Here is a 132751-nt window from a genome sequence, read left to right as displayed (position 1 = left end):
GTTTTTTAGTCTGTAAACAATTCGTGGGCCAAAAATTTCATAATCCCTAATACTTGGTAGACGAAAATATTCGCTATTCACGATGTTGCAAATATGTTTTGTCACAACGTAAAATTTTCCTTTCGGGATTCAATTTTACTTTATCGTCCGTCTAATTATGCTTCACTAACACTTAGTAGGCAAATCAGCGTCTTTATAAGAAAATTCCTTTTTTGGAATGGCAGCCAAATCCAAAGCAGCTCCTCGGTTAACTAGGGTTAAAATATGCCTCCCTAACTCAGTCCATTTGTACACCATTAGATAATAACTCTTGCTAATTCTAATAGCCACGTCAATCTATTCTAGATTCAAACGTTATCTTTTACTCAATCCATATCACTTATAATAAACATTATATTTACTTACATGTGCCCCTGTTTAAAAATATCGTTGATTACTGAACATAGACGTAGGTGGACACAGGTGTGCTCAGGTCGAAAGCTAAAACCAGAAGAATGACAAAATGGAAATCGGATTTTGACAATACTTAGCGTCGAATCGGGAACGTTGGCAGCATTTACATGATCTCATTGTTTTGACTTTCGAATGGAATCAAATATCTCCCTCCTGTCCGTCAGAGTCATACTTTAGCGTACTTATCCTGCTCTTAACCTACAGTGCGGAACCAAAACCAAACCCGACTTTGGTTGTCATCGTTTTTTTTTTGAGAATGGTACAAGTTTGTCTCATTCACTTGAAATTCACTTGATCTATGCTAAATTCTCCTTTTATTTAGCTGCCTTAGCCTAAGCTGTAGTTGGATATGACTATATAAGCGGAATAGGCATGTATGGAATGAAAGCTTCCACAATTTGCAAAATAATCAAATAATAGGTATATTTAGGATGAAGCTATAGCATAGAGACGATAACAGGTAGTAGCGTCTTGTTGTTAAATGCACTTAAAGGATATAACAAGCCAGAAGCGACTTGCAGTTTATCATGATGATCATGGACTGGCCAAACTGGGGACATAAAGTTGGGCTTTATGTAAATGAAAATTATTTAATCCAATGATAATCGTGTACATACAATGCATCGAATACATACGCATGTTGTCGCGACATTCATTCTTACCAAGATGTCTGCGGTGCGGTTGCAATATCCGGGTGGTGGAAATAACAACCGTGTAAAAGTGCTCCGATCTGAGCCATTTTCAATATCGTTCCTCCTTGGATCAAAACATGCCGTGCTACCAAATTTCATCAAAATATCTCAAAAGTTCTAACCAATTGGTTGAACGCAAGGAAACAAGACAGACAGATGAAGATATGGAGAGGCGGACAGGCGGACAGGCGAGCTTAGGTCGGAAAATGGTATAATAAAAGATGGGTTTATCCCAAGTCCTTGTTGGTACATCCATACAAACTTAATACACATATATGGTGTAGGACATAATAGTCCTTTTTAATTAAAAGTAAGGCAACTCCATCGATGTATAAAAAAATCCGCATTCTTTTCAGCCAACACTATAAACACTATCGGATAATAAACTTAAGTTATCTAATATTCTTAAAATTATGCTTTCAAATAGCTCGCAATAACAAAATGGGCTTTCCTTTCCTTTCATTTGGCGAACTCTAATCATTGCGAGCGCACAAAACCAACTTTCTATGCACAGAAATTTTAAACAGCAATTGTAAGTACGTTTATGCCCTTAATAATGGAGCAAAAAATTGCATTTTTATAGAGGAAAACAAACTATTAAGCAAGCAAACCGTAACAAAAAAGTGGAAAATAACATTAAGACAATTTAGTAGACAAGAAGGAAGTGAACTTTAACGCATAGAAATAAAGTAGGAAAGGAAGTAATAGAAATCAACTGAGCCATATCTTTACTTGCACTTTAAGTAAGCAGGGTAAGCTTTAGTAGCTCCCTCTTTCTCTCTCTCTCTCTCTTTCTCTCTACATCTTTCCCTCGCCCTTTCTAGCTTATCTTCAGTGCCTCGTGCTTGGAATTCGATTTAAAGTAAATTATTGGGTAGAAGCGTGTATTGCATGTTGAGATTTCTTGTGCTTTTATAAGTTGTTAAGTCTGCCTTTATTGCCCTTAATAAAATGTACTTGTTTATTTATGATTATGAAAGATAATGAATGCAATCAGTTGTGTTTATTACATAAGCAAAAGTAATGATGGTGATGATCGCAATAATGGTGTGATAAATATATTGCATCATGCCGTTTTTTCTGCGGGATATTGTTAACGCCTATATAACGGATAACACTCACCTGGCTATCTTAAGCGAACATATGCTTATAACGAACATTTCAGCTTACATTTTTCGTGAAGATAGTTTTCTAATTCTTTGCTCGTATAAAAAGTTGATTTCAAAATGGGTGAAATATCCGAAGATATAGGCTATGTGATGCTTTTTTATTATAAGAAAGGTACAACTTGTCGAAAAATTTGTGATGCGTACAGTGAGAATTCTGTGAGTGACCGAAGGACCTGGGAGTGGTTTGCTCGATTCCGTTCCGAAAATTTCAATCCTATTTCGCAACGTTACAGAACCGCTGATCTGGTGCGATCAAAGATCTGTGCCAGTGGCAATCAAAAACAAACATGTCGGGAAAGTAAGCCGAGAGACGTTCTCAGTCCAAATTGAAGATCACTTCCTGGATTGTTCTTACTAGAGGCGTGCAAAGGTATGCCTAGCGGGTGAAAGTAAGCTTAACCAACCCTTTTCTAATTGTTTCATAGTATTTTTAGTTCCAGCCAAACTAATCATTTCCGCCGTTTCAGCTGCATTTTTATTCAGTTTAAAATTTCGAAAAACTTGGACGCCTCATGTGCGTTTTATGAAGCCAGCAATTTCAATTTACAGAATTTAGTTCTGTATCTAATAAATAGATATAAACAACTTTTTGAGGAGACTATCATGACTCAGGTTGTTATCTTTGCTAAGGCATACATGAATTGAAAAGAATGCAAATATAAAAATCGGACGAAAATAGAAAATATAAACATACATCATCCGCCTAAGTAGCCGAGTATCCAAGCCTTAGATGCGGTTCTTTAGGACTTTGTTCTTAGGATTTATTCTCTGACTGGATTTATAATAATAACAATAATAATAAACATACATCAACTTATCCGTGCTGTTTACACAAAGAGAAAAAATATATATCATTACGATTGTTTTGAATCCATTTTTAGACAATATTTTTTTATATCAAAACGGGGACAGGTGGCAGGCAATTGCGTGGTTTTTTGTTTTTACTTTGCAAGTGACGCGAGCGGGAATATTTGCTAGCCTTAGCGACAGAAAGTTGTAGTGGTTGAAAAACGAATGATGAAGGTGCATGTGTGTCAACAGCATATACTACAGCATGCCCAGGTACGTACGAGGTATCTTGTGATTACCTTAAACTAACTTAAAAGCATATGTACATTATCAATGAATTGTGGTGTCTGCATAAGCCAAACGGAACTGGGAGTTCGTATAGGCACCCGTGACACGAATCATTTGAGGTGCCTATATATAATAGTTGAACAAAAAGTTTCTTATAAAAAATTTCTTGTAATTAATATAACGCGAAATTTTAACGTTTTAAAAGGACTGAATAGGATTCAAACTCTTTATATTTAAACTTGTAAACATTAAGATTGTAGAAAAAACAAAAACCCACCAAAGAGAGGATAAGGTATGTATAATTTTGTGTCGATCTAGCTGTCAACTCCTGTGTACTGCTCTTCTTTCCAACTACCTGTTTGCCCCGCTTCATTGTCACGTTTACTGTATCAAAAACTGAAATGAAAAGCTAAAATCGGTACAATCGCACTTCTAGCAGACAGATGAGTGTAACTTGCAATTCACTGTAAAGACATTGATCTGAAATTGGATGCAAATATTGAGCAGGATTGGTTAACCTTCATCGTCTAAGTAGACGGAATCATCCCACAATCAAGGTCTCCTTTAAGCAAATAAAAAAGAAAATGAATTTAGAATTTAGTTAAGATCTTTACAATTCTTTTTAGTTAACAACATGTAAGAACACGGTAGTCGGGCAACGACAACCATTACGTGCTCTATACAGCTCCGCCTAGTACAGTTATTCACTCGTTCTGGTAATAGTACATCAAAAAGTACACATTATTTTCATGCAAAGCCAACATTTTTATGAAAGCCCGCATATTGGAAGATTGGACTTTCTCTCCATAAAAGAGCTTAGGTTCGTCTATATATGTCAGAATCCAAAAAAATAAACCTACTTAATCCAAATTCTCTTCTGCTAATTATTTCGCTGAAACGCTACTATTAACGGTCATCATAAAATATTAAAAATTAACTCTCATTCCGAAGGACTTAGAACACGTGGAACTTCTTATATGGAGTGGGGTTAAGTTTTTTCTTGGTCAATTTCCTATTATGAGCCAATTTTCGCCATGAAAGATTGAAAATTCGAACTTTTTATAAAAATCCAGTTTTCATAGGAAAGGTTATAAGAGAATGGGTTCAAAGAATTAGCCTAGTCTGTCCAGAGTTTTCGCAACAATTTACAATTGCGAAATATTGTTACTTTGTCAGAGAAATTTTCAAAAAATAAAAATTTTTTCATTTAAGAATAAGCCTTATATAGGAAGGGGCCAATAAAGTGCACCGATCCAAACCATTTTCAATAGCGTTTATCCTTGGGTCAAAACTCGTCAGTGTACCAAGTTTCATCACAACATCCCACAACTTGAGACCTATAGGTCGAACACAAATTTGCTTGAATTTAGACGGACAGACAGACTTAGATAGCTATTTGAGAAAGTGGTTCTGAATCGATCGGTATAATAAAAAACGAGTCTACCTAAAACCTTTCCACATCTTAGATACGTCCGCAATAACTTAATATACCTTGTACCACAAGTTATGTAGGCTGTGTAATTAGGGGAGCCGGAAAAATAATAAAAGAATTTTATAAAAATGTTCCCTAGTTTTGCTAAAAAATACGTGTAAAAAGTTCGACGACGGCGTATCAATACATCTACGTTAATGGGTACTCTTTAGAATGTGTTTGATTGACAAAGCGTCGAAACTGTTCATCGAAAACTGTCAAGACAAATTGAAAGCGAGAACCATAGACGAACTTATTCATGCCAGGCCTCAACGTGGGAACTTCGAAGAACAGTTCATGCGCATGAAAGGCCGCTAGTAACTGTCGATACAACATTAGATAACACAAGCGTTCTTGTTTCCTGTTTTACAAGGGTTTATATGTATTCTTATTTTAACTGGAAGAAGAAGCAATAGACATTGAAAGTTTTCTTTTCTTTGTTTATAATTGAAAAGTTGCCTTATAATCGGCTTTCCACTTAAAAATTGTTACACTTTATGTTTTTAGTACAAACAAACAAATCGATTTTTTGATAAGTACATACGCCCCATTAAACCCTTTAAACTACTCATATAAGCCATAGGTTTCCTTTCTGGAAGAGGAGCAGTAATACATACTACATTAATATTAACTAAAGAAGGTTTAGTGCGCATTTAGGCATCAATATCGCAAAGTACACATATTTCCAGTGCAGCTTCTTCTGTTGTTTATAATACTCTATAAGGTCAAAAATAAATTTCAATCATCCTCAATTGTCATATATTTTCGAAATCTCGAAACACATCTGCTAATGTTCTCTCCGATTTGTCCATACAACACAAATTTATTGCAACAGTATTCGTTACTCACTTTTACCAAGTGGTTATTTAGTATATATATTTCATTCCCATGCTAAAACGAATATTAAGCTAAAGAGGAGAAAAAGAAAATTAAAATTGTATTAAATTTTAGAAAAGCCAAAAAAAAGAGCAGTCACCCCAATCAATATTCTTAACAGAAAACAATTTTTATGCCATACTTATTGAATCTCTATGATTTTGATGGAGAGCATTTAACTGCCTATAAAAATTAATTCTCGGTTTATGAAAGATATTTTATTTGTTATTTGTTTGCAATTATTTACACTTCAGTAATAAAATCCATAAATTTCATTGCCCAGAGCAAACAATCTTATGAACTCTCCTCTACCTCTCCTAAGCAACAAAAACATTATTGCTTTTAGCTAGAAATATTAAATACTAACAAATAAAAACATTATTGTCGACTTGGTTGACTATTAAATACCTTACACCATATTGTCTAACGCAATTCCTATTTTTGCCATAGAACATAAAGATTAAGCGCTGTCCTCGTGGGTCTGTGTATTAAAAATTAGGCCTCTTTGAAAATAAAGGGATAGCGTAAGAATGGTTGGCTTTTCCTTCGAACTCATAATATAAAAGCAAGTGAGAACATTATAGTCGAACAAAGCCGGCCAATAGGTGCGCTACACTACTTCAACTATTACAGTTATTCCTTCGTTTTTATAATACGAATTAATATATATATATATATATATATATGTGAATATGTTGTGTATATATTAATATAATACGAATAAAATAAAACGCCAAAAATTACACATTGTTTCCATACAAAGTTATTATTTAATGAAAGACCGCATATTGGAGAAACGTTTATGTGCAGTAGTATTCATATAATAGAGCTATATGGTCCAGATTTGGTATGGTTTACTTTTTTGTCAACTTACTAATACGGACTGAATTTCCCCGTGAAATATTAATAATTATACCTTTTTCTAGGTAAAGATTCAATTTTCCCAGAAACGGTTGTACGAGAGAGAGTTCATAAAATTGGCACACCCGAAACAAATTCTTCGGACCAATTTACAATTATGACAGAGGAAGTGTTGTTGAGAAATATTTTAAAATTGCACTTTTTTTTCATATAACAATTTTTCAAAATGGGGCGTTATGTGTGGGGAGTGCCCAAACCATTTACAATAGCGCTTATCGTTGGGTCAAAAGCAGTCACTCTACCAAATTTCATCAAAACATTTCAAGTATTGCAGTTTGAATACAAATTTAGGTGAACAGACCGCGGACGAATAGGCGGAGAGACAGGCTTAGAGAGATTTAGAAAATGATTCTGAAACGATCGGCATAATAAAAGGTGAGTCTATCTTAATATGCCTTGTACCACAAGCGGTGTAGGCTATAAAAAGTACAACTTAACATTCTATTTGTGTAGATTTCATATCCTTATGAAGGATATTAGTTTTCCTTTACACTTGTACTGCAATGAATTACTCATCGAAGTGTCTCTATTTTTAATCAGGATAAGCAGATGAATCAAGTTAGGTAGGTATGCGTAACTGTTCGTCCACTTAAGTCACAAATTAAATACAACGCCTATTCGATCTGAGACTTTTCACGCCCTTAGCAAGCCTCCACTTGGAAATTCGCAAAAACGGTTCGTATGTCCATGAATATACTAAAATAATCGTATCTTCTGCCCTACGCTACTTGTGCCTACTTGTGGTGCAAAGCCATATTAAGTTCGTGCGAATGAATAAAATAGAAGAACTTGAGAGAGATCCATCTTTCATTTTATCGATCGATTCATTATGGCTTTCTAAATCGATTTAAGCTTGTCCGTCTGCCCGTCTATGTTTTTATGTTTAAAGCACAGGACACAATTTTAAAGATTTTTTGATGAAATTTAATAGGCTGACGTGTTTGCGTTTGCCCAGAGCAGAATGCCATTGAAGATTGTTCCGATCTAGCTAGCGTTTCCACCACTTTCTATATAAGGCTTTATATTCAAAAGTTGTTATATGAACAGCTACGTTCTTCGAAGAGATGTAGGGTATTTGACGCTGGATCATTTGGACTTGTTTTTCAAAGTGAAATTGTTAAAGTTCTCCATGTTTTATTTCAGCCGATAGCCTCATATGCCATTGTTTTGATTTTTTCCATAAAAAATGTTAGTTTTTCCAAAATTTGGTAAGATGGATGGACCAAGAGTTTGCGCTCTATTGCCAGAAAAGCTGTGATAAGAAAAACTTCCATAACATAATACATAATCTATTCTAAAGGGGCATAGAGTGCAGTTGTTCAGAGTTAGTGCACTAAGTCTTCAATCGCGATGTAAGATCCCGACTTTTTGCGGTAAAATAAAATGCGCGCTATCACATGGAAGTCTCATATACGTAATGATGCTCTTTTTTTAAAAAAGCTTTGATTTCTGTACTATTTTGTGTTCCCTAATTGTGTACTTAAAGTTGTCACATTTTCTCTGATTATGCTTGCGATAGTAAAAGTTATTGATTATTGAATGCAAGTTGATTATTTCTGTTTATAATTTACTTAGGATGTTAAAGAATATGACACTTTGGACCTTCCCATTTATAGTTGATTACGTTGCTTATTATGCAGTAAAAGAATTTGAGTCTCTTTGAATCTGAGCCATTAGTCTTTGCATGTTGTGCTTTGCACATGTTTGTGTACAATTAATTTGTGCCCCACTGCTGTTAGCTTATCGAGTTGCCTACGCAATGCTGGTTGCTATATTAAATTAATATGAATATGACTTATTTAGTCTGTAAAAATTTCATTAAGTGCTCTTTGCTTGTCTGTCCCCCTAATTACATTACATTTTCAACAAATAGGAAAATTATGTTCGGTCGTGATCGAATTTTTTACTCCCATTCTATAAAAATCCTATAAAAAAGAAAAATATAAATTTGCCTACGCCAATCGCATAACAATGGGTGGGTGTGGTTGATTTTTTCTATTTTTCTAGAATGGTTTTTTTGGCAATGTATGTCATGTATCTGTTGCAATTTATGAGCAACGAACAAAAGAAACGGAGAGCGAAGGTGTTCACAGTTTTGGTGGGGCATTGTCGGCATGTTTTTTGACCTTTTAGGGTCATTTGCAAATTCTTTAGCAAATTTGTAGCCGGTATCTTCATTTTTCCAAACGGGTTAATGCTTACCACAGGCACTACACAGTTGCGCAGAGGCAAGTGGACAGATGAATGCATGTACATACTTCCGAATCTCTCACTGGCTAAAAATTTATATACTATATGGGGATTTTTGAAATTTGCTTGTATGCGTTTTAAAAGTGTTGAAAACAAGTTACTATTGGTACACATTTTTGGTAGACCTTAGGTAGACCTGGTCAAATTTTGCCGTGGTCAGCATCATTGGCACAACATGCGTTCAAATTTTTGTAAATTTATCTAATGGGTAAAGAATCAATTTTTTCTTTCTTTTGGAAAGCGTAGGTATTCCTCGCGTGTCCTTCAGCCGATTTGTCTCATTTTCAACACCAACAAGCGCGAAGAACATTCAATATTTCACCCAAACTTGAAGACAATATGAAGTCTTTTTGACGGCCCAGAACACACAGACGTTCACAACAGACGTTACACAGACGAACGGACAACTAGACGAACGGACGGACATGCTTATATCGATTCAAAATTTCGAATATATACTTTGTATGACTCCCGAAAGGTTCTTCGTATAAAAATGTGTGCACTTCAAGCATCAATTTAAATTTTCTTTTATTAGGTTGCCACAAAACGTAGCTCAGATTTGGCAAAAATTATTAGCTCATAAATCGAAATATCTTCCCTTTTTTTTTGAAATTTTTCGATATATCTTTTCGAAGGGTTTCAAAAAATTTATGAAGCTAAGGATTTTGTATTAAATTCCACTCAAAAATATTAAATTGCTAGTACAGATCCATTGAAAATGTTGCAAAAGTGTTATGTTAATGGCAAAATCAAAAGTTTACATGTATTAGAAGAATTTTAGAGAACCTTATCGAGGATAGTCTAGAACATCAACTAAGTAAGCAAGAACAAAAACAAAGCAATAATCGTCAATTTAGTTTGAAGCTGCCTTTCGTTTGAAGAATACCAATTTTAAAGAACAGGTTGAAATTGTCTTGCTTGTGTCTACGTCATGGTCAAAAGTCAAACAGTTTCAAGATGCATAATTAGCGATGACGACAATTCAGGCATCAATGGTTATGATCCAGAAGCAGTTCAGCAAAGAAACCAACAGCGTGTTATAGGTAAGCCGAAAACTAACGTCGACAATATTTTCCCAACATTTCCAAACAATGTTTAAATTTATAAAGTAACAAACTAAACGACATAAATCTTCTATTAGATGTTAAGAAGGGCCGTACTAACCCACAAAACAAAATGTTACAATAACATTCGAAGTAACTGCGTTTTAGAAACAAAGATTGCCTTAGTTCTTGTGCGCAGCGTTAAGATCACGACATCTCAAAAGATTAGCGTTACAAATTTTTCGACATTTTAATATAATTCAAGTTAGTTTTTCATTTTCAATTTATTATTTTTTCATAATATGTCCCCTTTTTGCGTTCGTGCAGTTAAAGCATCTCTCTTACTTGCTTTTCAGAGTGATTTCAAATAACTGTTTTGTTTTATACATTCTCTTTCTCGTTGTTTGAATATAATGCAGTATCTCACAATGTGTGACATTAACCAAAAACTGAAATAAGCTCGCGGCTATGAACTCGTAAACATAACAACCATTGATAATGCGGTAAAAGTTCAAGAGTTCATCCTTTAAGGTCGCATTGCTATATAAGTTTTTTTTGTTTTTTTTTTTTTTTGTTTTATATATATACACATACATATATGTATTTATTATATACGTACATATACAAATGTTTACATTTCTCTTGTGTCGCATTATTCGTCAAAAAACATTCGCTTTATCTAAATGAAGGTTTTCCACTGCTTATTGTTGCAATTTTTATTTTAATGCTATACATTGTCTTATTCTACTTGCAACTTGTTACTGGTTTAGCTTGCAATAGAAGGAGAAAAGAAAAAAACGAGCTGTCATGTATTTTAAAAATCAAGACAATCTATTTTTAAGTTCAAATAACTTCTCGTATATACAATAGGAAAGGAACAAAACACTTTTCATATGACATTAGCACATATGAACTTAACAAATATTTTCACATCGCTTTTATGAATGTCAGTATAACTTTTCGAAATACTGTGAATACCTTCATTATCAGTGATGGACGTGTAAATAAGCAAATTTATGGGTCGGGATGTGAGAGGATGGGAGTGATAGAATGAATGGGCTAAGTTGACATAGAAGATCACCTTCGAAACGTTTACGGCTATCGTAAGCTATTAATATTTATGAATTGTAAGATTGAAATTCTCAAATTCGCTTAGATCTAATTCTTATTCTTATGTGTCCGGCCTTGTTAACTTCTCCAATTAGCTAAATGCAGTAGGCTCGGGATTGCTTGTTAAATATTTACTTACTATAAAGGCCTAGACTATAGACTATATACGAAGTCATATAAGCTGATTAGTAAAGCCAATTAAGTTTGAACAGAGAACAGAGAATAGAGAAAAAGAAGGACGCACTTCCATCTCCTTCTGGGTCGAGTTGCCGCACGAGTAACATCGTGCATTAATTAGAATTAAATCCGTAGCAATTTGAAGAGGAGAGTCCGTAACGGTTTGATTGGTGGACGACCGATCAACATAGAATTTCCGTATTAATTACTAACATATAGAAAACTGATAGATTATAGAAGAAAAGATGCTCCATTTTGCATGGTCGCTTTTATTGAATAGCCTTCGAGAGATTTGCAACTTCGATCGATAGAAATTTAAGAAAACTGTGCGTATAAAACAAGCAGAATTTACTGATAAGATAGCAAAAATGTATCACCTTTTGAATGTTATGATAGGGACATCAAAGGCAAGGTTAGAACCACTTTGCGGTACAAAAGGCCTGATCGCCTCCAATAGACTGGACAAGTACGCCCAGGTAACAGTTATGTACAATTTTCCAAAGAGGCAAACTTTAAACTAAAAAGTGTTTAAGATGTAGGTGCTGTCACTCATTGCAGGTAGTGATGCCCTGAAAGTAGTTTTAATGGGGGAAACTAATGGCTTCTCTAGAGAAGAACAGTTCTGAATCAGAACAGTTCAGAATGACAATCGATCAAAATTGAAAGTAATAAATGCATCAGTTTTCTAATTGAGGCGTTGTGTCGAGAGATACCGAAACGTAGAGAGTGTAGTTCTTGGAAAGAAAAAGAATTGTATCTCTCAATGAAATGCCGACGGTAAGTCGCTTCTGTTTGATTGGTTTAGAATAAGGAAGCCATTAAAAGCGTTTGTATCCAGCCCATCGTGGTCATCCCTATCGCCTCCCAGCAAACCCATGTAGCGAAGAAGGTTCCACATTTACTTACACTTAGAATTCTCAAAAAACGTAGGGCCAGCTTGATTGCTTTCTTATTAGAGACTTCGCAAGATTGTGTAACTTTCAATAAATTCTCAAACCAACAGCCTCAACAGATCGAAGTTACTGCTTATAGCCTCCATCCCTAAATATACGGAAGAAGGAATGAAATCTGATATATGGCAAAGAGTTTCGTTCACGAACTCAAGTTGGTAGCCAACTACATAGAACTGAAGACAAACTCATGTAGGTACCTGATAATTACGCCCACACTAAAAGCAATAAGAAGATTAGCGAGTGGTGTGAAATACTAGATATTACCGCCTGACCATAATGGGCAAACGTAAGAATCCCACTTAAGGGAAGTAGTTTTATGCTGAACAATGAAATGGGTCGGGCCAGTTCATCAAGTTCAGATTTATTAAAAGGATAAATACTTAGACAGTTCAAGTGAGAAATTTTCAGGTTAAAGCTTCACTGCTTAAAGCAGGTACGAAAAAAAGCATTGTTGGCTTCGCTTCCCACAATATAATAAAATTAGTTCACAATAAAGCAAGATGATCCAAAGTGTAAAATCAAATTAAATCTTGTAAAATTACGTCACGATACTGCAATACCAAAATAACATAGTATAAACTTATATAAGTATATACATATATATGTTATAAAGCGCCACAGTGCACGTTTAGTGCCGAACAGCTACAATAAATTCAAGAAAGAGCAAATTGTTCAAACAAAGGTAAAAATGAATGAGTAAATGATTAAAAGTCGTTGTACTTGTCCATGAGGTTGCAATAATCGCAAATATCTTGGAGAGCCGCAGTAACCGTCAGGGTCATTTTGAGCAGGTCCTTATTGAGGATTTTTAAATCCCGCTCTTCTTCAACTATCTAAATAGAAAATTTAGTTTTCGGCACAGAAGCAGCAAATGTTCATTCTTGTTGACCCATGAAGGTACATCAACTCCAATGAGGTCCAATAATTTAATGGACCATGACGACAGATTCTTGTTCCATAATGCGTCTCTGACAGCAACTTTGTTAAATTAGACCAAGATGTCTTTCGTGTTGCGCAGCCTGATGTCCGTTTGGGATAAGCACACATCGAAGAAGGCGCCTCTTGCTGTAAAAATATACTATCCACGCCAGTTACATACTCAGATATGGCGTCGGTTTCAAGATTCGAAAAAATGCAAAGAAATTTAAATAAGTAGATCACTCAGTCAGTCGAACGACACGCCTATACTATCACGTAAACTGAGAACATGTCCGTTTTCCAAAAGGAATAAAAAATATTCTTTTGCTCATTTCTCAGAAAATACAGCAGATAAATATGCGAATGTATATGCTATGGAGGTTGCTGTAGTACCTATACAAAAATGGACAAATTGACCCTACCTGCCCGACATTACAGTGTATCAAAATTAAATTTTTTTTCAATCAGCTTTAAAAGGCACAGAAGTAAAATTTAAAAACCCGCTAAACAATCTAAATTTGTGGCCAGTTTCAAATTCAGGAACCATCTAAGCACGTCTGTCTGTCTGTCTGCTCACAAAAGAGCAAAAAAGGTTGCAAAGGAGTTCAAAAAGAAAATAACTTAATTGGCCAAAGAACGCGCGTATAACGCCCACACTCCTATGCTCCCAAAAACTGTGAACATGTTTGGGCATAAAAGATTCGATCACAGCTGAATGTCATTTTCTTATATGTCGTTCTTTTTTTCTGTTTCATTTCTCACGATTAAGGCTATTTCCATAAAGCTTTCATCTACGCTTGTTCTGCGCGAAATGTTCATTTCATGTTTACATTTTAAAGAGAGTACGTGTTTTAGTTACGAGGTGACTTTATCGCTACAAAGCGTTGATATGTATACGTTCAGGTAGATGTAATAAAATCAGTGCATTTCCGTTGGCCAATGATGTGTACGTACTTGCAACATAAATTGTGATGCAGTCACTTTACTCGCCTTATTGACATGAAATTGGCAGCAACATCCGCTTTACTATGTGAAAATTTACCTGAATGGGAAAAACTTTAAGTGGAAATGTTCACCATGATAGAATTGCTATAGACGAAGTGCTGTACCTTTCTATAAATTTTATGGAAATTGATCTTAAATAACAGCAAAGCAATACACATTTTTAAAGTTAAAAAAATGAATGAAATTTTTTCGTAACATTTTTCATAATTTTTGTACTTTCATTATTCTATCTCTCGGTCTTCCTTCCTACCACGGTTAGAATTTGGCTTAAACTACCTCGCAATATTTCCAAGGGACTACTGCCAGGCGCATTATCGCATAATTAAATCCATTGTTCGTTATATGAGCACAAACTGTACAAACGTATGTGAGTGTGTGTGGCAATGAGGTCATATGCATGTGGCTATATAAAATGTTTGGTTAAATGTACGCTCGTAATTAAAGATATTCTTCAAGCTAATAATGGTTAATGTCGACCGTTCGCCTCTATTTCGTGTATATATAGATACCGAAGAGACAAATTGTAGAATGTAAAAACAACCAAGAAAGTTATATTCGGCGGTGGCCGAATCTTTTATACCTAGCTTTTATTGAAGCAGAACATAAACATATTTATTATTGCAATTTGCAAACAAAAGTGTTCTTCACTATATTATACTATGGGCGTTCCTTTTGACCGATTTACCTCATTTTCAATATCAATCTGGATCCAACCGTTTCTAATATTTTTACCGAATTAGAAGCCATTATATTTATTTTTGGCTTCAAGCAACTAAAGAGTTTGAAAGGAAGATGGGCACGCGGACGGACAAACATACTTGGATGGAATCATACTGATTAATAATACGTGTAGTCTATAGGCTCCCTTAACTTCCTTTCAGGGTATCGCAAGCGTTTGGATAAACCATTTATAATATTGACTGGGCATGCTCTATTTATTTTATTCAAAACGTCCGTCCATTCGTCTGTGCAATGTCTGTTATAAACATCCATATGCATATACATACAACTGGCCGCAGGAAAGTCTTCATATGGGCTATAATTTTGGCTGAACAATTGAAAGCTCTTGCAGGTGTATTCGTATTGATAGTGATTTTAATCGGTTGAAGGGCACCGCTTGGTTCTTTACCCATTACTCAGCAACTACAGCGCATAACTGTACAAAAATTTGACTTATATTCTATGGGCAATAGAGTAAAAGAGAAACGTGCACAAAAATATAAAAAATTATCATCTACGCCTATCCAATATTATAGTGATTCCAAATCTTATAATTCCTTCAAAACCTTTGTAACCTCCATAAACTATATAAACTATATACATTCATGACTAGTGTTAAACTCGGAGTGCACATAAGCAGGTAAATGTGGTTCGTCTGTCTGTCTCTCCATCTACTCGTCTATGTAGTATATTTGATAAATATAATATCGTTCGCAAAAATGAAGATGTCGCCTATAGATCTGCAAAAGAATTTAAAAATAGCTGAAACTGATAAAAGAATATACCTACAATTAACGGACACAATCAAAACTGAGAACACCTCTGCCTTCCTTGGTTTTGCTAGTTACTCCTAAACCACAATTGGTACATGATCTATATTTTCCTGTTTTTCTAAAAAATAAAAAAAAATCAGCTCCGCTCACCCAATATTAAAGAGTATAGAAGTTAAATTTTTTCCCCTTCTTAGGATAACGATTGTAGGAATCTAAGATTCTATTATCCCAGTCGAAAGTAATTTTCTTACTTATTAGTATGAAGTGTAATAATTAAACAGTGTTATGCTCATGACCGAAGGACGAGTGGTATAATCATTTCGTCAAAACATTTGCAACACCCAGAAGGAAACTACAGACACCCAACAGAGTGTATACATTCTTCATCAAATTCTGAACACTCCCCTGGCCGTGTGGTCACTTCTATTGGACCACTTATATGGGCAACAAAAAACAACTAATTTACTTTTTGTAATGTACAGTCAGTTTTTGAGACAATGGTTTGTATGGTGCCAAATTTGTTTTTGTGTCCAGGGTTACGTAAGTGTTTCCAAACTTTTCATTCATCAATCCCACTGCTACCAACTTAAAAAAAATATATTTATGATATTCAATGTACCCTCGCAATTTAACTTTCTCGTTGAATATATTAGTTTGGGGAAAAAGAAATCCATAATTTTTTTGGTAGATGGCTGCACTGATAGATTTCTCGTAAAGTATCGATCAAACAATTTCCGATACTGTACATTTACATACTGTACATTTCGCAGTAAAAAAAATTCTTTTGCTGTTTTTTGTTTGGTGCATTCAGTTGTGAGAACAAAGAGAAAATTCGGTACATTTTACAGTTTTTCTTTGACAAAGGCGAAAATGCAAGCCAGGCGGCTAAAATTGTGAATGGTGTTTATGGTTCCGATACTGTGACAGCCAATTATGTGCAATTTTGGTTTCGTAAATTCCGTTCAGGAATTTTTGATGTTAAAGATGCACCTCGCACAGGTAGGCCGGTCGTCGAAAATGTCGATAAAATCGGAGAAATGATCGAAGTTGACCGGCATGTTAGCAGTCGTAACATCGCCCAGGAGCTAAAAATCGACCATAAAACAGTTTTAAACCATTTACACAAAGCTGGATTCAAAAAGAAGCTCGATGTTTGGGTGCCACACCAATTAACAGAAAAAAACATGATGGATCGAATTTCCATCTGCGAAGCCTTGGCCAAACGGAATGAGATGATGACTGGAGATGAGAAATGGATCACATACGATAACCCTGTGTGAAAACTATCGTGGTCAAAGAGCGGTGAAGCACCTCAAACGGCCAGGAAGGTTTTGCTATGCATTTAGTGGGACGGGAAGGGGATTATTAATTATGAGTTGCTTCCATATGGCCAAACGCTAACTTCTGATCTCTACTGTCAACAACTGGACCGTTTGAAGATAGCGATTGACCAGAAACGGCCAGAATTGGCCAACAGGAGAGGTGTCGTGTTCCATCAGGACAACGCTAGGCCACACACATCTACAGTGACTCGCCAGAAACTTCGGGTGCTTGGTTGGGAAGTTTTAATGCATCCGCCATACAGTCCGGACGTAGCACCAAGCGATTATCATCTTTTTCTTGCATTGCAAAATTTCTTTAATGATAAAAGATTGGAATCTAGGGAGGATTGCGAAAATAGACTACTAGAGTTTTTTGCAAATAGAGACTAGGACTTCTACGAGAGAGGCATTTTGAAGTTACCTTTAAAATGGCAACAAATCGTACAACAAAACGGTGCATATTTGACCCAAATCGGGCAATCCGAAGCATGTTAAATAAAGTCCTGAAGTTCATATAAAAATAATGGATTTCTTTTTCCCCAAACTAATACTATTACATCACCTTCATCAGCGGCTGTGCGATCAAAAGACGCCCCGTTGCTAATATTGAAATGTACAAAGCAGAAACCAAAAAACAAGAAGTATAATAGTTCGTGATGCTTATAAAGTATATTGCATTGCAACCCAACGTTATATTAATATAATCCGTTTGAGCGGCCGAGCAGACAAAGGATCTCGGTTAACAACTCGATAGTCATGGGTTGAAGTCTCAAGTACAGCAGAGTTTTCAACAAAGCCGATAATCTGACACGCTAGTGCTTTAATACTTTAGTAGTAGAAGCTAAAAATGTGTCTGTAAATGTGTGTTTCCTATGAAAATGTTGCCAATTTTTTGTAACGCGCGTTTTTTTGGAAGTTACTGATTTTTTTTCGCTTTTGATAAAAAATATTTATTCAGTGAAAACTCTTGCCTACTCTCACGCCATATTTCTACCAAAAGTTATATGCGAGGTATTTCTCCCATGCAAGTTTTTCCCGCTTGTTTTCTTTTAAGGTGATTTTTTTTTTGCACGATATTTTTCTTGGAAGTGCTAAAAGTAAACTGTTTAGGGAAATATTATGAGCAATTTTCTCGCGATATATCTCTCATGACAATTTTTACAACTTTATTTTCCCCGACTTTTTCGCGCATAAGATTATTTTAACCAATTGATGTGTTCTCCCCTACAGCATTTTTCCCTCTTGTAATTTATTTATTTATTTATTTATTCTACTTATACAAGAAACTCAACTAAAACAAATTGACTGTCGAGTTCATTTGACTCTTAAAAAAATTTTACATTAATTAATATTAAAACTTAGTGTAAGTATAATAAAACAAATAAGAAGGAAAAAAAAAGAAAAAAAAAGAAAAAAGGCATGTACACAACTAGCATAGAGCCACAGCCACGACCGGTACACGACCAAAATGCAAATGAACCCCTAAGCCATCGCAAACATGCATAAGCTTGGCAACCGATAATAGTTAACAACAATTCATTTTCGGATCATAATGACTTTTTAAGATTAAGAGCTAGTTTAAGTACGACTTAGGTAAATTACGTGTATTAAGCAATGTTCCTTTAATGGACTTTAAATAGCCCGACAATGAGAATAAGTGATAGACATCCTTTACAAACTCTTCATGACAACCCTGAGCGGGTTAAACCGCTCATAATTGTATTTACATTGACGAAGCTTAACCAAGATAAAGTGCCAAGAGAAGCGATTAGCGACATAAAACGTTATTTCACCCAGTAATGCAGGCGAGTCAATAGCACCATTTATTACTTTGATTGCGAAGGAAACGCCAAGAACAAATCTACGTTTCTCGAGAGATGGTAAGGCCAACAGAAGCCACCTATTTCCATAGGGGGGAAGAGAGGCAATCGGATCCCAACCCAAATTCCTAAGGGTAAACAGCATGAATTGCTTTTGAACAGATTCAATTGAATCTACATAGCATCTATATGAAGGACACCACACAACAGTAGCATACGTGAGTATATATCATAAAAGTCAATTATTAGTTACTAGTTTTTCTCTACGTACGTTACATGTTTAAAACGACAAATATAATGTCTAGAGAATTGCCTATCCTGCACCTATATCTTAGCGACGTGAGAGAAAGGAAAAAACCATACGAATCCCTAAAAATTCGAATTATTATCTATCCCACTTGTCGAATGTCCTATAAAACACATAGGATGCATAGCATATATGTAGAAAATACCACGCACCCTCGGCGACTCTCTACTCATTCCCTACGCATTATCGTATATAATAGAAAGGCAGAAATTTGAGAATATTATCTATGTAGAGAACATCCCAAATATTTTTAAATTGTTTACACGTTTACGTATAGAATACGTAGACAATATCAAGCGTCTCTAGTGATTCTCTAAGCAGAATGCTTCTCCCATTCTCTTTTAGTTTCTCTTATGGCCTTTTTTGCGCTTTCTTTTTCATAAAACGTTTTCAAATTATATTTAGTTTTAAGTTAAGAGAATAAGAGATTAACTTGCCTCGATTAAGCGCATGCACACTCTCTTTCTTGCTTTCTTATTTCAGCAATTTTTCTCTTTTATTTAGCCACGACAACAGAGGCTATCACAAGGCATGTAACGGTATTAGAACCACTTCAATGTTTAGTCATTTTGCGCGACATTTAGAACGTGTGCGGAAAGTACGGACTAAAAGTTGGATATTAAGTTCGTAAAACTAAAGTAAACGTAGTTAAATTAAACCGCAAACAGACGATTAAGAATTAATGTAAAAATATAAGAAAATGAGTAACAATTAATTAATTAATGAATGCAAATTATTGCTTTTGAAAAATAGAAGAATTGAAAAATTTTAATAAAAATCAATAAATATAATAATAATAATACAAAGTTATTTTTCACCTAATTGCCTGTCAACCGAAAATACATATATAAAGAACTTTAAATAAAGAGTTCGTTGCTTTTATTAATAGCGGTATAAGGGTGTTAGCACATATGTGTAGGATTTGGTTATAACCAAGAACAATAAACTCATTGCGTGCTTCCATTTTCTTTTCGACTTCAGAGAATTTTTTTTTTGCATGATTTTCTTAACAATATATATGTGCGTGTGTGTATGCATGTTAGCCCATGCATATGGGCGAGTTTCCTAGATGAATAATTGTTCAACTAGCATGTTAAACGCCAAATGTTCAAAGGTTGTTGCTTCAAGTCAACGATCACATGCTATGTGCGAGTGAAATTAATTGAAACCTATGTCCGGATCGAGCATATGTAAGCGCTATACGGGGCGTATGATTTTTAAAATTTTGCTAATATGTGCAAACATATGTTAGTAAACGCATAAGTGTGTTATTAACCAAAAACCAATTACGTGCATAACTACGAATTGTTCATACATACATTCACAAACAAATCCCAACAAACGATTCCTTCCTTTCATTCTATTTAGTTTTTCTATTAACATTGGCTAAGAGAAGAATGCTGTTAATGTGTTTTGTGCTTTGAGTAATGTCTGCGACATTTACATCAAAGTATGCGATAGAGTTATTTATGCTATACATAGACATACACATTGATGCATATCTATATGCTTGGATATGTAATACTACGACTATTTTACTTTGCGTTTATTACAACCGCAATTTCTACACCGCTGACGTTTGTTAAACCGACGTTGGCGGCGCTTATCAATTACTTTAACCCAGTTTTTCATATACTTTTTTAATCATTTCAAAATGGTGTACACAATGAATACTATAGAAAGGACTTAGAAGAAAACAACTTGAGTGGAGAGTTTTAATTATACTGAGAGAAGTTTTTCTTTATTGACCGCTTGCTTACACACGTAAAAGAATTCACATATAATTTATTTATATTAACGTTAATAATGGAACATTGAAGAAGAAGAAGGAGAAAAATAAAGTAAATATAAATGAATGAAAGGAAAGAATTTTGCTTCAAGTTATATTTTAATATTAATTCAATGAAACACTTTATACGTGATGGTCGTACATGCTATAGTTTAGTGCTGTAATCGTTTTGAAAAGTCAGTGAAACGTGAAATTAAATCCTGCTGCATGACAGTTATTGATATTTCATTTCATTTAATTTTTATTTTTCGTTTTCAATTCTCGTTTACGCCTCAGATTTCTTAGAAAGTTCTTATGAAGTCCAGGAGAAAAAATTAAAAATTAAGGCGAAGAAAAAAACAAACCAAAATAAGAAAATTAATAGACTAAAGCAACAACATCGTCAATCAAAAAAAGGCAACGGCAGGTGTAATAGCGTTGCTTGTACAGTACGAGCGAAGGCATTGCGATGGTCATTTATGCCTTGAATGTCCACCTATGTATATATAGATTGTACAGCCATGATCCTAGCAGCTATTAACCGTAAGTAGAATTCGAAAACGTGCTTTGCTCATGAAAAGTACTGCGATAACAATGAGTTTCTTACCTATTGTTGATCTGATGTGCAACTACACATTTACTCTTTTTTTTCATCCTATATGCAGCGAATGGATGTTAGTTAGGTGTACCGAAATCGCATAAAGCGAGAGGAATAAACATTTTCGCTGTTTTTGTTTTCACACTTAGCCATAAGACATATAGTAGGAAGTATGGTCAATAAAATATATTACCTATTATACTTCTCAAGGAGCAATGATTTATAAACTAATAGATCCTATGACTTGAAACTGTTTGTGCCAAATTAAAGCGAATGTGTTTTTCTATTTTTGGGGGGTTTTCTATCCCAATCTCTTCTTTTTCCAACATGCATTCATACAGATTAAGGCTTTCAATTGCGAAATTATAGAGTTAGCAGCAAAAGCATAGCAGCGGTCAAAGTAAATACTTTCAAGGTCAAACTGAACAATTTTTTTTTTTAAACAACATTTTCAAGCTTAAAGAAATAATCAAGTGAAATTAAGTCTAAAACGCTAGCAACTATGGCATTATAACAAAATATATCTAGTAGAAGTAAGCATCAAAGGTAAAGTAAACAGTATATCTCTTATCCCCTCGGAAATGCGGTTAGGTATCTTCTACAAATTTAGCACGGTGATGGTCAAGAAGAAATGAGGAAAAAGAGAAGATCGGTTGTGTGCTCAGTAATTGTTATTTATTGATTGAGCACACACCTCACTGAGATTTGCACCCGCCTACAGCAACTTAGTATTTACGACTTCTATGTACAAATATTGCACTGTCTACATATGAATAACACAAAATCGTTCCTTGATCATTATTACGTCATGATATTACGACGTCAGGACACCAGCGCCGACTTCTACATCAACTTGTGCATCTCTCCAATGTAGTTCGCAGTATTAAGACCAAAAAATTTAATTCTCGCCGCCTCATGCTAAATTCAAGCGATTCGCGGCAGTTTTGTTGAGATCCGCAAAAGTCGAACCCATCTACCTACGTCTGTAAAAAAGATTTCCAAGTTTTAATATTAATTGGGGCCTGCAAGTATGTGTCTATATATATATATATATGTATATATCTGTTTATACATACACATATATGTCTGTATATACTTACATGTAATACATACTATATTATACATATACATACACATATATTATATTATATGTATGTATTCATACATATATATATATATATACAAATATATAATGTATGTATGGTATATGCATATATAAAATATATATAATATGTGTGTATTTAAACAAATATAGGTTTACTCAATTCCACAAATTTTTATTTTAAGTTTTTTTGAAGTTTTTTTTATAGTTTTCTCCATAAGAAAAATCTTAAATCAACTACCATTACGCAATTATTTCCAAATACACGGATTGACCCATTCGATTCCGCCATTAATAACAAACAATCAAAATTACTCTATATACGTGGGTGTATTGATTAAAGAAATTCCTAGAAAATAGGCGAAAACAATAATATTCTTATGCATTTGTGCAAACAATGTTGAACAAATGTATCATATCTTTGCTTTTAATGGCAAAAAAATTTGTTGGAAAATTTTTTTCTTGTACAATAGTCCTCCTTTGCTGATGGACAACGGCGCACTGAAGTTTTGATGACTCCTTATAGGCAAACGTTATCTGATATTTTTATGCTGTCTTCTAGCTAAGTTGAACTATAACCAATTCAAGCCTTATTGTGTCCAAGGCTTGCAATATATGCCTAGGAACACTTGTTAAAATGAATACGATGACGTCGCTTCGAAATGCATATACAAATATTAGACAAGTATTCACGCATTTGCTGCGCTGCGGTTCAGCTTGTGGGGAACTTTCACCGTTCACTCGCATTAATGGATAAAAGACACACCGCTCGCTTGCTTAGTTACGGCAAAAAATCCAATTAAATAAGCTTAAGCTGACTCTGACAGATTTAAACGACTGTGAAAACCGAGTGAAAACCTTTAATTTCGCTTGCCTTTTATGTTTATTTCTACGTCAGGTGACCGCAGTGGACTGTTCTGAATCTGAAGTTATTTGTACCTGATGCAAAAACAACAAAAATCATTTAGCCAGTTGGACAGATTTTTAAGACTCACAGCTTCCGCAACTCTTTACAAATAACTTTCAAGTGCGAAAAAATCTATTGGCGAAAATAAAGCCAAAAAGCATAGCGTACGTATGCCGATCTTAACTGTGTTGGATTTGTACTGTTCGGTAAGCAAATTCAATACACGATAATTAAATGCGCGAGCAGACTAAAAAACAAAAGCTTCTTTCCGAATTGATTTTACTATATACATTTTTGGATACATTTTTCTCGCCAGGCCACTGTAAAACTTTAGGAGAGAATTTTTCCCGTTTCACTTCAAAATTTCAACATCAAAGCTATTTTAGAAATGACAATTGTTACGATTACTTGCAAGCGTTCACACTTTAAAATTAATTTAAACGATTGCAGATTTGTCAAACTTACCTTTGATCGAATTTGGAACGAAGCCAGAAAGCGTAGCTCTCTCACTGCTAACTCAGTTTTCGAAGAGACATTCAAAATATGTCTTTCCCCCTAGATACGAGGAAACGCCTACAGTCAACGCGATCAAAGCTGGCCTTTGCGCTTTTTTTTTTTCTTCTCCTTTAGATTGTAACGTGACGTGCTAAACAGCAATACGTGTACTGGGGTCTTCGTTAAAGTGCAGAAAACTCTTGAAAATTTTCTGCTCGGCCAATTGATAGGATTGGATATTCGTGAAGGTTTTTCGACGAGACATCAACACATATGCTGTCTCACAGGTTACTAACGCATAGACGATTATAATCTTTTCTTTTTTTTTGTTTTACAAAATAGATAATAGAAATTCGCCAAAATTTCATTGCATCATTGTCCAACAGCGCAGGAGCACAATATTGCAGAAGAAAAAGCAATTTTTACGACAATTCCTTAGATTGGAATATAAAGAAATGATTAGTTTCTCGAATATTGCTATGCCTTTTGAGGCCTTTTTTCTACTTTAATTTAGTAGGCTTTGCCAAAAGAAGACTTTGTTCTAAATAAATAAAATCTAGCAAAGTACATTTGCGTACAATTGCAAGTAGAATTCGAAAACGGTCTACTATACCTTTGGTCTTTTATCATAAAATCAAAACGTTTTGTGTTAGATATGAGTGAGCTATGAGTAAGAGTTAGTCTGCGAAACGTTCTTCAGCAAACAGGTGTTTAAAATTACGGCAAGCCGTCCGAAGTATGTGCTCATTCTTGCACTCAAACGTAATTTTCAACCCAAAGAAGTTTATCGCAGGCGCGAAACGAATTAAAACTTAATGCGAAGAAGAGGCAGATAATTACCTAATTTACGCTACTTCTTGATGAAATGCCAAAAGGCGTGCGTTTCGTAGCAGCCCTTTTAGGCGGACAGGCGAACAAAGTCCCCTGATTTAAAGTGGTTCAGATTTAGCGAAACTAATTGTCTTGCGAAAAATCATCTCGTTCTTCATCTATTTTCGTCACGAAGTAGAAAAATTAGGTTTAATTTTCACGAGACTTCTTATGTAGGACGGAGTTCAAAAAATAGATCTAAACCGTTCAAATTTGGTATAGTTAATTCTCATGTCAAACTATTGTTCAGGGTCAATTTTCGTTATGAAATAGTGTAGATACTTTAAAGCTTTCTTTCGTGGAGGTTACTTGGAAGCGTTTTCAAAGTATTGGCAGTCTGATCCACATTTGTCACACCAGTTTAACTTTATTATTTATGGATTTTTGTTGGGAAATCGTTAAAATTGCATTCTTAGCTTCGTACAACGACTTTACGAACAACGAAAGTAAGGTTTTATATGAAGTAATAGTCGTAAAAATATCCTGATAGAATTCATTTTCGACTGCATTCGTCTTTGCAGCAAAACATGTTATTGCATCAAATTTCATGAAAAAGTCGTGAAAACGAACATCTGAGGAGTTAGGAAACAACAGACGGGCAAACATGGTTAGATTGATACAGAAAATTATTCTGATTGATATAATAGAAGGCGGACCTATCTCAAGTCGTTTTGACTGCTGCATACATCCTCATACACATTTATAGAAAAGTATCAAAAATTTTACATTTAAGTAAAATTTACTTGGTTCAATTGAAAACCATATGAAATTTCATTCTATATGGTAAATCTTGTCAAGCGCAGGCTTGCATTTGGAAGCTTATATTGATGAATTGACTTCCGCCACATTCGCTAATCACTTAATTAACTTAATTTGAAATGTATTTAATGTTCATTTCATTTAAGTATTATGTACACAAAATACAATTAAAAGCGTATAAGCGTCTGTAAGGAATAACCGGATTTAGTAGAAGCGGAATAGTAAATGAAAATGTACTTATATGCTCGCATACATTTACGCTGAATATACGATGTGTCTAGACGACGGTTTTCTGAAAAGTTTCCGACCTAAAAAGAAAGCAGAACATTTCCGTTTTAGTCATCTCCTCCAAAAGTGAGGCAATCAGTCAATCTTTACAGAATGATTTGTTATAATTCGTGAAATGTGCTTGAGTTTCCTAAATGGCCGCATTACTTGATCGATATATAACTACCATAAATAGTAGGTGGGAACGGAACTTGCGATATAAAGTGACTGCGGCAAAAATTCAAACTTCAATTCATCCAATTTCGTTATTGTAGCCATCGACGTGTGACACGGTGCATTTATTCGGTTTACCGTCACGCAGCTCGCAAGGACATAGAACCAGGATTCATGTACTTTCAGAGTTCTCCACTAAGCATTCGGCACCTACGTAGGCCCAAGATTTAAGAGTTTTCTGTGGTATTGAGCCGGCCAGAGATGTAGTAATGTGAGTGATTGCCTAACTATGTTGGATTGATATGAGCTTCTTGTACTTGTAAGGATCAGTTCGGGAAACATCTTGTCTATTCCGAATGCAAGACTGTACATAATAAAGACAGACGTAATACATTGACCTGACTGCTGGGTGCAATTGTGGTGGCATTGAATAATTGAAGGTGCAAGTACTTAAAGAGAGTACTCCAGTCTCGGAGTAGGCTTTCTCACTTGCAGGATTGTCTTGAAAAGCTGGTCCGAGCGCGAAATCGCTGGTAAATAAGCCTGGATAAGCCTGTGGGCTTCATCTGATTAAGCCAAGGCAAGTGCGCACGCTAAACATCTGGCCACATCTGTGATAGACGGCGGTACAAAATCCCCACATCCGCACCGTCCCAGTTATCTTTATTACGCGCACGCAGGTTGCCTTCCCTTGACGTCAACCTACTTAAACGACTGCCGAACAACAATAACCAAACTATCCGAAATTACTTTTTCGATGAGTACCTAAGAACACATACGTATACATTTTCTCCACCTTTTGTGAGCAAATACTATCATCCTTATATTCAGGTCGGAAACTTTTCAACTAACCTACGTATACGTGTGTAATAAATACACTCATATATATATATATACATTACTAGATGTACATTACATATATATCTAGTAATATATATATATATATATATCTAGTAACTTATATATATTACTAGAGCAAAAAGGCAAGTGCTTAACCAACCAATTGATTGCCATTTTGCTGTTTTTTTATTGATCGATTATCGTTGTCAAGAGAAGCTGAAATGAGCAGGATAACAAGGAATTTTTTGTGAATTATAAAAATGCAAAAATAATGTACTTGGCTTGATTTGCGAATTTTTAATTTTTTTCCAAAAAAAATGACCAGCCACTAAGACAGTGTGACATATATGTGTGGGCACCATAGTGATCAGGAAGACTTACAGGAGGAGAGGGGTGATGGAAGGAAATAGTGTTTGTGAAAGTTCAACTTGAAAATGGAGACTTCAGGTATGGCAGGGAAGACCACTGCTGGTAGCTTATTCCAAAGGCGGGCACTTAACAAGCAAGAAATCACGGTAGCGTGTTGTAAAGTATGCAAATAGCTCCAGGGCAAGTGGGTGAGAACGCTGAGAAGGTCGTGTAGTCTTGTTGGAGTATTTAATTGATGGACGTATCTCTTTTGTCTCCGTAAAAAACCTGTCCAGAACGTACCTGTACATAGGCGCAACATAGCCCACAATACGTCGATGCTCAAAGGTATGGAGAGTTGCGGACACTCTTTCGACATTCGTGAGCACCTGAGCCTTTCCCTCCTTCTCAAAAGTAACTTCACCTTGACATTGGGATATATTGATTGTGCGTTTGTTGTCGTTTTGAGTTCGATCGATATGTTGTCAAAAAGTGTTGTTTTTGCGCTAAATATTGTTTCTGTGATATTGTTGTGGTACTGTGGTTAACGAAGAATATCGAACTTTGCTATTATTTCTTTTGGGCTGGAAGCTTTAGTTTAAATTGGATTTTTATTTATTTACGTGCACATGAAAATCAGCTAAACGAAATTATCAGCCAAATTCAATTGACGCTTGGAAGTAAATCTTGTAGTAATTATTGTTGAAAACTAATAAAAAGTATATAAAAAAAAAAGAGAAACAATAAAATAGTAATTCATGTGCAAAAAAAATAGAAAGAAACAAAAAAGGGATGTGTAAAACTAGCGCAGAGACACATCCACAACCAGTACTGATCCAAGTTGCGAGTGGACCACTAACCCATTGCGAACGTGTAACAGCTTGGCAACCGATAACGATAAATTCTCGAATCATTGCAAGTTAGTTAAATACTACGTAGGCAAATCGCGTGTATCATTAAACTTTAAATAATCCAAGATTGAAGTTAGATGATGGGCAAGATTTAGGTTTCTGCAAAACACTCTAAAAGTAGGCTTAAGGTAGACCAACCTTTTCAATCTAAGCCTGCCTGTCCTTCTGTCTATCTGATGTCTGTCCATGTAAATCCAAGCGTGTTCAAGCTACAGATCGCAACTTTTGAAATAAAACTTGATACACTAATATGGTTTGAGGCAAGGACTATTAGGACTATTAGAGAGAGTAGGTTTATTGGGTCATACCCTTTAAATCAAACTGGTACTCCATTTGTAGTGGGGAGCCTAGTTCATAGGGATTATCGCACTCTCTAGAGAACGCCGTTTCACGCATAAAAAACCTGAATGTCACCGGTCTTGTCTTCTACAAGTATCCACGTTAGATCACTAGAGGCGCATCGGTTCAGATATTCTGATATTTTTGATTGAAATCGGATTGCAACCATTATTTTATTCGACTTGTGCCAGCCAGCTTTTAACGTTGGACTAAATTTCAGATTCCCCTTTCAATGTTTGCAACTGCAACAAGCGAGTGTACAGACGACGATTAACACTTTCTCGTTGATCCAGAATATATGTATATATCCATCATGATATTTCTGAATCATAAATGTTCGTTCGTTGGCGATCGTCAAAGATTGGTGATATGCAGACCGTAATGAGAATTCCGTACTTATACCAAAACATACACAGCCGCATACATAGCCCAAGACATTAAAAATCGAAATCAATTTAAAAAATGAGTTTTGTGATTTTATATATATATATATATACGATATAACTGCACTTTTATTTTATAAATTTATACAGCCAGATGTGTTTGATAGCTTCTTTATGTTACAATAACATTGTAGTTGTCATAAGCCTGGAATGATCCACAGATAATCTACAAGAACATATGCAAACAATATTTTATATGATTTTTATGGCGACGATGTTAAGTAAGAGCCATTACATCAAAACCATAATCTGCAACATAATCTGTATTTTCAAGCTCGAAATATTTAATTTAATTGCCATTTAATTGTTTAATCTGTTATATAGCTTTTCTTTTCATATCGTTTATGTCTTAAATGAATTACAATTTATACATTTGCATGCAAGTGCAAGTTTCTATGCCTACCATTAACACTTTCGCTTCCATGCCTTTTGTGCCTGAAATGAGTTAGAGTGAGTTGTCACGTCAATGCTCTGCATTTTTGGCATTTAAATGCATTCTACAAATTTTATACTTGAGAGTTTGTTTCTCTCCTTGTTTATGAAAATGAAACAGCAGTCGCTGTTGACATAAATATTTATTATACAATGTGTATGTATTTATAAAACTCAGCGCTTCTTCTTCTTATTGTTATTGTTATGCATGTCTGCTAACGTTGTACAACTAGTAAAATTTAAAGATCGCCATAAAGTAGTGAAAATTTCAATATATATAATTATATCGTACACCACTTCCGACATGTTATTATACGGATCAATTCAAAATTCATTTTCGTAATCGATAAAAAATCGTCGAAGTGTAGTTTATGATAAAAGATTAGTAAAGAACAGGTTCTCCTTTTACCAGGTAATGCCATCCATGGGTTCACTTTATGGTTAAATTGCGCCGTTAATTAAATAAGTCGCAGAACAAAAGAACAACTTTAGCATAATCTCCTTTAAGTGCAACATATTCATTCCAATCCTCATTTAACATTTCTATACTCTTTTTATAGAATGATTTATCTAAGGCTTCAAAATGTACATCAGTTCTGGCGATCATCTCTTTGTAGCAATCACATCCCTTTTCGAGGAGAATTTTTTTGAGATCCGAGGACAGGTAACGATCGCCGGGAAGCTATATTTGGAGAAAGTGATGAATGTGGAAATAATTCGAAATGCAATTCGTGCAATTTTATCGCTGTTGTGGTTGATTTGTGACACGGTGCATTGTTTTGGTAAAAGAGTTGCATAATATATGCTTTTGATCGTTTATCCTTGTCGATGAATATTACACCGTACACATCCCACAATATGAACGGTATAACTTTCCCAACCGACTTTTTTGATCACTTCGGACATCTTTCTCTGCCTGATCGCCTTTTTGCTGATTGTCGATTTGACTCTGGGATATAGCAATGAATTAGTGCTTCATCCATTGTCTAAACAGCTTCAACATACTGTTGTTCATGGCCATGTCTAAAACCAGCAATCGACTTCTCTACTATTTGCCTCAATGGTGCGGTGTCCAATTGCCATGCCATTGCTTTGCTTGCGCAATATTTTTATAATATACGCTACTTGTGATGTATAATTGAATTTTTCTCCCAGTAAATCGATTTTACCGCGAAATATACGGCTTGCTGAAGCCACGTATAATCCTAGCTTTTCTACCAAAAAATCACCTATCATGTTTCTCTTGCATTATCTGTTGACGGTAACTGCAATCCCAATTTCTCGTTTAAAAATCACAACCCACAAACCACACCCAACAATTAATTTTGTCCACGCAAAAAACCTTTAAAAACGTTAAATGTGTTCTCTTTCTGCTAAAGGGGCAACATTCCTTATTTAAGAAGTCATTTAATCGAATATGAGCTTCATTCCATCTCCACGAAAGGTAACCGTATGTTTATTGTTTTTGCAATAAGTTTTAACAATATCTGCAAATAATGGCGAGATCCAAACAATGTGTCGAAAAAAACTTTGATCCAAATCTCACTTACAAATGCGGAAACACAAAATGGATGTAAGAATGTATTCTTAAACAATTCTGTGTAAACTGAATGCGGTTTTCATGGAAAACGTGCTGAAGCGTAAAATAAATTATTTCCTCAGAGAACATAGAACATAGAATAAAAAAACACTTCTCTAATATATTAAGCTATGAGCATCATTCGTCCATTTTTAATTACTTTTAAAATCCCTGTTGTTTTGATATTATTTCTTGCATTTATAAGAATCAAAAATTCATTAGAATAACGCTTCGTTGATTCATTACAAAAGTAAACACAACTTATTGATTTTCAATAAAAATGTTGAATGTAAATTAACACGTTTCGCACATTAAAGTGTAAAACTTATTGTAACCATCAACGAAGGATGAGGTGTATATTGGTTTTGTCAAAACGTTTGCAACACTCGGAGGGTTGCATATGAGACCCCGAACATTGTTGATCAGCATCAAATTCTAAGTCGAATTAAGTATGTCCGTCTGTCAGTCCGTGTAATATCTGTTGTATGCATTCTCCTGGCCGCAAAAATGAAACTATTGACTGGTAGAAACATTTCAATTTCTTCCACGCAGGTTGATATTGAAAACTGGCCAAATTGGTTGTAGAACACGCACGCAGCACCACATAAACTGAGAGCACCTCTGTTTTTCAAAAGGAATAAAAAATTTTGGTTTTTTGCTCATTATTCATAAACTATATCAAATAAATGCACACAAAATTTGAATGCATATTCTATGGGCAACGCTGTGTACAAAAATGGGAAAAATTGACCACTCATACCCAATATTATAGTGCATCAAATTTGCATTCTTTTTTCAATATTTTTATAAAGCTTGAAAACAAGCTTCAAAAACCCCCACAAAGTACACAAATTCTTGGCCAGTCTCAGATTTGGAATGCATCTAAACATGTTCGCCAATTCGTCTGCCCATCTGTCTGTTAGCGAAACTCTGTAGTATTTGTTGTAAACATTCTCTCACAAATTCGCAAAAGAATTTGGAATCGAGCAAAACTTTCCAAAGGACACGCCTACAACGCCCACAAGCCTATACAACAAAAACTTTTATTATCAAAATGGAAGAAATCAGCTGCGCCCACTCCATTTTATAGAGGATGAAAATTTTGTTCTTTTACTTTACTTCCTTTGTCTTCCTTAGAAAAACGGTGATGAGTATAAAAGATTCGGTCCCGACCGAATTTCACTTTCTTACTTGTTATACATTAAAATTATTTTCATATATGAAAATAATGTAAACAAATGAACATCTTGTTTAGAAATAAAATTTATATTTATGTTTATATGGATTTTTTTTTTACTTTTTATTTCTCATTCTGTTTATAACATGTGAAGGCAAGGTGTCTGACACATGTTTGTCAGAATAATCAAATACGGATCACATCATTAGAAAGAGAAAGTCAAGCAACGAGCGAAAATAGGGGAGAACCAATTAGTGAGAGCGTAGAAAAAGATAAAGAGAGAGCAAGAACCCAAGAGAGAAAAAGAAAGAGAAAAATTTAACAAAAAAGTTTCTAATTTTCTAGTTTTTTGTAACCGTATTCTTAGTTCAAGTTTACAACATTCAACTTATTTATTACAATTTAACGAATACTTGAAAAAAAATGTAAAAATTGCAGAACTCACTCTTGCAAAACCTCTTATCGTTGTTAGACCACCTTAATCCCTTTTGCATAAAAGGGACTGAACTACACTGAATTTCCTTCTAAACGCGATGAAAGTAAATTACCACAATAAATACTTTCGCTGCTAAAGCACGAAAATATTTACAATCGTCCAATTCTTCATAAGGATTCTCCTTCTAGAAAAAGCATGTGTCTTATTTCTGTTTACATATGCATACGTATAATACAAAGACCGAGAATTTTCGCTAAGCAGGAATTTTCCTAATCTTGCTACTGAGTGCTTGGGTTAGCTCACCGGGGTACCCGACTTGCTCCTACTACGATAAATTTTCAAAAATGTGGATTTCGTTGAGATAATTATTGAAAACCATACACTTCACTTATACGCAAGAGGAGATCTATACTATATTTTTTTAAGTATATTGGCTTACAGCCTTCGGATAGTAATCGGTTAATTCCATAGACTTTACCCAATCCCTGGTTAGACAGTTCGTCTTACGATCAAACATGCACAGGGCCCTAGTCTAGCCTTCCTACTCTCACTAATTCCTTTTCCTCAAATAGCTGCTCACGTTAGCTAATATATGCAGATGTTTTCACATTTCATAAAAGTTACATCCTCGCAGTACAGCGGCTACCAACGGCGAGAGCGATGAAATACGGTCGCATTTTCTCTACACCTACCTGCTATGATCGGCGTGGCCCCTCAATTATCATCTCCTCAAAAATCACTTTCGATACCAGCTGACATAGTTTCGGATGTCATAACCCCTTCGGTTTTCAGTCAAATCATACAAGTTCCCATACTCTAGCAATTCGCTCAGAATTTATCTACAAAGGGCATAATGATGCAGATAATTCAAAATAACATAAAGTGAGGCAATTAGAAAGTATAATAGAAGGCTTAGTAATAATTGTAACAAGAGAAGATTATATACAAGTAGAAGAGGAATGAAAATCAAAACTGTGTGGCCAAAACGATCTTGAGACTTTGGTCCTCACAATATATATACATATATCCACACATATATATCTACATATAGGTATACACATATATATGCTTGGGGAGAATGAAATCCATTATTTTTTCGGTAGATAGCAGTCGTGATCAATATCTCGTTAAAGTTTTTCGTTGATAAAGGCGAAAACGCAAGGCAAGCGCCAGAAACTGTGAATGGTGTTTATGGGCCCGATACCGCAATTTTGATGCAATAGTGGTGTCGTCGATTCCGTTCAGATATTTTTGATGTTAAAGATGCACCATGCACAGGTAAGCCAGTCTTCGGAAATATCGATAAAATCACAGAAATTATCAAAGTTGACCGGTATGTTAGCAGTCGCAGCATCGCCCGGTAGTTAAAGATCGATCATAAAACATTTTCATGTTTTGGTGCCACATCACTTAACATAAGAAAACATGCTGGATCGAAGTTCCATCTGCGAAGTATTGGCAAAGCGAAATGAAATCGACCCAGTTCTTAAAAGGACGGTGATCGGGGATGAAAAATGGGTTACTTACGACAACATTGTGATCAAAGCGAGGTGAAGCAGCTCAAATCGTAGCCAAGCGAGGACTAACGCCCAGGAAGAGAAGTTGGCTGTGCGATGATCAAAATATTCCTCCTTTTGTCTTCTTATTATCGAGAAATGTTTAAAATAATCAAAATTCCTTTTATTTATTATTTAGAGCTTCATTTTTAGCTTGGTTTATTTTACCCTTATTTATATCTGCGTTGCAACTATTGTGTGCAACTATTTGTGTAGAGAGAACAAATCGTTTCATGTTAGCTGCAAATGACTCAAAATGATTTACGCTTTTCGACAATCTATTCCAAAACAAGTAAGAAAATTATATCCGCTCGTAACCGAATCTTTTGTACCCATCACACTTATCCGAAAAAAGACTAAAAAAAATGAAAGGAAGTAAATTTTTATAATCTATTGCATTGGTTGGGCGCGGTTCATTTTTTTCTATTCTCAGTATAAAAGGGGAAAAAACAGTGCACAGTTTTTTTTAAATAGGCGTGTGTGCATTGTAGGCACGTGTTTAGACGGGTTTGGGTAATTTTTCGATTCTCTTAATTTTTGCGATTAGAAAAATGTTCAGCACAAATACCACACAATTACACAGACGGACAGACGAACTGTCTTAGGTGTATCCCGGAGTTAAAGCGGACTAAAAATGTATATCCTTTGTGGAACTTTTGAAACTTGCTTCTGTGTGTTATAAAGATTTTGAAAAAAATAAAATTACGATACACTACAATATAGTGTAGGTGAGGTCAATTTTTTCCATTTTTTTGCATATGCTACAGCACCGCCCATAGAATATACGTTCAAATTATTGTAGAATTATCTGCTGTAGCTTATGAGTAAAGATCAAAAAACCAAGTTTCTTTTCTTTCCGGAAAGCAAAGGTGTCCTCACTTTACGTTTTACTGTAGGCGTGTCCTTCGACCAATTTGTCGCATCTTCAGTACTAACCTGCGTGCAAGAACTTGTAATGTTTCTGCCAAATTTGGAGGAAAATGTATACAACATACATTATAGAGACGGGCAAGCGAACAAACAGAAGAACGGACATGATTAAATCGATTTAGAATGTAACGCTGCTCGAGAATATATGTGCTTTGTGGGGTCTCCGATGCTTACACTTCGACGTTGCAAACGTTTCGACACAATGAATGCATGACTCGCCCTATCCTTCGGTGCTGGGTATAAAAATGAGTACAAAAATCAATACAAAATACTTTAAATAGATATTCTTTTAATAAATTGCAATCACGTATTCTTATGCTTATAAATTATTGCCTTTAATAAAACTTTGAAAAAAAAGTTTTAAAAGAAAAAACAACTTTTGTTGGAATTTATTATGCGAACATATTTTACATATACGCGCGCAAAAACACTCAAGCTATGCATAATTTATGAACAATGTTGAATATGACACCTTTTTACGTCAACTTGAAGATCATAGGCAAAGTTATGTAATACAGTGTAAATTTCAACGCTTTATACTCATGAACGGTTGCTATGGTGTACGGCATTGTTGACTATGTTCACTATGCGCTCTTTACTTACAACGATAAATGACTGGATGGATGGAAATGGATGAGCAATGAAAATGTGTAAGGTAAGGTTTCAACAGTGAACTCAGTTTAAATCAATTTATATATATCATCATCAGCATCATCATCATCATTATCGTTACCTTTTCATCAACTTTTACCATAATGTAATAATAAGAAAAATTACGTGCGCATAAACTCTTGAAAAACTTTCCTGGTAACCTCAACAAGTATCAAGTTTTATGCTGTTTATAACATAATAGAAAGAAAACCAAACATGCATTGGATTGCATTTCTAAATTGAAGCCAAACTAGCAAGACGGTACATAAGCACTGGCAAGAAGAAAATGATTACTCCTTACGGGGTGTCTGTGCCCTTTTTTTTTCTTCTAAAGGAAGAGAAAAGCATTAAAACGCTTAACGTCAGTTAGGGCTTGCACCGACTAAAAGATGTGTCTGTGGTTTGCCATTCACCATCTGTTTTATAACTTTATTCTTCCCTTTGTTTATTTATATGCTAGATGCACTAAATTTACCCGCTCCGCTAATACACGATTTATTATTTTTTTTTTTCAAACAATTTTTAACTTAAGTCCATTTGCGACCAGCATAAGATTCTAAATCGACTGATCTGGGATGCTGCACCCGTCCATTCGTTCATGCATACGTCGTTGAAATATTCCGGGTTCCAAACGATAAATGAAAGTAGAAAATTTTTAATAAAAAAAATCTTACTATTTATGTGTACTGCCACTCTTGTACCTGGAGGACTGAAATTTGCAAAAACTTGCACGAGTCTTTCGGGGTTGGTCAAATGACATGCCTCCAATTATCAAGAAATTTAGCATAGAAGAGGAGTATATACAAAAATGTACTCATTGTCGGCTTAAAATACGTTGATATCAATGGCAAGATGTAATAAGTTAAGGAGAAAGTTTGTGGCGTGTTCTTCAATATATGATTTTACATAACTTTGGCAACGCTGGCTTAAGAAAACGATATTGGAACATAATTAACACTTAGTCGAAATATTCCTGAAAAATTCACTTCTCTTGTAGATTTACTCGTTTCTGAAAATTTCAATGTTACCTGCCCTGCGTCAGTGTGTCAATCTTTGATAAAATCGTTGAAATTCTTTTAAAAATTGAGCAAGATTTGCATTTATTATCTTATGATTTTTTTTTTTTTTTTTTGGCTATGTGTGGAAACTTTTTTTTTTCACAAATTGTGATTCAGTTCCCACAGCGAACTCGTTATTTGATTTATGTATTTTTCCCAAAGTATCTTTTTGCGATTTTCAGCAGATGACAGATAGTTGCCGGGCGTCAGATCAGGAAAATATGTTGAGCGTTGCAAGAATTCGAACTTAGACAAAATTCGTTTGCTTCAGTAGGATTATTCCTACTGTGCAATGCACCTTTGGCAAGCAGCTTTCTTAAGCCCAAGTTTGCGTATCAGATAACGAATTAATTTACTCTGGATGCCTTCACGATGTCTACAAATTATCAAAAGCGCTTTCCAGATATTTTCGACACTTTCTGATGCTTTTGGGCCGCTGTTGTGTTGAGCGTCGGCAATTCACTCAAGACCACGTTTAAATGTCGGTCCCGGGAATTATTGACAAATGTATTTTATATATATATACTGTACTTCTGAATTATATGTATGCTAAGCTACGAGTCTGAGTTGATTTGTCATTTTCCATCTGTCGGGCATTAAAAACTTAGAGGCAAACGTTCGAAACTCACCTTAATTAAATTCGAAATTATAGTTTAAAAAGCTACCTATAATTGGGTAATGGGTCCGAGAAGTCCACCCCGTATATATGTATTCTAGTACGCAGCTTTGAGCAGAGACCTTTGACTCGCTATTCTTTTTGCTGCGTTTTTTTTAACTTAAACGCAATATAAAAAAAAACTGCATAACATATATTTTACGGTCATTCATGAGATTTCTCATTATATTGTGTGCTGTAAGTTTTGTTGTTTGTTACTTTTTAAAACAAAAATGTTCTCAGTTTATTTTACACAGTATAGGTAACCAGTGTAATCGATATGTTAGTTTCTGAATTCCACACACGAACATGCAAACAGGCGGATAGGCAGAAATGCTTAGATCGATTCAGAATTGTATACTCATCGAGGCTATACATATCTTCTACAGGGTCTTTGAAGCTTCCTTCCTCTTGTTGCAGGCGTTTAAAAAAAATGAATATACGGTTCAGAACGTATCAGAGTGTGTATTATTATTATTATAATTATTTATTTTATCACTATTATAATTCATTAATTCATTTTTATTAACTTACTAGTATATATATAATAATATAATATATATTATTAGTATATATATATAATAATATATATATAAGATTATCGATTTTATTGAAAACTCTAACGTACCTGAGCTTCGAACCCATGACCACTGAGTCGTTAGTCGTGATCCTTAGCCTATTCGGTCACTCAGGCCCATAGAGTGTATAAAATGTTCATCTTCTGAGCCCACTCTCTTCGATTACGGCCATGCTTTTATTCCAGCGGCTCCTGGATTTTTTTTGATATTTTTGTCCTCCACAGCAGTAGGTGGATAATCGATCAAGGGCGAGCTGACTTCTTTGAAGGCTTCGTAGCATTCACATGGGTAGGCTTTGAGTCGCTTCAAAAGATTTCTAAAGCATTTCGCTTGAAACAAAAAACTTAAAATCTACTCGTAAATGAAGTGATATTTTACTAGCAGGAATCGTTAGGTACTTAGAGCTGTAATTAATAAAAACAACTTTAGCAAAGGCACAGGCAACTTTACACTTGATAAGGCTCAAGCTGCATACACTGCTACAATGCGAGCATCCAATTCCTGATTAGTTTACATAAGAATAAGTTCGCACAAACAAATTACAATAGTATGAACTCAACCTAGATAGGTTTATGTTTTTATTTTCCTTCCTCTCAAGTGTATTTACCTTCCGAGGTCATTACGTTTTTATATGTAAACTATAGTTGGCTTTGTTTTATTTTTGCGCACATATATATATTTCCTATAACAATCATATTAACATTTCTTTATGCTTTTCTCCCTATTGTTTACACCGCAAGGGAATTGAAGAGAGAAACTTCTTGTTATATTGGACAATGAACTCGTTGCCACAAACACAAGGAAGTTAAGTTCTCAACAAAACCATAACAAAAAAAAAAAGAAAAAGAAATAACGAATAAGAAAAGCAGAACAAACGATTTCAAGAAAGAAACTAAAGCAATCACCAAAGAACTTAATAAAATACATGTAAAGAGGAAACGTATGAGAACAATAAACACCTTTGCATATACATACATGTATATATATAAATGTTCTCAAAGACACGCGTTTCTAGGTGTACGTTTAAAATCAATTCACTTGAACTTACAGAGAAATGGAGAATGGAATAAAAGCTTCTTTAAGCAATACAACAACAAAATACTAAAACAATGAAATAATTAAAAAAGAAAACCAAGTAAAGACGAATCAAAAGCACCTTAACACACATTTTGGTTTAACAATGTCAAGATTAGTAAGTCGCCAGTTTCTTTGTCGTCACAGAAGACATATCAGGCTTTTTAAGGTGCCGAAAAACGCATCACAAGGTCAAAGAGTACTTTATTGACATAAGTCTTTGCCACAATTTCGGCAATGTTATCTATTTATTTGGTGAAATCAGAATTATAGCCTTTGAACCTTATCTTGAGGGATAAATTTCACTATAAACATTTTTTTAATTACAAATCTTAGATTAAATTCCAAAATAGTTCCTCGGGCCGTTCTAATATGTTTGTGAAATATGGCCTTATATACTTACCTTACATAGCTCTTGAAAGCAATATAAACCGGTCCAAGAATTCCTTTCAAATTACTTTTAAAACCAGATGTGAATAGGACGAAATAATGGACCTATGTGATTTTTATAGTATGTAATTATCAAAAAATATATCTCTCAAGTTTGAAGACTATATGGCGAACAATATATATCATGTACTATGCGCGGTTTGCTTTCCCATCAATCATTCTGGACTAGCAACCTGCCCGTCCATATACGAGACAAAGCCTGTGTAGTATGAAAGAAAATATATATATATGTATATATACATATATATACCGAATGAATAAATTTTTGCACTGCCAAGAAATCAAATATGGTACATGTACGTGAACAAGGAGATTTTGAATTTGAGAGGTAAATATGGATTTTTATTTGGGGCATTCCTCATTCTCATTACTTAAGTGTTCTACCACCACATTTAAATTTATATCATTTTTAATCCATAGCTTTTCTCAGGCGACACTCTTCTTATTTCATCGGCAATATGAATGGGCTTCTATTTGTAACATCAGAGACGACGTCTGACGCAGCAAGGTCTATAAATATTTCGCTCTCAAAAATATCGTATGTTTTATTTGAAAATATCGCCGGTGAAGAGCAAATGCTGTGCTAAGTTCCTCTATTTATCTCTAGTTTTTTCCAAGTCGACTTCGGCCTTAAAAGGCTTCCTTCAAATAACGAAGGAAGCACAGCTAGCTAGCTTGCATATCTGTCCTCTTCGCTCCCAAACCTTTGTCAGGCCAGTAGTAAACAACACAATGAATCATCTGCGCACGCTTGCGAAGCGGCTTAAGGTTATTATCAATAAACTGGTGATCCGTATTTATATTTTTCACAGCGGGATGTGCGAAATTACTTTGAGCATATCGTACTGCCTGTCTCTCGTGGACAAGTTTTTAAATAACTTCGAAAATAATGATTACTTTTTTTCTATATTCATCTGAACTCGTTAGTTACATTCACCTGAGCGCAGTTACGGTTTTCGCAAAATCCGTCTGCGAATGTCGAGCTTTTCAAATGCAAGATAGAATAATAGATAGAAAGTAAGAGTAAATAATGAAAGTTTTATTTGCGATGATTTTTCGAGGTTACCTAGTCATCGGACGACCTTACGATGTTTGCATCCTAATATGAATTGTCCCTCCATTTATCTCTCCGAGTCGTGGTAAATGTATAGGGTTTCCTTATTTCGGAGGAAAAAGAGCCGCACAAACGTGAATGAATTTGTAGACAATTCCCCAATGCTGTCCCATTGAGGCCTTTTATTATAAGAATTGTATCTTCAGGAAAACGGGTTGGCCTCGATCTTATTTCACTTCTGTTCCATTTAAATAGGTGACATTTCTTTACATCTTGTTTCATCCTGTTGGTTATAATCTAATATCGCACTAGTGTACCCTATGTGACTCCGTCTATTCATGCAGATAATCTAGGATCATTTTCTTTGCTTGTATTTTGCTATCCAAAAGAAAATTAAAATTAAATTATTATACCATTGCGTACCAAATCCAATGCGATGCGTCTTAGCTTCACCCAATCATGACAAGCTTCGATGGAATCGAAGATGGTTTTGTCGCTGCCTTTCATTAAATATCTCTTGTTTTTTTTTTTCTTATCAAAACATCATCAATGTTGACTGCCTGTGGCTTTCTCCCCCAAAGCCATATTTTGATTTCCCGGGAAGAAGGCTGAAGAGTGAACTGTGTTGTAGGGAACTGACTTTCCATTAGCGTAGTATATCATTCAAATAAATATGTATTTCAAAAAATTGCTGCTCGTAAGTTGTTGCTATTCTGTTAAAGTAAAGTAAAAAGTATTCCCTTATATGTACATAACACTAGGAAGTTTCCAACCGATTTATATAATTTTGCGTATATCGCAAAATGCTGCAACTTTTCTTATGTAATAAAGACTTGAGAGATAAAATTTCTAATGTTTTATTTATTCGTATATTATTGTAGGTATTCCTTGAGTAAAATTGCAGCTTTATCAAGAGAGAAGAGTTTAATGTATATGTCCTCCTACAGACTATACCAATTCAAGTTTTCCAAATAAACGGTACTAAAAGAGTCGGTCTAAACTGCATATTATTGGTATTTATACTTGTTTGCTTAATCTCCTTTTTTAAATTATTCGAACTTTTCCATATCCACTGCCGCACTTTGATGGACAGTTTAAAAGCAGCAAAAATATAAATACAAAAAAAAGAGAAAATGACAGAACTGTCATACATTATCGATTAGTAGACACGTATTTACATATGCAACACTCCCACTTCATTTCCACTTGTCCTTTATACATATATCCTAATGTCCTTTATGCATATATCTAACTTTACAGACTGAACTCGTGAAAAGGAGAATGAAACCAAAATGAAAAAAAAAAAAAAAAAAATGAAAAAATGGGGGCAAATGCAAAACAATAACAACCCATTTAACATTGTTGTAATTGTTATACAATACGGTTGTCATTGTTGTTACTGCTGCCTACCTTTCTTGTCACTGTTGCTATTGCACTTGTCTGCATATGAGTACAATGGGTTGCGTAGTTTGCAGCTGCGGTAGCGAAATGGCCTCAAGGGTTTACAAGAGACAACAGAAAGCATAAGTGTTTAGTTTTGAGAATTGTTCATTGAGGCGCATAAGGCACTCACTCAAACGCACATCCAATGTAAAACAACGATAACAATAACAACAACAACAACGAAAACGACAACAATAACACTATAACTAACATCTGTGCATACGATGAATCACATATGTAAGCATAAACTGCTTTCTATTTTCACTTACCAAGCAGTGTACACATGTTCAACGCCTATTTACGAATTTAGACGAATGTGTATAAAATTTTCCTGCATTTCCTGTAGACTTTTTCTGTTGTTTGTCTGTTCGTTTCCATTGTTTGTAAAACTAGGTAAAGGATTTTTCAATCGCTTAGAGTCCTTTTGGATGTTTTTTTAAAGAGTTCTCTAAATAATTTCTTTTTTTTTTTTTTTGTTCGTCATATTAAAGTTGTTAAATACCTTTTAAGCTTAAAATGCGACAATTTAAACTATGGAGACAACAGTTTTTATTTAGTTGGGTATTTATGTATTTACGCATGAAATTCAGCTAAAATAAATGAAGGATGGAAATCAATCCACTCTTAGGAATAAATCCTAAGTATCCTAAGTATTTTTGATAATTATTGTAAAGTATCTAAATGGCCAAGGCCGGCCATTAAATAATCTACACCACATTATCTAAGAGAACTTTTATTTTTATTCTAGAACACAAAAATTATATCTTGTTTCTATATAAAGGCATATTTTTCATGTGCGCATTCATGGGGAAGCGGAGCCGAAAAGCAACCCAATGTAATGCAAGTTTAATCCTTCCACGGGGCAGGAGGTAACAATAGGCGCAGATGATCCAAATTTTCTGGTATTAATATTATGGGTTAATTTTTATAACCACATATTAAATCTTAGACTTTTTTCTTCTACAAAGGATCAATTTTCGTGAGAATCCCCATTAGGGTAAGATCCTAAAAATAGGAAAAGATAGTCTAAATTAGGTATAGTTTTTTTTTATGTTAAATTACTATTATGATATAATGTTCATCGTGAAGCATTGACGATTATATCTCTTTGTCGTATGAACTTCAGTTTTCGTTATATGAGAGGGTGTTCAAAAATTCCCTCAACCGGCCCAAAGTTTTCATAGCTATTTGTAATGCCCAAATATTACAACTTGGCCACTTTTGCTAAGAAATTTTGAATATTGCAATTTTTTCCATATAACGACTTTTCAGCGTTATATTTATAATGCTCAAAAAAGCGGACCGATCCGAACCATTTTTAACCTGTACCAAGTTTCATCGAAATATCTAAAAAGTTGCGACTTGCAACTTGAACACAAATTTACGTGTACAGACGTCAGACGGACAGACATGCTTAGAGCAATTCAGATTACAATTCTGCTTCGATCGTTATAATAAAAGATGGGTCTATCTTAAACCCTTCTATATACAAACGCCCGCATAACTTAATATACCCTGAACCGTAAGTGGTGTAGGGTAAAAAAAGAAAAATTTTTATTTTATTTCTTTCATACCTGGTAATCTCAAAAATTTCAATATACAGTTTAATTGAAATCCTTACGTCATGTTCTCTTTTAAAACAGAGACAATAAGATGCTTAACCGTGGCAATAAGTAGACTCTCTTGTTTCTGTGCATGTGGGTGCATTGCATGCGCTTAGACATTTATAATGACATACGTAAGCATGCTTTGATCATTGGTGTGTACGGACTGACAACTTAAATTGCTTTGTAGTCAATTTATGCAACTGTTATTTACAGTTATTGAACAAGAACACTAGCACCATGTATTCATGTATGATGTGCTATTCAAGCAAAATCAACTTTAATTGAAAATGTTTGACATTGTTCGAGGTGAAGGTGGTTTAGTGAACGTGTTAAAAGCAACCTGGAACGATTACAAACCTGTCTTCTTATGTACATTTCAAATTTTTTCTACATTTGAACTTGTTTTATTTCTGCGATTATTTCAATCAAAGGAGTCTTTGGATATTTATTTAAACTTGAAAATTCTCACTGTCAATCAATTGAGTTTTGTGATTGAGTATGACATAGTTCATGGATTTCATCATAATAATATCTTTCTACATATTATCCGTCATTTTCGCCACCGAATTCGGATATAACAGCATCTCTTTCCCAGCGCACAAACACATAATTGCTCTCAGTTAACGCCTTATAATTGAACTCAGGTAAATTGAAAGTATTTTAATATTCTTCAAAAGTTTTAAATTTTTCCTTATAAATTTTATAGGTTTCTTCATTCACTCACCACTTTTTCAAGATTGATATAAATAGATGCTCTTCAGAAGTTACCTCGTAACGGAACCAGAAAATTGAAGGAGAAATGTCAACAATGGGGTCCCTCATCGTCATTTTTCTAATATTAGCACTTGAAATCTTCCCAATGACGGTAGAGCAAAACCTTGGTAGTTTGATGTCCTAGTAACAGTCGTATAACCTTGTCTGAAGTTGGAAACTGCGGGAACTTCTTTAGCCGACATTTTTTAATATGACTGTGTGTGAGATGATTTTTATTTAGTAAATTTTTACATCATTTTTCATTGTTTCGACTAGATGTAATGCAATAAATGAATATTGTATTGATGGAATAAATTAAATTTTCACAAGAAGCAGACAAAAATTTGTTGTAACATTAAGAGGATAGCAAAAAGAGAGAAAAGCAAATAGGAAGAACACAAATGATGTTGTAAAAGCACAATTTTAACAACGGGGAATAAGAATTGAAAAACGAAAATGCGGACAATGAGTCAATATAGAATAGGAAGAGAGTAACAATTACCGAAGATGTGCTGAGTCTTCTTCTTGCCAATTCATATAATCGTTATATCCTGCATCACTTGTGGCACAAGGCGTATTAAATTTGCGCGGCCGTATGTAACTCGCAGAGCCCTTCCAAGATAGACTAAGCTTTTATTATTATAATTCATCCTGAATCTATCTAAGCCTGTATGTTCGCCCATCTGTCTTATCTGCCCGTTCGTCCCTTGTCCATCTAATGTCTTTCCATCTAAATTTGTGTTCAAAGTACAGGTCGCAATTTTTGAGCTGTTTTGATCAAATATTGGTGCTATGACGTGCATTGACCTCAAAGATGAACAAATTTGTTAGCGATATCATCATTTTTGCGATTGGCAGAATCTTTACCTCAGATACTACACAGCTGGGCAGACGAACATATGGACGTGCTTACGTGAATTTCGAACTTTAAACTGACCAAGAATTTATACACTTTGTAAGGTGTTTGAAGCTTGCTTCTGGCTGTAAAAGGATCGAAAAAAAATTATGTTTAGATATACCATAATAATGGGTAGGGCTGGCCAACTTTTCCCATTTTTGCACAAGTACTGCGGCATCGACCAGAGAATATACGCTCAAATGTTGCATATATATCCACTGTAGTCTGAGCAGTGACCAGTGAGAAAAAAAACATTTTTTATTCCTTTAAATTAAGATTATGATTCTGCATCGATTGGTATAATAAAAGTTGGGTCTAACTTAAGTACTTCTGCGTGTTATATACGTTCGCAAAAACTGGAAAAAAGGTAAAATGATAGGGAAGCTTTCTCTAGTTTTATAATATTTTTGGGAGAATTTTTATTATAGGAAATAGCTTCGCTGGCATTCATTGGCGAATTTTAATTAGATTGATGCCTCACCACAAAAATTACGGTTTTTGTATCCTAAGGGAAATTTGTTTCAAGGAATTACATGTAGTTTGTGTTCTCCCCCACTAAATAAATAACTTGCGAACGTTATGTCACTGTTATTATATGCTGCGTTTGCTATCTGCATTATATTATTCCACGAAATTACTTCATTTAAACAAGTCTTTGAAGAAATTTAGTCCAGCCATAGGAATTATAAATAAAACACTTTCAATTTAAGTATTTTTTTATTATATTCGCAGTAGAGAAGAATATTTTATGACTTACTACGAAGAGTTAATTAAAAGCTTATTTTATTCCAGTTTCTTTACGCCAATGAATAGCTGCTCAAGTCGAATAGCTGTAAGTGACAGGTATTTTATAGTTTTTTTATTACTATTATTATTATAATTAATTTGGTCAGAGAAATAAATTCAAATGTTAAACTCTTAAAGCATTACCACCTGCGGCCGTGGCCCAAACGCTTCGCTGCGTAAATTTCATCAAAACATTTTAAAAATTTCGACGTGTACGTTGAATACAAGAAAACTTGACATATAAAAGCTTAAATCGGTTCAAAACGTGATTGCGGATTGATCGTTATAATAACAGGTGGAACTATCACATAAATATTCAATAATTTTGTTACATAATATATGTGCAAGGTATAATAACCATTAAAGATATTGTAAAATAATTTATTTGAGATTACAAGTTTCGAGGTTGTATGACAAGTTTTATGGTTACTCTTCACTCTACGCTACTTGTGCAGGGTATAATATTAAGTTTGTGGGGCTTAAGATAGACCCAAGTTTTATTATACCGATCTGAATCGAAGTAAGCTTGCCTGTCCGTCTGATGTCTGTTCATGTATATTTGTGTTCAATTCACAGGTTGTCCACAGTCTGTCCATCTACGTAATACCTGTTGTAAGGATTTTCCTAACCGAAAAAGCGAAGCTGCCAACTTTAGGTGAAACGTTGCATGCAGATTGGTAGTGAAAATGGACGAAGCCGGCCAAAGCAATCGCTTAAAGTATCGTGTAAACTGAGAACTCCTCTGTTCTTCAAAAGGAATAAAAAAAATGTTTTTTTTTCTCACTGGTCACTGCTCAGACTGCAGTGGATATATATGCAACATTTGAGCGTATATTCTCTGGTCGATGCCGCAGTACTTGTGCAAAAATGGGAAAAGTTGGCCAGCCCTACCCATTATTATGGTATATCTAAACATAATTTTTTTTCGATCCTTTTACAGCCAGAAGCAAGCTTCAAACACCTTACAAAGTGTATAAATTCTTGGTCAGTTTAAAGTTCGAAATTCACGTAAGCACGTCCATATGTTCGTCTGCCCAGCTGTGTAGTATCTGAGGTAAAGATTCTGCCAATCGCAAAAATGATGATATCGCTAACAAATTTGTTCATCTTTGAGGTCAATGCACGTCATAGCACCAATATTTGATCAAAACAGCTCAAAAATTGCGACCTGTACTTTGAACACAAATTTAGATGGAAAGACATTAGATGGACAAGGGACGAACGGGCAGATAAGACAGATGGGCGAACATACAGGCTTAGATAGATTCAGGATGAATTATAATAATAAAAGCTTAGTCTATCTTGGAAGGGCTCTGCGAGTTACATACGGCCGCGCAAATTTAATACGCCTTGTGCCACAAGTGATGCAGGATATAACGATTATATGAATTGGCAAGAAGAAGACTCAGCACATCTTCGGTAATTGTTACTCTCTTCCTATTCTATATTGACTCATTGTCCGCATTTTCGTTTTTTCAATTCTTATTCCCCGTTGTTAAAATTGTGCTTTTACAACATCATTTGTGTTCTTCCTATTTGCTTTTCTCTCTTTTTGCTATCCTCTTAATGTTACAACAAATTTTTGTCTGCTTCTTGTGAAAATTTAATTTATTCCATCAATACAATATTCATTTATTGCATTACATCTAGTCGAAACAATGAAAAATGATGTAAAAATTTACTAAATAAAAATCATCTCACACACAGTCATATTAAAAAATGTCGGCTAAAGAAGTTCCCGCAGTTTCCAACTTCAGACAAGGTTATACGACTGTTACTAGGACATCAAACTACCAAGGTTTTGCTCTACCGTCATTGGGAAGATTTCAAGTGCTAATATTAGAAAAATGACGATGAGGGACCCCATTGTTGATATTTCTCCTTCAATTTTCTGGTTCCGTTACGAGGTAACTTCTGAAGAGCATCTATTTATATCAATCTTGAAAAAGTGGTGAGTGAATGAAGAAACCTATAAAATTTATAAGGAAAAATTTAAAACTTTTGAAGAATATTAAAATACTTTCAATTTACCTGAGTTCAATTATAAGGCGTTAACTGAGAGCAATTATGTGTTTGTGCGCTGGGAAAGAGATGCTGTTATATCCGAATTCGGTGGCGAAAATGACGGATAATATGTAGAAAGATATTATTATGATGAAATCTATGAACTATGTCATACTCAATCACAAAACTCAATTGATTGACAGTGAGAATTTTCAAGTTTAAATAAATATCCAAAGACTCCTTTGATTGAAATAATCGCAGAAATAAAACAAGTTCAAATGAAGAAAAAATTTGAAATGTACATAAGAAGACAGGTTTGTAATATTAAGTTATGCGGGCGTTTCTATATAGAAGGGTTTAAGATAGACCCGCCTTTTATTATACCAATCGATGCAGAATCATAATCTGAATTTATCTAAGCCTGTCCGTCCGTCTGTCTGTCTGTCCATGTAAATTTGTCAATATCTAAAAATATAAAGAATCAAATCTTAAGCCAAATATATCTCGAAATCTCCATGTATCCTACAGATTACCGGCCGCTTAGTTTCATATCGAATTTCCATTTAACCAAAATCTTGTAGATATTTTATATAGACTGAAGAATGTGTCCAGCCTTATATAAACTTTAAGCTTTATAATTCTTATTATTGAATCTTTTTTTATAACTTTCATGGTAAAGATAAAATTTAATGCATGGATGTCCAATTGGCTGCTTCATAGAGCAGTAAGTTATTGTGATTATCAGGACTTGCGTGCACCAAGATTTCTTGCCCAAATTCTAATTAAAATAAGTTCAGATTCGATCTATTCTAAGTTTTATAAGTACCTGCCAATTATGAGTTGAGCGAGCGTTTACTGGCTATATATTGTATGGTTACGTTCATCGTATAAATGATTAATTATCAAACCAAAAATTCGATTCAATTATTTACGATTTTCATAACCGTGAGATGCCCTTGTTCTGAATTTATTGATTTCAGTATCTGAAAGAGATACTTTTACCAAGAACATATTTTAGTCGTGAAAAGAGAACCCGACTTAGGTCTTAATGTTCGTTTCAATAAGAACTGCGCGTCATGTACCACTGTACAACTGTCTACGCGCAACTGAACTCTTTCTTACTTTCTCGTCTTCCAGACAGGCGTAACGAGCTTCGTAAAATTTTAACTGGCCACGCCTCTTATGCATATAAATACTTTAAATCTTACCTTTCGCCAACTTGATATCTCTTTCTAAATTTGTGTGACCACACGAAAAACGTCTTATCTACTAGCTGTAGATAAACCATCGGTCCAGTTCACAAGACTTTTGAACTTTTTTATGTTTTTATTACTAACCAATTAATTAAACACAGATTTATATTAGATCATTCTGTGATCACAGAAACAAACGCAAGTAAGAAAACTGTATTCAGGGGCGATCCGCCTGAGTATTGAAAGTTTCGACTAGCAAATCTATGGCCGTTGGTTCAAATTTCAAGTGCGGTAGAGTTTTTAATAAAACCGAAAGCCTTAGATGCTAGTGTTTTAAGAGACTTTGGTCTTACAATTTATTCTCTGGCTAAATTTATAATAATAATAACAATAACATATTCAGGGCGATCAAATCTCTTCTACCTGCCGCCTTTTAGTTAAAACAAAAAACAAAAAGCGGGAACTCCCTATGATTCTACCAAATTCGAAGGGGATAATTTCGTTTTTGCGGACAGCGGAGCGGACCGATATCTTTAAATGGATTCAAAACTTGATGCTCCTCAATAGCATACACACTTTATGGGATCTCCGAAGTCCCTTTCTGAACATGGCAAATGTTTTGATAAAATGAAGATACCTCGCAAATTTCTGCAGTGAGTAAAGAACTAATGCCTAACTTTGCAAAATTTGAGGCCAATATCTTCATTTTTGCGACTAGAAGCATTACACTTTACACAAAAAGGGTTATGGACGCACGGATGGACGGACAAAGATATATGCTTGAATCGATTCAAAATTTGATACTAAACAAGTATATTCGCATTCTAAAGGGCTCCTTCTTAGCTTTGGAAACGTTTTTAGAAAATATACAAAACTCCATTGTTTGGTGGTCAGTATAGGAATGAAAATTGTCAACTCTTTTATAAAAGAATAAGTTGTCTTACAGTCTAACTTAGCCTGATGAAAACGACATGAATGTCAAGCAAACAGACAGATAGCAGACAGACCAACAGTACTAATCTAATGTCTATTTGTAGGCGTTGTAAACATATCATAGATTTTATATAACCTCGTCACGGCTATAAAAATCTTAGTTTTCTTATGCTTTGTTTTCTAAACCAAATGAATTTTAAGAATGAAAAAAAACTTGCGTAAACTTCAAGACATATCTCTTAATTAAGGAAATGTGTATTGTACATTTCCAGGAAAATGTAATTAAATTTATTTTTCAATGTCTTATATAAAATGCAAAATTTTAACCGAAAATTCAATACCATTTATATTATATTGTAAAGTAAAAAATTATTAAATAAAACAAATTGCTTTTCTCTGGACCAAACCAACAGCTTGTTGTGCTCGTACACTCAGCCGGTACAAGCTTACATCAAATATGATTAATTCCTATAAGGACTTAATACCATTATGGCTTTATAAGTAGATGAATGATAAGTTTTGCTGTGCGATTATGAGCGATTGCTTTCCTAATGAGCTTCACTTGGCATTACAATGGAATTTATAAAAATAAAAAGCCAGAGAGCAGAGCAAATCGTAAATCAACTTTTTTTTCTTTCATCATCCATCGAAACTGCAGGGTGATGGTTATATTTACTAACAAGAAATACATTTTGTATTTATGCGATGCGATAGTAAAATGGTAGCTTTAATGAACTAACAAATTGATATAAAGGGCGCCTGTATTTGCTACAGTTTTATGCAAATAATCCCTGAGCGATATTATGTATGTCATTCATACCTTTTATGCTAACACGTGTTAACTAGATAATGATAATATAAATATTTGAGGGCAATACTCATGATTGTACTCGCAACGAAGAATTTCAAAGTATACCAAATTGGTGCTACCGTTTGCAACGCCCAGAAATTCGCCTTAAGGGTACGAAAAAGTTGTTGCCTTCTGTTGTCGTTTTCTGGAAAGCAACATTAGGAAAATCTCATACAGAAGATTATATGCATACATGTACTTACTTGAAGGCCTCAATCTGAAAATGGTTGTGATCTGCCCACAATCATACTCACAGTATTCGTAAAATTATAAGTTACAGTCCATAAAGCTTATTAATTTGGAACCAACAGCATTTATTCAGTGAAATTATTAAAGAACAAAAACACAGCTTTAACTTGCGACCTATAAGAGATATTGAATTAAAAAATATCTTGCAGTTGAAGTTTCGATCGATCAGGCATGCAATTAAGAGAGCTTTTTTATAAGTTTTGTCTTCAATTTCAATTAGTGATCACAACAAACAATTTAAATGTATTTCATTTTTTAATGAATTATTGTTTTTTTTTTTGTAATAAAGGTACTTATTTCTACCTCAATTTAAAAAAAAAAGAAAATCATCTAAATGCGTTATGGAAATATACCGACCTGGAGTTGAACCCCTACCCACCACGCGACACGCGTGAGCACTAAGTGCTTGACCATTGACAATCTGCAATGGACTGTAGCGTTTAGTACATATTAAAAGACTTTAACAACAACGACAATATTCAATCAATCGAACAAAAAAATCGGTTAAAATAATTGTGAAACGTATTCAAGGAAGAAGGGAGATCAATAAAAGAGCATCAAGACCACCATTGAGAGTAAACGTGCTATTCATAGCACGCATAGCGACTCCGGCTGAAATTCTGGCAATAACAGAATAAATGATTTTAGTGTTTTTCTATTATTATTATGGAACCATAGATATTTGCTACATACGCTCAGAAACAAGCTTCGTATTAATAAACATTGGTGTTCTTTATTAAAGTAAGATTATGTATCAAATTAGCCATGCCGATCGGCATACTTCTTTCTTCTATAATCATTATTAGAATGCTCAGGCTCACAAACTTTGTTTTGGAACACTCAAGCTCAATATTTCTAATCTAGGGAAATAACTACACCTAACCCTTTTTATACGGCTTTTTTTGCACGATTTGAAAATAACGCTGTTCACCAACGAGGGCAAAAACACTTTTTTACACGAACAAAACAGTTTCATTTAACTCTAATCGATTTTCATTCCTAACCTCAATTTCAATTTTTTATATTGTATGTACTTACGAAAGAAATTTTCATTACACATTAAATTTAATTGTATAGAAATGTAATAGAAATGAACGATTTTTGTTTATATAAATTTATATAATATGGATTTCATTATTAGTTTTCTTGCAGGATTTTTTGGGAAAATATTTACAGTTATTTCATATTACACGATCTTTTTTGAAATTGTGGAAGATATGCACAAATTTACGATATGTCGCACATACCTTTTTACACGATTTTTTTTTTGCACGTATTCTTAAAGAACGCATCTCTGTGAGAAAAAAGTGCTGAGTGTACGTACATAATAGAGAAAGAACTGAAACTTTCAGTCTATATGTAACGTGTATACAACAACATTAAAAAAGGATAGTTTAAAATTACGCTACAAAAATGGGCGTAGTCAATCGCAACTACCGATTAGTAACTGATATGCCAAGGTAGTATATTAATTTCAGATTTGCTGTAAGTAATTACGCTAAGCCATCTAAATAATAAAAACGATCCATGTTAGTTAATTTAATTTAATTTTCAAAAAAATATTCGTCTTATTGTAGTGAGGGTAATAAAATTTTTTTAATTATATACGACTGCAAATTATTATTATTATTAATTTTGCCAGAGAAATAAATTCTAAGGTTAAACTCTTAAAACACTAGCATCTACACTATCGGCTTTTATTAAAAACCCTACCGCACTTGAGATTCAAACCTACGACCATAGAGTTGCTAGTCGAGATTTCTTGCTTTCGGTCACTAAGGCGGATGACTGCAAATTAAATGTGAAAGTTTGTGAAACAGCTGGAAACAAAATTTGTAAAAAACAATATTTTGGAACCTTCAATTATCATAACTTTATAATCAAGTGGTAGTACGAAGACATTATGTCTGAGTGCGCTGCGTGCGGCAGAATTTCCGGTTCGAGGTGCATCAGTGTATCCTTGACAAGACTTACAACATGTGGTCGAGCGTTGTCATGCAAGAGTATGACTTTGCGTCTGCTAACCGCTATTGCTCGTCTTTTTTGCAACAATACATCGTTCAATTTGTTCCATTGCTGTCGTTATACATTTGCAGTAATAGTTTCATTCGGTTTTATCAGCTCGTAATATATTATAACTTGCTAACCCCACCGTATGCGCAGCAAAATCTTATACGAATATTACGCTTTGGCGTCGAAGGCTCTTTAGTCTGGGTTTAAAGTGGGGTTCTGTCCAACAGTTGGGATATGATGGAACAGCATCATCATAAGTTTCTAAGAGTGTGTGATGTCGAAAGTGCAATTTTACCTGTCTCTATGCACTGAATAAGTCGACTAAACGGGAAACAGTTGTTTTATGTAGAGAAGGGTCAAAAATCATGGAATGTAGCCGTTGTCTACATTAGCACTTCCCATTACTTCTCCGTTTTCACCAACATGCGTCGGCGATCAGAATACATGCAAGCTTGTACAATACGTGCATATATTGCTATTATAAAAGTCATTGAAGAAAGGCTGTCTCTCCCTCTTTCTCTCTCTCTGCGCCCCGCCCCCCCGCCCCCACCCCCCTTTCCCTCTCGCCCCACCCGGGTCTCGTCCACTCTATCTACCCCTTAGCTAAACCACTAACATGTACAATCCAAATTATGTCAAACTTCAATTACAATTTGCACACAAAGTGAAATTAAATTTGATCATACCACTTACGTCGCGTTGCATTTAAAAACCGCAAAAAAGTTGGTAATTTCTCCATTTTTCCTATCAAAATTCAAAGGCTCTTTGATTACAGAGTCTAATCAGAACCTTCATTATACTCGAAAAGCAATGAAATTTATCCAAGGTTGCGCCCATAAACACAAAAAATAGAGGTATGTAGATAAAAAACCACAAAATATGCCATAATATGTAAATGTTCTATATTAGCATCAATAGTGAAATCTACTTTGCTATATCGGGGAGTTGTTTTTTTTCAAATTTTTTCTTCACATTCAAAATTATCAGCTTACGACTACAGATTTTTATAGTTTAGAGGTTTAAGTTAAACCAATTTTTTGTTAAAAAAAATATCCACGGTTAGCAATCGACATTTAAATGAATCGAAAAGAGGATTTTTTATTATGCACCCAAGAGCCATGTGTAAATGAGATGCCACACCTGAAGGCACCAACTTATGAAGTACTGGCAAGTTGTACAAAATATATTTAAAAAATTTACATAACGTATGAATTAGGAAATCTAATCTATTTAAAGTGATTGTTTCCAGACTTTATCTTGCAATCAAATATTGTTCAATATACTAACATATAATATATATATATATATAATATATGTTGGTATAATAATGGCTGGATGAAGCTGTGTACAACTTATTTCCTGTTTTGTACTCCGAAAGTTAACTTTTTATTAAGTCTAACTCGTCCATTGTTACCCATTATTGTTTTTATTTACTCACCAAAATCAACATGTTGTCGTGTTGGACAACAATGTTCAACACGATATGCTTAATTTTGACCATTATTGTCTCAGTTTAAAATTGAAATTTTCCGTAAGTAAATTTTGTTGATTGCTTGCTACTATTTTCAATGCTTTTGGTTATAAAACAAAATGGCGCGCTCATGCAACTGTTGTTACAGTCTTATCACTCTCAAGCCAGGATGTGCTTTAGGAAATGCACCCTAACCAGATATTCCGGCTTCCTACAGTGTCGAAAATCAAACACAAACTAATACAAGGGTGTACACCAACTATTCTTATCAAAAAATAAAAATGCATAAAAAAAAGATGAAAAATTGTCTTCAATTGTGACCGAATCTTTTGCACCCGCAACAAATTTAAAAAAATAAATAAATAAATAAATAAATAAAAAAACGGAAGAAAATTATATACCGATACTCTACAGTAATATGGAAACTTTTACTATTATATACATTTTAGGATATAAATAATGAACAAAGGGCTCAATTTTCTGTTTCTAGTTTATTTTGTATTGTGGGCGTGTCGTTTGATTGATTTTGCTGACTTTCAATAATTTCCAATCTTTTTCTTTAATTTGAAATCGCTATCTTAACTTTTGCGATAAGGAGAATGTTTACCACATCAGTTTACAGAGACTGACGCGTATAGAAGGGCTCCGATCCTAAGAGAAGAAAACACATCCTCTTTAGGGTCAATTAAGTTTCCTCCTCGTGGATATTGCAGACGTTTTGATAAAATGAATATATCTCTGCCGTGCATTGGTGAGTATATAAGTATGTACATAGAAAGAAAATAAAAAAAATTTATATTTTTTCAATCTTTCATATGCCGGGTCCAGCGATTGACAATAGAGAAATTTACCAATAGAGCCAATGAGTTTGCTTCATGTATTTGCTGTAAGCAGAAGGAAGAGTAAAGCAATATTTGTCATTGAAAAAATCTTTGGTGAATACCACTTTGAGGATCCGTATCACTTTGTAATTATTTCGAGTTTTTTTTTAATCGGTTAAATGTTTCTTAAAGATGAAAGGTATGATGGGTTAAAGAAATTTTAATTTTAAAGATCGAATTTGTCGTAAAGAATTGTATTTCTAGTGCCTCGAATAACTAGATTACGATTAGAGTCTCTTTCAACTTTCGATTGCCTTGAAATTTTAAGCAGGATAGCATTTGCTCCGCGTATTCATGCGCAAACTGATTCCAACATCCGTGGCTTCCTCAGCTACTTTACCATCCCACGATTGAAAAACCTGGCTACAGGTCCTTTCTTCTGCTTTCTTTTTCTTGTGGTACAAGCAGCCCGCAAAGCGACCTTTTGCTCCGACCTAATAACGGAAATTATCTCTGCTAACTGAATTTCGAGTCGCATATTCAGGGAAAGTTTGCCTTCATTTTCTACGTCCAAAAATTCGAATCTGTAATGGGAAGACGAAAAGGGTTAAGGTGGAAGACATTACATCGTCTGCTTTTCGTTTTTGAAAAGTTAAGAAAACTTTCTTTAACCCAACTATTTATAGATGTAGCCATTATTACAATCACTACCCAAACATGGACGTATATTCATTTTGTAAAAACGATTTGATCATATCTATCTTCCCGTCCGTCCGCTTATACGTTAGTGTAATACTTACTTGTGTAATATTGTCTTGGTCGAAAAAAATGAAATTCGGGAAGGGCATTGAAAACTTTTGCACACAGATTGGTATGAAAAAGTGGTCAAAGGAAAGGTTCACAATACAACTTAAACTGATTCTATAGCTTTTAAAAAGTTAAAGAATTACTTACATTCTATAACAGAAATACTGATAAAGACTTCTGGCTATATTCTCTAGGTGATCCCAAAGATGCTTGCACAAAAATGGAAAAAGATCAGTCACGTCCGTCCGCTATTGAAGAGTGTGGAAGCCTTTTTTGTTTCTAAAAAAATCTCGTGGCTTCTTATACTTGTTTTTTAAAACACAATAAATTTAACAGAATTGACAAATTTTTAGTGGACCTAGGGTGTTAGTACTCCTTAAACGAACACATCAAAATTGCGAGGTATTTGGCAAATTACAAGCGTACCTGCTGATTGAACGGTACCTTTCTAACTACGGCTATAAAACATTTGCTCTAACTTGCTTTTCAATTAGCCTCTACCGTGAACGCATGCTCTCAACTTTTGCAATCCATGAGCATGGCTATGAATGCAACTATTTTCAAACTTGATCTGTGACCGCAAAAAAGACTAAATTCAAATTCAAATATTTTTATTTTAGTATTCCAGCAAAGGACTACAAGACGGCGACTGAATGTCAGTATCTTCGGCTTATATTTGAACTTAATGGGGTTGAAAAAGGAACGAATTGATTAAATTAAAGTAAGAGATAAGTAAAATGTCTGTCCGATAGATAACTCTTTAAAGGTATTTTATTTTATCTTCTTCTTCTAGTTTCAACTGTCCTTGTGCTATTTTCATTATTATGTGTAATAATTCTTTCTTAAGTCTTTCTCTTCTCTTATTTTTCTACAGTTATTTTGCTCTTCCAATTATCATCGCAAGCAAGCACTTTAAAGTTTATATTTATGATGTATCCAATGAATATATCTGGATGTGAAAAAAAAGAATATATACCGTATCTTCTTGCGATGAAAATGGAAAAGGAGAAAATTTGGTTCCCAAAGACAAAACAAATGTAATTAAACGCGACCAAAAGTTACGTAAAGTATGAGAGATATGATGATGATGTTGATTTCAAAAAAAAGGATGTTTGTCATATTTTTTAAACACCTCATCGAAGGATATTCATACTTTCAAAACGTTTGCAACGGCCACGAGGAAGCTTCGGAGACGCCCTCAAACTGTATATATTCGTGGTCAGCATCAAATTCTAATCGAGTTAAGTACGTCCGTCTGTCCGTTCATTGTAAACAATCTCCGGCCCCCAAAATTAAGCTATCGACATCACATTTGGCAAAAACTTTGGAACTTCTTTCGCGCAGAGTGATATTGAAAGTTGACCAAATCGTTCGAAGGACACGCTCACATAGGGCAGCACCACACAAAGTGAGCAAACTGAGACCACAGCTGTTTTACAGAAGTAATAAAAACTTGGTTTTTGCTCATTTCGTATGAGCTGCAGCAGATAAATCTACAACAATTTTTAGGGTATATTCTATGGGCGATGGTGTAATACCTGTACAAAATTGGGATTATACTGCATCGAAACTTAATATTTTTTTCAAATACCCTTAAAACGTGCTAAAGAAAACTTCAAAAACCGCCACAAAGTATATAAATGCTTAACCAGTTTCAAATTTGGAAAATATCAAAACATGTCCGTCTGTCTAACGAACTGTGTAGTGTTTGTTGTAAACATTCTGCCGTTAGCGAGAATGCAACAATGGCCTACGAATTTGCAAAGGAATTTGGAATTGTTGTAAACTTTTCAAAGGACACGCCTACAACGGTATGGTACGCCTACAAGACGAAAACTTTTATTTTAAAAATAGAAAAATTCAGCTGCCCTCCGTCCTCCATATTACAGAGCATGAAAATTTGGTTCTTTCATTTTTCTTGCCTTTTTTTGGGATAACTTTGATGGCTATAAAAAAATTCGTTCAAAACCGAATATAATTTTCTTACTTTTTTTTTTTTTTTGCCTTAACTTTTTTATGTAAGAATGTGTGCAATTATGTATGTATATATGCACATAAATGATGCCACTCACATGTATGGTCTTCGTTTTTAATCAGTGTACCTATCCAACCAGTTCGACATAACTTTTCTCAATTTAATGAATGGCGGGAAGTTTCAGTTGATGTTGCTGAAACTGAACGCAATGAATACAAAAATTTAATATTTGCTTATATTGGAAAAAATTGCCTTTGGCCTAAAAACACAAAATTTAAACACATTGTGTTTTGTAAGCCTTCATTATTTGCGTTTCATCAAAATTTGACAGATATTTTAATAGAACAAACATTACAATCATTGTTTTTTTGCACTTTGTCACATTATATCTTCTCGTTGTGCGACGAATTTATCCATCATAAAATATCAATAATAAAATATTTATGAAAAAAAATTTTAAAAAACGACTCCGGGCGTGTTGCTACGTTTTCATTTAAGGTAAAAATTATTCCATTTATTTATAACTTCAGGCAAAATTTCAATAACAATGTCAAAAAGTGTATTATTTTTATACGCTAAAAATGTTACCTTGATGATAACAAACAACGAACTAATTCATTGTTACTTTAACGACGCAGTAAACAGCAGGAGAACATTGCAATGCTAACCTATCGACTTTGTCTCCGCCCTTAGTAATATAATGATAGCTCAAGTTAACAAAATAGAATCCCAAGAAATTGTTAAGCTATTCGCACACAGTGGCTGGCGAATGCTTATGTAGGCAACACAGGCGCTTAGTGGAAAATGTCGTGCAACAGTTTCTTTTTGCTTTTGCTATTTAACTCTTTTTTTTTTTTTTAAGTAAATTTCTCGTAACTCGACTTTTCTAAAACTGCTTCGATGGGAATTGTGTGTCGAATTATAGGCCGTCCGCTTTCTATATTTCTGGAAAACCGCGCAATCGCCCACAATGAGGCAAGTTTTCCACGCTCCTTGATCTAGTCGCCCTTTAAAAGACAGCTTCAAATATATACCTACCTACCTTCTTGTAGAAGGGAATCGTCACAAGTGCTTATCGAAGCGAAAACTGCTTACCACGAACAAAAACACAACTGCAGAAACATTATTTTTGTTACTCAACGCAGCAAGTCATCTGTTTTTTGATTTGCTGACTCACCTTGGAAGAAGGTGTACGAATAAGTTCCCTGTGTTGAAATTGGTCGCTTTATAATATCTATTTGTCGTGTTCATATCTTCCGATGTAGATAATTTTGACATTGGTGTTTGTATTATATTGGTTTCAGTTGTTCGCACCTTATCGTTCAGTGGACGTCGAAGTGTACGCAGGTGGATGTCGTTTACGGCACTCCATTTGCCTGTGTTTTTGAAGAGGAAAAAATAATAATTGAAGCTACGAGAACAATTAAGTTGGTTGGCAGCGAAAATGCAATAACCTACGCCACCTAGTTTCCCGGTTCGTCGCCTCCAGGTTTCTTCCCTTACGATCACCACTGATCCGATGCGATCGCATTTCGCCGAACGCCATCTCATTTTCCAAAACTTCAAATTTATTTTGATAAGTAAGATCTAAGTTATTGGTATCTTTGGTAAACATTGTTAGCACATAACATCGCGATCCAGTAATAGTATAATAATCATAATAGTATAATAATAATAGTAATAGTAGTCCAGTATTTGGTTTTAGAGACACACAAAATATCCACATTTGGACGACCAGCTATTTCATTGTCTAGTTCGATTAATTTTAGATCATTGGTATTCGACGATGATATTGTATTAGACAGAACTTTACTGTATGTTACGACAGTTTTGGGAAGAGACTTAGTCTTAACATTTGGCGTGCCGTATATCACGAAGCCAAATTCGGCTGATTCCGGAGCGTAAGTTGGAACGTTTGGTACGATAACACTGGAAAATTGGAATTTACCGATATAAGCGGCATCCAACGCATAACTAGTGACAATAAATATTTTCTCAATAACTGCAGCCACTCCTTTCATTCGACGTCCTATTCCGTGAAAAACAACATACCGATTCATTTCAGGATAGATATTGGATTTTTGCAATACATTTATTTTATTTTCAACCCAGTCTCTATGATCAAGAACTCTACTGATCAATGGGAGGAAATTCTACATCGACTTGCGCTACTCCAATTATTATATCGTTGTAGAGCACTGGGCTGCCTCTTAGGTCACGTGTAAATCTTAAAATTCTATCCTTTAATACTATTTCGAAAGACTTTAACGCAATAATATTCGTCCCGTTTACATGTTACAAAATATTTCCAAACCCTTTCACATTCTGAATCACTCTGCAGCTCACCAGTTGTATATACAGGTTTATTATTTACCCATGAGAAAATAATGATGTTTTCATCTTGGTTCGGAAGGCTATTAAGTTTAGATATTTCCAGAGCCATACACCGTGATTTCAAATTAATTTTCGTTTCGTAGGCAAAATCCCCTGAATCTAGGCCCTTGCAAATTTGGAGCATGGTGCGTTAAAATAATGTTGTCCTTCAATATCGTCCCAGTTACGATTTTCCGTATGCGCTTTTCTTCATCAAACCAAGCTATTCTAACCAGGTATTATGGCTTCAATGGCAGTGTCCCATTCTCTTCATAAACTCCCTCGTACGTCAACTCCAAATCTATTCTTTCTCTCCGAGTTGGATTTTTATTACCCAATGAACGTTTTGCATATATGTTTGAAATTAAAAAAAAAAAAAACAAAACCTTTTCAAATAAGCCAACATTAATTTGAAGACGATTTTCTCAGAGAAGTGCGTTACGATTCTCTTTTTAAATTGGTCCGCGATTAACGAATTAAAAACGAAAATCAAACATTTTTTATGTATTTCGCTAGAAATTTGCTTGAAAAATTGCAACTTTATATATATGCAACTTTATATATTTATATATATATATATATATATACATATATATTGAAAATGTTGGAAAAACTCAGTAAACGGGAGCGCTATAGTTAGTACAAAAAGTTCCAAATATGAAGTATTATTGCAGAGAAGCAGTTTATAAAACATATGCGAAACGAATCCGAGGCGCTCAAGGGGATATCATCTTGTGTTACCTGAAAGTCGGACCGTTTTCTTAAATTTATGTAAAAAAAAAAAATTGATGTAACGTGGGGATTTTCACAAATGTGAATTCCAGATCGTAAAGTACACAACAACACATTTTTCAAATTTTTTTTGCAAAGACAAAATGCAACTGTTGCAGTTCTCGGAAAGCTATCCCTTTTTTGGAAACTCCTCTCATAGCTTACAATTTTACATCTAGATCTAAATTATATATTAGATCTAGGTTATATTCTACAACCTTCAACCATCAATTAGTAATTTATAGAACTTTCTTGCATACATTTTATAAATCCAGCCCTCTTTGCTTCACTTTTCGTTTGCGGGCGTCATTTGCATGCAGAAGTATACAAATGACTTTCTCGCTTAAAAATAAGGAGAAATATTATAATGATATTATACGGATTATGTAAGAAAACTTATGCCATCATCATCGTTACTATTACCGAAAGTCATTAGCGTTAGCAAGAAAATTTATCGCTTTTCTATGTTAAATCCATTCGAGGTAGAAAAAAAAGTACTTCAAAGGAGAAGGAAAAATGATATGTTAATAAATAAAAGATAATGAAATAAAAGGTCAAACAAAAGGAATGTTGGCACATCGGAATCTCAAATACAGATGAGGAGACTTGCCTTGGATTGCTTGCTTTGTCATGCCAACAAAATTGCCTCATATGCCTTAAGAAGGCAATCAATAATATAAGTCAATATTACTAAGAGCAATTATCAATATGTTCACTCTTCAAAGAACTAAAACAACGATAAGTTCAGCTAATGGGCTAGACTTCTCAAGTGCAAAAATGCCCTGAGAACCCTTGTTCCGTAGAAAGCCAAGGCCAAAGTCTAGATGATTTTTTACTAAGGATGTAGCTCCTACAGGTAGCTTTGCGGGTGAAAATTTGTTACGTCTTGTCATATGAGATATGAGAAACACTACGTATTGTTTTGCGGTATGATGCTTTAGAAAAGCCAATTTTGTGAATACAAACGAAAACAAAATTTGTTATTGTGTGTGTGAGTACGCTTGATACGATGAGGTATTATAAAGAAATTTTGGGAGTTACTGTGCTACTATAGCCCTAACTTCTCTCACCTTTTATCAAGGCGCAACAAAAAAAAAACTTAAGTATCGGCATAATAATGGATGGAATGGAATTCGGCAAAAAAAGAGGCCAGGAATTGAAATCCCTGTGAAACGGAGGAGGTAACATTTCTTCTCTTGAACGATTTTTGTGTATGGAGTTGTTCTTGATAAGGTCTATCTGCGATGACTCAGTTTTGGTTAGTAATATGCAACGTCAAGTTGCCACCCTCTCCAAGTAAGCCCATAGATGTACTACTGCATCGTGTCTTAACGGTTCGCATGCTCTGCTTCACAATGACTTTTTTTTTCGAAAATCCCTTGAAGACTTTGAGTACAACCCCGAAAATCGATCCATTCCTTTTTCCCAACAAATCCGCAGAGGTTCTTAGTTATGTCGAATAATGATTTTAGATTGCTTCTTAATAACAGCGCATGGTATTTTATAGTTTTAGTAACAAATTTTTGATAAACCTAAGCAAGAAATGTTCAAGTGAACGTATACCAGATCATGATTACCAAAGTTTGTAAAAGTCACAATTCCCCAAGTGAAGTTTACCGCAGATGGTTTTTTTTGCCACAGAACTGCACCTATTGAAAGCTTTAAGAAACTATGTAAGCGTTTACCGTAAAAGCTTATACCTTCAAATGAACATTACCGTACTATTTGCACTCTCTCTCTTTCTCTCTCTATCTATCTATCTATCTATCTCTCTCTCTCTCTCTCTCCGTCTCCCTCTTGGGAAATTGTCATGTCCAATATCGTTTATAAAGACTTCTCAGTTCCTCATTGCTCTCTACTCTCTCTCTCTCTCTCTCTCTCTCTGTAGGAATACCGTACGGATCCAGTTTTTCAATTTGCCTTGTATTCTCTCAAAAGTTAGCTTTAAATATCGTCAATTCAAACACACTATAATTTAACTGATCAACGAGTAGTGGACTTCTTCTTTGAATCTTCGGCATAAAAAAATTTTGGATGTTAAAATTCCAAAGGAGTGTTTCTTTCAAATAAATGCCATTAAATAGTTTAACGGTGATCTATTTTTGCCAATTCCACTTAGTGCTACTTACCTTGATGCGATGTTTGTCTAGGATAGTAAATTCATTCGATAAGATTTTTATTCAATATTTAAGAAAAAACAGGGATGTTAAAGTTGAAATTCTAGTTAATGTAAATAGCAAGAAAGGTTAAGATTACAATAACAAAAGTTAATGAAGGCAATTCGCATGGATAGACATTCCTGGCGAAAACTTTAGTAGTTTCTTATAAGGATGGCATAATTGAAATGTCCTTCACGTTTTGCGCACTCGTATGTTCTGTAATTCAGGCACGTTCCTTTCTTATATGTTTCCGCACATTCACCAAATAAACAAGCAGCGCCTATGGCAAATTCAGAATCGGTCATTTTTTCAGGAGACCAGAAATGATCGTATTCGCCAATAACGTTTTTAAGGTTATCGCTGTCGTAAGATGGGCATCTAAATGGTATGACTGCAGTTGAGACGAGTTGCGAGCAGGTTCCCTCATTTTCCCATTCTATACGAGAATTACTGACGGCATCCGGATGTACTTTGACTAACTTCTGAATAGCTGCTTTTACTATTTCAATATCTTTCGTTAAACTTTCTTCATTGTAGTTGCAAAACATTATGTCGTCTTTATTATCTAATAAAATACCGCCTGCAGACTCTTTCCATATCGCCCCGGGAATAGGATTTTTATTATAAAAATCGTTCCGAACACATTCCGGTGTGCTTTCATCCGCTAATATGTTTACTATGTTATATAATTGATTAAATCGAACGTTAACGGGATCGCATATCACCTGTTCAGATAGGGTAGCAAACCGGGGAAGATACGTAGCATCAGAGTCTTGCCAAAAACCAATAGCAGTTATGTAATCGGACAGCGCTGAAAAACCTGTATCCATTTCTTCCAATGCACAACGATATGATTTTTTTACTATGGTCTCAACAAAATCTTCGCCACCTATATTGTGAACTAATTGTACTTTCATGGCGTAAGCAATTTTTAAATCTAACTGTAATAAACTAATGCGGTATAAGGCATTTGTTAGATTATAGACATCGACACCTTCTAGTTCCAATTTATTGAGCTCAGATACAAGGTTACGAATTACAAACCCTATTCCACGTGTACTAATAGGCAATATTACAGTACGGGGAACAGTCCAAATCGAACCAGCGGTTGTATCGTTGAGTAAAGCATCTTTTATATGGGGTAGTTTCTCATCTTCTTCTTCCATTTTGCAGTTCAAGCACTTAATCGTACGATTTGATTTAAATGAAATTTTACTTTTAAGCAGAATGTAATATAAGTGATATCACGATTTCGCGATTAACGAATAACTAAATAATAGAAAGCTGCGTGCGTCCGTCTGAGGATAACAAATCATATAGAGAGAAACGAAATATTAAACTGGAACCATAAAACGAAGAAATCAAGAAAAGAAGTTATAATTAAGCTAAAGGTGCACTTAAGAATAAAAATGTATTTTTAATTCATATCGTTTCTCATTTAGTTAGTGAGCTTTTTCTGTGATCTCACATTTCATTATTTCTGTATTAAATATAGCAAAAGGAAAATAACTTATGTTAATAACTAAACTCTCTATGTATATGCCATTAAGTGTCTTAAGCATGCACAAACTTTCATAAGTCTCAGTTCATTGACTTGATGTTCCCAATAAAGCCTATTTTGCAAATTAAATGTTGTATAAAAACTGAATAATAGAAATGGGAAATAGTAATACAAATAAATTGACAATGGGCTACTTAAATATACATATATATATATACCTACACATATATATGCATCTATGTATATGTACTTATATAATATGTATGCACATTTTTGACGTTCGCAATACATATAAACTATTTTTTTTTTGCTGCATCATTACAACTTGTAGTAAACTTAAGTAAGCGAGAAAAAATGTTATTTCGAATTCCTTTTCTCTTCTACGAAAAAAAGACGATGAAATTACAAGGAATATTTAGCATAACTGACTGTTTTAATATAAAAAAAAAAAAAGAGAATAAACTAACAGTAGTGAGTTGCCAGCTGACAACGCACTTATAACACCCTTTGTTGGAGTGATTTAAAATTAGTCTTTATGGCGAGGTCACCTATCTAAGACCGTGGATTTACATGGAAGTATATAATCATCGTCCAATAAATATCACATTTATTTACCCTATTGCGCCTACTCTCGCATATTAACGCAAAGGATTTAGATGAGATTATTACTAGTGACAAAATACAGGCCATAGAGGACGAAGTAGACTCACAAATTTTGCATAAAAATCATGTGAAATCTTTAGCAGAAAACAAACTTTCATCCTATTTTAACAAGTTATTTTAGAGAGTACAGTGACATTTAATATTAATGCCTTCTTTTCACTCAACAAGCTAATGAATTGCTGTAATTAATGAAAAGAATTTTACATTTTCTTATTATTATATTATTATCAAAACCCCTACAAAGTGTATAAATTCTTGACCAGTTTCAAATTTAGAATACACCTAAGCACTCCTGTCTAAATTCGCCTGTCCATCTGCCTGTCTGCGCAACTGTGTAGCTTGTGTAATTTGTGGCTTTTCACTTATTACTGTCAAATTGTGAAAGATATAAAGACGAAATTTTCTACGTTTACTTTACAGAAAACTCTGTTATTTGTATGCAAAATTGGAAACAATCGGTCATACCCACAAAAAGTTATAAAAGCTTGAATTTTTTTTCACTTTTTCTGATTTTTTGCTAAAGAAGACATAATGTTCAAAATTATTTTAATCATCCCTGAAATGAAGATATATTATCTTCCTGAAAATACGTCAATTCTAAAATAAATGCGATCGACATCCCGCCGTAGTGGAATAATTTTTTCATCACAATACCATCGATGTGAGCATCAAATAAAAGTACTTGAGAGTAGAAGGCGTCAATGTAAGTGTGTTAATGCTAAATTAATTATGGTGAACGCCACGCCGTTTTCAATTAATTTTTTCTCACCAATACCGTCGATATGGGTACCGTTATAACGGACGTTCCGACGTGACTGATTAATTTTTCGCTTAAATATAAATTTTATATCATTCACTCTTTTAATACCAATAAAAAACGCATAGGGCGTTCAAGGTAATCATGGCGGTAATGATGGTAGGTGTGCGAGATTCGGCTCCAGCCGAATATGACTTTTTTACTTGTTTTAATTTCGTCTTATCTTTACTTGTTTCTGCCTAATTATTTATTTATTAGCCTGTTAAGTACTTTTGCATATTTATAACTCAACTGTTTTCACTAAAGTCAGAAATTTTTGGATTCGTTCAGGTCGTAATTTTTTTTGCTTTTGCCATTAATAATAATATCGGATTAGCGGTCCAGTTTTAAAAAGTTGTAAAGATCTCAAATAACTGTGGATTTCTTAATAAGTTTACGTACACAAATATTTATTTACGTATACGAAAAGCAAGGTCTTCCATGGAGGGTAAGTCTTACTCTCGAATATGCGGGTTTTCATGAAAATTATGGCTTTGCATGAAAATAATTTGTACATTTTGACATGTTATTAGCGAAACGAGTGAATAACTGCACAAGGCGAAGTTGTGTAGGGCTGACGTCTTTCCATGTAAATTTGTTGTTCTAGCTGCAGGTCGCAATTTTTGGGATATTTTAATGAAATTTGGTACACAGATGTCCTTGGCCCGAGGACGAACGCTATTGAAAAAGTTTCGGAACGGTCTACTTTTTTTGACTTCCCATATTACGCCCTATTCTGAAATGTCATTACATGGAAAAAAATTTGATATTTTCCGGATTTCTCGGCAAATGTGGCTGAGTAATATAGTGTTTTAAATCGGCTGGGGCAATTATTTGAACACCTTCTCATATAACCGTTCCTACGGAAGCTGAAGCTTTATATGGCAGAAAGGTCTAATTTGCAATAATTCGTGGTAAAATTGGCGAACATAATGTACCTCACCAAATTGGACCATGTAGGTAGGCTGAGTACCCATGCTGAGTTCATTAAAAGGTGTAGTGAGGAAAAAATTAATCTATTACGTCGTCACATCCATCATAATTACGTATATAATAATAAACTAGTAAACGCATTCTGGTCTCCACGTCTTTTTATTTGATAGCCATACGGACGGTATTGTTCAGAAATAATTAATCCATGGTGCCGTGGCATTCGCCAGAGTTAGTTTCGAATTATAGCTTAATCGATTGAAAATTTCACACTGTTCAAGAATATATACACCTTATAAGGTCTTTAACGTCCTTTGAGATGTTGTTAACATTACGACAAAACGAGTATATGCCCATCCTATAAGAATGCTACATTTGAGCAAGGCCGACCATCACACACCTTACACCAGTTCGCTCGTGTTATTCGCTCGTTTTGGTAACAATATATCCACAAGTAGAGTTTTTGTCTTCCAAAACCATAATTTTCATGAAAACCTGCATATTGCAAGGTTAGATTTTCTCCCCATATAAGAGATAGCGCCCACATATGTCGAGGTCCAAAGAAATTGAGCTGTGTACGCCAAACTCCATACCGTTAGTTTTTTGGTTGAAACGATGCTATGAATTAGTTTTCATCATAATATATTAAAAAATAAGTCTTTTTTAGAAAAGCATACTGTCCACAAGATATCTTATATGGAGTGAGAGAAATATGTGGTTCAAATTAGGTCCACTTAATTTGTTTATTTAATTCTGTTCATGAACAAATTTTCATCATAAAACCATGAACAATTAGGCTCTTATCACACGTAAGGCTTTACGTTCCATGAGAATTCTTATGTACGGTGGTACTAAAAACGTAGACGTATGCTGTTCAAATTCGTTAAGGTAGAATTCCTTGCCAATTTACTATCATGAGCCAATTTTACAATGAAATACCTCAGAAATTGCGAGCTGTAGGTTGAACACAAGATTACGTGGGCAGAGTTCAGACGGACCGACCACTTTAGATCGACTCAGTATAATAAAAAAGTGATTCTATTTCAAGTTCTTCTTGGTGTTGCTTACGTCTCCTCGTCGCCCACAAACTTAAGATACCCTGTGGTGTAGGGTGCAAATATTATGACTCCTGGACTCCGAAGTAAAAACAAAGACGCAAATACTGGCATGTTGAAGACACAAGTGTCTAACCAATATGGCTCTAAGGAAAGTAGAATATACACTGTTAAATTTTATAAAAAAAAAAGGAATGCACATCGATCAACATAGCATTTCCAAAGGTTGGGGTAAGGAGCATGAAGTATTCAGTAAGTTACTTATTTTTTTGAGAAAATTACAAACTACACGTTTACAGTACTAATATCTTGGTTTGAAAAAAAAAAAAACAAGTACAAACAACAAACTGGGTGACGGTCCGTCAACAAATAGCCGCAACCATTCCACACGTATTCATATATCGACTTTTTAAAATGTAATGAAGTGATCGAAAAAGTGATCCGATCCGAACAATTCTCAATAGCGTTCGTCATGGGTCTAAATAAAAAGTCAGTGCACCGAATTTCATCAATATATCTCAAAAATTACGGGCTGTAGATTGAATACAAGACAGACGGACGCACAGATATGCTCAAATCGATTCAAGACTACTAACAAAATGTGACTCCAATCTTAAATCTTTGTTGGTGTTACATACATCCGCACAAATTTAACATACCCTTGCATCACAAGTGTGGTAGGGTATAATAAACAAATAATAAATAATTTATTATGCTTAGATAATATTATTTTATGAAAAGTATCGAGAATTATAAAACAGATATATATGTAAATGAATTGCATAAAGCCTGAATTACAAAATAAATAAACATTATATGAAAAGAATATAAACATTATGTGAAAAGAATAAAAATGCGATGGCAATAAAGCGATAAGCGTTGCATGCATAAAAACCGATACGTAGCCATTACTACACTTTCATGCAACTATGCATGCGTGTGCATGCAGGTGCAATGGATATGAGTTTTTTAAGTTCGAAATTGAAATTGAATTTTATATGTATTGTATGTATAACACCAATGCAAACAATTGTATATAGCCAGCGAATATGAAGTGTGTTTAAATGTTTAGAAAATATAAATGTTTAGAAAATATATATATCTATATCTATATATATATATCTCGAACTGGAGAATACAATTCAATCAATTTAAATGAAAAATCTCTTATTCAAAACATTGAGACAATGTCATGAATACGCTATTTGTGATACTGTCAAGCCAAGCAAGACAAAATGATCTCAGGTGATATATATGTATTCATATAAATCCATATATCTTATCGATACTATATTGCTAACTAAGCAACAAAAGAGAAACGGAAAGGTAAACAGCAGACACTTGTACAACGAGGGCAACAAAAGCAATGACGGATATTAGGTAAGACTATATGCGTATGTGCAACTCCTGAGAGTCAGGTAAAAAGCGTCCATCGCAGTGTGTGCGGCCATGAGATTTTCGTTTTTTACATAACAATGTGAGCAAATCCGGAAATGTATATCAATATAAAAGTTTGAAGAAAACGACATGAATGACTGACACAAAAACCAATCGTCTTAAATTATTCTGCACCAATTGTGATGCCAGATTATATTAAATTTGTGCAGATATATGGCACATTCAGGACTTGAAGTAGACCCGCCATATTACATCAAAAGTGATTCATGGTTGAAGATTCATCCTTTTGAGTCAATGCATATATTAGTAATCGTTGCTTTAGTCGTAAATACATACATCGTTTTTTTATTTAGTAAAAACTTAACCGGTTTTAACTTTTATCGGTTCTCCTTTTTTGTTCCAAAGTATTATCAGTACTTATTCACTCTTCCAACCTTTCACGTAGAATATGAATTTGCCCCGCGACGTTTATCTATTTATTTGTCTTTTCTATTTAAATAACTACTGCCATACCTGTGTAATAGGGTTGATCAGGCAGAAGAAGTAAGGAAAGGGAGATAGAGTGGATAGAGAACACAAATGTTCTGCCGCTAACTGTTAGACCCTCAACATGCCGTCAATCGTAATTAAAGTGTGATTTACCACATCAGGGGCGATTGCCTTGCATGCTGGCCCAATTATTATCTAATCCGCAAGAATATCTGAATGAGGTAAGGCAAATAGGGCAAACTTCAACACCACCAAAACCCCACGCTGTCTTCTAATTCACAGGTAAAATAATAAATAATAACTTCTCCCCGTTCGTAGTCTCAATGCAAAAGAATTGCATCAGCTCTTGATATTCTCGACATGAGTAACCGAAATGATTTTCGTCAGATAGAGCATGCTTTCGAAGTGTCGGAGCACGCAGCCAAGCTCCTAGCTTTTTTAAAACGGTAAAAAAAAATACTTTACAGCAGCGCACATGCGTACTGTATATGCCGCCTAAGTCCGGCCAAAATCAGAATATAACCCGCATACGTTGGCAAGAAGCTGCAAACTTTGCCCTCATCTGCAGCGAAAGGCTCAGATGCTTATGAGTGGCTCCCCATCGTTGCCCGCACGCATAGGCGACTACCCCCGCATAGCATACATATGATCACTTATGCTTCACAATTATTTATTTTATCATACACATCATGAAGGGTACGGCAATAGCATTATATTGCTTTTAATACATATATAGACAAAAACGTGTTAATTGCGGTTATTGTTAGGTTTTGCGGTTTACTATTTCGTGCTGTCATTTCTATTGCGGTAAAATTTAAACCAATTTTTAAATTTTTTTCTGTAAACTATTTTATAAAAGGCAAATTTCAATGGGAATGAGACATTTATTTACATGTAATTATTTATAACAGCGTTACTTTGCAATAATTAAATTAATTTTGCCACCTCGATAACAAGATAACAGATACAATAGTTACATGCGGTTAACTAACAATAAAAAATTTATTACCGAAAAATATTTGTTGTCAAAAAAAACATCAGAAAAAGAGGAAATATATAATATTATCTATTTAATTATTTATTTTTATTTATTTATTTTTTTGGTCAGCTAAGATTACAGCTGTAATCGCCTCAGTAAAAGGAAATGTGTACATTTACAAGTTTTGTTAATATATTTTGTCACCAAAAGCCTCTTTATAAGGATCTTTCGACATAACCTTAAACACCTTTTTGAAATTTCGACGTTAGTTGGTTCAACTAAGACGTCACGAGAATTATAGCTTAGTCTTCACTTAAAAAATAGATCCTTCATTGGACTCTCTTATGCGTGCGGATCTTCCCGGAAGGCAGTATTCCTCAAACAATCAAAAAGACAGAATTGCTATATGATAGGATGAAAGATGCTGACCTTGGAACAAAGCTGCAAAGGGGGTCTTTTCGTTTCAGAGGTGTCGCTTTGTTGAGATAGCGCCTTGTTTTTCAAACTGTCCTTCTTATGCCTAACTAGTAACTTCCGCAAAATTCCATCTCCGTTCAGATTTTCTCGCTGCTTACATCATTGAATAAAATTGATGGTTTTAATCAAATTAATATCTTCTTGTTTGCACCATTGCTCATGTCGATAGACAATTTTCAAAATGCAATTATTCCCTGCACAAAATTTTTGTGAAAATAGAGTGCTTCAGCTAATCATTTGTTTGCAGTTTAAATTAATAAAGAAATTCTTCTTTTTCTTCAAATGCAGATGATGCACTGCACTGTAGTTAATGCGCTAAGCTCGTATGAAAAATTGAACTTTTAACAAGAGCTGGGTGGTAATCATGTAGTTGAAAATCAACTATTGCTAATAACATTTTTCACAAGTGATTACTACCCTGAACACAAAAGCGAAAACTTATTTTCGGCCACGTGATTACCAACCAAATTTGAGCAAAATTAACATAAACGACTATTATAAGCAGGCTAATTACCAGACATAGCCTTTAACCTAATTGCTATCACTAATAGTAGCTTACAGTTCAAACAACTCCAAAATGAACTTAGTTTGCCAACATTAATTATGATTGTTTTCAAAGAACGTTGTGTATTTACTGTAATTGTAGCATTCTTTCAATCAAACGAACCATTTTAAAATCCCTTTTGTTTGATTATCCAGGTTGGTAATGGTGTACGCAAAATTTAGCTCTCGCCCTTGTATACAAGGGTTTGGTAAAAACGGCTGAATACCAACATTCGTCTACATTTTTGCGACCAGGAAAGTGCTAACAACACACACACCGTACAGAAACACAGACGGACAGGCATGGATTAATCAAGTCAGAATTTCAGGCGGATCAACAATATATATACTTTGCAGGATATCTGAAGCTTTCTTTGGGTGTTACATATATTATGGAAAAAAATAAAATGAGTACACCTGCTCTTTAGTAGTGGGTATAAGAAAGAAGAGAGGCCTTCTTAAAATGAGGGCATAGCAGGCATAAAGCCCCGAATATAATTTTCTTATTTATATTATATGTTAAGATTACTTTTCTCAAATCTCAACTCAGTTGGAGTAAATTGTAGGACACTGACTATTTGGAAGTTTCAAATACCACTCTGTGCTTAAGTACTATTTCAATTTTCAATCGCTAGGTTCTCAAAATTCTGTTACTGCACGGTGTGGATAAGATTTCTACGAAACGAGCACGTCGATAGCATTCAAATTTTTTACACTTCTTCGAGACAGAGTTGACTAGGGATTGAAAGAAATATTTTTGTTCTTTGACGACAACTTGTTCTGCAATACAATGCGTAGTGTAGATTTTGTCGGCCGCTGTACTTCTTCCATATAACGCTGCCAAAAATTGAAAGGTCAAACTTCTTTTTTAATTCTTCCGTTCAACCACCGGCTATACTCGCAGAAGGTATTTAATATTTTTGACATGGGTGAAGGTAGAGCTAGACAAGCTATTTTTATCACCACGAAGAGCGTATTGCTGTTACTTAAATTGTCGTGGTCTAGGTAAGTCCCCTGTTAATATTGAGAATTTGCGTCCCATTGATGCTAGTTCAAATCTAGAACAACAAGAATATGATTCCTCACCTTTGAGCTGGAATTTCGCACTGGAAATTCAAAAGGACACGCAATCGTTACGCCTTCCAATGTTTCTCTCAAATTTGAAGTCGATATCTTTACACACACCACACACACGGCCAGGCATGGATTAATCAATTCAGAATTTCAGGCTGATCAGGAATATATATACTTAAGAGAGTCTCTGAAGCTTTCTTTTGGGTGTTACATACATTACGGAAAAAAACCAAATCCCCATCCTGCAGTGGTGGCCATAAAAAATATTGGTTTTTGTACGATCAGCCAATATTTGAACAGGAAAGTTCCATCTTAGACCGAAACAAAAAGCACAAATGTGCCTTTCATGGTACAAGGGCGTATTAAGTTTGTGCGATTTTATGCCATACAGAAGGGGAGGGAAGGAGATAACCCACTAGTATATACATACTTATTACACCCACATGTTCAGAATCACTGTTTCAATGAATTTAAGCTTGTCTGTCCGTCTGCTTGTCTTTCTTTTTCGGGTTCAGCCTACACGCCACAATTATTGAGACGTTTCGATGAAATTTGGTACACTGACGTCGTTTGTTCTAAGTACAAATACGAATAAAAAAGTTTGTGCCGGCCAGATTTTTCGAATATTTCTCATATAATGTCTTCTTTTGAAAAGTCGTTATATAAATAGCTTTAGGCTAGCGTACAGAATATTAAAGTAAACGTTGACCCACCATAAAGTTTTCGTTCGTTTATTATTTAAAAACGCTTCACTATGTTAACAAATATTATTTAGAACATATTATGAAAAATTTCCACGAAAAGAATGAAAATTATGGCAAATGTTCTACAAGCTGTTTTGAAAAATCGTGTTACCAAAAAATTGCGTAGAGAAGTTTGAGATGTGTTTTTCTATTAAAGTACAAATTTTTATGAATTTTTATGGTTAGCCTCCAAGAAGGTATCGCTGCCCTTCCAGATTTAAATGTTTTTCCTCATTCTCTCTCGACCCCAAAGACTTTTTTGTACAGCTTGCTGCAGAATCGCAGATAGTACTCTTTACGTGCTGAGATATAACAGAGAAAACGGCAAGAGCACAGCGTAATTCTGTAATCGAATTCTTATTTACGATCAAAAACTTTTTTTACATTCTTTTCATTTCTTTGCAAAAGCACAGACTACTTGAGAATTACTCTATGTCACATATTCCGGCAGCGGTTGTTTCGTTGAAGCTGCTCCACAGCGTACTTCCCTTAAAGAATGTAAGCTGTGACGCAGTAACTTCCCGCTAAGGTAATGTTTACGCAGCGCTTGACCTAGAATTCGAAATTTCAGGAAAAAAGATCTCTTTACAAGATCTCCATATTCTGCAAAGTCCAAAGGACTTGTAGAAACAATCACTTTTCTGTAAAACCAAAAACCTCGTCGTCTCTTAATAATAAATGAACGCCTATAAAAAAGTAAAACTCATTGAATGCAAACTATATCTCTCTTTAATTAGAACAAGCATAAATCACCCTGAATCATAATGAATTAGTAAGTCAAACTTTTTAGGGTGAGAACTTAGATTCAACTAAAAATACGTATGCGTTCTGTTATGTATTATTAAAGGAATGGTTCATGTAAACGAAATGCTTTTGCTGGAACTAAGTAACTATGCTAGATTCGCCTTTAATACGCATTGTTTTAATCGGACCAACGCGTTCAAATGATAAAATATTTTGTCAATTAAGGAGGTGTCAATTTTTGCACATTACCCTTTGGTGGTTTTTTAAGAAATATATTTAAGAAGTAAAAGCATTGTAGAGCGACGCAGTCCATCGTTAAATACCCTCCATCGCTTCACTTAATATGGTCACATAATGACTTTTCTAAATAACGACCTAATTTGGAGCTACTTTCTTGGACCAAAACATGACGATGTAGCATGTTTCGTTAAAATATCTAGAAAATTTGTGATGTGTAGTTTGAACGCACAAAAAGTACACGGGCGGACGGACGGACGGATAGGCAAGTTTGGATCAACTCAGAAGGCGACTTTCATTTCATTGGTAAAATAAAAGTGTGGTTTATCTCAAATCCTTCTGGGTATTGCATAAATCCTCACATAAATAGTATACTCTTGTACCGGAAGTGGCGTGGGGTATAAAAATTTGTAGTCCAATATCCTAAAATGGTGTCTCTGCTGTACTGTTTCAAATTTTTACATGACCGTCGCAAATATTTGTATTCCCTTGTAAGGATCAAAGTCGCAGGATCGGTTTTGGCTCAGCACGTAGTTATAAATCATTCCTATGTATTTAAAGCGGGACAAGTATATTGTACTTTCCAGTCATTTTTTTTTATAGCAAGCAGTTCTCTTATGATGTTGTACACTATAATTTGTAGCAAGGGTTTAACGTGGGTTCCTGCCTGAAAGGCTTAACTCCACGGTGGCCCAAGCCATTTTAAGCGTACTACGCCCCCTGGCGAGTTAGACAATCCCCACAGAATAGGAGCCTAAACAACACCAGAGTCCAGAACGGTTTATTGTGTATGGAACAATAAACCCCACTCTGGTCAGTGGTGAGGCCTAGCTGCACTCGACCGTTCCACTTTGGCTAGGAACTTGCCAACCACAACCACCACGAGTACTCCCCGACTGTACACTATAAGTAAGAACGGAATGGAATGAGAATATCACATTCGAAATAAGTTAGCTGACAAACTTCGAATGTAACCAACTGAACAATTGGCAAAGCCAACTCAATTTCGAACAGAGGCATAGTGCAGAGAAAGATTGCACATCCTTTTCCTTTTGGATCAGACCACCGACTAGATAACATACCTACGTTCGAAAGAAAAGCTGTCATCATCCGTTGGGATTGCACACTATAGGTGCTGAATTAGGGATTTTTTCGGGAAAAGGCCACAATGGACTATAAGTTACGGTGTTTGCTTTTTGGCCATTTATAATGTGAATTGTTATCATTGACGATGAGTGTATTTATCAAGTTTTAAGATTCTGTATAAAACGGATGATAGGCTAACATATGGGTGGAAACATTTGATTCACGTTCGTAAGTTAATCAAGCTGGGTAAACATAAATAGCTAAATTAAAGTCTTATCGTAATCAATAGGATATGTATTTTATGGGATATCTAGTGTGTGTGTATCTCCATTCTTCAATGATCATAAGTCTAAACATGGCAATAATAATACCAATAAACAAAATTATAAAAAAAAACCGAAAAGTTTAATTTTTCTTTATTTTATGAGATTTGTAAACGCTTGCAGCATGTTCAGTGTTTAGCTATTTAATACTTTCTTTATTTACATAAAATATATAAACATTTCATGCCGATAAGATAGGGCATATTAGATCTGTTAATCCGCATGAGTAGCCGAGTAGATAAGAATCTCGGCAATAAAACTCTGTTTTCGTTTACTTTGGCTGTGGTTACAATAAGTGCTTAGTCGGTAAAAGTCCAACACTTACTCATTGGGCACGCGAACGTTATACCACGACCGCCTCCGTATCTCTTCATCTCTTTTATCACTTTCTTCCAACTGTCAGCGTGTTAGGCTAAAAGGCGATTGGCTAAGGCAAAACAAAAAATTCTTGAAATTCGTATCCTTACACTATATTCTTAAACAGCATAAGCAAGGTAGTTAATTAAGCGCGGGCTGTCCTTTAATTTGTATTTCTGACCTATAAAGCCATCTAAATGACTTTAAAAATTTTTTAACGGTGCAAAAAGGGTCTTTAACCTGTTAGGTTAACTTAGTTGTTAAATTGAATTCTAAAAATATGAAAAGTGGGTTTTAGGGTCATTTGCAGTTAACGAAAAATCCTTAGTTTACAGATTTTTTTCTAAATAACGGCCACGAAAATTTGATTTTCAGTTTTAACTTGAAGTTTGTCTCTAACGAAATTATTATTTTCGCTTATGAAAAAGTCTACTAAATGGGTCAAAAATATGGTTTATAGATAGCAAAAATGAGATACCAATTATTTCTTTTGAATGGCCAATTATTTAAGAGGGTGATGATCGAAAACAAGCGAGAAGAGAGCGATATAGGGAACGGTGTCGAAGATGTGTGCCCGATAAATAAATGCTATGTCTTTGTCAACCGAGCATACAAACAATGTCGAAAATGGATTGTGTGATGTGATTTTTAATTTAGGCAATTACATACCTGAGAGGGCTTATAGTCAGGGATGAGTTCGAGATAGATGTTAATAGTTTCGGTTCAAACCTATTATTGCCTTTCTCTCTTTTTATATTGTAGTTGTAAGTTTGTTTCTTTTAATTTTTGTGCATTTGTTTTTGCCTTGTTTTTATAGAGAAATGATTGAGAACTTTTCTACGCTCATAGAAACTCATTACAGCCTACAGCTTCGTATATCATTATATACGCCAAGATAAATGTACGTTCACTGTTTTACTGATAAAAATGGAGCAACCGCACATAAGTGTTTCGTAAGTGCTCAGGCAAAAGTATTCAAAACTTTTCAACATTTTTAATATATATTGTAATGAAAAAGAAAAAAAGTAAAAACTTAAAGGCAAAAAAAAAAATCTGCATAAAGTTTTTTATTTATCTTTACGTTGAGTACGTAATAATTATGAAAAAGATAGTAGCATATGAAAGCAATGAATCGGTTAACATTCATCATCATCACATAATTTTTTGTTTCTGTTAGTTTTAACTAACTATGAAAAATGGTTGCGCAATTCGAATCAAGATTTTGTTATAGTATGTTAACTTGTATACATGTCGTTGAAATGTAAAAAAAAAGAAAAAAAGTACAAATTTTATATCCACAGTAGAGATAAATAGGTGCACTAGATTTATGGTTTTGTTTGTGCGATGACAGCCTGGTAATATACACCAGAGACTGAAAATATACTATAGGCATACTCTCGACTAGTGTAAAATATAAGTCCCTTCTTTATAGTCTTGTATCTGTATTGAGTTACAAAACTTGAAATAGGAAAGTGAAACTGTTGGAATATGATCGTGGCTCGTCAAGCATGAAAATCGACATATTGAGCCGAGCTTCATTTACACTATACATAGAAACTTTTAACAGGCGATATTAGTCTGAGAGTTTGTGCATATATTACACGCCCGCTTTAACGTTCGCAATGGACATGAAATGTTTCGTAGCTAGCATAGTTAGTCTAAGTGCTGACACATAAATTTGCAACAATTTTCTAAAACTGGAATAAAAACTGAACGTGATATGACGACAAATTTGACTAGAAAGGAAAAAAATTATTGAGATGGGGCTTATAATTTTTATTGATCCATCGCAATTATCTTTTAGGATCAATTCAGAATCCATTTGAAAAGCCCATTGATCATTTCTATATTTAACCAAATAATTTGTTTATTTATGGGTCGATATAAAAGGCTCATACTGGAGCGTATACAACTTTGTTTACAATTATCATTGAACCCACAACAACAAAAAATATATATACATCCAAGTCGTTTTTTAAGTGGCAGATGCGGTCATATACGCGACATATGATACTTTTGATGATAAGTATCACAAGTTTAAAAAATCATGCAAGATGAGAAAGCTCATTAATTTTTTCAAAAAACCGTGCAAAAAGAGTAATAATGAAGATTACATATTTATAAAAGAAAAACTGTTCATTTTTATTGCAAAAAAAAAGTTAAAATTAGTGCATGCATGTCTCTTGTTTTTAACGTGAGTGCCTATATGGAAACTTAACCTCGCCTAAGCGCGCTGACCAGGGTGGAAGCAAGGAAATGGTACACCAGCGGTTCAAAACTGTAGAATGTCAAAAATGTGGATATTATCGGGGATCGAGGGCAACAAAAGGGCTAACTGCATAGCAAGCAAGGTGGCTCAAGCAGCCATCTTGAACTCTTCGTACCAAGAAACTATATTGGCAGGCTGGTAGCTCAATGGGCACGGAAATAATCGGATTGCCATTAGAAGCAATTTGCAGGACAAATTCCTGTCCTTACAAAACTTAGTAATGCCTACAACGTGCATAAAATGAGATATGAGAGAATCCCCTTCGCTAAACGAAAGTATGCAAGCCGTTCGCTAATGAAAATACGACATTAATTCTTCCGGGTTTCTTCTAACAATTTTTTTACGATCGACACTACGTCAAGATAGAACCTGATGTTGTTTTATAGTTTTAACTGCAACGGACACATAAGTGGCCAAGTGAAGACGACTTAATTACTTGCTTTGGCAAATGAAAAATATGCCTCTGAGACTAATTTCGAAGAAACGCGATGGTGGCGTTAGTTGTTCAGTTTTATTCTGAAGGAATATTCTGTGATTACGTCTCTATCTACGAATTAGTTGACTACTTTCTTTTTTCTTCGCAAACGTTTCAATAAAAAGGTGTATCAAAGTGGACAATATTTAAATTAGGGCTTGTAACACGTGAAATCATGATCCGTTCGCTACAACTGACTGACGAAAGTCAAAGAAGTTTATTTGAAAAGACTTTTTCCACAAATTTTTGCCAATAACTACATGAAGGAATAGTAGTTCTCGGAAAAGTCTATTTTTTTCAAAAATCTAGGCCATACTCTTAGAGACCGCAGTTTAGAAGCCAAAAAAGAAAACAATTTTTTTTTGAAATCTCATACAATATCTTTCTCTCTTCTTCTAAAATTCAAATCAACAAGAGTTATTTGTAGGGAGAGACGTCGAATTTTTCTACTCTACATCAGTTTTGGGTACAAGGGCACATTAAGGTTTCGCGGCTGTGTGCAATATTTAGAACTTGAATAGCACATCTCTTATTGTAATGATCTTTGCAGAATCACTGTCTGGCTGTCTATTCGTCTTCTTTATTATGTTCAACCTACAAGCGACAATTTTTGAGATATTTTGATGACATTTGATGCATCGACATGCTTGAGACGATCTGCCCATAGACGAATACTATTGAAAATGGTCTAGATCGGACCACTTTTTCAACCGATTCCCATATAACAATTTACTTTGAAAAGTAGTTATATGAGTAAGTGTATTAAGCGAAGTTTTTACTTATTTTAAAAAAATCTTGCATTCTTCTTAAGAATTCAGACAGTCAACAGCAGCAAATATAAAGACAAAAATATTTATTTATGAGAATCTTATAGTAGAACACGCGAAAACGCTTCAAAAACATAGCTTTAAAGAAAAGATGTTTAACAGTTCAGACAATGGAACTTCAATGTAGTTTGTCATTTACCATCACTCTGAATTGTCAGCATTATACATCATACACTTGCAAAATAAAGAAGAGATTGTTAAAAAATGTCATTCAGTGTTTTGTTTAACTTCATTGCCTCGGATGAATTCCCCGTCTGGCGTACCTCAAGGCAGCCACTTAGAACCTACCTTATTTAATTTATACATTAATGATTTGCTCTCGGTGATTAAATCCAGCGAGATATTAATGTATGCTGATGATGTAAAACTGTTTTCTTCCTTTTCCGTAGAATCTCAATCACATCAGCTTCAAAGTGACTTGAATAATTTGGTTGCATGGTGCTCTTTAAATTTCTGAAACTAAATCTTAATAAATGTAAGAAGTTTTCTTTCTCAAGTAAGAATTCATTCATTAGTCATCAGAATTTCATTGATTCGCATAAGTGGGAGAACGTCGAAACTTTCACAGATTTAGGCGTTCTATTTGACCATAGGTTACGTTTTAAGTTGCACACTGAGCTCTCCTTAAGCAAAGTTAGGTCCGTGCTTGGTTTTATAAAGAGATGGTCCAAAGAGCTTGATGATTCTTATATTAGGAAAAGGCTGTACACGTGTTTGGGTAGACCTATACTCGAGTATGCCTCTGTTGTGTTGTCTCCTTCATATAGGCGCTATATAGATTTAATTGAATCTGTTCAAAACAATTCTTTCTGTTTGCGCTTAGGAATTTGTGTTGGGATCCGATTGCCTCTCTTTCACCCTATGAAAATAAATCGCTTCTATTATCCTTACCGTCACTTGAGTAACTTAGATTTGTTCTTGGGGTTTCCTTCTTAACCAAAGTAATAAATGGTACTATTGACTCGCCTGCATTACTTCTTCTCTTGTCACTTTATCTTGATTAAGCTTAGTCAATGTAAATACAATTATGAGCTGTTTAAGCCGCTCAGAGTTGTTTGCAGAAACCTAAATGATGTCTATCACTTATTCTCATTATCAGACTCTTTAAAGTCTATTAAAACAACTTTGCTCAACATTCGCGATTTACCTATGTTGTACTTAAACTAACACTTCATTCTTAATACCTAATTTTTTATTTAAAATAATATTGTGTTGTTAACGTGTCGGTTGCCAAGCTTATGCATTTTTGTAATGGTTTAGGCTTTCACTTGCAACTTGAATCTGTTCTTGCTACGGGTATGGCTCTGTGCTAGCTGTGTGCATGCGTTTTTTTTTTCTCTTTCTCTCTTTTTATTTATTTATACATGAATTATTATTTTTAATTTTTTAATTTATTTTTAAACTTACTTGCTTATTATTATTCTCCTTTCTTTTTCCCTTATTATTGTATAATAGTTTTAAAACAATTAGAATAAAATTTTCTATTAAGATGCACTGAATTCGACTGTAATTTTCTTTAGTTGAATTTCGTGTATAAACGGATAAAATAAAATAAATAATAAGTAAATAAATAAAGAGAGATTAAGAAAAAATGGTAAAATGTAACTTTATTGCGTCTGATTATCGCATAATCAAAAATGAAAACTAGCACTGAAAGGTAGTTCTTCGTCTCAGGCAGGAAAGCCAGGAAAAATGTTTTATAAATTTTTTTTCACTTTGGTAAAGCAAACTGTAGAATTCTTTGTCCACTTAGAGGGCAATTACGATTTTTTATTCACATTCGAACATTGAGGAATAACACATGACACTGCGGACTCTTTCCGCGTTTACATTTGAGTTTCGTCTAAGAAAAACGTATGAAGTCATGAAATCACAAGATAATATATTGGAATTGAGAACAATATTAATTTTGCTATAAGATAAAGTTATTAAGTCACGAGCACTGGCTGTTTTTTCTCACTTAATCCTCCAGTTAGTAGCTAGCTGAAGGAAATATTACATTGAAATTTAAGTCCCAGTGTAAGCGGACGTCGTGAAATAGATTTTCTGTTAAATTTATGTAACTTTTAGGTTAAATTTTGTTGAAAACGATCCACGTAAAATGTAAATAGACGGATCATTTAATTGTTTTCGATCATCGATAACTGCGTTAAAACGCTATCGCATTTCGCTGAAATACCATACCTGAAAAAATAAGGTAACGATGCTGTCTACAAGCAAATTAAGCCTTAAATGCATAGCGATGTAGATCTACAGGGCATGTTTAAAACCTTATATCACTTTATGTAGCGTAATTTGCAGTGTTCTTTTTTTAACCGTTAATTGCGTATTGTTGCTAATCTTTTTTTATTTTTAATTCTCTTACCTACCATTATAAGACGTGGGTATACCCATTTTGTTTTTTTCCATAATGCATATAACACCCAAAGCAAAGCTTCAGGGACTCTATAAAGGGTACATACTGTTAATCAGCGTGAAATTGTGAGTTGATTTACCATGTCGTTCTATCTGTGTAATGTGTGTTGTTGGCAGTTTCTTGGTCGCCGAAATGAGGATATTCACTTCAAGTTTAATAGAAGCATTGAAAGTTTCTACGCGCAGGTTAGTATTGAAAATGGGCCTAATTGGTCAGGCCGGAAGTGCGCAGTGCAGCGTAAACTGAACGCAACTCCGTTTTTTTTTTAAAAAACTCGATTTTTGCTCGTTCCTCGGATATTAAAAGTTAGAAGTATGAAATTTTACACTGTTACGAAAAACATCCGCCATGCCCACACTAAGTTACACGTGATTAAATTCTGTTTTTTTTATTTTTTTATGCTTATTTATTTATTATAAGGTAAACCAAGACCGAATGTTTACAACCACTCCTTAATGGGTTAATTTTAAAATAAGTGTGGTAGATACCGCATTTACTTTTTTTTTAATAAGACCAGCAATGTGGGTACCAAATCAAAGACCTTAGAGAGTAGAATGCGAAAAACGTAATGGTGAGTATGCGAGGTTCGGTCCCCGCTTTCTTACTTGTTTTTTTTTTCATTTTCGTATGTTAAAATTATTTTGAAACGTAATGTAAACAATTGGCAACATTACTCATCTAGCGAATTAAAAATATTTTTCCTAATATAGTTTGTGATGTACTGCGAAGTTTAATTATTATATCGTAAATAGATCAATTATTGTTAAATTGCTGGTTTTATGAAGATATTCCAATGGAGATGATAAACTTGAAAAAAAAAACAAATCCGAAAATTCTCTTTACTGAACTCAGACAGAAATGTATATTAACGAGAAATTTATGAACTCGCATGATGATAACAAAGTGCAACAAATTCATGACAACAACTTTAAACTGCTGATGCAGGCGGTACATTCATTCATTAGTAATCGAACATCAGAAAACTGAAAGAAAACTATTGAAATTAGTTAATTTATATGGCAATGGTGTCATTGAAATGGATAGAGGCGCTGACGAGATAATCGCTGAAAGTAATCGCGAAACCTATGCACAAAGCGAATACTGTAATTGTGATAAAGGTGTGATGACTGTGACTATGGCCTCTGAACATCCCGCGCTCCAGCCGCACGGGAATCGACTCTCGAACGGAAGATCTCTTTTTAGCTTCTCTCTTAAAGGTCGCCGTTGAAAATCTTGACAGATCTCAGTCGAAATGGGTAGATATCCATTTCCATGACTCTCACTACTCCGTACTACTACTTGCGGAAGGCAGAGTCACAGAGAACATTTGAGTAAAATGTAAATTGTTCTACCCTTAAACAAATCGATTGTAAATAAAAGAAACTTGATGTGAAAACGTGCAAATGTATTTCTCTTAAAAAGAATAGCCACTATCCGGTGATACGAATCGTATCCGAGAAAGGCGAAGTTCGTAACAATATTATTTATTGTACTTTTCACTTCTTTTTTCCAGTTTCTCTTTTGTAGGTCTATAATTAATCTACAATTTTTCCATTTAGTTAATATCTTTTTTTTTACGAATTTTCTGGGAACGTATCTATCGTGTAAAAAGAGAATTAGGTATACACAACTCTCAGTTTGCAAAGCAAAAGGACTTACTTTCTATACGCATTTCCGCTCTGCTAACAGAATTCCGCTTATCTTATTATTATCGTTATTGTGTTAATGTCAACCGCGAATTTCTTGGTTCCTTACACATTGAAATCATATAATTCCAGTGATGCTGTGCTCGATTTGCTAATGGAGAAGTTTGCCAACGAGTTCATCTGACGACGTTAAACTAACCCTCAGGGATTTTTTTCTTGGGGGAAGGATTAGGGCCCATGTCTACGCTGACAAGCCATAAATTTTGGGCGAGAAAGAAGAGGAAGAAAAAGTTTAACTAATAAGTCGTTACTCGTTACAACAAAAGCTAACGCTTGTTCTTGAGGTAAAATAAATTTAATTTGAAAAGATTTTGCAATTTTGTGAACACAAAATTTTTTTTTTTTTAGTAAAAGAATTATTTGTATAATTTTTTTCATAAATTGCTCTATAGAAACATTTTAAGTGCTAGCAATAAACAAACAAACCAAGTAAAAAAATTGTATTCGGCTATGGTCGAATCTTCTAAACTAACCGCGTTTGTCTCATACAAAAAAAAAAAAAAACAAAAAATTAAAGAAAATGAAACTTCGATACTTTACCATATTATCTAGGCTTGGCCGATTTCTTTCATTTTTGCAGGAGAAGGATTGCTCGTAAAATAAATCTAAGAATTTTAACCGCTATATCTGCCATATGTTCATACATTGCTGTGGGCATGCCCTATTTCAATACCAATCTGCATTACCAATGTTTTTAGCAAATTGGAAGCCGATATCTTAATATTTACGGCCGGGGGAATGCTTACCTTACGTTACTCACCTTACTCACTAAGTAGGCAGGCAGATAGGCGTGCAAATGAACCAACAAACGTGTTCAAATCTTCTTAGAATATGATGCTGATCAAGAATGTACATAATTTATAGGGTCGTTTCCTTGTGGATGCTGCAAACATATTTAGCAAAACGAATACGCCACTATCTCTCGTGGGTGAGGATAAAAAAAAGAAATACATAAAAATCTGTTTGCTTAAGCATATATAAAAGAATTTCAGCTTTCATGAGCATCTTATCCATGTACATGTAAGCCAGGGATTCCCAATTATGAAGGCTCGCCCTAAGTTTGCTTATGAAAAAATGAATATTTCTTTTCCAATGCGTTCTCCTTTCCTTAAGGGTTTATTTTGGGGATTTCAAAAATTCCAGTTTTACACCCGCCACCGACGGATGGAGTTATATTCACTTTGCCAAAATATCTACGATACCAAGAAGGGCTTTTCAGAGATCCTATAATACGAATGTATATCCTTGATTAGCGTCAAAATTGTAGTGGTTTTAAGCCAGTCCGTCCTTCCGCCCATCTGTATGCCTCTTTGTTTAATGATTAGGGTAACTATTAAAAAATCGAGGTCAACTTTGGCAGTAAGATTGAAAGCTCTTGTAAAGAGATTGATAATAAAAACTAACCAAATTGGTAACAGAACACATCGACAATGCGACATAAATTAAAAACACCTCTGCTTTCGGGATTTTTTGTTCATTACTTATAAACTACAACAGTCACATGATAATTCGACTGCAACAGGCAAGAATATTCTAAAAAAGTAATAACAATCAGCCACGCCCATTCAAAATACTATGAAAATTTAGCTGTTTCGCTTTATAAGTATTTAAACAAATTTTTGAAAAATGACACTACCATTCCATTTGAGAAGTTAAGCGTCGGCATATTGTTGATGCGAAGTTGAATTCAACCAAAAAAAAAATTTCTGAAAAGTTTACGAAAACTTGCCTGCTTACAATGAAAATGATCCGCATTAAGAATTTGCTTGCAACGGAGTAAAATTCTAGGAGAGATAATATTGGGAAATTCTTTCCACTCTTAGCATGTGGCAATTTTCTTCACTTCCTCGATGTAGGATTGACTAGAGGTGCAACGAATTTCTTTTTTCCTTCATCATAACTTATTTTACAACACTACACATGGTATAGACTTTAGCGAAAATTGCGTTTGTTCCGTACAACTCTGCCAAAAATTCAAATGTCAAATTTTTTCTTTTCATTCTTCCGTTCAGCCACAACATATACGTATAGAAAATACTTAATTTCTTTGATATTTAGTAAAGCGAATCTAAACGAGTTATTCTTAACGCCGCGAGGAAAATATGGCTTCGGATCACGAAAAATCGCCAGTGACGCCAGTCTCTAGTTTATGCCAGGAATCTAACATTAGTGATGATGCAGAAAAGCGGGAGGAGGCTAAAGACGAAAACGTTGAATCCTCTTTCACGGAAAGTGAAACGCTACAAAATGATCTCGAAATTTATAATAATAACTTAGGTCGTGAAAATGCTTGGTCTCTTTCTCTGATAGATACACTGTCCACTCTATTGGACAATCATCATAAAACAGTCAACAATTTTATATCGGCTGGGAATTGCTTAGAAGCTTCTTCCAAAATATACAGTATCCGCGTTGACTCCATATATTTAAGTGTTTTGCGCACTTTGGCGGCTTTAAATGCTCAAAAATTCCGCGAAAGGCTAGTGGACAACGTTGATGACGGAGGTGAAACAGTTACCGATCTTGCCGCTAGTGTTGCAGGTGTAGAATTAATTAGGGAAAATCCTAAAAAGGCGAAACGCAAACGTATACGCCCGACTACATGTACGGTAACCAAAAATAGGGAAACATTAAATGCTTGCCTAGATACAGCAGAACTACTACATCAAGATCCAGTGTTTGCCAAATTTAATTCTATTGCTTGCTTTGGCCAAGGACTCATGAACAATATATTATTAACAACGGAATCGGAATTACTATTGCATACTACGTTCATTGTTTGGGATAAGGCAGCTTTGCCCCCTCGCGATTACACAGAAGAGATTTCATTACAAACTTATAATGAAGACGAGCTCTCCCCATGCGATCACTTGTTTGAAATGCAGAACTTGGAAAATTTGAAATTACGACCATTACAAAGCGGTTACATTATCACCAATGCGCCAAAGCCAACAACCCAGGATATGGGACACGATTTAAATAGACTCTATAGAACAGATTCCGATAACGGTACATCATTTGCACCGCAACAAATAAGGGGAAGAGAAACTCAAACTGTAAATTCGCGATTTGGTAATGTCGATGGCACATGTATGGCGTTTGATATGAGTAGCGAATGTGAACCTATACCTATGAATGCAGAACCGATGCTTATTGCCAATGTGAATTGTTATGAATTAAACGGTTTGGCCCAAGAGGAGCTTAGTGCCATTAACAATTGTCGTAGTCTATCTACATCCGCTATTGTTATTGATGATCTGCATCCTGTTGATGCTAGTGATCTGGAATACTCATACAGACCTTTAAAAAAGATTTTGCACTTTTGGGCTGGACCTAGGTATTGGAAATTCAAGCGTTGTCCCAGCGAAGCAGTTGCGTGGCCTGTTTTAAATCCACGGGCCGCTTGTCCGCGACAAAATATGAAAAGAAAGAAAGCTAAGCAATTAACTTTCGATCAGTTGAATGAAGAGCTTTTCGTGCCATTGGATGAAAAGTATAAAAATCGTAAATTAAATTTAAAAAGAAGAGGGGATCATGAGAAATTAAAATTCCCCATGGACATGCAATTGACTAAGGATCGTTTTTCAAATTTCACCCTTGCTCCTGGCTTAGCTCTTTCAGGATATTCGACATATAAGTCTGCTTTACATAGCGACAATAATTCTAGAGAGAATTTCAGAGTTAATGGACTGGGTGAAGGAAAAGGCGGTCAATTCACTGACGATCACGAAGACCGTAATGGTATTGAAAATTTGCTTTGTAACAACTTTTCAGTTGTTCATGATGAAATGGAACTCGTTGAGAATAATTCACTAAATTCCACAATTCTCGAAATTCCCAACGATTTCGAAGGGGCCCCCGCACAAGTAACAAGAATTACAGTGCCCTTTGCTCGTCGAGCAAAAGTCATTGACATGGACAATCTTAAACGCATTTGTTGGGCTCTACTCAATAAAGAATTTAAAAAATCGATGCATGAAGCGGGCGAACCGCGGCAGCCAATCCTAAATGACGAACGCTATGAAGACGGTATGGCCAGCTTTAACGAGATTTATGCACAATTGCCACAATTATTACCAAGAGATATATCCAAAAATGTTTCTACTTCCATTGCCTTCAGTTCGATGCTACAGCTAGCTAATGAACACGATTTGCGTCTAGTACCCCAAGAGGATCTTACGGATTTCAAGATACGCAAATTGGCCGACTGATTTATGCCTATTCATTCCAAGTTTATTTTTTCGAAAGCATGTATGCTCAACAAGTCCCTTCTTCTTCTTTCTCATTTACTAGCTATTCGTAAGGCCACAGGGGTCTTTAGCAATCCTAGATTTTTTCGCAAGAAATAAGAAGTTTTTTGATTTGTTTTACAAGTTTTCCCGGATATTATGCTTTTACGAACCTATGGAAGAACTCGGACAATGTTAATTCTTTCCATTCGCAATTTTGTAAAAAAAATGTGCACATAAAAAGGCGGGAGCTGTGGAACTTCTTTTACTGAAGACGTCTTCGGAGAATGGCGCTGATGGTGGTATTTCTTAATTTTTTTGCAAATAAAATTGGTTTTTTTATTACTTAAAAATATCCTCAAGTCTTCTTGTTCCTCTTCTTCTTCTAGGGGTCAGCAAATCAACAACGGGTGATTTACATTTTCTTCTATTAAAATAGATTGTCCAAAAGACAATTTATTTTGGCCCTTACAGTGGTGTCAATCTTAAAAAATTTTATTTTTTCCTGCAGATATAGCAGCGTAAAGATTGGTAATCTCTGATTTACGTGATATATTGTGTACGGCTCGATTATATTACACAAAAAACAATGTTATGGTGAAGGAATTTAGCATAAATCAAAGATAACAAGTAAACATAATATAGTTGGACAAAGCGGACTATTAGATACCTTACATCAATTTGCTTAACACAGTTATTCACTCGTTTTGGTAATGATATACCAAAAGTTACAAATTATTTTAATGCAAAGGTGTAACTTTCGTGAAGACCAGCATATTAGAGGAATCTTTATTCAAATAGTAGAGCTACATAGTCTAAACTTGTTAAAGCTGATTTCTATGTCAGTTGACTGTTATGACCTAATTTTCATCAGACAATATACTTATAAAGTATAAAGCCTTTTCTATATAAAGATGTCGTAGGAACGGTTACGAGAGAATTGCCATAGCCAGGCCAAATTTTTGGTACCTGCTTAATATGTCCAAATACTATTCCAAAGCGTATTTTATTAAGAAAATTTAAAAATTGCATTTTTTTCTATATAAGAATATTTCAAAATAGAGCGTTATATAGGGAAGGTTTGAAAAAGTGGACCGATCCAAACCATTTTTAATAGCGTTTGTCCTTTGATTTCAGCACGTCAGTATACGAAATTTCATCATATTGCAGGAATTGCGACTTGTAGCTTGAATACAAATTTACGTGTTCAGACGGACGGACGGGTAGACAGGCGAAAGGATAAACAAGCTTAGAAAATGATCCTAAATTGATCAGTATAATAAAAGTTGGGTCCTTCTTAAGCCCTTCTGCGTGTTACATACGTTCGCACAAATTGAATAAGCCCTGCACCATAAGCGGTGTACGATATAAAAACTGACAACAGCTGCGACGTCGTTACTTTATATACATACCATATGTGCACGCATGTATGACTAAAGCGACGAAAGAGGGGGAGAGGGGAAGAGAGGGAGCGTTGTCTGGGTTACTACTGAAATATTGTGAAAGCTTTTCAAAAATGCCAAGTAACGTAATATAATTAATTTCTTTATTTGATTTCATAAACCAACATACGTTTTCCAAAATAGAAAACATAGGGATACAAGAAACCTTACAAAAAGAAAAAAAAAACAATAAATGTAAGAATACGATAAATGATGGCTATTATCCTTTAGTATTTATGTAAAAATATGCACGTGTATTAGCTATACATACGTTGCTTTGATGTATGGGTTCGTGACTTGTTTACTTTTGGAACGTTAACAAGTGCATAGAAATTAAAGGATAAAATATGTGTGAAGAATATCTCATTACAAACATACACACACACACACATACACACAGACAGAAAATTTGTCTATACAAGAAGATCGAGGCAGGGCAGAGCGCTTATTTGTATAGCGGACTAATTTCAAAAGCCAGCCACTATTGCCACCGACATGTCTCTGTAAGAGTTTACTGATGTGTTTACTTTATAACGTAGTGCAAAGAGGAAGAAAAAAAGAAACAAATGTTAACTAAAGAAAAACAGTCAAACGTTGCACTATCAGACCTTAACTTATACACACACGCACACATATCAAGTTATCCTCGCATATGGAAGCGTTCAATTTGGGTCCGTGAGGGCACATACGGAGGGATGCCGTCAAGTTAACGAAAATTGCACATATTTTTGTTTGGGCTTGTAAACGGAGGAAGAAAGAGAGACAGATAATGAGGAAAAGAGAAAAAGTTTCTATTTTATATAAATATTTGGGTGTGAAGGGATAAAAAAAAGGTTTGTGTTATTTAGAGGCTGCAATGCAGTGCTGGTCTCGAGCGTTAGTATAATAAACAAACAAGCTTACACAAATAAAGATAAGCTAAAATTTTGGAATCAGTCAAGGTCGAACATTAAATATCCCACACTTCCCCGTCTAACACAATTTTTCACTTATTTTCATCATAGCTTAATACAACTAAAAATTCGTTTTTGTTGCTACTTTTCATAAAAAAACCTTTCATGGGAACGGGTTCAAAAAGCAGACCGATTTAATTCAAATTTATATCAACATTCATTATAAGATACTGAAACTTGAATTTTGTTGCTATATAAAGTCCCACATTTCGCAAAAAAAAAAAAATTATCTAGCAAGAGGCTCACTACGCTCAACTGTGCTACTGTGCAGCTGTGCTTAGATCCATTTAATCCGTCAAAATGCGTCAATGGACAAAATTCCATCGAAATATATTGAAAATTGCTTAAAGAAAGATAGCAAACTGACGGATGAAAATGCTTTCGGAATTATTCTCTAAACGGATTTGTTTAATAAAAGAGGTGAACCTATCCTAGAAACTACTTTCTAAAGGTATTGGCATAATAAGAGACGGATTGATCTGACAAGTTACTCTCAATGTTGCAACCGTCCTTGACTAACTTAATATATCGTGAGCACAAGTTATGCAGGATATAATAAAAATAAACAAACGGGTGATAGAAATGAAAGCACTCAACACAACAACAGGCTTCTAATTTAATATGTGGGTCAAATTGTTTTTGTGCAATCCCTCCTCCCATCATGTTTTTTCCACTGCGCCACACGGTTCTGTCTATGGCTAAGACAATTGCAATGTGTATAGTTTTTAATGTTTGTGACTCTACAATCTTTTTTAATGGCCTTTGTTCATATTATTCGTTTGTTGTTACATTCTGGTTGTTGTTAATCGTGGTCAAAGCAAGAAACGAAACAACGGTGAATAGGATAAAAGTTAAGTCTTTTCTGTTATAGTGTCGCTTATCTTGGAAGTTTTGTTAGAAAATGTCATCAAAAAAGTGGAAACCATATTTAGATGAAAATGAATAACGACAATAACAACTAAATGGAAGTATTACTACAGATTGTATGAATTTCTTTTTATAAATATGAAGTCAGAAACAACAACGACTGTGCAGTGTTGAGAATTCTAATAAATATGTTACTTGTGTATTAAGATTAATTGAGGTTTCTTTTTCCATATCAGACATGCTTTTTCTATTCCATCAAGTGATTGTATTGGATTTATGAAATGTATAAAAAAATCATTGAAGATTACATGTAGTTTGCATGCACTATTTCTCCGAAGTAAATTTTGCAAGAACATATAAAGTAAATTTATAAAATGAATAGGCAATGATTTATCGCAACAAAAGTTTTACCAAAGTCAGTGCACATCCCTTAAAAGATATAACAAGAAAGATAAGACGATTATGTTCACTGTTAATGACGATCTGCTGCAATCGATAAATAAACAAGTAAAAACGATATGGTAGGCCACAGCCTGTCATTAAATATTCTACTTCGCCTAGTACAGTTACTCGCATTACTACTTTTCAAAGTAAATTGTTATACGGAAATCGGTTGAAAAAGTGGTCCGATCTAGACCATTTTCCAATAGTGTATCTTACCGATCCAACCCATTTTCAACACCAAGTAGTTGGGTCAAAACACATCGCTGTACCAAATTTTATCAAATAATCGGAAAAACTACGAACCTAGATTGAGCACAAATTTACGTGGACTTGCGGAAAGAAAGGCTTAGAATCAAACAAAATCATTTTCTAAATCTAGCGGTATAATGAAAGTTGCGTCTATCTTACGCGCTTCAGTGTGTTACATACGTCCGCACAAACTTAACTTACATACCCTAAGCCACAATCGTGTTTCACCTTTCGCACGATAAGCACTCGATGTGATATTCGGCCGTACCCGTAGATCCAAATCTTATATCCCGTAATAAAGCATTTCATGCCCGATTGATAATCAGAAATCGTTCTTTTACAGATGTAGTATAAATCGGAAATACTTGTTGTGTCATATAAACACCGCAGCGCAGCCGAAATACCGGTGGCGTTTTTAATATGAAATTTGACACAGATGCCGCCATAGTGTTGCCAATTTAAAAAAAAAAATATTTCATATTTTCGACATGCTCGCACAATTTAATTTTAAATTGGTAAATAGAAAGGCTCCACTTAAGTAGTGAAACTGGAAAATAATTTCGACACATACCTTGTATTAGGAGTGAATTAAAAATTCCATTAATCTTCAAAATTCAAATTTCAAAATAAACACAAGAATAAATGATATTAATTTTTGCTTTCAAAGGCTGACAGCCTTTTCGAATTTCAATTGCAGTCGGCCGAGCAAAAAGAGAAACAAAGAGTGCAACGCTTAAAACGATTTGGGATTTCGTTTCAAACGTAAAACTAATCTTTTTTTTTCCTAATATTGATATCTAATGAGAATTTCCACAAGTTACGAAAGCTAGCACGAAATTAACACATTTTCGTACTCCACGGCCAATACACACGGACTCCCACACACACACAAACAGGCAAAAAACGAAAATAACATCACGCCATACACGTATTCGTATAAGTGAGAAAAGAAAAAAACCGAATCGAATTCATAAATTTATAAATGTTTGTACGTTTGCATGTCAGTTTGTCAAATGAAATTTTCATTAAATTGCTCACCGAGGATATCCTGTAGTGCTACCTGTACTGATAACCCCATAAACGCGGGCACATTTTTATGGACAGAGTCGAATAAATAAATCATTGGCCGGGAAAGCAAATGTGTGAATATATTATGATTTAAGTGTCATTGGAGGAACTTTTGCATGAATTTTTTATTCTTTAAAGCAAAGCATTATTATATATGAAAAATCACAATGTTTAAAATTATGTTTGGGTTGGGAATGATGCATACCATCAGCAGCTCTGTTTGAATTATATTGGGTAGGGAATATACGCCGTGGTGATTTTTTCACTCAAATTCAAATACAGTTTCCTTATCAGACCCTACATCACCTGTGCTACACATACGTGCGTTAGATGTGTATGTAAACCCCCTCCGGGGCTTAACTCAAACCCACCCTTCTCGGTCAATTCGGAACAATTTGTCCGTAATTATAACTTGATATGAAAGTTAACTGAACTTCGAAATACATGGTATATGATGGGTGCATCAATCCTTTCCATCCAATTCAACTAACATTTGATGAATCATTATAAATGTGTATGGCCTAGTATCTTCCTATTAATGAACAAGAGATGCTATACCTTGCAGTGGTTAATCGCATTAGTTGTTCACCCACGAATCTCCCTCAGTTGTGTTACATTGCATTACGAAGCCTCATTGGAAGCTTTGCAACTTTGTCTATTTAGTTTCGCGGTAACAAGGCGGACCTTGCAGTTGTCTTGATTCTCTTGTATTTTTCTACAGATTAAGTAAACGATCTTTAATGAAAGAACTCAATATCATATCAAAGAGAATGACACTTTAATGGCCGATTAACGATTTAGAACCTGTATAAGGAGCAAGCGGCAGTTAAGGATTCAGAGCTTATTAATTATTAATTGACGGAACTACAATATCCGAGCTTGCAATGCGTAGCCAGATCTACAGTATCGATCTATTCCCATTTGTGGCAATCGATCAATTTTCCAACGTAATGGCCCGAACATACAGGTATTTTTCTAACGGGTTATTTGCTACCTGATAATGCCTTAAAACCTTTTCCTTGCAAAACTCATGATCAACAAAAGAACCAACTTAGCTGGTCATGGCTTCTCGTCCGTCGTTTTTTAGCGATCACCCCTGATTGCGTACATTTCTACTTTCAATCAAATTTAATATATGAAAATCGATTACTTTCATCAGTTCTCAAATTTATAGTGGAATTCGTGGGTGATTCGTTCAGTCCCTAATTAGTTTTGCTTTTAGGTGAAACAATTTCATTTCCGAACCGAAACGAATTGCAGGCACAAGAATTGAAACAATGAATGAAGTGATGTATGGCTAAAGATCTACGCCTGATCAATAACCTATAACCTATGTGGGTGCTACGAAAAGCACTGCGCTAATCTTTTGGTGATGGAGAAGAGTAAAATACATTTAATTGGGTTGAAAACCTTTTTTCTACTACGTCTACGAATATGGAGAAACTTTTTAGATTGAAAGTTAAGCGCACACGGAATACGAAGTTTTCTTGGCATTTTATTTATAGCAGCGAAAATTTGGTAAACATTTCATTGCTGGCCGGAGTTTGGAGGGGAGATCTTTACAAATTTTCGCTTGATTAGCTAAGTTTTTGGTTGATTAACTGAAAATACGTTCTCCCTATTAATCTTAAGCATATTCACTTCTTCCCTTTGAATTCTTCTCTTCCTGCGCGTGTATTTTCATTCAGAATTTTAAAACATTTTTAAAAGTAATTGCAATCACGTGCTGCAGCAAAAATAATTTCGCTCTCAAGGGTTTTAATATTAAATTAATTGCTGGTAATGGCAACGATGCAAAAACAACATCATTATTGAATTAAGCGCAAGCTTTATAAAAATAAACAAAAAAAAATGAGTAAATGAATAAACATAAAATCCCCCTTACCCTGTAATTATTTTGCTTGAGTTGGGTTTGTTGTGTTGGGAAATAAATGCAATATAATTGCTTTACTAATGGACTTGAATGTCCACGAGATCAAAAGAAAATAATGGTATCGCTTTCTTGGTCTGCCCTAAAGTACGTTTGCTGATTTCAGGAATTGAAATTTACTGGCTATGCATATATGAACAATACACGTTTCCTTAGTACTCTCCAGGATTCGTTACAAAAGTAAAAAAAAAGACCCACGGACAAAAGTCCTTGCTTGAATTACATATAAGATATCTATCACATGCCATCACTCTATGACAAAAAGAGTGGAAGAGGATAAGCTATGTTTTTGTTGGCTTAAAGATGACCGATTTCTTCTTAATTCAATTTTTGTAGCGATATCAGAATTAAGTAGCAGGAAGAGACTTAACATCGAAATTGTGATTACGTGTTCTTATAGATTAACTACATTTCTTCTTCGCCTATTGCCGTTAGTCAGACAATGCATACGAACCACTTAAAAATTAGTGCAGACATAGTCAGCTCAAATTTGGACTTTTGAAAACTGTTCCGACCAACTTTCAAAACAAAAATAAATTAAGATTTTTCCGCCGTCACCGGATTTGCAACCTATGCCGACCAGCGCTACCAATTTGTATTTTTAGAACGAATTTTATTCACCGTGACATTTGGGCTTTTGGAAACTGCGCCGACCAGAGTCACGAACTTTTGCTAGAAAAAGTGAAATTTGCTCATCATAGAAGTTTTTTCCCTTGCTCATCTAATCAATGGAGTCGCATCGAAAATTGTATATTGGAAGTCTACATTTTTTACTGCTGGAACCTATGTGATGTCGTTTTGTACATAAATTTGTTTTGTTAATGCTGTAAAGAATACCTCGCGCTCTATTTGTTCTTATGGACCGTGCCTTACAATGTTCAGTGACGTGTGACATAACGAAAGCTTTTGATATATATAAATAAAACATTTTCGATTAATTAAGGAGTAGCGTTGTACCATCAACTCTTTCTTATAACATATTATAAATAATTAAATAAACCCTGTCGATGTAATTTTCATTATTAAACAATGTACTCATCTTCAAATTGGTTAGAAACCAAATAAGACAGTCCTTGAGAAACCACTTAAGCCTTTCCACAGTTAACTATGGCTTAGTTTGCTAAATACGTGACAGTCGCCCATACATTGTTCTAAACACAATAATATGGGGCCGATTTATATAATTATGGGATGTGATCAGTGTATGATTGCAGAGAGATGATCAAAAACATATAATCTATAGTAAATAGATATCAAACTCGTATTTTCTGTTTAATACTGCGACCAAAAACTAAGACCAATATTCAAGTTAATTTGCGTGGTTATACCGAATATCAGAATTGTACTTTATTTTAAGTTGGTAATACTATGAGAGACATCTGTGTCAAGTTTTACATCATAAACGTCATTTATGTTTCAGCTGCATTTGCTTTTCCATGCCACAAAAAATGTTTTTGCGATTTTTGCAATGCGTGTGATCGCTAACTGTGAATAGGTAATGAAACTCATTATTTAGGGGGGATTGCGTCTACATCTGCGATCGGGAAACAATCGAGCGAATATTTTGCAGAAAGTGATTCAAGACTAGCGCTAAAGTTGCTGAAATATCATGGTGGCTTGTAGTATTCATTATTTTCCGCTAGCCAAACCCCTTAACAAGGAATATTATTTCAGTCTCATGTAAATTTGGAATAATAAATAGATTTGAAAAAAGGAAAAGTAAGGTCACACTTTTTGGGAACAGTAGTACATTTTACGAACCTGTGCTATTAGTTATTTAAATTATTTAAATAATTAAACACAAAAACATAACTATACGTATATGCATGCAATCTTCCCCTGTGTCAATTTGTACACGTTTTACCAGCTGCGCCTAAATAAAAGTGTGCCCTATTTTTTTGAAATGCGTTGGCGAACGAATAAGACGAAGTATTTTCCACCCTTTTAAGCGGTTGTGATGTTCTTAAAATTATGAACCAACAAAGTGTTTCTCCTCCAGCGAACTAAAAAAAAAAAACTTGTTTAACAATGGTCTCTGCGGTTTTGCAAATTTTTCCATGTTCATGGCAGAGTTTAATTTTGTCATACAATTAAGGAAGGAAATGTGCTCGCAATTACACAAATGTTTATAGTAGTAGTGTAAGTCCAGAGTAACAAAATTTCTTTAAGAACGGAATAAAGTAGAAAGAAAATATTAAAAAGCAAAAGAAAATTCTTCTTTCATTTGTAATGATGGCAAAGTGATTCATTGTGGTGAATAAGGATTGTGTGTATTTAGGGATTTCAAAAGAGGTCGATTATCTTCATTATTAAATTATGATGATAGGTATTTCACTTTCAGCGAGCGGGATGATTTATTAGCAATTCGTCTTACATTTCACGTCAATAGTTATTTCTGCGTGAGCTGCAGTTACGGGCAAATAAGGCATGTTAAAGTTTATATGTAAGGCTCTTAAAATTATTTACTTTTCTCTTTTTTTCTTTGGTCAACACGATATTTTTTTTGCACGAGTTAATACCTTAATTTTGATGTCATCAACTTCTGTTAGAAAACATGCAATGTATTCCGAAAATGTTATTTACGGTTTTCCATGCAACAAAATTCGCGTAATCACAAAAAACTTTTTCATAAACAAAATGTGTGCTATGTCAGCTGTCAAAATATATGATAACAATGCAGCTTAATTGCAAACTTAGCAGTAAAAATATACCGTTAAGTCCAAAAGTAATCAGTCAAAAATTAGTAGAAAAATATTTTCTTTATGCTTATTTTAATTTAATAAAAAAAAATCATATGTTGACAATAGAGAGAGAAGTCTAGAGTTACTCGTCAAAATGCTATATTCCAAAAACCTCATTGTTTTCCTAATGCAGCAAACTTCTAACCAATTTTTTCGGTAACAAAATAAAACTAAAACGACCATTATTATCTGTAAAGCACAGAATTTCTGTATTCCGGAGTTGAAAAGTTTAGTAACGTTTAGCGGATTATGAGAACACATAGGAAAATTAAAAGCGGTTGTTATGGAAGCACGTCCATCTACGCCGAGCAGCGCAGCAACGGCATTAGATAAAGTGGCTAAACAGAAGCTACCAGCTTTACCTAGACTATTAACCTCGAATAAGACGAAAAAGTCTTTATATTTGGAGGTTCCCTAGAGGAAGTACCAGAACATGGCTTTATAATTGAATTAGGCATTAAACACTTACGTTGCTTTCTACAATTTGAGCATTCGCAGCAAGGACATGTGACAGGGTAGTATTTACTACTGAAAGTAAAAAAAATTAGTTCAGACAAAAATGCTTTCACCTGCATAAACCGCTCTTAAAATCCTAAGCCGTTGGGGAAGTATTGGAAACGCAAAGTAATGTAAGAAAGCTCTGTTAAAATGTCAAATCAATTACAGCTTTTCAAAAATGTATGATCGGTTCACGTCCTCTTATAAAATCTGTGTAAATTTAACACAATATGTTCGTCTAAGAATTAAGCGATTTCGAGATTTCAATACTTTCTTTCGAATACCAATATCCTTTATAAATTCAATCTACAATACTTTAAAAAATATAATAATAATAATTAAAATAATAATATATATCAATAATAATAACAATCAATAATAGCTGCTGCTCCTAAAAACCACCTCTATGCCTAGTACTTTTTGCACGCTTCATTCACATCCAATTTCTAAAATAATTGTCAATTTTGGAACAAAATTTGGATACTCACTTATTAAGGTTTCTAAATTAAGCCAAAGCAAAAATCGCAAGGTTTCTTTTTGGACTGCAAAAAATTGCAGAGAAATTTCTAACTTTATTGTTCATTGGAGCAGCGGTATTCATAAATTGAAACACCTTTTTCCGTTGACCGGTCATTTCGTGAGAAGCCTCAGTAGATAGAGGTTGCAACAGACGTGTCTGCATTTGCAGATTAGAGGTTTTCCGGTACAGGACATTTATCTGCCATACGGCCTGTGACATTATTGGCATTTGAGTTAGAAGTGCCTGTGAATCCGCTTGTTTTTCATGCATAAGTTCAGCCTGAAATTGTTGACATTCTAAAGTTGAATTGTTATTTAAAGTTTGGGTTTTTGGTTCCACTATGGATATAGCCTGATCCTTGGCTTCAATCTTTTCTATGTGCGATTTTACTACAATCATAAAATTTCTATTATCTGAAAACGGTTCGATGTATGGTGAGGTAAGACAGTTTAAACGATGGAGCTAAAGACGGAAACATTATCAATTGCAGAATACGTGTACTTTTGGTAAAATCAGATATATTGTCTTTAAATACTACGAATTTTTTATTTTTTAGTTGGAGTTATATTCCTGAATACTTTTGGTTTCCTTTGACGTTCTTGGTTTAACTGGTAGAAATGGCTCGTGAAGAAAGGAGAAATACACATAGGGATAACTCATTAATTATTGAAGTAGGATCGTAGTGTGCTCATAGAAGGGAGAGCCCTGGAGGTAAACTCAAAGTCAGTGATTATTACTCGAACAATATTGTGATTGCAACCTATATGAACTATATACATATAATTTGATCCTGAAATTGATCTAATCAAATCAAATACTAAAACATTTTAAAGTGATATAGTTGTGAACTTTGCCTTGAGTAGGCGCAAGGAAGAATGTCTCAGATAAAGGGGGCGAAAATAATATTTTGTTATTTGCGGGTGGTGGTGTTGATTCGACTCGTTGCGCCCTTGCATTCCAGTCAAATAATTGTTACATTTATGTAGAGAATGAAAAGGGGACTATCCAAATGAAAAGGCCGGATGATAGTTGTCTATAGACCAAATGGAAGAGAGGTTTCATGCCAACGTCCTCAAAGTTTCCGCAAAATTGAGTCTGGCAAGAAACTATGAATGATATAAGGTATTCAGATACGATCATAGATCGTAGACTGAGTTTTTTCGACTGAAATATCGTTCGACTACATTTGCAATGTCAGTCTTGTATCCATCAGAGCAATGAATGACTTGTGTGCCGACTTTAATGGAATTTTTAGAAATTTCCGAGTATCTGCAGCATAAACCTATTACATAGTCAAGCGAGGATATACGTATTTCGATTTGCTATGCACAGGAGAAATGAGATTATAGCATTTTTATACTTCACTACTATGCATTAGTACCATTGCATAAAGAAAGCAAACCGGCACACAGATTTGCCAAGGGATAATAAATTTTTTATGGCAGGTTTCAGTGCGTAATACACAAATGCACAAAATGTGGCACAACAATTATAGACAACAGTTGCAGACAACGACGAAAGTCATACATATGATATAAGTATCAAAAGGCAAGAAAGCAAGGTAGACATCGTTTTGCCAAATTGAGGCTTAAAACGTATTACCTGAATACTCTCAGCATTATCAACAATACCTTGAAATTGAAACGAATACAACTAACTGAACTTCATTCTTACGTACAAGTTAACGTTCCCTGCATGCATAGTAAAAATTCGACAGAATTCCGTGGATAAAAAAAAGGAGAAAGAGGTACATTTTGCTAAAAAGAAGATGTAGTAGCCTGTCTCTGTTCGTCTCTTTTTTGTTTTGCGTGTGTAATATAACTGTTTAAAATTCATTTTCCCGTTAAGGCCAAAGTATATAGAATTTGTAAGCAGTGAGTGCGTTGTAAATGTTACATGACGGAGTAACTTGTACTTTTTTTTTCGTTTTTTTTTTTTTTGTATGCAATGTGTGTACTCGCATGTACGAGTACTTGCAAATGTATTCGTTCTTATTGCCAGTGAGCAGATAGGAATTTTTAAGATGCTATGGAGCAAAAGATGATACAGTAAAATTGCATTAATTTTATGTACGAATTCACTTAGCAGAAGGCATTGTAAGTCTGTTGCAGAACGTGTATCAGAATATTTTGTATGTTTTAATTAATTTGAGAATCATTTCCACCGAATATATGGGATTTAATAAAAAAATTAAAAACTTCGTATTCGCATTCGAAGATTTCTGGTCAATGCGTTAATTATTTAAAAGCCTTGAGGTAGCTTGGCTTTACTGAATATTTTATTTTAAAATTGTTTCAATCAATGTAAGGCAATTTGTGCATGAGCAGAGATAACACGTAGCAAGCGTTAACCGCACTTTACAAAGAAGATGCTATGCTTTATAATCAATAAGTAGGCGTTGAAGACATTACCTCTCGATTATGCCATATATATATATATATATTTATTTCTATCTGTTTTTTTTGTTTGTTTATTTTTTAATAACTTCAATAAATTAATACGAGTGTTAAAAAGTGTACTTTGAACTATTGGAATTCTCTACTTACATGAAAAAAAAATCCATAACTTCACACCGCGTGATAGTGTAATGCTAAAACGAAGGTTAAAGACTTGCTGAAACTTTCAACAACTTTTCGTTCTTTATAAACAACTTCAACAATTATTGTCATCTTTGAACTCCGTCTAACATATCAAACTTAGTCCTGTCACGAATCCACTCCAACGGCGTGTAACAGGAATTTTAATATTTCAATTTAATATTTAACATAATCCACAAGCAAAGTGATGATTTTTAACTGAGATGCGAACTGAGGGACTTTCGATATTTATTTAATAAAAGAAAGTTTTATTTACATTTCAACACGTGGTACTCTTAGCTACTAGTGCTTCCCTTATTCTAAATAACGAAGGAAGAGTACATTCTTTTCACCGAAACGTTTGCGACATCGAGGAGGAAGCTTGATAAATCTTAAAAAGTATACATATACTTGATCGGCACAAAATTCTGAATCGACAGGTGTACTGCAGTACTTGTACAAGAGTGAAGAAGTTGATCACGCCTACCTAATATTATAGTGTATTAAAATTTCGTTATATTCACTACTCTTGTAATCCCCATAAAATATATAAATTCTTGGTCAGTTTCAAGTTCGGAATACACGTGAGCATGTCCGTTTTTTCGTCCGGTCACTTGCCCGTACCTGCTCAACCATGTAGTATCTGTGGTAAATTTTCTCCCGCTCGCAAAAAAGAAGATTTAGAAGATATAAATAGGGAAAATAAACCGCGCCCATCCTATATATAGGATAGGGCATAAAAATTTCTTTTTTTATTTTTTAGTCAGCGATGTGTACAAAAGATTCGGTTATGACCAAATATAATTTTTTTACTTTTTATTTTTAATAACCTTTTTTGTAAATGAAATTATTTTTCAGCATTATTGATTGAAAGAAACACGAACGCACTGGTCGATATGGATTTCTTTTGAGGAACCGTTCTAGGATATAACAATAATTGAAAAAATATGCTGTCACTTTTACTGTACTGGTCTTTTCACTGGCCAATCCACTCATATTAGGTCGATTATGTATAGTTGAATGTATTTTCTTCTGAAAAAAATACCTGCTGGGAAAAAGAGCGTGTAAGCGATATTTTTCATTTATATGAGGTATACGTGAACTCTAAACAGCTGTCGAGCTGGTCTTGTGAAAGAAGAAAGCTGAAGAGAGAGCTATTTTTAGATTAAATAAGGAGAGAATGAAAGAGAAATGGAGGGAGGGACTGAGGAGCTGAGAAAAGCTTCCGAATACAGTTTTCCCGGGTACACTAATCTATGATCTAGCATGGCCATGACTTATTTAATATCCAGGAACTAATCTTTTTTTTTTGCCGAGGTGGATGCGTTGCTAGCAGTATATTATTTTTTAGAGTTTGTGAGCAGTGCTTAAGTAGGTTGATCAATAGGCGATAGGAAATCTATTCAGCTACGTTTACTTATCTTTTAAATCCCGCAAAGCTTTTTAGAAGCACATTTTTGATGCTTGGTGTTTTTCAATGTAAATCCAGTTGAATCAGCTAAGCGATCAAGGCTTCAGCCACATTTCACACATAAATATTATACATGAATGCTAGGTCGAGCCATAAGTAACTTCCGTTTTTCTATTATGACATCTTTGTTGTTTTCATTGAATCGCATAATTACATTAATTTAATTTAACATTTGATTTAACCTTTCTGCTAAACCTCTTCCATTGGGGGTCCGAAATTGCCTTTAAAAGGTTGTCGTCAAAGTCGGTTCGTCTTTTAAGATCGTATCTCCAGAGTGAAATTTTACAAAGCAATTTCTAAATTCCCAATAAGTCTTCCACTGCTGCTTACCTCTTCAACTGTCGCCTTAGCCCTATTCCGTTTTTTAAATTCCCAAAGGATTACACGAATATGCACATTTTGACTCTCGATTTCAGAGGTTAAGAAAAACAGGTGACAGGAGACTAACTGAATTCTCATCTACATAGTGAAAACGAAAACTCGTTTGTTTCGGTGACTTATAGTGGGTAAATACGAAAAATAGATTGTACCTAGCTGGATCGGGATTTATTTATGACTCGACCTAATATGATACGTTCTTGTACAATTAACTTGTGAGGTCCTGATAAATCTATTGTTATCAAATTCGCTTTTGTAAGATACAGTCCGTATCACTGCATCGTGGATATTTTGATCAAGAGAAATATACATCAAAGTTCTTTGATTTACAATTATATTCCTTGACAGTAGGATCATTTATTTACAATTATGTTCCTTAAATGTAGAATTATTTACAATTTATTTTGGCCGTACTCTCAACTTCTATGTTCTTGCCGGACTAACTCTCCCTTCCACAAATATTTTATTTATATATATGTTTACGAGCATGTTACTATAACTAAATTTATGGTTTTATTTCTAATCCCAGCCTGCTTTTCCTCTAATCGTTTTCATCGGCCTGCAGCTGTATGAGGCGCCTGCGAATGCTCATTTGGTTTTTCCTTCTTTAGGGAATTTATTATTAGGGTAAATTACTTAGCTGAAATTAACTGGATTTGGGATTTTCGTAACACTATCATTCGAAATTTGTAAGATGTAGGAGTAAAATACGATCTTTATCTAAAGTGCATCCGAATAAATTTCCCCGCTCTATTATGTCGTAACAATATTGAATATGAGAAAACTTGATTAAATTCATATAGAATTTCGTCCTTGTTATTAGACTTGAAATTATGTTTATGGCAATGTACGGTAAAGAATGATTTTTCAATATTTATACTGAATGTCTAAGCCCATAAATGTCAAAAATTGAAAGCTACTGAATTTTGAATCTATTATCAGACAAAGCGAATTAAATAGCGCTTGATACGAACGATCAAATGAAAAGGCAGAATGCGTCTCTATAGTGAGTCGTAGTAAATTCACCGACTGTTCCCAATTTCTGAAGAGTATAACAAGATTGAGACATCGAGATGTGAGTCTGTAAGAAAACAATAGTATAAAAATATTTAATCTGTCTTTTATAAAATTGAATATATATTTCATAATGAATTGTATAGAACTGCATGAAAACTTATCCTCTTTGCTTAATCCTTAGTAGATGTAGTGCGGTGGATGCTTGCTTAATGTAGATATAAGGATTATATATAAATTATATTAGATTGCAGTTTAGCATAAATAAAAGAAATTGAATTTTTAAAATCGTTTACTAAACACTAAAGAATTTTGAGTGATTTCTCTTTAAATGCAATTTAACTGAAATTGTTACAATTTGACTAAAATTATAATATTCGTGATTAATGATGTATTGTTTAACACTTTTTTACTAGTTCGGCAAAGGCTGCTCTCTATTAGTGATTGTATAAGTAAATTAGTTCAGTATAAGTACGTAGGAAGGTTGCTAATATCGAAGAAAATATGCTTGAATAATTACGAATAACAATAACTGAAGGAGATATTAATCACTTTTCTTGCTAAAGAAAATAGTAATAAATTTCAATTTTATGTAACATAAGATGTCTGCGTCCTGATATCGTACCTTTCGCCACTTCTGTGTAACAATAAAATGAGCTATGTCAGTATGTCTAATCCTCCAAGACAACGTTATGTACTTTAAAAACGGCTCGGAAAGTTGTGGAGTATAAGCTGATAGACGCCCTTGTCACTGAAACACTGGCTAGCTCGTTAGTAATGGCAAGGTTTTAATCGTTATCGCACAAAGGCTCTGCAGGCGATTGCACTAAAGGAATCTACGTGCTAAAATCCTTACGGCGACAGACGGACGGACCAAACGTACTTACGGTGTGGACTGATTTTATGCCCTGCGCCACTCTATACCCTGCCCTGCTTATGAGTTTGTATGGGGGATACCAGTAGTACCTCCACCATCTTAAACAATTTATCATACAAAGAAAATCTCGCTTATATTGTCATTGTAAACGAAGGCCAATGCAAGGTTAATTGCCACATATCACTAAATTTTTATCTCGGATGACCTATTTGTTGGTGCAGATGTATATAACACCCAGAAAGAGTTATTATATGTTGCCTACCTGTCGGTCTATTTATTTTTGTGCTCAAACTACAGGTCGCAAATTTTGAAATATTTTGACTTGGAATTTTATACATAAATGCGCTTTGAGCCAAGGCGTATGCTATTGAAAATGTATTGAATTGGAACACTTTTACAATCACTTCTGATATAACTTCGTAATGGGAAAAGTCATGAGACCAAAAAATTTGGGAATTGCAAAATTAATCATCAAAAATTTTTAAGTGGCGAATTTCGGATACGATAAGTCAATTTATAAGCCTTTATATGATAACAAGTAAGAAAATTATATTTGGTAGCGGCCGCATCTTTTATACCGTTATCACTTGTACACTATCATGAGATCCGCGATATATAATTTAGAATTAACATATTTAGCTCGTCGTACGCTATACTCCAAACTCTTTTATTGGATATCCAATTGATTAAGCTGCTAAGAAGAAACGAGTCCTCCACGTTATGAGGCCATCCACAATTATTTTAGAATTAATACATATTTATACAGATTTTAGGAATTAGTAATATATTAATTTTAACTCTGATGGCAACCTTTTACAGAATAATTGTAAAAAGGAAATTGATTGGTAAAACTGAAATGAAAAGGAATTAAAAAATGCAGTTAGATGGAAAATTGGGGCTTTCTAAAAATAAGTAACACGTAGCCGAATATCCTATTCTTTGTAATTGTTCATTCCATCATTATTCTTGGCTAACAACATCACTGGAAGATATATCTTCATGTGAGGAATGTAATGAATAATTTTCAATATTCTGTATTATTTATCTAATGAATAATATACAGACAACATCAAGAAAGCGAAGAAAATCACTCATAGCTTTGTGTAGGTGTGGACGATTTTTTCCATTTTTGTAGAGGCAATGCAGAACTAGTGATATAAAACCTAATTTCGTTAAAATTAAAAATCGTTGTATCTATTGTAGTATACAAGTAATGAGTTAACAACATTTCTTTTTTTTATTTTTGAGTAGGGAGGTTGTGTCAGATTATGCTGCATTATGGTCGTGTCTTTTCACCGATTTGACCCATTCTTAGTACCAACATGTGTGCAGGAATTTCCAATGTTCCTGTAAAATTTGAAGCTGACAGCTTCATATTTACGACCAGGAGTGTCTTTACCGCAGACATTGCAACAACACGCAGAAGTACATACATAAATCGGTTTAGAAATTGATACTGATCAAGAATATATATACTTTATGGGATGTTTGGAGCATCTTTATCGGTGTTGCAAGCGTCTTGTCAAAATGCACATATCCTTCATTCTTCGGTGGTGGAAAGATGTAAAGAAAGATATAATAATTGAGATTTCATGCTAAAAATTGACCTATTGGACCACTTTGGTATAAAAATTATCTATATCAAAGTTTAGACCACTTAGATCAATTTTTGCTCCGTACTTCGTTAAAGATTTCTTATGAAAACCAAGCTTTTTAGAGCAAAAATGCGTTTAATGATGGAAATTGTATAGTAATTTGATATAAAACTCAAGTGTAGCAAATCTCTTCTAAACTGTCCTATATGGAGACAAAAATCAAATTCGGTGCTTGACTACAGACATAGGTGAGGCCACAATTTTTAAGATATTTCGATGAAATTTGATAAATTGATATGTTTTGGACCAAGAAGGTATGCTACTGAAAATGGGTCGGATCAGTTCACATTTTTGATCATTTCCCTTATAACGACCCGTTATAACAGTAACTGTAGGATAGCGCATCGCATTTAATGAGGAGTCGTGGCCCGCTATAGTGTTCTTACTTGTTTTCCTTTACTATTTTACTTATTTCTCTTTCGTAACTAAAGTCTTTAATAACATCATACAGCAATTTAGCAAAATCATTCAACAGCACCGACCATGGATAAGTATGTTATTTAAACGTCTGTTTATCAATACGCTTACCATCTTTTTCGCTAGCAATGGAATCTTTCGATATATGGCTCTTCATTATTTTTAACAAAGATTATTTGCGGCTTTTACCTGACGATCAAAATCTCATTTTAAGTGCTATGTATAGACACTGAAATGTAATATGTGCTCAGATGTTTTCAACTTAAGCAACATTGTTTCATTTTAAGCATATGAATATGGATAACGTTGGCGCTTGACTCACTTTCATCGTGCCTCGCAAACATTAAACACCTGTATCCCGATGTAAAATATTTCTACAGAACATATTTAAGTTTTTAATTAATTTGTTTTTTTTTGAAATGTTGAAAACTATTTTAAATTTCAGAAAAAGAAAAACATTTTTTGTTTTTTCGTTATATAGAATTTCATAGTAATTTTTTTTTTTTTTAACAGCGTACGTTTCGCTTGACAGCTTCAAGTTTTCTAGGCTAACGTGTGCATATATGTGTATATGGTTGAGTAAAAATTTAAGCACATGAAGTGATTTTAATAAAATGAGAAATTTATAAAAATTCATTTTTTTAGTTATTGCCGTTGCGTGATTGTGTTACAATTAAAACGAGTACGGTGTGGTTAACATATGAAAATGTTTTTAACATGAACAAGTAACAAAAAAAAACTATATTCGCTTTAAGCGAATCTTTGATACCCAGCCTGCGGTTTCCCGCGTGTTTCCGGGTGCATAACATATAGAATTTCAATTTTGTTCGAGGAACTTAACTTCAGCAGCTTTCAAGTGGAACTTACACATTGTTGCACATTGATGTTTCTGTTGCCCTCGTTACAAATAATTTTTCTTCGTCACAACTGGTGTGCCCGCGTGCATATAGGACAATTTCGTACTAATTGATCACTACGCATATGTAATAGATGTACAAATTCAAATTTGGCGTTTTTTGATAAAATTCAATATCCTTGTTACCGACGTTAATGATCACAATAGTCACAATGTTCAACATCAATATCTATGGCTTTTTGATTCTTATCGGTCTGCTCGTTAATGCATCCGAAGTTGAAACTTTAAGTTTTCGAGGCAATACAGTCAATGACCTATTTTCACATATATTCAACTTTGAAGAATAGCTGATCAGCTAACATTGTATCGATCCAAAAAGAACAGGTCTGGAGAATAGGGGCATGTGGGTTCAACTCTAAAAGATTCATTTCAATAATTTATTCACTGTTTAAATATTGTGTAGATTTTTGATTTACGAAGAGAATTCTTATTTAAATGAAGTTTAAATCCTTTTAATTCTTATGCAAGAAAGCGCATAAAACCAACAATGTTGGCAAAAATAAGCTATTAATTAACAAGAACTGCATGTTGCAACCGGAAGGTATTCCCAACTCAAGTTGGAAATCACTTCCTGCGTCGCTTTTACTGAAGACGAAGAGACTTACGAGAATTTTCATTGCTTTTAAGACTAAAACATTTTGAAGGAAATCTGTGAAACTATTTTTCCACTCCAAACCAGCCCTAGCTGCATGTTTTTTTTAATTTACCCAGGCTTAGAACTGGAAGGCATGCACCCAATAACATGTATTTCTTTACACTTTGACATATCATATCACACTCAATAAGCCCCTGGGAACACTGTTGACACATCCAGATGATATTTGGATATTAGCAATTTTCAAACGATGCGTACCATAATTTAATGACATTTCGCCTCATCATTTTCAAGTTACAATTGCTTTAGTGACACTATCTTATAATTTTCCGATGATAGAGAAAAATCTGAGTTTCCTGTGCTGGTTAAACGTTCTTTTTTGCCATGTTGTCTTGAAAGAAATGTAATAATATTTATATCAATTTTCAACTGCACGATCTGTAATTAATGATAGCGGTACTGGCCCATCGAAATGATAGGATTACCATGACCCACGATTTCTAGATGCTTCAATGGGTCGAACAAAAAATGTATATTGACCAGAGTGTCTTATTGATTCCACTCGTATCGGTTGGACAAACGGTGTCATTATCAACTGAATTTTCAAATGACTTGGGTTTGCTTCAACGTTCACGTCAATATCTCCTAAGAATTGTATATTCGACTTTTTTTCTAAGCAAGTAATGTCTGCTTTAACGTCCAGGCGGCCACACCTAGGCTTCATAGCGCAATTTATGCAGCCTTGAGAGCATCCAAAAAACGACGCGCTGGAGCAATAGATGCTAAACATAATTATAGCTAAACCGACTTAGGATCTTACCCTAATTAGGGCTAAGTATAGATTAAGTGGTTTTTGAAAACTGTTTTCACAAGTTGTGAATGGAAGAATAAATTTCGTATACCTTTAGCATTACTTCACTACGAGTTGAGAAATTGTTTAACCATAAACCTTTTATATGCAAAAAAACAAAAAAAAAAAAAAAATGTATTATAAATAAATATAAAGCAAAAGTTAATGTGAATAGATTTTATATCTTCCTATACAAATCAAACACTAACATAAAATTGTTAGAGGTAATAAAAATGGAATAAAATTCTAATAAACTGGCTGTGCACGATTCTCTGAGACTTGTGCTAAAAGGAAGAAATACCATAAAAACAAATCACTTAACAATGTCTTAGCGCTCCGATTGAGTGTAAAGAGAAATTCTTACCATTTTCGTTCGTTATTGCGAGATAGCTTAGATACGCGCCATTTAAATGCGGTTCACCGACTTACGACACTGTTCTGCCTTTTAGTTAAACAACTTTCGTTGTTGTTTTGTTGTTCACTTCCGTTTCCGTTATGCTGATGGGTTAGTTTATTGCTGTTCCCCACGCGTAATTGCTATTAGAATAATTCAACGAACAACAATAACAACAACAAGGAATATTAAAACCAACAATGCTAAGGCAAACAAAGGGCAAGAAAACCAAAGAGCAAATTTTGTTCGCCTTTAGGTGAAGCGCAAACACCCAACTCCTCTTACTTAATCAGTATCACTCTCCTAGCAAGTTTCCAATTTGATCTACTAAATGCTCAAATAAGCATAAAATTTCGGACAGACACTGCAAAGTATATAAGCATATAGCACTTTTTTCGCCTTGTTGCTTAACGTTTCAGCTTTCAAGCACTTTACAACAATGGAAATTCATGTAATACCTTAAACTAACCAACTATATATGGCAAACAACATACCGTGTCTATAATGCCTGATATTGACCTAATGACAAAAGTATATCAGCATATTATAAAAGAAAATAAATAAGCAGTAGTCGTCTTTCGCATCACCTATTTAAGCTAAACATATGAAATCTGTCTATTTTGCTGAGCGGATCGCTTGAGTATGTCATATCCCGTCCAGACCAGCCCTACCCAGTACATTTTTTTTTAAATCTATCCTCTCAACACTTCCATGTTTTAACAATATTTTAGAAAAACTTTCGAATTTTCGAGATTTTGGAATTTTGAGGCTAAAGCCAACTTCTTTACAAAACTGAATATATGTAATTTCAAATGTTATATATGCACAGTAATAAAATTACAAAACTATTGGTAGAAACCATAAAGACTTTAATATACGTGTAGGCGACCAGCAGAAAAAAAAAAATTGCATATTTATGGGAAGAAACAAATTATTTAATAAGAAAAACGAACCAACAAAGAGTGAAAATGACATTAACGCCACTTACCAAATCTAATTGAAGAGAAAGGAACCTTAGCTTGCGGATGGCGGGACAAAATTTTCTAGTTTTTAAAAGGCATCGAGTTGTAGATAACAAAAACTTAGTTATACATATACGCATAAATTAAATGTTAAAAGGACTCGTATAGTTGGAAGCTAGTTATTTAGAGAATGAGTAATAAAAATGTATTTTATTTATTTTATTATTTAGGTAATGAATGAAATTTTGCATATCCTCCTGATGGCAGCTGTTGTAACAATAGCGTTCATCACCAAACTTTATTTTTGAATAACTTTCTCCTTTCAATGGCTTTATCATATCACATGGCTAAGCCAATCAATTCTTCCAGCTTATGTTACACCTCTGGCTATTGTTAAAAGTGGATGGTGGTGTTTTGAATAAAAAAGTTCCTACCCAACGACAACAATGTCGCTCAGCGCCGAATTATTAACTATTTTGGGGTACACATTATGTAAAGCTCCCGCCTGAAGCCAACGGCGTAATTTTATTTTATAACAAAATCTTTTCATCATCATTTTTCGAAGCAAATCATCACATTCATCGAGCCTTTTAGAGTTCACGTTTGATGATGGATTTAGTTATGGCATAAACAGGTACGTTCTTACGGTCACAGGAGCCATCCCCTAGTCCGTCATATGGAGAAGAAGAAAGAAAAAGTATATAGGAAGCAGCCTAGTGAGTGGTAAGTGTTATGCCTTTACTGACTGAGCCCTCACCATAGCTGCGCCTAAGGAAAACTTTACCGCACTTGAGATTTGGACCCGCGCACACCTACTTGGTAGTCGCGATTCTTATCTACTCGTGCACTCAGGTAGATAACGTTTCCATTGAGAGAAGCAAAGTTGCATGCAAGTTTTGAAACCGGCTTGTAAGACCCAAAGTCGCTAGGCTTATTTGATTACGTAGGCATATTTCATTACTCTATTATTTGCCGTAGTTGTATTTTTAAGTATTTACTGTGGCTGCGCATTATAAGTCGGGATTGAAATGACGTGGGAAGGAATACGAAGTCAGCTGACATATTTCGAGTGTGATCAGTTAAACGATTGGCCACACTAACTATATGCGAATCGAGGTATCAATTAGAGGATCGACCAACAAGACAACACACCATCGACAGTGGAAATGTCCGTCGTCACCTGCTTGAACTACGCACTATAAATCCCGAACTGGAGATATTTCGATAGAAGACTTATCCGACCTATTCCTCATATTAGTATCACTAAGCCAATTAATAAAACAGAATATAGTTTTAACATTTACGAGGTAGAAGGGCTCTTTATTCAAGCGGGGAAAGTACATGTCAGACTTTAGGACGCCTGGAGGAGCCTTGATGCACACCCTGGGAAGATAATCTTTCCGAATAGGGAAAACAACAATCCTACAAGCAGGTTTGATCTCGTGATTTATATATAGTAGCGTAGAACGTAAGTAATCCTGCCGGAAGCAAAAACAGCTGATTTGGAATTGGATTATAGAACCGATTGGTAACATCAAAAGGCAAGGCGTTTAGCCCAAAAAACGGACCGGGACAAAGATTTAACCCTAAAAGAAACGTATTACCAGGTTAAACAAAAGAGGCGTCATATTGAGCTTCAAAGAAAACGAAGAGAAAAACCAAACATCACGCTTCACTTCTGGAAGCTCTGAACCTCTGGAATACACATCAGCGAACTAACTCCAGGCCTTACCTATGTGAATTTATAATTGAGTGTGAATTACTTTTTATTCGCCGCTATGCCGGAAATTTGTGTTAACTGTAAAAGTTGCCTTCATTTGCTAAACAGGATGCCTTAGTAGGATTGTTTGCCCTATTTGTTCTTATGAACACGTCATGCACGCACAATAAGCTCGGTGTGTTCGTTTGAGATGTAAAAGTAACGACTTTAGCCGAACATAAAATATATAAATCAACATTGACGTAATGTAAACGCATGTGTAAGTGAATGAATGTGTCACAACGTTCATAGAAAGTAATTAGAAAGTGTGTTTAGATACTCTCTCGCGCACAGACTCTTTAAGTGTTGTATACATATAATTATTTACATTAAAACATTGTTAAACAATGTGACAGTGAAAAGCGTAAACGTTTTTATTCATTCATTCACACGCATACAACGGCCATGAGTGTAGGAAAACGAATCCGTACGTAAAAGGGTGCAACATTAACAGTCGGTAAATAATTAGATATCATCAGTTTGTTTCGTTCACATCGTGTATTTGTTTGCTTTGCGAGATGTATTTTATTACTCTATCTGAGGTAACTTTTTGTCCTGTTTGCCGCGATGATCGAAAAAAATTTTGTTGTAATTGTTAATCAAATAAAATGGATTTGTTTAAATATTTACAGGCGAACATATTTGTAATAATAAACAAATTTAACATTATAGTCGGGCAAGGTTTACCATTGAACACCTTACACTCAAAAGCTAGGAATTTCACAAAAATTTGATGTGAGAAAGGTAGATATTGTCCCCCCATCTATGCCATAAAAAACAAATAAGAACATTACAGTCGGGCGAGGCGGGCGATTAAGCCCGTTGTCTAACACAGTTCTTATTTTTATATGCAATTACTATTATGGGTCAATTTTCATTACCACATATTAAAACTCAAACTTTTCTGCTCTACAAAGGATCGATTTTCGTGGAAATCGCTAGGATCCAAAAATTAGACCGAGATAATCCAAATTTGGTACAGTTAATCATTGAAACTCCAGTTTTCGTTATATTAGAGAGAGGGTTCAAAAATTACTCCAGCCCGTCCAAAGTTTTCATATCAATTGAAAATGTCAAAATATTACTACGATTACTTAGCCATTTTTGCCGAGAAATTTCGAAAATTGAATTTTTTTTCCATACAAAGACTTTTCAAAATAGATCGTTATATGGCGACCGGTACGAACCATTTTCAACAGCGTTCGTCTTTAAATCAAAACACGTCACTGTACTAATATTTCAAAAATTGTGATCTGTACCTTGAACACAAATTTACATGGCCACACTTCAAACGGACAGACGGACCGATAGGCTTAGCTCAGTTGAGATTATGATTGGTTTGCCTGTTACATACGCCCGCACTATCTTAATACGCCTTTACTACGAATGGTGTAGGGTATAAAGATAACAGTGATGATAAGGAAAAAATAAGGAGGAAAAGAAAGAGAAGGATAAATAAATAGATTCATTAATATCAGTATAACGGGGTATAAATTTTCAGATTTTGCGCTTTGTAAAGTCAAGCCATAATCTAAAGAGATTTAAAGTAAGTACAAACTGGATGCCGAGTAATAGCTGCGTAGATTGTAGATCTTCTGAACATCCATTAGCGATATTCTGAGAACTTTCTATAATTCAAACTGTGGCAGTCATTTTATCTAGAGCGACCACTTTGTTTGTACGCAAATGTTTACAGTAAGGGAATTGCAAGGAAAATTTGGCTTAACTTAAATTCTTGGGATAGGCGTGGATGATTTTCGAAAATATTTCTTTAAATTATTGAGATATATTTTTCAATTGTCGTGAGCAACATAAAACGAGGAAGATTTCATGTTGCGCTCACAAATATTGAGTAAATGCAAGCAGTTAAAAAGTGCAGACGTCATATATATATATATATATAAACATACTCGTATTCAATTTTTAGTGCGGTAAACCATATTTTATTTACGATTGGCATCTGGTCGTACCTACAGTAAACGTTCGGTCGGTACCGGTGATCAATTCTTATATCTCAATCCTCACTTCTTTCCGATCATCATCGCCATATGCATCCCAAAATGGACTTAAAGTAACTCTACCCGCCAACGTTATCGATTTTGTTTCTGTTGGAGCATTTTCCTTCTTTCAAACATGCATTCTTTTGATGCTACGCGCAGATGTACGCTCAACCCGTGTTGCCCATAGATGGCCCTAATGCCATCAGCGTAGAGGATGTAAATGTGTGATAGGACCTGGACATCTGCCAACAATAAGCGATCGTAAAAGCAACATGTATAGTGAAATTATTTTTTTTGAACAACAAAATCTGAGCATTCGCAGACAGCACATTTTCTTTGCCTGAACGATACGAAGGGAAGCCGTTCCAGTCACTCAATTCGGGAGGGTAATCACTTATGAAAAATTTAGCTTTCACTTTTGTATTCAGCTGATTGGTCATCAAGATATCTCAAAAATTGTGACCTGTAGGTCAAAGACAAAATAACGAACAGCCGGGCAGACAAGTTTAAATCGATCCAAAAACTGTTGCTGAATCGATGGGCATAATAAATAGTGGGACTGTTTCAAGATTTTCTGGGTGTTGTGTACATTCGAACAAACTTTATACACCACAAATGTTGTAAGGTGCAAAAATAGTATTCAATCGTATCGCGAAACTCGCGCTTTTCCTTTGTAAAAGAAAGAAATTAGAATTTTTTTTTTTTCTACAGCTGTCAAGAGCGTATTCACCGAATATCGTGAAATTTGATGTTAGTTCGCCTGAAGGTTTCTTCAATGAGAAATTAAAAGGATTTCTTTTTGTTTATGGCGGGTGTTTCTGTTCTTTGGTGTCTTACTTATCGGTCAAACTTATGTTCTAAAAAAAGCAAAAAAAAAAAAACATCTTTCTTCTTTAAACGTAAAAAATAACTAATTAAATTAAGTATACGTTTTGGTAAATTTTCATTTTCTTTTCTTGGAAAAATATTATAAAATTCCAAAAAGAGAACAAACATAACAAATTTTTAATTAAATTTCGGATAAATGAAAAGAAATAAAAAATTTTATTGATGTGTACTTCTTGTCGACATCAAATATTTTATGGCACATAAAAAATTTCAAAGATTTCGAGAAAAACCATTCGGTGCATAAAAATCAGTATTTTGTATATAAAAAATATTTAACTTGTTGTTCCTTAGCAATTATTTACTCTTCCACAATAAACCCGTAAATTTCATTGCTTAACAAATAAACCAATAAGACTTTCCTTCAACATTAAGAACATTAATGGCTTCGGCTTGAAAAGTTGTTGTTAAAAACCTTCCTACTATGATTTTATAACCATTACCAAGGGATAAGTGGTATAGTCGTTTTTTCAGAAACCTTTGTAACGTGTAAAAAGTTTTAGAGCAAGTCAAATCCGGAATGCATTTAAACATGCTCCTCTGCTCATCTGTCCGTCTGTCCAATGAGTAGTAGTAGTAGTATCTGGATTAAATACTCTCCTGTCCGGAAATACGAAAATATCGGCTCAAAGGGCAACGGAAAGGTAATATTAAGAAATTTTATTTTCTTCGGCTTTTCAGTCTGATTTTAGGATAGCGACAATGATGCGTACAAAAGATTCGGTCACAGCCCACACATATAATTTTCTCACTTGTTTCTGTATCGTTTCGTGTGCTGTAATATTTACAATGAAACTATTTTTCGTATTTATTTCTCATTTCCCCCCATTCACTTTCTTCATGTTTGTCATTGATCCTATCAAAAACCCTATGTTTCCGTCGGTTTGACTCTTGGTAAAAAAAAAAGAAAACTGAAAAATGAAAAAGGAAAAAGAGTAAATGAAGTTCATGCGATTTTAAGCACGTTTTTTTTATAAACATATATACAAGCATATATATATATATATATATATATATATATATATTCATAAATATATAAAGAAATATATATAAACTCTTGTATGCAGAATTTAAACGATTCTTTGAATAATATAACGATATTTTACGAGCCTACAAGAATAATCAGAGCAGTAAAATGAAAATTTATTTATGTATATTTTTGTTTTTTTTTTTTTTGTTTATTCGTTACAGATTCGATTAATTACCAAAATCATGCAGTTACCCATAAATTAATGTAGACATAAGACGAAGAAATGCAAAAACGAAAGAAATATATTATGCCTAATAGAGAAATGATTTGAAATTTTCTAAAAATTTAAAGTTTTTTCATTTTGTTGAAAGCCATGCGTAACGCTACAGTAGAAATTGCATTAAAATTTTATCATCAAAATATTGCAAATAGTAGTAGTAGCAGTAGTAGCGGTAGTAGTAGTACTCGTATTTCAATCATAGCAACAAAAGCCCCTGCATTGGATTATCTCTTATATCATTGGCATCTTTATTGCGATAACAAACGACAGCATCGCCATAGTTGTTACACAAAGCAGCTCCAGCAGTCTAAGCAATACTACTGTAATCATCATCAACAAACCATTTTATAGGACCGTACTATAGACTTTGCTTAGTGTTACGTCGGCAAATAGCCAAAAAGTTATATATAAAGAGAAAGAGAAAGGAAGAGAGCGAGAGAGAGAGAGAGAGCTAAAGTCGTTGTTTATATCTACAACATGCTGCCTTTTAACTTATGGTCTTTAACCACTATTGGCTGCCTCTCTATCATCATACTATTAATGACTATGAGTGGTAAGTGCAAGCACAAGCTTATCCATGCAATGGCTATCAATATTTTTTCAATGTTTTTTATTTATGTTTTTATATCTCATAATTTTTATTTTTCTATTGACAGTTGAAAGCATCGATTGCTTTAAGTGTGTTTCATACAATGGAGCCAACAAAGCTTGCGATGATCCTTTTCATAATAATTATTCAACCGCGATATTGGAATCACCATGCATGGGCGGACGTAAGGGTCGTGATGGTCTCTTTCCAGCCACTGCTTGCATTAAAATTGCTGGCTATTATGGTAAGTGTAGATATTTTAATCGCCGTTAGAGATAGTCTCACTTGCGAGGCGAAGGTACATAAACACTACGATCTCAATGTACAAAAGGCATTCTCCGATTAACTGATCAAATGTTTATTTATTTATTTATAATATTTACTGGCTACGGTTATACATTATATTGTTACGGAAATCCCAAATCTAATCATTTTCAATAAGCAAATGTACATTCGCAAGACGTCATGCAGCTGCAGCCAGATGAAAACGGTTACCAACAAAAGCAGGTTAACGAATTAAAAATCAAGTCATAAAATTAGGTGCTAGTAATATGATGGCAAAAATGTATATAAATGGAATATTTGTGAAAGACGATTGAGTAGAAAAAGAATATTTGAGTTAAGCAGTCGAAAGCATTGCCAAAAATAATTTGTAAATAATCCCATATTTAAGTAAATATAATTGTAAATAAAAGAACTTTGCAGTGTATTTCTCTTGAATAAAATATCCGCGATCCAGTGATGCGTACTGTATCTTGCAACTGGTGTCAGAAGTGAGATCGTGGAAACCAAGAGAAATGGTGAAATTAGAAGAACTCAAAGTGGATCAGCTCAAATTGGAGCTGAGAAAAAGAAACCTTCGTACAAACGGTACCACAGCTGAATTAAAACAAAGACTGGTCGAACAGCTAGAGAAGAACGGACAGGACCCGTCGATACTTGAATTCGAATATAATATCGAGAGAAGGTATCAAGCCGACAACTTGGGAGGAACAGAAAATGGAGCTACAAAACAGAGCGAAGAAAAAGGCGAAGATAGTGCAAGTATATCAAACATTATGCAGTTTTTACAACAACTGCAACAACAAGCACAACAACAAGCGCAACAACAAACGGAACAAATGCAACAACAAACAAAACAGATACAATCAAAAATTGACGGGAAAATACAGGAAAATCAACAACAAACGCAACAACAAACGCAACAACAAACGGAACAAATGCAACAACAAACGAAACAGATAGAATCGAAAATTGACGAGAAAATACAGGAAAATCAACGCATCCTGCGAACACATGTAGACGAAACACACGAGCAATTGGTTGCCAGAATAAATGCGCAGGAAGAGAATGCACACGCCTTCAAAAAGGAAATAAAAGCCTTAAAAAAAGAAGTGGCTAAGCTACGAACTAACGACATAACCCCCAGCTTTATCAAAGTAAAAACACCCCTATTTGACGGTACCACTAACTTCCACGCATTCAAGCTACAATTTGGTATTGTTGGAACAATATATATGTGCGATGATGACGATAAAACAGTCGTCTTAGTAACTTCCTTAAGAGGAGCAGCAGTGGAAATTATCCAGATAATCCCGGAAGGAAAAAGAACGGAATTCGCGGATATTATGGATGCATTGGAAAGGAAATATGGTAGCAAACATGTGAAGGAGGTAAGCCGTCTAGAGTTGTCTTCGCGCTGTCAGAAACTGAACAAAAGGATCCAAGATTACGTTACCGAAATCGAACGCCTGGCCAATCTCGCTTATATCGCTGTGCCCAACGACATGCTGGAACGATTGACAATCGACGCCTTTCTTAGAGGACTTCGTGACGAGGAGCTTAAAAAAACTATATGGGCGTGATCTAAAACGACATTTATGGCAACGCTTGGCTTCGCACCTACACAAGAAGCAGCTAGTGTGCTAGGGACGTCAAGCATGAAGGTGAGCCGCATGAAAGTTACCAGCGAGAGCGATAATTTGGATGTGCTCTGCGCGGCGTTTCGACAAGTCCTGCGCGGAAATAAGCAAGTGTCGGGTTCAAAAACACGCAAGTGTTATGTCTTCCAAAAACCTGGGCATCTTGCACGGGAACGCCCATCAAAGCACAAAAGAACACACTCCACGTCACCTACACGGAATTTTAGTGAAGGTGTCGGTGAAATATCCAACAAACAAGCGTTAAACTAAAAAGAGTCAGCACAGGGGGGGCAACGGCTAACTCACAAATTTAATAGCCCTTTGGTCGTTATTGCTGAAGCAAAAAGAAGTAATAGCAGCCTAACGATCGTTGGGAAGATCCAAGGCTGTAACCACATCATCACGCTGGACACTGGTGCTTCGCATTATCAATTATCAACATTACAATCGTCAAAGAAAAGTTTGACCCGTTAGTGGGAGCACGATTCCGAACGGCAACTGGTGAAGAAGCTGCTATTAAAGGTAAAATTATGAGAAACATTTCGATCAGCGATGTTTCGATGAAGCATGAATTTCTGGTGGCTGATATAATGGACGAGGTTATATTGGGGATGGATTTTATGGCAAAACATGGCTTCGTACTGGATATGAAAAGGCAAGTGTTACAATACGCTAATGTGAATTTGCCGTTGACTGTAGGATACGACAGACAAGCCGAAGTGTTACAAGTTGTAGTACAACGACAACAGAAGATCCCTTCAAACTCCGAAGCAATAGAGTGGGCTGCAGTTACTGAGGAGCTAAGGCTAAACAAGATATGGGTTGTCGAGCCGAGTAAAGAATGTAGGAAAGGCAACATCATCATTGGAAAAGCGGTTGTATCACCGGTCATCAATTTAATAGCAGTACGGCTATTAAACCCAACCAGCGTTACAACATAATCTCACAAAGGGGACATTATAGCACAATACCAGAAAGCCGAATATGTAGTAAATCATCAAGGACTCCGTAGCTTCATGGATTCGCAGCTGCAATCAGTGCAGCGAATCGAAAGGCCCGAAAAGTAAGCCGCGAGGGCGCTCATACAGATATTTATGGAAGTGCTTGACAGATTGCGTCATTGCCAGCACTTTTCGTCGCGTGACACAGTAATTCCTCTCAGATTTAGGTAGGTGCTTGCTGTAATATGGTATGACCTTTTCGTTACCGTCAATTTGCTGGGAGAGCACACTTCAAGCCTTCTGCGCTTGCATCGGTATCCAGTATAAATTTTTCTCCTGGTTCTGGATAAGCTAAAATGGGTGCTGCGCATAACAGCTCTTTTAACTGCGTGAAGGCGTGCTCTTGGGACTCACCCCATGTAAAGGATTGATTTTTCTTCGTAAGGTCATGCAGTCCACTAGCAACCGTGGCGAACCTGGGGACGAATCTCCGGTAGTATGTAGATAGTCCTAGGAAACTGCGAAGTTCGTGCAAATTGTTTGATCGTGGCCAATCTTTTACTGCTCGAATTTTCTCTTCATCCGTATGAATTCCAGTCGTGGAGACCTTGTGCTCAAGATATGTCACTTCCTTCCCAAAGAACACACATTTTTCGATACCCAATTTTAACCCTGCTGTCTGCAATCGGTGAAAAGCCGATCCTTGAAATCTTTACCCATGACAATAATGTCATCCACGTACACTAGGCATGCCTTCTAGTGCAGCCCTTTCAGCACGCAGTCCATTAGGCGCTGAAATGTTGCAGGCGCATTACATAATCCCAAAGGCATTACGGTAAACTGATATAAGCCGTCGCCAGCGGAAAATGCGGTCTTTTCCTTGTCATGTTCGGCGACTTCAACCTGCCAGTACCCACATTGAATCATTTCAATCCGTACCGCCGGCAACCATTTCTCTTGGTTTCCACGATCTCACTTCTGACACCAGTTGTTATGAAATTCGCTTTTTCAAGATACAGTCCGTATCACTGGATCGCGGATATTTTATTCAAGAGAAATACACTGCAAAGTTCTTTTATTTACAATTATATTTACTTAAATGTGGGATTATTTACAAATTATTTTTGGCAATGCTTTCGACTGCTTAACTCAAATATTCTTTTTCTACTCTATTGTCTTTCACAAATATTCTATTTATATACATTTTTGCCACCATATTACTAGCACCTAATTTTATGACTTGATTTTTAATTCGTTAACCTGCTTTTGTTGGTAACCGTTTTCATCTGTCTGCAGCTGCATGACGCGGCTGCGAATATGCACTTTGCTTCTACCTGTCTGCTTTTCCACTAATCGCTTCCGTCGGTCTGCAGCTACATGACGCCTCGCGAATGTACATTTGGTTGTAGAAAATGACTAGATTTGGGATTTCCGTAACAATATGTATAGATTATTATTAAGCAAAGCTCTTAAGGCTTGGTTTACATAATTCAAGAGAAATTCATTACTCAAAAACAAAATAAATTTAACAGAACCGTTTTGCGGAGCAAAACGGGAAACTTAACAGTTCCATTTACAAAGTAAAAAATTCTTAGCACGTTTTTCGGCTTAAAGTCCTAATATGTGCACCTAAGTCTGTGATATCGGTCGTCGTTTCTTTCTTCTTAGCATCGGCAAGTGCGTAGGGGGTAAAGTAAATACAATATCTTAGGCTTGGAATATTCAAAACTAGCAGAAGTCCAAATAAATATATAATGTACTTATAGTAATGTACGGTCTATAACCCACGATCAGCGCTATTGGTAGTCATGAGCCTTATCCATTAGCTTGTGCCGTAGTCCTGTGAGAGAAAAAAGTTCCTAATTTGTTTTTTAAGTGTTGACATGGTTTCTCAAACTGTTTTCATTGATCGCGTTGAAAATCCGAATGTTTCGGATTTCTCGATTCTAGTATATAAGAAGGCTTTTGTTCGATTTCTCTAATAAACCGGACAAAAGATTAAAAATAAGTTTTCATTACGATACATGCGTCTGCACACACTGTAAGACATTTTGCATCGGTTTTCATTCAAGAGCTTTCTTTTTTAACACAATGCGCGTTTTGTTACAAGTCACGATTACATTCAATTCAATCTCAAATAGAAGTCGACAGTTTTTTCGGCCTTCATCTTGTATACTCTGTAAGTAATGTGATTTGTTTGTGCAATTCATTGTTAATTTCATCGTTACAGTTCCTAACAACAAGTTCTGGTTGTTCAATGTGTTTTTATATAAACAATGACTTAGTTTTCTCACCAAATACTTGAGCTGACTTCAGAAAATTCATCTTTTAATCGTACTAATTAGAATGGAAAAAGAGTTTTCAAGTGTCTATCAAGTGTCTTTAGGAACTTTCAATTATTTGCTTTTGTTGCTATTTTCAGCGCAAAAAAAAATGTATACAGTTTGGTTGAACTGGTGGTTAAGTTATGCCGCAGAGAGCTTTATCAAGGGTAAAAAACTTCGCAATAGTAATTATGATGAAATTTTAGGTTTGAATTTTAGCCGATTTAAGTTGACTGAGCCTTTTGTTACGCGAAGCCAAAGCCGCACACAATACTTTCAAAACTTAGCGTTTCTGCCGTGCGAAATTTCCGCTTGCTATTGTGATGCTTAGGATCATTAAGTACTTTCTTCGATAGCAGTCAACGAGCGAGCATTCTTTTTTTAAATTATTACAGATAAGCACCAAAACCCAGACCAAGTATTTTCACGGCTTAAATTTTTCTTGCTATCTACAACGACCTTACTTTCATAGACTTTTTGGATAAGTGGCAACCGAAAGCACTATACTGGACCACGGCTCAGTATCAAATACCCTATGTCCATCCTACACTTATATGGCTTCACAATCCGAGCCGAACCATTTTCAATAGCGTCCGTTGAACACAAGTAAATAAGACCGACCGATAGACAGACGGGCAGATAAGCTGACGTCATCGAATCGAATCGATATAATGGGAGGCACGTCCATGCACACATCCGTATGTACTTACTATACCCTTTTACTATAAATGGTTTAGGATATAAAAACGTCTAAGCTTTTTCGCTATGAGTTTGCTCGGTAAAGGCTAAAAAAAGGTAAAAGAATAAAATTTGTTGTCATCTATGGGATCTGAAACTCAATATTATGATCATATAAGGTATTGAAGGTAATACCTCTAGCGCTGAAAGTGTAATCGAGCATTAAAATCACAAATCGCTTTTAGTCAGTCATGCGAATACAATTAAATTAATTTATCGATTATATAGAAAATCGGAAAGTAATTACATATGTATGCATACCAGGCATATCTTCAAAGACATTTCATTGCAAATGGAATGATTGTTGGTACATCAAATTATCCGATACGAGACATTGGCAATGCAATGCAAACAGACACAAATGCGATGACTTGTCTTTTAGTTTATTTATCGCTGTTTAATTTTGCGGCGATCCATTGTAGTGAATGCAAATTAACTGTCGATGTAATCAACAGACTTAACTATTGTTTGTCTATTTAGTTAACTATGTATTTGATTTTCCTTCATGCTTGAACAGACGATACTGGCGAAACGATAACCGTAAGAGGCTGTGCTTTAGACAGCGGCACCTTAACCACAGATACCGAAATTATACGCATGTCGCACTGTGGCAAATTTTACTATGATGACAGGTAAATTATCTTCCATCAAATATTTGATAGAACGGTAGAGTAGTAATTATGCATAATGAATATGATGAGAGAGTTAACGTTTTTCCCTTTCATTTACAGATACGTACATGGTTGCCTGCAAAGTTGTAGTGACGCTGATGCGTGCAATGCCGCCAACTCTCCTACTTATGCTTACATATCTTTATTGCAACTAAGAATAGAACGCTTTTCTTTATTCTATACTACAGCAATGATATTAATGAACAGTTATGCGTTTATAACGAGGTAGCACTTTATGTAAACCTTAAGCTATTATATAAACATATTATACATACGATATATACGATACGAGATGTAAAAAATACAAGAAGAAAGCGAACGAGAAACATCATCAAAACTTTATCCTAAAAACTATTAGCTATAAATTTAAGCATTTAATAAATAATAATAATAAGAGAGATAAAAATATCAACAAAAAAGTTAACGCCTACCAAACAAAAGGAAAATTATACAAATTATATAACAAATATCAAAAAATTTTTACACTCTCGCAAAAAAAGAAACAAAAAGAAAAATGCATAACAAAAACCAACATCACCACCATATTATTTACATAAATGAAAATTTCACTTCAAACAAAGCAAAACAAAAAAAAAAAAAACAAAACAACGGAAAACAAACTGAAAGTTATATGTAAGCACTATTTGAAAATTAACTGTAAAAACAAAAAAAAAAAGCAAAAACAAACTAAAATAACAAAAAAAAAAAAAAAAACTTACGGTATTTATTATTTGGCCTCTTTTGTGTATTCTGAATGTGTACGTATTTATATGTATGACTATATATATATATATATGATGTTACGTGTATATGGATCATGTGTTTTTTCCCCTTTTATAAGCTAATATGCAAACTGCTATGAAAACATGCTCTTTACAGAGACTTTAAACGAACATTGTTAATAGTAATAAATGATTACAAAACAAAGTAAACAACAAAACATAAAAAAAGAAAAACAGAAAAAAATGATTTAAAAAAAAAAAAAACATTAAAATCCTATGCAGTTAAATGCTGGAAATGCTTTGACTTGGCGCGTAACTGTATCATTAAATATATTATTATTCAACATTGTCAGTATAATCCTCGCGACACACACAAAATTTTCACAATAGATTGATAGATAATTATTCTGCAATCATCATCGTCATTATCGTTGCCATTCATAATTTATTAAATATCGGAAAATAAACAAAAATACTTTTTTTTTTGAAAAAAAATATTTCATTTTTGTTCCGTAATCCCAATCCTTTAATTACTTAAATGATTTTTTTTTTCATTCAAAAACAAAGCAATACTGGGCCTCACCATTAAATAACCTACGCTATTTGGCTTAATACAGTTATTCATATATAACGACTTTTCAAGATAAAGTGATACATAGAATGTGATCGAAAAAGTGATCCGATCCAAACCATTTTCGATAGTGTTCGTCCTTGCGTAAAAACAGCTCAGTGCAGCAAATTTCATTAAAGTATCTCAAAAATTCTTCCAGTAGGTTCAACACACAAGAAAGCAATACGGACGGACGGACAGACGGACAGGCAAGCTTAGAGATACCTTTGGAAAGCGAATTTGAATGAATTGTTATAATAAAAAGTCAGTCAATCTCAAGTTCTTCTGGGCGTTGCGTACATCCTTGCGATGCCTTAACATGCCTTATACCTTAAGTAGGGTAGGGTATAAAAATTAAATAATTTTGTTAAATCAACAATTACTTGTAATATAATGATAACCATTTAGAAGCATTGTAAAATAATTTATTTGGGATTGTAGTTTTCGAATTATAACAGATATTAAGACGACTCTTTTTCAGTAATACACTTGAGCAGCGCACACTCTTACATTCAACTTTTATCTTCAAATTTTAATTTCCGTATTCTATGCTCTTCAAAAGAGCTCTCTATACATATCACAGCAGAAGTTGATCAGGTTAAAGCAGCTCTTAGTCCTCACTCGCTTGAGTCATATCGGTTTATCTGTCGGCCCGTCCGTTTATTACATTTGTAAGGCTTCTTACCCAACATTGCAATTATCGCAGCTAGGAGATGTCCGGAAGCAATCTAGATATTTAACAAAACCTTTCAAATGTATTGATCTTCCATGAAAACTTCTCTTTAATTATATTAATCATCAGTATTCGCTTTTAATCGAAGCAATTTACGTTATTTGTTTACCGAAAACTATCATCCATTACAGTTGTTAGTAGTATTTCCGCTTATCTTAGGTTCAAATTCTGTGTTCCATTCCTTTTGCAAACTTTCCAACCATTTTTATGTAAATCTATTGGACCAAGGAACGAAATCATGAGCTTTTTCCTCTTGGGTGACTTTAACACATTACTTGCCGCAATCGGATGAAATTCGAAAAAGGGGAATGTAGAGCTTATTTCTTTGAGACGAAATGAGAATTCACGGGCATTGCGTGAAGTTCAACAAAAGCACAAATGCGTACAACGGGAGTTTCGTGAAATTTAACGAAACGCACAGAACGACAAGGAAATGGAGGTAGTAATCTTTAAAAGGCACTACGGGCCAGCACCAGCAGCATGCACGCTTCGCCATCAATGACGTACGCCTACGTACTAAAACCACCCACACGCACACAATTTACTCCGACGACACTCCTCCGCGGGATCAGTGCGTTAAATATTACTTCAGTGAGGCTTCATATGGTGGAATCCTAGTGAAATACACTATTGGCTTCCACTCCCTCTTCTCTCCAGCCGTTGTCTTTTTAAGCGCCTTAGTTCTTGGAGCTTATTCGTTATGAGCTCGTCAATGATGCTCCAGGCTTCGTTACTGCAAGTTATCACCTACAATATCTTACTAGGTTCTAGTTGAGGTGAGTGAAATATCTGTCCCGCATATCTATCGGGGCAATTTGACGAGCGAATCAGTACAGATAACTCCGGGAAGAGCCGTAACCGTTTTGAAACTGGGTGAGGTAATAATTCCCCTTCCCATGCGATCTTCCGGTCCATCTCCAAGAGCAAGCATACATGTTGCTTTTGTTGCTCTTTCACAATGTGATTATGGTCATCGACACTAGCCGCGCCTCCTTTTCCATGACTTTCTGTGAGCGGTCGTTGTTGCGACTAATTTCAGCTGTCGAAATATCGATTGGCATGGCTAGTTGAGAGCAGGTGATGACTGCATAGTATGTTACCTAACTCGTATTCATATGTTTCCACATACTTTCCGCTGCTCATTAGCGTCGCCTCTGTCTTATGCTCCACTAGTTGGTAGTGCATTAGAGTTACGTGCCTTTAATAATGTTAAGCCTATCCAGTTATACTATGGCCCGTTTCGAAGACGGTAGTCGACGCACATAACAAATAACGTACAAAACTATCTTGGCGACTGTTAATTCAGCACCGAAACTAAGGACCTTTTGGAAATACCTGCGGAAAAATTGACCACGCCTACCCAATATTATAGTGTATCAAAATTTAAGTTTTTTTCCTAGGTGCAGAAACAAACTTAAAAAAACCCCCATAAGGAATATAAATTCTTGGCCAGTTTCAAACTTGGAATACACCTAAACATGTCCGTCTGTCGGTTTGTCTATACGCGTAATTGTCTACTACTTATGCTAAATATTCTCCCGCTAGAAAAAATGAAGATATCGTCTACGAATTTGAAAAAGACTTTAAAAGTGATCCAAACATTTCTAAGGACATGCCTGCAACGCCCTATGCAACAAAAGCTTTTATTTTGAAAATAGAATAAATCAGCCGCGCTCACTGCATATTATAGAATATGAAAATTTAGTTTTTTTTACTTTTTTGCCTTTGTTAGAATAACGGTGATGGGTATACAGAGTTCTTTTCGTTTTTTTATTGCCTTACTTTTCGCACAAGTGAAACACATAAGCATAAATTCAGTCTCAGCTAATGAGAAATTCATGCGTTTTTCGAAAACTTTTTTGTACAAATGGAAATTCTGTCGTTCATGTTGTGGATGCAACAATTTTATTTAAATATTTTAAAATTTTGTGAAAAAGATTTTGTTTTTCTCTTTTTCTTTTTAATTAAAGTTGACTACAATTTTAGGAAAATCTAAGCGATTAAAACTTTATCCATAAAATGAATTTAAATAATAACATGTAGACAGATGTAAACTAAAGGGCTTTAGTAAAGCTGCTTACATGTTTATTTTAGGATAAATAAACAAAAGTTAAATGCGTTTAATTTTTTTTTTGCTAATGGAAATGAAATGAATACTAAATGATCAGAAAGTATTTGTTGAATAATTTACACTGTTTTTCTTTTGCTTTGATTATGACTTAAGAGGAATTATAATATTAGAGACGACAGCTATAAAGCGCAGCTATGTGACAAAAGAAAATTGAAAAAAAAAAAGCTTAATTGGAACTTATTTATGCACTGCAATTTAAAGACAAGTGAAAACATTGGAGTGGGCCGCAGCCCACCATTAAATTCCCTACACCACTTCGTTTAGTACAGTTATTCATATGACTGCTTTTTAAAGTAAGGCCTTATTCGGAAAGTTTTCGAAAAAATTGTCCGATTCGAAATATTTTGATTGGTGTTGGTCCTCGGACCAAAAAATGTCAGTGTACCAAATTTCGTTAAAATATCTGAAAAATTGCGAATTGGGAAGAATACAAGACGGATATAGCAGAGGAAGCGCTTAACGCAACATTTCCATGGCGCATCGTGAACCCAAATGCGACAAAAGAATACAAGATGGACAGATGGGCAGAGAAGCTTAGCTTAAGAAAAGGTAGGGCTATTTTTCAGCGACAGATAGTTATTTTAATATATTATATGATAAGTAAGACATCTCACCTCTTAGTTGCTTGTAATATATGCAAACGCATGTGTGTTTCATACTTTCCTTTCTTAGGAGAACTTTGAATTGTAAAAGTGAACTTTGAATTTTAATATATATCATTTTATTTTTGCTGTATACATCAACATACGAATTTACCTATAAAGAAGGAAGCGATTGCTTCCTTCATTTACTTATATCCTTATATTTGTATATATACTTATCTTCACCCTCAAATTACAGCTGTTTAAGGTATTGCGCAACCAAATGGTTGTTTATAAATTGAGAATAAACCTACACGCAACCAAATCGTGCAGTGTAAGAGTAATATCCCAGACCATAAATATCCCAGACTTTAAATATCACAGATTATAAAACATTAACTTACTCATCATATTGAAGAGCCCTCAATTATTACGCGTTCGTTCTTTGTCAATTAAACCATCTAGCGAGATGGCGTTAAAGTGAACTGAAATATGAATTTGTTCTTTCGACGTAGAAGAACACAAACTATTGGAACTAAGCCGCCGTAGAGAGCTACGCTTCAATCGAAAAGATCGGTTAATGGAATTCATAAAAAATAGACAGTGCGCATATTATTTTTGTCGTTTTATTTTCACTTTTTCGTTTCTACAAATAGCTAATAACCCAACCAACACCGTCTAAAAGCAGCTAATAACCAAACCAATTCCGTCTAAAAACCTTTTAAATCGCCACAAATACCGTCGGCAAACATCTTAAATCCACACTTGCACGAATTATGATAATTATGCTAAAAATGATATAGTATTGGAAGTTTAAGGAAGAGTTGGATGCAATTTTAGAGTACACTCGATTAACTGGCGTGGCCATATATGATTCCAAAACCTGGCTCTGTAAAATCTTAAATGCTAAATGATTTACCTATAGTTATACGATTTATATATAGTTGCAGTATTTATTCAAAATTTTACATTAATTAAATTGTTTTATACATTGACAAAATTAATATAAATAATAAAAGAGGGTGTAATAATTCGACGAGGTGACGTATCCATTACCAAAGAAAGAAACATTTCACGATTCTGCTGACATTTTTCATTTGATTTCATTTAATTTTTATTTAGTTTCTTGCTAAGCATATTGGCATATATAGCAGAACCCGCAGCTTATTTGGTCCAGTGCGGCAACTTTACCTTCAATGTTTTCCATTGCCCAGATCGAAAGGGTGCCACCCTTATTAACGACGACGTTGGCAGTTAAAGATTTTCCGTTTGAACGACAAATGTATGACAAGCCTTTGTGTGCATGCAAACGTACATACATCCTGCTGCATACGCATATGGTAATATGACCCGGTTTGTTTGCCTTAGTGTATTTCGCTATCAATTTTAAACAACTATTCATAGTGATAAATGAACCGCTCTGTCACCCTTTTCTTTCTTGTTAGCTTTTCCAATTTTGTATTTGGTACGGAAATTAGCCAAGTTTTTGTCTGGGCATTAATAATTAACTATAACTCGATATCATCATCATTATCATCATTATCATCATAATCGTTGTTTCAATTGAAAGAGTTAACGAGTGGTAAAAGCTTATGGCGATGTTTAGTTACACTTGCTCACAGGCCGCTACACAAGCCACAATTGCTTCAGGTACTACAAGAAAAACATGAGTATCTCCAAGACCAAATCATGAAGATTCTACCAAGCGACGGCACGGGGGCAAGACGTCCCAACAGATTTCTTATGAATGTGAGGCCATCTGTAGATACCGTGCCCCGAACTAAAGAAGGTGACGGGATTCATAAGAATCCTACAATATGTCTTTTAGGTCGCCGTACGGATTGCCCACACAATTAATAATAATAATAATCTTTTCTATTAAGTTGGAAACTGACTAAACATATATTTTGGATTATACATGACTTACATATGGCTTTTAAATTTATCATTGGATTTCTATTTCCAAATTGATGTCTGCAGACTAATTTCGGACTCTAAATGAAATGAAAAACACTTGCTCACTAACTTATTCCAAAGCAAGTGAGAACCTGTTCTTTAACTTTACGTTGCGCCTTAAATAAAACGAAAAAACACGCAGATTATCTTCCAAATTTTCATATGAGCGCTTTCTGTGAAAGTATTTATGCATTTTCTTAAATCTTTTACGATGAACTAATGCGTTACGAGCTTATCTCTGCAACCATAAAAAAACCGCATTTTACGTTCGAGCGCATCTTAAAGGAAAATAAAAAATTCGCTATTTTCCATGAAAATACATATCATAGTAGAGAAAATGCTTAACGCAATGTTTTCATGGCGCATCCTGCAACCAAATATCAAATTATGGTTCGGTTGTACGTGTTTGTATGCAGTTAAGTATACTTAGCTTACTTTTTGCATTGCTGCAGTAAAAACCATTTTTTTGTGCAAATTTTCTTTAGAACAAATTTTCCTTGTGAAAAAGGAAACTAGTAAAGGTAATTTTTCCAAAAGATACTGATTTTAGAAACTGTAAAGGGGGTCGATCTACTGGCTCTACAGACAAGCTCTTAGTTCTCTAAGGTTTCTCTACGATCTGTACTGAGACAGAGAGGAAGAAAATGATAGTTGACTGGTTAAAAGGAGATAGCGAGGAACGGGGTGGTAAAGAGAGAGCGAGAGAGAGTGAGAAAGAGAAGAGTAAGAGAGCTAGTAACTCAAAAAACGCTCTGTAAAGAAATTATTTAATTTTTGTAAGAAAAGAGCTATACAGGTTTCTGCATAGATAGATAGAGAGAGAGAGAGATAGAACTACGTATACTATTGACAACATTCGCTTTATACAGAAGGAGAGCTTGGCTGTAAAGAGAAGCTCTTGTTTCTGTACACTAATTTTAAGGAGGAATCGCTCTATAAAGATTCTATACTAACTCTCATTGAAATCGTCGAATGTATAGCTAACTACTGACATTATAAGCAAACTTCTAGCTCAATAGGGCCGGCCTCATTACTAAATTTATGGAAAAATTATTGTCTGTCGAAAGGCTTTATTGGTTCTATGAAGAAATCGAACTCTTTTCGAGAAAATGATCTATCGTCTCTATATTGCTTTGACAATCATCCATGGAACAGAACGAATAGATTCTATAAAAATGTAATATAATCGAA

At 34.6% G+C, this 132751-nt stretch overlaps 2 protein-coding genes across 4 annotated transcripts; both read left to right on the top strand.

Annotated features, from left to right (window-relative positions):
- The first annotated feature begins 19646 nt into the window (after positions 1-19646).
- LOC119638373 lies at positions 19647-125248 on the top strand. Of its 3 annotated transcripts, XM_038035131.1 has the most exons (6): positions 19647-19741; positions 21123-21368; positions 117584-118195; positions 118299-118475; positions 124674-124788; positions 124888-125248. In XM_038035131.1, exons 3-6 carry the CDS (start codon positions 118120-118122, stop codon positions 125054-125056), a joined length of 537 nt encoding a protein of 178 aa, XP_037891059.1. In that variant the 5' UTR covers positions 19647-19741; positions 21123-21368; positions 117584-118119; the 3' UTR covers positions 125057-125248. The 3 variants fall into 3 exon arrangements, with proteins under 3 accessions (XP_037891059.1, XP_037891058.1, XP_037891060.1); XM_038035130.1 differs by lacking the exon at positions 19647-19741 and having other exon boundaries at positions 20943-21368; XM_038035132.1 differs by lacking the exons at positions 19647-19741; positions 21123-21368 and adding an exon at positions 35425-35643.
- LOC119638348 (condensin complex subunit 2-like) lies at positions 86805-88913 on the top strand. The gene has a single exon (XM_038035089.1). It carries the CDS (start codon positions 86805-86807, stop codon positions 88911-88913), a length of 2109 nt encoding a protein of 702 aa, XP_037891017.1.
- Positions 125249-132751: the final 7503 nt, after the last annotated feature.

This window comes from Glossina fuscipes, unplaced genomic scaffold (genome assembly GCF_014805625.2).
Source record: "Glossina fuscipes isolate IAEA_lab_2018 unplaced genomic scaffold, Yale_Gfus_2 88, whole genome shotgun sequence".
NCBI classification, from domain to species: domain Eukaryota; kingdom Metazoa; phylum Arthropoda; class Insecta; order Diptera; family Glossinidae; genus Glossina; species Glossina fuscipes.
Note: the sequence above shows the minus strand (reverse complement) of the source record. Positions and strands in the feature narration are given on the sequence as shown.

Excerpts from the sequence above, each read along its gene's own strand:
- LOC119638373 (XM_038035131.1), top strand. The coding sequence starts at position 118,120 with ATGCTGCCTTTTAACTTATGGTCTTTAACCACTATTGGCTGCCTCTCT. Across the intron at positions 118,196-118,298 it reads ACTATTAATGACTATGAGTG|TTGAAAGCATCGATTGCTTT; the intron begins GTAAGTGCAAGC and ends TTCTATTGACAG. Across the intron at positions 118,476-124,673 it reads TAAAATTGCTGGCTATTATG|ACGATACTGGCGAAACGATA; the intron begins GTAAGTGTAGAT and ends ATGCTTGAACAG.
- LOC119638348 (XM_038035089.1), top strand. The coding sequence starts at position 86,805 with ATGGCTTCGGATCACGAAAAATCGCCAGTGACGCCAGTCTCTAGTTTA.